This window comes from Taudactylus pleione, unplaced genomic scaffold, assembly GCF_031769625.1.
Source record: "Taudactylus pleione unplaced genomic scaffold, aTauple2 ptg000394l, whole genome shotgun sequence".
NCBI classification, from domain to species: Eukaryota; Metazoa; Chordata; class Amphibia; order Anura; family Myobatrachidae; genus Taudactylus; species Taudactylus pleione.
The window spans coordinates 132,414-276,592 of record NW_028284795.1 but is presented as its reverse complement, the minus strand read 5'-3'; the positions used below and the strand labels follow the sequence as shown (position 1 = coordinate 276,592).

At 47.4% G+C, this 144,179-nt stretch overlaps 1 protein-coding gene across 3 annotated transcripts; it reads left to right on the top strand.

Annotated features, from left to right (window-relative positions):
* Positions 1-42,707: 42,707 nt before the first annotated feature.
* On the top strand, positions 42,708-128,187 carry IL34 (interleukin 34). Of its 3 annotated transcripts, none has more exons than XM_088446227.1 (6): positions 42,708-42,723; positions 68,525-68,629; positions 96,845-96,945; positions 102,455-102,532; positions 117,731-117,889; positions 121,559-123,713. In XM_088446227.1, exons 2-6 carry the CDS (start codon positions 68,602-68,604, stop codon positions 121,784-121,786), a joined length of 594 nt encoding a protein of 197 aa, XP_088302353.1. In that variant the 5' UTR covers positions 42,708-42,723; positions 68,525-68,601; the 3' UTR covers positions 121,787-123,713. The 3 variants fall into 3 exon arrangements, with proteins under 3 accessions (XP_088302353.1, XP_088302354.1, XP_088302352.1); XM_088446228.1 differs by lacking the exon at positions 42,708-42,723 and adding an exon at positions 125,626-128,187 and having other exon boundaries at positions 68,331-68,629; positions 121,559-121,710; XM_088446226.1 differs by lacking the exon at positions 42,708-42,723 and having other exon boundaries at positions 68,331-68,629.
* The last annotated feature ends 15,992 nt before the right edge of the window (positions 128,188-144,179 follow it).

Below are 144,179 nucleotides of genomic sequence, written 5' to 3'. Positions count from 1 at the left end.
CCTGTGCACCTGATGGGTGACATGAGACAGCGCACACTGTGGTGTATTTTCTTACTTTGCACCTGTAGAAATCCATTTTGATGCATCATTGGACGCACCTTTAATACTTGTAGCAGCAGCAGGTGCAGATTGTTTGTCTGACTCCGGCATCCTAGGTGAGTGGTTCTGCATCTTTAGACGCAGCTGCTGCCAGCGTCTTCCTAGTCACCCCCGTTACCTCTCATCAACGCCCACTAAAAAACAAACACACTCCCTGCATCCAAATTCATTCTGCAATTTTGTGCAGTAGCAATCGGGACACGTGCGCAGTGCGACTCAGGCGCTGAGAGTGGGTGCATCAGTTTAGAAGAGACTGGCTGCAGCATTAGTGTTATGATGTTGCCGCAACCACATCTGCGCGCTGCTTATAATCAGACGCAGAGACTTCCCTTGGGACTTTCTCTAGAGAGCGACTTTAAGCGATTATATACAACATATTTATATGACTTATGCTCATAATCATTATTAATAGTGTAACCCCTGGTTTAGGGTTAAAGAAAAAGCATTTAAATGTATACTTTTGACATATACATTTCATAGCATTCTGAGGTAAGCTAAGTATGTAATTGCTTAAATAAATAAGGCATAAATGTGTGGAGATGTCAAAGTACATTAAATTTCTACTATACATGTTTATGTACATGTTTAAGTAGTGTGCACTATACAAGAAAGTGCCAGAGCTGGCAGGCAGGAGCTGCTGTCAGGTGGCCCATGTTTAACATAGGCGGAGTGATACATGTAGGAGTGAATTGGTTCCTGTCAGGAAAAGAGGGTCCGGTTAGAGGGAGGTGATATAACAGCTGTTAGCAGCAGCTGACAGTAAGTCTGGAGTTCCCCTCCTCGGGTGCCCACCTCCCTATGGCCTGGGCAGCGGAGCCGTAGTAAGCTGCCGGGTGCAGGGGGGTGGAGTTTGTGAGGAGGCATGAGCGGCAGCGGTCAAGCTTACTGCTGACAGGGGGGTGAAGGTCCCAGCAGTGGAACTGCAGGGCGGCCCCTTCTGCAGAGCCGTGAGGTGGGACTGGCGGTGGTGGGAGGATGTGAGGGGGGCGGAGTTGCGACACACCCCTACTGTTGAGAGGCTGAGGTCCTGAAAAGGGGGATGTCTGCAAACGTGCATGTGGAGCAGCAGCGGCTGCATCAAGAGGTCAGCTGCCGATCAGGGCCGGGCACCATCCTGTGCTGTGAGAGGCAGGTCTGGATGCTGTCAGAGGAGGCGGGATTTCCCCTAACAACCAGTGAAAAGCTCCAATAGTGACAAGTGGATGACTGGTAGTGGTAGTAGCGCCCACCAGTAGTAGTGAGTAACCGCAATACATTGCATCCCATACAAAGCCTCACAGAGCCTCAGGAGACTGGAGGGTAGTGTAGAGGGTGGGGATTGGAAACCTGCGCAGGGGTGCCAGTGTAATAAATATATCCTCAGCATCCCCATGGGTATTGGGACAGTGAGACACCTGAAGAAGTATGATAAGGGTACACTTGATAAACTGCTAGTGTACTACTGAATTAAGGGGGTCATTCAGACCCACTCGCGAGCGGCAGTACGCTCGCAAGTGGGTCGATGGTCCCCACTGCGCATGTGCACGACAGAGGGAGCTCCATCGTGCGCATGCGCGAGACCCAGCGAACGAAGTACTTTCCATCGCTCCGGGTCTCGCACCAAAGGGAGCTTGCTGTCGCTGTTGATTGACAGCATGCCCCCTTTGGTGGGCGTGCCGGGGGCGTGCCTGCCAGACGGAGGCATTCCTATGGGAACGCCTACCGTCTGAAGCCGGCCCCACTGACATCACTAGTGATGTCAGTGGGAGTGATTTTGGCTCTGATAGAGCCAAAATCACTCCTGGCCTTGCGGTTGAGAAACCCGACCACAGGGTTTCACTCGCAAGTCCGATGGTCGCGATGGTCAAGACCATCGCGACCATCTTGTTGGACGCTCGTATATGCTGTGGGTGGTGACCCACAGCTATATGAGCGTCCAGGAGGACGCTCCATTTTAATGGAGGTGGGCCCTGATTCAGAGCGAGCGCTCTGGTCAGAGCGTCCGGCTCTGAATCAGGGCCTAAATTCAAACTTGCAGCTTAAAGAGGTATATCTCCAAACTGCAACAAAAGTATTAAGCTATTAAGGAGATAAATGTTATCTGCACAAATGTAAATGTTATCTGTACTGTAGCATATGGAAAGTACCGATGGAAGAAAAGCAGCTAACTTATAGCCAGGAGCATAACTGATAGAATGTACCAACTATTTGTCAGGAACACTTAAGCACAGTTGGACATCATAAAGGATTTTGTTCTACAAAGGCATACTGAACTTCTGGGGAAAACCATTTATGCCGGCTATTTGCCTTTTAACAGCTGATGGATAAACCTGCTGCTGATTGACACATCCGTGAGACTCAGAATTCTGGGTAATACAGAGACCACGCCGGAAGTGGAGCTGTGAGCACCTGCCGAGCCACTAACTTCGCATATACGGTCCCGCTCACCGCAGTTAGGCTGATGCTGTGAGCAGGCCAGGTGACCAAATCGGTGACGAGTGGAACTCCAAAGTCATCCCCCAGCAGTCTCCTCGGATGCGCTTTTTCCATCATTATCACCGGGCCGATCTTGTGAGTAAACCGGTGACTAATAATTAATCTGAGTAAAACGTTTACCTCCGGAACACTGGCCTCCACTGTATCTTTCCCTCACTTGGATCGATGACAAATGGGTGTACAATCTGACCAGTGATGAGGAAAGGAGTGGGATCTATTTACTCCTAATGAAGTGGTTTTTCTGATTAATCCGGACTCTGGGCCTGATTCAGACCCGCTCGCGAGCGGGTCGATGGTGTGCTCTGCGCATGCGCAGCGGCCGCACTGCGTGTGCACATGCCCCGGAGCGAGAGAAAATCTCTCGCTCCGTGGCTCACTACAAAAGGGGCGGCTGTCGATGTTTTAACAGCTCACCCCATTTTGTAGGTGTGGCCGGGGGGTGGCTTCACAAACGGCGGGGTTCCCGACAGAATGCCTGCCATTTGTGGGCGGCCCCACTGACATCACCAGTGATGCCAGTGGGAGAGCTTCCATCTCTATTAGAGCCAGAAGCTCTCTGGGGCTTGCGGCCACGAGACCCTACCACAAGGGTCTTGTCGCAAGCCCGATGGTCGCGATGGTCTTGACCATCGCGACCATCATCCTGGCCGCTCGCAATAGCTGTGGGTGGTCACCCACAACTATGCGAGCGGCCAGGGTGCCGCACAAAAAATCCCAAAAACCCCAGATTCAGAGCGTCCGTCTCTGAATCAGGCCCTATGTTTTTTCTATTGACTACTTTTTAAATTGGCACTTAGCTGGCGCATGGTATCATTTTTATGCTTATGACTTATGCTTTATTGGCCATTTCTATTGTGACTTATGTCACTTTATGATTGATTGCTATTAAAATTGTTATTTTATGTTTTACTAAAGAGATTTACTTTTTTTGATTTATTAGCGCTCTCTATTCTTTATATCTACAATACTAGGTTGTGAACATTCTCGGCGATATTAAAGGGAATTCGTTTATCTATATAATATATATTGTTCAAGTAAGGAGCAGTATGTACTTATAAGTGTATCAGATTGTGACAGAGTGTTAATGTATTGTTATTAATATGCATTTACCTATGTCTATTGTGATAACGGGGTAATTAGCTCGGCAGAGGGTGGATTGGTGCAGTGTTTAGGTGCTTAATGAGGGTCCACACACAGCTTTCAAGTAAAACAAATGAGATGGTGCTTTACTTCCAGCAGGGGAAAATAGGTACAACACAAAGGAATAGAAAATAATAAACAGCCTAGCCCCTGTTTAGGGAGTCTAACTCACTTCTCCAACCCTCTCTACCGTGGGTGCAGCTAATCTGCTAACAAAGTCTCTCACAGTCTCTGTGCCTTCCCTGTATCCTCCAGGTATACAGTCGGCCCTGGCTTCCTCAGCCTGCAGCCAGCTGCTTCAATGTCACTCAGTCTGAGAGTTTGTGGTCCCCCCTTCCCTCCTGCAAGGTCCAGACACCGGCCTCCTGGCCCCCAATGGCTCGCTCAGCTTCACTGGGCTCTCTGCTGCCACAATCCCACATGGAGTGTTTCCCACAGCAGCCTGACTGGTCTGCCTTCACATCATCAGCCCACACCTCAGCTCTGGACCTGATACAGACCCAGACGCAAGCGCTAAGCACTCGCAACCGGGTCAATGGTGGCCCAGAGCACATGCGCACTACAGCCGGCTCTGTCGTGTGCATGCGCGAGACCCGGATAGCGACGGGCAAACCGTCGTTCTGGGTCTCGCAACAAAGGGGGCATGCTGTCGATGTTGAGTGACAGCACGCCCCCTTTGGTGGGCGGGCCGGGGGGGGGTGCCTGACCAAACGGAGGCGTTCCCATGTGAACGCCTACCGTTTGAGGCCGGCCCCACTGACATCATGAGTGATGCCAGTGGAGAGATTTCGGCTCTGTTAGAGCCGAAATCTCTCTGGGGCTTGCGGCAACGAGACCCTACCACAAGGGTCTCATCGCAAGCCCGATGGTCGCGATGGTCTTGACCATCGCGACCATCTTCCTGGCCGCTCGCTATAGCTGTGGGTGGTCACCCACAGCTATGCGTGCGGCCAGGAGGCCGTTCTAAAAAAAAAAAAAAGACTGGCCCTGATTCAGAGCGAGCGCTCTATCAGAGCGTCCGGCTCTGAATCAGGGCCTCTATCCACAAGGCAGCCGTTACACAACTTCCCAGAATCCTTTTCTTCTCTGTGTGGGTGGATCTCTCCTGCCCCACACAGAATCTGCTGCTCACCAGCGCCATCTCTGGTGATACTGCCACACTATATAAAGAAAAGATGTTAAGATATATCTAATATTGTCTTACTTACCTGGAGGAATGATGAGGGGAATCCGAGGTCATTGAAATCCAAAGACACAGATGGTTTGTTATTATAATTGTGGAATTGTATGTTGGTAACAGTATACAATAAACACAGTATCCTACATGATAGGAGATAGAGGGTATAGTACTAGACACTTGGCTTACCCAAGCGAGCCGGGTGAAACCAGGTAAATCAGCTTTGGTTGAGGCACCGATAGGCAAAAGTTACACCCCTTAGAGAAAGGTTAAGGGTGGGTATATTATACAACATGGGAGTTAGTAACCTGGTGACCTTTAAGTGGTAAAAGGGGGGTTACCCCAACCAGAGAGGTTCAATCGCACCCTTCTTAGTATGCTGGGCACTTTGGACCCTAGACACAAGGCTCAGTGGAACCGGTACCTTCGCAGTTTAGGTCAGGCGTACAATTGTACGAAAAATTAGTCCACGGGACACTGCCCTTATTTCCTGATGTTTGGTAGGGAAGCTCGATCACCCATCCACATCTGCATGGGATTGACGTCATCGGATACTAATCCAGTCCCACATTCAAAGTATGTAGAGCAGCTAAGGCAGTGGTTCCCAAACTGTGCCTCGTGGCACCCTGGGGTGCCTCGGGACACTTGCAGGGGTGCCTCAGGTTGGTGGTCCAGCACCATGTAAAATTATTTAAGGTCATTGTAATGTAAATATGTGGAGAAACAGAAGCACAAACCTGTCCTCACCACATAACTGACCCTAAGGATGACAGGTCAGCACATCCCTGTCCTCACCACATAACTGACCCTAAGGATGACAGGTCAGCACAACCCTGTCCTCACCACATAACTGACCCTAAGGATGACAGGTCAGCACATCCCTGTCCCCACCACATAACTGACCCTAAGGATGACAGGTCAGCACAACCCTGTCCTCACCACATAACTGACCCTAAGGGTGACAGGTCAGCACATCCCTGTCCTCACCACATAACTGACACTAAGGATGACAGGTCAGCACATCCCTGTCCTCACCACATAACTGACCCTAAGGATGACAGGTCAGCACATCCCCGTCCTCACCACATAACTGACCCTAAGGGTGACAGGTCAGCACATCCCTGTCCTCACCACATAACTGACCCTAAGGATGACAGGTCAGCACAACCCTGTCCCCACCACATAACTGAACCTAAGGATGACAGGTCAGCACATCCCTGTCCTCACCACATAACTGACACTAAGGATGACAGGTCAGCACAACCCTGTCCCCACCACATAACTGAACCTAAGGATGACAGGTCAGCACATCCCCGTCCTCACCACATAACTGACCCTAAGGGTGACAGGTCAGCAAATACCTGTCCTCACCACATAACTGACCCTAAGGATGACAGGTCAGCACATCCCTGTCCTCACCACATAACTGACCCTAAGGATGACAGGTCAGCACAACCCTGTCCCCACCACATAACTGACACTAAGGGTGACAGGTCAGCACACTTTACTACTTTACTATAGTTTTGTCTGAATTTATCAATAACAAATATTTGGCTTAGGGATGTCGTGAAAACAATGCTGATACACTAGAGCGCCATAGTCTAAAAAAGTTTTGGAACCACTGGGCTAAGGAATGATCTACACACCGCTCATCAACTTGCAGAAGAGGTAGCTGAACGTCTGGGGAAAAGGAATAAAGCTAGATATGATGTGGGAATGTGAAAACATATTCTGTGTCTGGGAGACAAAGTTTTTGTGCGTAAGTTAGGACCCTCACAGCGATACAAACTAAGTAACAGATGGCAATTGGAACTCTGATTAAGCTGGACGGAGCATCCGGTCCCATTAAGACCTACCATCGGCAGCATTAACTCCATTTGGGAAGAGGGATCAGGATTCCGCTTGTGTCTCAGACTGAAAAGGAAGATAATGACCGAAGTTAGGATGCATCACAGGAAGGTCATCCTCGGAGAGGAAGAAAATAGGACATAACATACCAACTAATGACCAAACCATCAGGAACTAAAAGGAGTCCAAGGGAAGGGAGTTGATTGGATGAAGAATATGGGGAAGGCTGTTATTACTTTCAGGAGACTCTACCTTCCGACAATGCCAACAGGGATGAAAAGCAAGGAACTGATATTGGAGGGTCTAAACATCCTTCATTAGTTGGACTAGATAGTGAAGTCTGCTTCATTGTCAACAAATCCTGAACCGCCCTTAGTTCAAGAAGATAAATTTGATGATAGCACCATGGAGGTACTTAGAAGCCCCGAGCGTTTAGGTAGAAGGGGAGAGCCGTATAAACCGTACAGTGAACCAGAGTTACGCCCAAAAAGGAGTACTCGGCCTCCCACTATACTCACCTATGAACAGCTAGGGGAACTCTCTCATCAACCATTGATAATTCATCCTAGCATAATATACTCTTGGCCATATTTTGGGTGGGGTGCTAGAGAGTAGAAGTTGAGTGAGAATTTTGAGGGAGGGTATATTGTAAACAGTAGTTGTGTGTCTTGGTGTCCCACCAAAGTACTTTTCATAACTTTTGCCAGTCCACCAGGGGGAGGGTGTAGCCATATTGAATATGTCTAGAGTTTGTTATACAGTGAGTGTATGGATATTGTGACAGATCTCTGAGGTATGATATATCACAATTTATTAGGGAAAGTTGTTTTTGCATATAAGATTAAATATAGAGATGAATCTTTGCAAAATGTTATGTTTTGATTGTAAAAGGGCGAGACTGGCAGGGGTTAATGTTGGAACATAAGCATGCAGAGCAGGGGCGGAGTAATATAGGTGGGAGTGATTTGGTTTCAGTCAGGAAAAAAGGATCCGTTTAGAGAGTGGTAGATAAGAACTGTTAGCAGCAGAGGACAGTCTGGGGTTCCCGTCACCAGAGGCTGCTACTCATCACTCCACCGGCGCTGTGTGAAGGGAGAGCCCAGCAGTGTCCGGGAGTGTGAGTTTGCGCAGGGCCAGAGTGAGGCTGGATGGGTAGCGACTTGGTCAGAGGTGACCACAGTTCCCAGTGGCTGTTCCAGTAGAAGGCGGCCGGAGGTGAAGAGTACAGCGGCATCAGAGCCGGGGCCGGTCAGTAAGAGAGACCGCCCATATTGAGACAGCTGACAGCCGTGCCTGAGTACCAGCCACCGATACCAAGGCAAGAAGAGCCTGCATTATACAGGCAGCTGACAGCCGTGCCTGAGTACCAGCCACCGATACCAAGGCAAGAAGAGCCTGCATTATACAGGCAGCTGACAGCCGTGCCTGAGTACCAGCCACCGATACCAAGGCAAGAAGAGCCTGCATTATACAGGCAGCTGACAGCTAGTCCAGTAGCAGAAGTGAGTGAAGCTAACTAGTGGCAGTGGGAACAGCAGTAACACACTCAGCTGGATCTCTCATACAGCATTAATAATGGACCCTAAACGTAAACAGCACAGATAGGAGTTATTCTACCACAGAAGTCACCTTGAGACTTATACTAACATTATTATTCGGAACCTAATCAAACATACGGCAAAATAGGAGGGAAAGTACCAGGAAGATAATCCTGAGGAGAGAAGAGCACCTGGAATACTGATTTATCCTGAGGTTTTGGGCAAGCAGCGACCTTCAAATTATCTACAGTATAAGTACTGATTGATCTCATCAATAATTAGGGATATAGCTTTAGCCTAGGTACAAAGTGAAAGAATTATATTCAATCAATAACATCCCCACTTCTGGAGACTTATAAATGACATTGTGGCTTAATTGGGGTACTGCTACAAATTCTTTTCAGAACTTATTTTACAGGAGTGATAAATAGCTAGAGATACATAAATCTCCTTCATTGTCTCCTGTGTCGCCCGCCCTTATTGTGCTATTTATGTTACAGAGGAGTGATAAATAGCTAGAGATACATAATGCTCCTACATTGTCTCCTGTGTCGCCCGCCCTTATTGTGCTATTTATGTTACAGAGAAGTGATAAATAGCTAGAGAAACATAAATCTCCTTCATTGTCTCCTGTCTCGCCCGCCCTTATTGTGTTATTTATGTTACAGAGGAGTGATAAATAGCTAGAGATACGTAAACCTCCTTCATTGACTCCTGTGTCGCCCGCCCTTATTGTGCTATTTATGTTACAGAGAAGTGATAAATAGCTAGAGAAACATAAATCTCCTTCATTGTCTCCTGTCTCGCCCGCCCTTATTGTGTTATTTATGTTACAGAGGAGTGATAAATAGCTAGAGATACGTAAACCTCCTTCATTGACTCCTGTGTCGCCCGCCCTTATTGTGGTATTTATGTTACAGAGGAGTGATAAATAGCTAGAGATACATAATGCTCCTACATTGTCTCCTGTCTCGCCCGCCCTTATTGTGCTATTTATGTTACAGAGGAGTGATAAATAGCTAGAGATACATAATGCTCCTTCATTGTCTCCTGTCTCCCGCCCTTATTGTGCTATTTATGTTACAGAGGAGTGATGAATAGCTAGAGATACATAAACCTCCTTCATTGACTCCTGTCTCACCCGCCCTTATTGTGCTATTTATGTTACAGAAGAGTGATAAATAGGTAGAGATACATAAACCTCCTTCATTGACTCCTGTCTCGCCCGCCCTTATTGTGCTATTTATGTTACAGAGGAGTGATAAATAGCTAGAGATACGTAAACCTCCTTCATTGACTCCTGTGTCGCCCGCCCTTATTGTGATATTTATGTTACAGAGAAGTGATAAATAGCTAGAGATACATAAACCTCCTTCATTGACTCCTGTGTCGCCGCCCTTATTGTGATATTTATGTTACAGAGAAGTGATAAATAGCTAGAGATACGTAAACCTCCTTCATTGACTCCTGTCTCGCCCGCCCTTATTGTGGTATTTATGTTACAGAGAAGTGATAAATAGCTAGAGATACATAAAACTCCTTCATTGTCTCCTGTCTCGCCCGCCCTTTATTGTGGTATTTATGTTACAGAGGAGTGATAAATAGTTAGAGATACATAAACCTCCGTCATTGTCTCCTGTCTCGCCCGCCCTTATTGTGCTATTTATGTTACAGAGGAGTAATAGCTAGAGATACATAAAGCTCCTTCATTGTCTCCTGTCTCCCGCCCTTATTGTGCTATTTATGTTACAGAGGAGTGATGAATAGCTAGAGATACATAAACCTCCTTCATTGACTCCTGTCTCACCCGCCCTTATTGTGCTATTTATGTTACAGAAGAGTGATAAATAGGTAGAGATACATAAAACTCCTTCATTGACTCCTGTCTCGCCCGCCCTTATTGTGATATTTATGTTACAGAAGAGTGATAAATAGGTAGAGATACATAAAACTCCTTCATTGACTCCTGTCTCACCCGCCCTTATTGTGCTATTTATGTTACAGAAGAGTGATAAATAGCTAGAGATACATAAACCTCCTTCATTGTCTCCTGTCTCGCCCACCCTTATTGTGGTATTTATGTTACAGAGGAGTGATAAATAGCTAGAGATACATAAACCTCCTTCATTGACTCCTGTCTCGCCCGCCCTTATTGTGCTATTTATGTTACAGAGGAGTGATAAATAGCTAGAGATACGTAAACCTCCTTCATTGACTCCTGTGTCGCCCGCCCTTATTGTGATATTTATGTTACAGAGAAGTGATAAATAGCTAGAGATACATAAACCTCCTTCATTGACTCCTGTGTCGCCGCCCTTATTGTGATATTTATGTTACAGAGAAGTGATAAATAGCTAGAGATACGTAAACCTCCTTCATTGACTCCTGTCTCGCCCGCCCTTATTGTGGTATTTATGTTACAGAGAAGTGATAAATAGCTAGAGATACATAAAACTCCTTCATTGTCTCCTGTCTCGCCCGCCCTTATTGTGGTATTTATGTTACAGAGGAGTGATAAATAGCTAGAGATACATAAACCTCCTTCATTGACTCCTGTGTCGCCCGCCCTTATTGTGCTATTTATGTTACAGAGGAGTGATATATAGCTAGAGATACATAAACCTCCTTCATTGTCTCCTGTGTCGCCCGCCCTTATTGTGCTATTTATGTTACAGAGGAGTGATACATAGCTAGAGATACATAAACCACCTTCATTGTCTCCTGTCTCGCCCGCCCTTATTGTGCTATTTATGTTACAGAGGAGTGATAAATAGCTAGAGATACATAAAACTCCTTCATTGTCTCCTGTCTCGCCCGCCCTTATTGTGCTATTTATGTTACAGAGGAGTGATAAATAGCTAGAGATACATAAACCTCCTTCATTGTCTCCTGTCTCGCCCGCCCATATTGTGATATTTATGTTACAGAGAAGTGATAAATAGCTAGAGATACATAAACCTCCTTCATTGACTCCTGTCTCGCCCGCCCTTATTGTGCTATTTATGTTACAGAGAAGTGATAAATAGCTAGAGATACATAAATCTCCTTCATTGACTCCTGTCTCGCCCGCCCTTATTGTGCTATTTATGTTACAGAGGAGTGATAAATAGCTAGAGATACATAAACCTCCTTCATTGACTCCTGTGTCGCCCGCCCTTATTGTGTTATTTATGTTACAGAGGAGTGATAAATAGCTAGAGATACATAAATCTCCTTCATTGTTATTCTTGAACACAGTAATGTTTATTGGTATATCTGCATGTTCCCTAAATGTATGCTGAAAACTATGATGTGTTGTTAATGTGTTTGCTCTCATTCTTTCACATGTGTTAACATAGAATAACAAAAGGCTATAATAACGTGTTTACTTACCTGGAAGACCATTAAGAAGGTCCCATTTAATCTGTACCTACAGGATACAAAAGGGAGAAAGAAGTAGGTGATTTATTGTGATAAGTGTATTTTGCAATTTGGTGCACACAATAATTAAGTTTAATCAGACTTACCCAAGCGAGCCTAGGTTTTATACACACATATAATTAAGCTTGGCTGGAGGCATATTTTATTGACCCAATAAGGAAAAAGGGTCACATTATCATTTATTTACAGGGTGGCACAAGACTCAGCCGTTGCGATATCTCTTGACACGAGGGGGCACTTAAGCAGCATCTTCCCAGGGTTATATATTGGCTGCACGAGTACAATGTAATACAGCGACGAGTAATGTATGGAGAATGCACATATCGTGGTCTCTCTGAGCCACAGAACCGTGTATGCTGAATAACTTCTTTATAAGCTGCACAATCTCCCTCTGTGTGATGCATGGACAGTACGTGCGCTTCTGGGGCGCACATTTAGTAACTACTGTACATTGCCCCGAGCAAGAGGACATCAAGGAAGCTTCACGACGACACAAGCCGGGGACATTCTCTAATAAGATGCACGATAGCTACTCAATTTTAATACATCAAAAGAATAATTCAGTAACTAGTCTAACAGCAGATCTGAACAACAACAATTGTGCTGGTTATCTGTAATAGAGGCTTATTCCCTATACACACTTGTGTGTGCGTGCTATCAACTCCATGTAGTGCAGCTCATTTCCGAGACAAAAAGCTATTGAGGGGGATATTTACTAAAGTGAGAGATTTTAGAAGTTGAGATGTTGCCCATAGCAAGCAATCATATTCTAGCTATCATCTTCTAGAAGGAGCTTTTTAAATGTTAAGTAGAATCTGATTGGTTGCTATGGGCAACATCTCCACTTCTAAAATCTCTCACTTTAGTACATTTACCCTGGTCTTCTTGTGAGAACAACTGAAAGCTTGTAAACAAGAGACGATGGGACAAATGTAATAGCGTCAGAGGTTAGATAATGTGAGAGCTTGGCAGTAAATTATCACACTTTGTAAACTCTCCCAATGTCATAGAGTCAGAGAACATGGAAACTCTCCCAATGTCAGAGTCCAAGAACATGGAGACTCTCCAATGTAATAGAGTCCGAGAACATGGAAACTCTCCCAATGTCATAGTCAGAGAACATGGAAACTCTCCCAATGTCATAGAGTCAGAGAACATGGAAACTCTCCCAATGTCAGAGTCCAAGTACATGGAGACTCTCCCAAATTCATAGAGTCCGAGAACATGGAAACTCTCCCAATGTCATAGAGTCCGAAAACATGGAAACACTCCCAAAGTAATAGAGTCCAAGAACATGGAAACTCTCCCAATGTCATAGAGTCATAGAGTCCAAGAACATGTAAACTCTGCCAATGTCATAGAGTCAGAGAACATGGAAACTCTCCCAATGTCAGAGTCCAAGAACATGGAGACTCTCCAATGTAATAGAGTCCGAGAACATGGAAACTCTCCCAATGTCATAGTCAGAGAACATGGAAACTCTCCCAATGTCATAGAGTCAGAGAACATGGAAACTCTCCCAATGTCAGAGTCCAAGTACATGGAGACTCTCCCAAATTCATAGAGTCCGAGAACATGGAAACTCTCCCAATGTCATAGAGTCCGAAAACATGGAAACACTCCCAAAGTAATAGAGTCCAAGAACATGGAAACTCTCCCAATGTCATAGAGTCATAGAGTCCGAGAACATGGAAACTCTCCCAATGTCATAGTCAGAGAACATGGAGACACTCCCAATGTCATAGAGTCCAAGAACATGGAGACTCTCCCAATGTAATAGAGTCCGAGAACATGGAAACTCTCCCAATGTCATAGAGTCCAAGAACATGGCAACTCTCCCAATGTCATAGAGTCTTAGTCCGAGAACATGGCAACTCTCCCAATGTCATAGAGTCTTAGAGTCCGAGAACATGGAAACTCTCCTGGTTTTAGACTAAAAAAAAAACCTCACGATTTAAACTCTCATCCAGATGTTTTCCTATTTTGAAGATAAAACTCCACCAATGCGAGAGGTTACTGCTAAACTCTCCCCCTATTACATTTGGCCCCATGCGTGAAGATTAGACAGTTTGTATTACACTGCATGAGATTGTCTGACTTACAGGTGACACATCCATTGCCACAAATGCCATATAACAAAATCCACTGTCATCTATTGTTTTGATTGAAATATTTAATCGGGCCAAATACCGAAGCAACGTTTTCCCAGACGGAGGAAGCTAGACTCTAATGCCAGAGTTTATGTCTAAGGCATATAAAGTTTTGTGGGAATACGGAAATGTGAGACACATGAAAACAATATGGCATCTTCCAGAAATGGCTTTTACTCTGGAACTGCGGAGCAACACGGGACACAATGAGAAAGTGGAAGCGCCCTGTGACCGATGGAATGTGACCCTCATGTAGAACTACAAACCATAACCATAAACACAATGAATAAAGACACAAGAGACATAAAAATGATGGCTTTATTATTGATTTTGTAGTGGCAAAGAAATAACGATCAGTATCGCCACTTGACCAATGCCAATCTAAGCTTCAACATGCATTGGATGGGGGCCATCTGTGCCTAGGAGCATCAAACCAAAAAAACACCAAAGGTAATATTTACAAAGCAGCGGTTTTTGCAAACCAACAATTTTTGGGCAGGTTTGGCCGTGATATTTAAAGCAGTTTTGCACTTAATATTAGTTGCTCTTTAACCTTCAAGGTCAAACTTGCCACACAGTGGTCGATTTTCAAAAGCTGACGACGGTTTCGTAAATATACCGCCAGGTATCCAACTCATATTCCAATGACACACATGTGCTAGACCCACCCAGTAGGGTGCTGCTGCTGACCCCGGCATGGTGCCATCAGCCCAAACCACACGACTGCACTAAGTTGGCCGTTGAACTGTTGTATTTCCCATCAGAACAAAACCACCCCTACAGAACAGTGGCGGATCTAGACTTTACTTTTAGGGGGGGGGGTTACGATTTTCTACTAAGTCCTCGTCTCTATTTATAACTCCTCCCACTTACAATTCTGCCCCTCCCATTTTCAAGAAATCCTAACAAAAGTAAACAAACTGAGCAGGCTCCCTCCAGGCTGCCAGCCCATATCCACATGTGCACCAGACCCCACGGCCTCCCTCCCCCAACAATAAGTCCCCCAAGCCCCATAAGTGCACCAGACCCCTGGGACCTACCCCCCATAATAATATGCCCAACAGTCCCCCCATCCCCACAGACATGTGCACCAGACCCCCTCTGTCTGGTCCCCCAATATTAATAAGCCACACAGTAAATTGCAAAGCCGGCTCTCCCTCCCACCAGGCTCCAGCCCCACATTGTGCACTCACAGTAAAAAGTGACAGAACAACGCTCTCACTGTCTTTGACTGAGTCTGACCACCATCAGCCGTCTGCTCCGCCTCCGCTGCTCCTAAGATGGCGTCCGCCTCGTTGGATCCCAGCGTCCTCACTGACAGACTGCGCATGTCAGAAAATCTGACATTGCACATGCGCAAATGAAGACAGCACACAGCCGTGGAAGAGTCTCTCAGCCTGCCCGCCGCCCGGGCCTGACCAGCCCTGCCCCGCCGGATTCGGACTGGCGAGTCACTGTCACTCACACATGGTCCGACTGCTGTGTGCAGCGGCCGGCTGCGCGCGCCGCTGCAGCTCTTGAATGCGCTTCCGGCTGACTGCTCACAGGCAGCTGAGCGGCTCAGCCGGCTGACAGTGACAGACAGTCACTTCCGGAAATCGGGGCTATGTGCAGGGGGGGCGATCGCCCTAATCGCCCCAGTGGATCCGCCACTGCTACAGAACCAGCTGCCAATAACTAAAAAGGAGAGGGTGGGATTTTCTGGGAAACAAGGAGACCTCACACCCAGTGACCTCAGAATATAAACCCCTCTCACCACCTTAAATCCACCTACTATAAAATCCAATAGGATAACCAAATTGAAGCAGAAACCTAACCACAAAGCACCCCCAAGTTACATAAACCTACATCCAAAATCTGCCCCAGCCTTAGGGTTTAAATGTTGTCAGGCTTAGAAACTGCCTTCAATTATTTTTAAGGTATGGCCTCAAGAAACGGAGGATCCAATGATGCTCACCTTACATGACTTGTGTTCTCCCAGCACACGAAACAACCCCCCAAAAAATCAAATCACCCAGCGCTCATGGTGCTAATCACTCAGTCATACTAAGCACCTCCCAAGAACACAGTGATCATTCACCAGCTACAGATCACGCTCCATCAATCCAATGGAGGGGAACTGGGAGATATTATGGGTCAACTCAAATCACTCCCCAAGAGGTAGGACATACAACAAGACCTTCATATCCTAAAAATGAGGATCCAAGAGACTCCTATTCTGACTGTAAGCAGGTAGCAGACCAAGTAGTCTGTTGTAGCAATGGCTCCCAAACTGGGTGCTGCAGGGCACTTGCAGAGGTACCACGGGTTGGTGGTCCAGTCCCAAATCAAATGGTTTATGGCAAAAGTAGTTCTGGTGGCTGCCAATGATAAAATACGGGAACGCAACTGAATAACTGACCCTAAGGCAGCCAGGTCAGCACAATTTACTTAATGTAATCATTTTGTACTGATTGTCTCAGAAAAAAAACATTTGGCCTAGGGGAGTCTTACTATAATGCGGACAATCTAGAGCACCGTGATTTCAGAAAGTGGGGACCACTGTCCTGGAGGATGACAGGGACCTGATGGATGCTCAGCTATGCAACATGCAAGTATTACCGGATGTACCAGATGAAGCAGCTGGCTGAGACCCGCAGGTGCATGGGTGACCTTGATAGCATTAATCTCGGATTCGGGAAATGCTGGACAATGTTCCCCCTAATGGCCTCATAGATGCACTCATCAAGATATTTAGGAGCTCATTCAGACCTGCTCGCAAGATGCGATCGCTCGCTGGCAACTATGTTTTAGCGAGCTACGGCAAGGTGCGCAAATGTCTGAAGACGCCCCCTTGCCACTTGTAGCACACGTCATCTCCCGAAAATGTAGGATTAATTGGGACCATCGTGAGCCATCGGAGCTACTCGCAGCCCTTGGGGTTGCCTTAGCCTGCCGCAAGCACAGTGATCAGCACTGGCTGAAATACATGCAGGTGCTAATTATACACGCCCTTTAAACGGCATTTTGGCGGCCAGACACGTCTGCGTTCGCACATCAACCCCGTTCACAAACACCTTCCCCTGTTACCACCCACAAATGTCACTATCTGTCACTCAAAGCAGCGATCTGATAGTGGCTTACAAGCTACCAAAATCAGATCGCAATGAATGGCTTGCGCACGCGCACTGCGAATTAAACGCATGCTCAGATGGGAGAAAATTGCTCAGAGCGAGCGATCGCGCCTTAGCGAGCGGTTCTGAATCAGGTCCTTAATGTGCTCTTAGAGAATGACCCAGACTCCCAAATAGCGTTTGAGATGGCTCACAGAACTCTTCATCCACAAGGGTTAAAATCTGAGGTATAAGTCTGAGAGGGAGGAACTTACAGGCCATATAATTCAATGGGAGAACATGCGAATACTCCAGGACATTGTAACAAAGATGGATTCTACTTCCCCTCATGGATGAGCTTCAGTGGAGGAATATCACATATCGCTGGGGATTCCCACTAAGCAGGGCCATAGCTAGGGTAGTGCGGCCGATGCCATCACATAGGGCACCACAGGGCAAGGGGCGCTGTCAAATTTCTGTTTATTACCATTCTTGCTTGTAGTTTCCTCTTATTTCATCCCCAGCATCTCCTTGCCTCCCCAATCTCCTCCCTGGCACTTCCCCACGAGGCCATGGCCCTCTCTCAGGTGCACTATATTATGTCCCTATTTATCCCCAGCATCTCCTGACCTCCCCTATCTCTTCCCTGGCCCTTCCCCATGAGGCCATGGCCCTCTCTCAGGTGCACTATATTATGTCCCTATTTATCCCCAGCATCTCCTGGCCCTTCCCTATCTCTTCCCTGGCCCTTCCCCATGAGGCCAGGGCCCTCTCTCAGGTACACCATATTATGTCCCTATTTATCCCCAGCATCTCCTGGCCCTCCCCTATCTCTTCCCTGGCCCTTCCCCATGAGGCCATGGCCCTCTCTCAGGTACACTATATTATGTCCCTATTTATCCCCAGCATCTCCTGACCTCCCCTATCTCTTCCCTGGCCCTTCCACATGAGGCCATGGCCCTCTCTCAGGTGCGCTATATTATGTCCCCATTTATCCCCAGCGTCTCCTGGCCTCCCCTATCTCTTCCCTGGCCCTTCCCCATGAGGCCATGGCCCTCTCTCAGATGCACTATATTATGTCCCTATTTATCCCCAGCATCTCCTGGCCCTCCCCTATCTCTTCCCTGGCCCTTCCCCATGAGGCCATGGCCCTCTCTCAGGTGCACTATATTATGTCCCTATGTATCCCCAGCATCTCCTGGCTTCCCCTATCTCTTCCCTGGCCCTTCCCCATGAGGCCATGGCCCTCTCTCAGGTGCACTATATTATGTCCCTATTTATCCCCAGCATCTCCTGTCCTCCCCTATCTCTTCCCTGGCCCTTCCCCATGAGGCCATGGCCCTCTCTCAGGTGCACTATATTATGTCCCTATGTATCCCCAGCATCTCCTGGAATCCCCTATCTCTTCCCTGGCCCTTCCCCATGAGGCCATGGCCCTCTCTCAGGTGCACTATAATATGTCCCTATTTATCCCCAGCATCTCCTGGCCTCCCCTATCTCTTCCCTGGCCGTTCCCCGTGAGGCCATGGCCCTTTTTTGGGTACATTAAGGCCCTCATTCAGAGCCGTACGCTCTGAGCAGAGCGCACGCTCTGAATGAGGGCCGCCCTCCATGAAAATGGAGCGTCCTCCTGGACGCTCATATATCTGTGGGTCACCACCCACAGCCTATACGAGCGTGCATTTTGAAGGCCGCGATGGTCGTGACCATCGCGACCATCGAAACTGCGAGCCGGAGCCTGCGGTTGAGGTTTTCAACCGCAAGCTCCGGAGTGATTTTGGCTCTATCAGAGCCAAAATCTCTCCCACTGACATCACTAGTGATGTCAGTGGGCCGGCTTCTGACGGGAGGCATTCCCGTGGGAACGCCCCCATCAGGGAGGCACGCCCCCGGGCACGCCCACCAAAGGGGGCGTGCTGTCAATCAACATCGACAGCACGCCCCCTTTGATCAGACACAACGAGCGAAGGACTTTCCTTCGCTCGTCGCGTCTGGCGCATGCGCACGACGGAGCTCCCTCCGTCGTGCGCATGCTCAGTGCATAACATCGACCCACTTGCGAGCGGACAGCCGCTCGCGAGTGGGTCTGAATCAGGCCCTTTGTCCCTTTGAAAAATGAGAGGGGCACCAATGCTCTTTCTGGTACAGGGCACCAAAATGTCTAGTTACGGCTGTGCCACTAAGCATTGAGACCTCCTGTAACTCCGCAGACTCCTGTGCACCTTTTCCTGACAGAATATAAACAGCTGGGTGCTCACCTGTTACATTCCCACAAAGAGATTTATAGAGGAGGTATATACTGTATACTGCAAGTATAATCAGCTGGATGAAGTCACCGTTAAACAGAGGAGGTATATACTGTATACTGCTACATCAGCTGGATGAAGTCACCATTATAAAGAGGAGGTATATACTGTATACTGCTAGTATAATTAGCTGGATAAAGTCACCGTTATACAGAGGAGGTATATACTGTATACTGCAAGTATAATTAGCTGAATGAAGTCACCGTTATACAGAGGAGGTATATACTGTATACTGCTAGAATAATTAGCTGGATGAAGTCACCGTTATACAGAGGAGGTATCTACTGTATACTGCTAGACTAATCAGCTGGATGAAGACACAGTTATACAGAGGAGGTATATACTGTATACTGCTAGACTAATCAGCTGGATGAAGTCACCGTTATACAGAGGAGGTATATACTGTATACTGCTAGTATAATCAGCTGGATGAAGTCACCGTTATACAGAGGAGGTATATACTGTATACTGCTAGAATAATCAGCTGGATGAAGTCACCGTTATACAGAGGAGGTATATACTGTATACTGCTAGAATAATCAGCTGGATGAAGTCACCGTTATACAGAGGAGGTATATACTGTATAGTGCTAGAATAATCAGCTGGATGAAGTCACCGTTATACAGAGGAGGTATATACTGTATACTGCTAGTATAATCAGCTGGATGAAGTCACCGTTATACAGAGGAGGTATATACTGTATACTGCTAGACTAATCACCTGGATGAAGACACAGTTATACAGAGGAGGTATATACTGTATACTGCTAGTATAATCAGCTGGATGAAGTCACCGTTATACAGAGGAGGTATATACTGTATACTGCTACACTAATCAGCTGGATGAAGTCACCGTTATACAGAGGAGGTATATACTGTATACTGCTAGACTAATCAGCTGGATGAAGTCACTGTTATACAGAGGAGGTATATACTGTATACTGCTAGACTAATCAGCTGGATGAAGACACAGTTATACAGAGGAGGTATATACTGTATACTGCTAGAATAATCAGCTGGATGAAGTCACCGTTATACAGAGGAGGTATATACTGTATACTGCTAGACTAATCAGCTGGATGAAGTCACCGTTATACAGAGGAGGTATATACTGTATACTGCTAGAATAATCAGCTGGATGAAGTCACCGTTATACAGAGGAGGTATATACTGTATACTGCTAGAATAATCAGCTGGATGAAGTCACCGTTATACAGAGGAGGTATATACTGTATAGTGCTAGAATAATCAGCTGGATGAAGTCACCGTTATACAGAGGAGGTATATACTGTATACTGCTAGTATAATCAGCTGGATGAAGTCACCGTTATACAGAGGAGGTATATACTGTATACTGCTAGACTAATCACCTGGATGAAGACACAGTTATACAGAGGAGGTATATACTGTATACTGCTAGTATAATCAGCTGGATGAAGTTACCGTTATACAGAGGAGGTATATACTGTATACTGCTAGACTAATCAGCTGGATGAAGACACAGTTATACAGAGGAGGTATATACTGTATACTGCTAGACGAATCAGCTGGATGAAGTCACCATTATTCAGAGGAGGTATATACTGTATACTGCTAGAACAATCAGCTGGATGAAGTCACCGTTACATAGAGGAGGTATATACTGTATACTGCAAGTATAATCAGCTGGATGAAGTCACCGTTATACAGAGGAGGTATATACTGTATACTGCTACATCAGCTGGATGAAGTCACCGTTATACAGAGGAGGTATATACTGTATACTGCTAGACTAATCCACTGGATGAAGACACCGTTATACAGAGGAGGTATATACTGTATACTGCTAGACTAATCAGCTGGATGAAGTCACCGTTATACAGAGGAGGTATATACTGTATACTGCTAGACTAATCACCTGGATGAAGACACCGTTATACAGAGGAGGTATATACTGTATACTGCTAGAATAATCAGCTGGATGAAGTCACCGTTATACAGACGAGGTATATACTGTATACTGCTAGAATAATCAGCAGGAGGACGTCACCGTTATACAGAGGAGGTATATACTGTATACTGCTAGAATAATCAGCTGGATGAAGTCACCGTTATACAGAGGAGGTATATACTGTATACTGCTAGTATAATCAGCTGGATGAAGACACAGTTATACAGAGGAGGTATATACTGTATACTGCTAGAATAATCAGCTGGATGAAGTCACCGTTATACAGAGGAGGTATATACTGTATACTGCTAGAACAATCAGCTGGATGAAGTCACCGTTATACAGAGGAGGTATATACTGTATACTGCTAGACTAATCAGCTGGATGAAGCCACCGTTATACAGAGGAGGTATATACTGTATACTGCTAGAATAATCAGCTGGATGAAGTCAACGTTATACAGAGGAGCTATAAACTGTATACTGCTAGAATAATCAGCTGGATGAAGTCACCGTTATACAGAGGAGGTGTATACTGCTAGAATAATCATCTTGATGAAGTCACCGTTATACAGAGGAGGTGTATACTGTATACTGCTAGTATAATCAGCTGGATGAAGTCACCGTTATACAGAGTAAGTATATACTGTATACTGATAGACTAATCAGCTGGATGAAGTCACCGTTATATAGAGGAGGTGTATACTGCTAGAATAATCATCTTGATGAAGTCACCGTTATACAGAGGAGGTGTATACTGTATACTGCTAGTATAATCAGCTGGATGAAGTCACTTTTATACAGAGTAAGTATATACTGTATACTGATAGACTAATCAGCTGGATGAAGTCACCGTTATATAGAGGAGGTGTATACTGCTAGAATAATCATCTTGATGAAGTCACCGTTATACAGAGGAGGTGTATACTGTATACTGCTAGTATAATCAGCTGGATGAAGTCACTTTTATACAGAGGAGGTATATACTGTATACTGCTAGTATAATCAGCTGGATGAAGTCACCGTTATACAGAGGAGGTATATACTGTATACTGCTAAACTAATCAGCTGGATGAAGTCACCATTATACAGAGGAGGTATATACTGTATACTGCTAGAATAATCAGCTGGATGAGGTCACTGTTATACAGAGGAGGTATATACTGTATTCTGCTAAAATAATCAGAAGGATGAGGTCACTGTTATACAGAGGAGGTATATACTGTATACTGCTAGAATAATCAGATGGATGAGGTCACTGTTATACAGAGGAGGTATATACTGTATACTGCTAGTATAATCAGCTGGGTGAAGTCACTTTTATACAGAGGAGGTATATACTGTATACTGCTAGACTAATCAGCTGGGCGAAGTCACCGTTATACAGAGGAGGTATATACTGTATTCTGCTAAAATAATCAGATGGATGAGGTCACTGTTATACAGAGGAGGTATATACTGTTTACTGCTAGAATAATCAGCTGGATGAAGTCACTGTTATACAGAGGAAGTATATACTGTATACTTCTAGACTAATCAGCTGGGTGAAGTCACTTTTATGCATGTGCACGGCGTCCATTCACAGAGACCGCAGCGCTTGGGGGCTGCCTGGTATGTCTGTAAGTGCCGGGCATGCCCCCAAGAGTGACGAAAAGGGTATGCGTAGAAAAGACATGCCCCCTTTTCCTTGGCCACGCCCCATTTGTAGGAGTGCGCATAAGTGCCCTTTCTCTAGGGCCGGCGCCCTGTCCGGTGTCGGACCTAGAGTGAACACTACAGAATAGTCAGCGAAGCAACATACACATGTACAGAGGAGTCAGCGCAGCAACATACACATGTACAGAACAGTGAGCGCAGAGCAACATACACATGCACAGAGGAGTCGGCGCAGCAACATACACATGCACAGAGGAGTCGGCGCAGCAACATACACATGCACAGAGGAGTCAGCGCAGCAACATACACATGCACAGAGGAGTCGGCGCAGCAACATACACATGTACAGAGGAGTCAGCGCAGCAACATTCACATGCACAGAGGAGTCGGTGCAGCAACATTAACATGCACAGAGGAGTCGGCGCAGCAACATACACAGAGGAGGTGGCGCAGCAACATACACATGCACAGAGCAGTCAGCGCAGCAACATACACATGCACAGAGCAGTCGGCGCAGCAACATACACATGCACAGAGGAGTCGGCGCAGCAACATACACATGCACAGAGGAGTCGGCGCAGCAACATACACAGAGGAGGTGGCGCAGCAACATACACATGCACAGAGCAGTCAGCGCAGCAACATACACATGCACAGAGGAGTCAGCGCAGCAACATACACATGTACAGAGGAGTCAGCGCAGCAACATACACATGTAGAGAGGAGTCAGCGTAGCAACATACACATGCACAGAGGAGTCAGCGCAGCAGCATACACATGCACAGAGGAGTCAGCGCAGCAACATACACATGCACAGAGGTGTCGGCGCAGCAACATACACATGCACAGAGGAGTCGGCGCAGCAACATACACAGAGGAGTCGGCGCAGCAACATACACATGCACAGAGGAGTCGGCGCAGCAACATACACATGCACAGAGGAGTCGGTGCAGCAACATACACATGCACAGAAGAGTCGGCGCAGCAACAAACACATGCACAGAGTAGTCGGCGCAGCAAAATACACATGCACAGAGGAGTCGGCGCAGCAACATGCACAGAGGAGTCGGCGCAGCAACATACACATGCACAAAGGAGTCGGCGCAGCAAAATACACATGGACAGAGGAGTCGGCGCAGCAACATACACATGCACAGAGGAGTCGGCGCAGCAACATACACATGCACAGAGGAGTCGGCGCAGCAACATACACATGCACAGAGGAGTCGGCGCAGCAACATACACATGTACAGATGAGTCGGCGCAGCAACATACACATGCACAGAGGAGTCAGCGCAGCAACATACACATGTACAGAGGAGTCGGCGCAGCAACATTAACATGCACAGAGGAGTCGGCGCAGCAACATTAACATGCACAGAGGAGTCGGCGCAGCAACATACACAGAGGAGGTGGCGCAGCAACATACACATGCACAGAGCAGTCAGCGCAGCAACATACACATGCACAGAGGAGTCAGCGCAGCAACATACACATGTACAGAGGAGTCAGCGCAGCAACATACACATGTAGAGAGGAGTCAGCGTAGCAACATACACATGCACAGAGGAGTCAGCGCAGCAGCATACACATGCACAGAGGAGTCAGCGCAGCAACATACACATGCACAGAGGTGTCGGCGCAGCAACATACACATGCACAGAGGAGTCGGCGCAGCAACATACACATGCACAGAGGAGTCGGCGCAGCAACATACACATGCACAGAGGAGTCGGCGCAGGAACATACACATGCACAGAGGAGTCGGCGCAGCAACATACACATGCACAGAGGAGTCGGCGCAGCAACATACACATGCACAGAAGAGTCGGCGCAGCAACAAACACATGCACAGAGGAGTCGGCGCAGCAAAATACACATGCACAGAGGAGTCGGCGCAGCAACATGCACAGAGGAGTCGGCGCAGCAACATACACATGCACAGAGGAGTCGGCGCAGCAAAATACACATGGACAGAGGAGTTGGCACAGCAACATACACAGAGGAGTCGGCGCAGCAACATACACATGCACAGAGGAGTCGGCGCAGCAACATACACATGCACAGAGGAGTCGGCGCAGCAACAAACACAGAGGAGTCGGCGCAGCAACATACACATGCACAGAGGAGTCACCGCAGCAACATACTCATGCACAGAGGAGTCGGCGCAGCAACATATACATGTACAGATGAGTCGGCGCAGCAACATACACATGTACAGAGGCGTCGGCGCAGCAACATTAACATGCACAGAGGAGTCGGCGCAGCAACATTAACATGCACAGAGGAGTCGGTGCAGCAACATACACAGAGGAGTCAGCGCAGCAACATACACCTGCACTGAGGAGTCAGCGCAGCAACATACACATGTACAGAGGCGTCGGCGCAGCAACATTAACATGCACAGAGGAGTCGGCGCAGCAACATTAACATGCACAGAGGAGTCGGTGCAGCAACATACACAGAGGAGTCAGCGCAGCAACATACACCTGCACTGAGGAGTCAGCGCAGCAACATACACATGTACAGAGGAGTCAGCGCAGCAACATACACATGTACAGAGGAGTCGGCGCAGCAACATACACATGCACATAGGAGTCGGCGCAGAGCAACATGCACATCCACAGAGGAGTCGGCACAGCAACATGCACATGCACAGAGGTGTCGGCGCAGCAACATACACATGTACAGAGGAGTCAGCGCAGCAACTTACACATGTACAGAGGAGTCAGCGTAGCGACATACACATGCACAGAGGAGTCAGCGCAGCAGCTTACACATGTACAGAGGAGTCGGCGCAGAGCAACATACACATGCACGGAGGAGTCAGGGCAGCAACATACACAGAGGAGTCAGCGCAGCAACATACACATGTACAGAATAGTCAGTGCAGCAACATACACATGCTCATAGGAGTCACCGCAGTGACATACACATGGACAGAATAGTCAGCGCAGCAACATACACATGTACAGAGGAGTCAGCGCAGAGCAACATACACATGCACAGAGGAGTCAGTGCAGCAACATACACATGCACAGAGGAGTCGGCGCAGCAACATACACATGTACAGAGGAGTCGGCGCAGAGCAACATACACATGTACAGAGGAGTCAGCGCAGAGCAACATACACATGCACAGAGGACAGAAACAGACAAAATCTCAGGTGCACAACTCCAAATTATTAATAATATATATAAATGCAATAAAATGTTGCAATCAATAGAGGTTTTTAGCATAATCATGGCCAAGCTTATGGGCCTACCCACCATATCCAGGTAACCTCTTCGGGTAGGTTCCTAACATACTAAGGTCATACATGCCTACCCTCCCGGTTTTCGCGGGAGGCTCCCGATTTTTCGGGTAACCCCCCGCACCCCCGGAAGGGTAGGCATTTCTCCCGCATTCTGCCCACTTCCTAGTGAAGTGGGCAGAACTAGGAGAACACCCGCGGGTCTCCGTGAAGGGGGCGGGGCTTAAGCTGTGATTCTGCATGAATCACAGCATTTGGCCCCGTCCCCTATGTAAATTGGGCCCAATCGCGGTAATTTTACCGCGAGGGGGCGGGGCTTAATGACGCGAATCATCAAGCCCCGCCCCCGTTGGCCCCCTGCTGCTTCTCTTACCCGGGCTTCTCCCGGGAAGAGAATATTAAAGGTAGGCAACCCTGACTAAGGTTCAAATCCAGAGCGCAGGACCCCCCACTTTTTTATTTTCATTCTTTATATGCAGCTGCTCTTAACTATCTCTTTACACTGCACTTTTCTTACTATGGTGGTGCCCTGGGGCGGCTTAGCTGGGCCAGTTTTGGGGGTCCTGCGCTCTGGTTTTGAACCTTAGTATGTTAGGGACCTACCCAAAAGAGGTTACCTGGATATGGTGGGTAGGCCCATAACCTTGGCCATGATTATGCTAAAAACCTCTATTGATTGCAAAAGTTTATTGCATTTATATATATAATTAATAATTTGGAGTTGTGCACCTGAGATTTGTCTGTTTCTGTGCCTGCAATTAGTCTCATCAGGTAGCACCTCCCATTATATATATAGTCAGGTTGTGCAGTCCAGAAATCTTTTCCATTTACATGTACAGAGGAGTCAGCGCAGAGCAACATACACATGTACAGAGGAGTCAGCGCAGCAACATACACATGTACAGAGGAGTCAGCGCAGCAACATACACATGTACAGAGGAGTCAGCGCAGAGCAACATACTCATGTACAGAGGAGTCAGCGCAGAGCAACATACACATGTACAGAGGAGTCAGCGCAGCAACATACACATGTACAGAGGAGTCAGCGCAGCAACATACACATGTACAGAGGAGTCAGTGCAGCAACATACACATGCACAGAGGAGTCGGTGCAGCAACATACACATGCACAGAGGAGTTGGCTTGTGTTCCACTTATGTACAGGGATAACACTGCAGAAACATACTCCTGCACACTATTAAGAGTGCAGCAATACTCTCATATACAGGGATAACAATGCAACAAGACACTTCTATAAAAGGATAAACAGTGCATCAGCACACTCCTGCACAGGGCTAACAATGCAGCAACACGCTCCTGCACATGGGTAATAGTGCAGCAACACACTCCTGCACAGGGAAAGCAGTGCAGCAACACACTCTGCACAGGGATAACAGTGCAGCAACACGCTCCTGCACAGGGAAAGCAGTGCAGCAACACACTCCTGCACAGGGAAAGCAGTGCCGCAACACACTCTGCACAGGGCTAACAGTGCCGCAACACGCTCCTGCACATGGGTAATAGTGCAGCAACACGCTCCTGCTCAGGGCTAACAGTTCCGCAACACGCTCCTGCACAGGGCTAACAGTGCAGCAACACACTCCTGCACATGGGTAACAGTGCAGCAACACGCTCCGGTACGGGGCTAACAGTGCAGCAGCACACTCCTGCACAGGGCTAACAGTGCAGCAACATGGTCCTGCACAGGGCTAACAGTGCAGCAACACACTCCTGCACATGGGTAACAGTGCAGCAACACGCTCCTGCTCGGGGCTAACTTTGCAGAAACACACTCCTGCACATGGGTAACAGTGCAGCAACACGCTCCTGCACAGGGCTAACAGTGCAGCAACACACTCCTGCACATGGGTAACAGTGCAGCAACACACTCCTGCTCGGGGCTAACTTTGCAGAAACACACTCCTGCACATGGGTAACAGTGCAGCAACACACTCCTGCACAGGGAAAGCAGTGCAGCAACACACTCTGCACAGGGATAACAGTGCAGCAACACACTACTGCACAGGGATAACAGTGCAGCAACATGCTCCTGTACAGGGATAACAGTTCAGGAACACACTCCTGCACGGGGATAACAGTTCAGCAACATGCTCCTGCACGGGGATAACAGTGGAGCAACACACTCCTGCAGGGGGATAACAGTTCAGCAACACGCTCCTGTACGGGGATAACAGTTCAGCAACACGCTCCTGCACGGGGATAACAGTTCAGCAACACACTCCTGCACGGGGATAACAGTTCAGCAACACACTCCAGTATGTACAAGGATGACAGTGCAGCAACACACTCCTGCACGGGGATAACAGTTCAGCAACACACTCCTGCACAGGGAAAGCAGTGCAGCAACACACTCTGCACAGGGATAACAGTGCAGCAACATGCTCCTGTACAGGGATAACAGTTCAGCAACACACTCCTGCACGGGGATAACAGTTCAGCAACACACTCCTGTACAGGGCTAACAGTACAGGGATAACAGTGGAGCAACATGCTCCTGTATGGGGATAACAGTGCAGCAACACCCTCCTGCACGGGGATAACAGTTCAGCAACACGCTCCTGCACGGGGATAACAGTTCAGCAACACGCTCCTGCACGGGGATAACAGTGCATCAACACACTCCTGCATGGGGATAACAGTGCAGGAACACACTCCTGCACGGGGATGACAGTTCAGAAATATGCTCCTGCACGGGGATAACAGTGGAGCAACACACTCCTGCAGGGGGGTAACAGTTCAGCAACACGCTCCTGTACGGGGATAACAGTTCAGCTACACGCTCCTGCACGGGGATAACAGTTCAGCAACACGCTCCTGCACGGGGATAACAGTTCAGCAACACACTCCTGCACGGGGATAACAGTGCAGCAACACACTCCAGTATGTACAAGGATGACAGTGCAGCAACACACTCCTGCACGGGGATAACAGTTCAGCAACACACTCCAGTATGTACAAGGATGACAGTGTAATGTGGTTACTGGAAACAATTTGCTGAATTTGCAGCCAAGGCAGGGAGTTAACTGTCCCAGCACCCCTGCTCGAAGTCTGCTGTCTCTATCCCTCCCAGTCCCACCACCAGCACCCCTGATCCCAGTCTCTTATCTCTCCCAGTCCCTCTTCTCCCAGTCTGCTGTTCCTCACTCTCCCAGTCCCAGCAGCCCTGCTCCCAGTCTTCCGTTCCTCCCTCTCCCAGTCCCAGCACCCCTGCTCCCAGTCTTTCATTCCTCCCTCTCCCAGTTCCAGCACCCCTGCTCCCAGTCTTCCGTTCCTCCCTCTCCCAGTCCCAGCACCCCTGCTCCCAGTCTTCCATTCCTCCCTCTCCCAGTCCCAGCACCCCTGCTCCCAGTCTGCTGTTCCTCCCTCTCCCAGTCCCAGCACTCCTGCTCCCAGTCTGCTGTTCCTCCCTCTCCCAGTCCCAGCACCCCTGCTCCCAGTCTGCTGTTCCTCCCTCTCCCAGTCCCAGCACTCCTGCTCCCAGTCTTCTGTTCCTCCCTCTCCCAGTCCCAGCGCTCCTGCTCCCAGTCTGCCGTTCCTCCCTCTCCCAGTCCCAGCGCTCCTGCTCCCAGTCTGCCGTTCCTCCCTCTCCCAGTCCCAGCACCCCTGCTCCCAGTCTGCCGTTCCTCCCTCTCCCAGTCCCAGCACTCCTGCTCCCAGTCTGCTGTTCCTCCCTCTCCCAGTCCCAGCACCCCTGCTCCCAGTCTGCTGTTCCTCCCTCTCCCAGTCCCAGCACTCCTGCTCCCAGTCTGCTGTTCCTCCCTCTCCCAGTCCCAGCACCCCTGCTCCCAGTCTTCTGTTCCTCCCTCTCCCAGTCCCAGCACTCCTGCTCCCAGTCTGCTGTTCCTCCCTCTCCCAGTCCCAGGACCTCTTCTCCCAGTCTGCTGTTCCTCCCTCTCCCAGTCCCAGCACTCCTGCTCCCAGTCTGCTGTTCCTCCCTCTCCCAGTCCCAGGACCTCTTCTCCCAGTCTGCTGTTCCTCCCTCTCCCAGTCCCAGCACCCCTGCTCCCAGTCTTCTGTTCCTCCCTCTCCCAGTCCCAGGACCTCTTCTCCCAGTCTGCTGTTCCTCCCTCTCCCAGTCCCAGCACTCCTGCTCCCAGTCTGCTGTTCCTCCCTCTCCCAGTCCCAGCACCCCTGCTCCCAGTCTTCTGTTCCTCCCTCTCCCAGTCCCAGCACCCCTGCTCCCAGTCTGCTGTTCCTCCCTCTCCCAGTCCCAGCACTCCTGCTCCCAGTCTGCTGTTCCTCCCTCTCCCAGTCCCAGGACCTCTTCTCCCAGTCTGCTGTTCCTCCCTCTCCCAGTCCCAGCACTCCTGCTCCCAGTCTGCTGTTCCTCCCTCTCCCAGTCCCAGCGCTCCTGCTCCCAGTCTGCTGTTCCTCCCTCTCCCAGTCCCAGCACCCCTGCTCCCAGTCTGCTGTTCCTCCCTCTCCCAGTCCCAGCACTCCTGCTCCCAGTCTGCTGTTCCTCCCTCTCCCAGTCCCAGGACCTCTTCTCCCAGTCTGCTGTTCCTCCCTCTCCCAGCACTCCTGCTCCCAGTCTGCTGTTCCTCCCTCTCCCAGTCCCAGCGCTCCTGCTCCCAGTCTGCTGTTCCTCCCTCTCCCGGTCCCAGCACCCCTGCTCCCAGTCTGCTGTTCCTCCCTCTCCCAGTCCCAGCACTCCTGCTCCCAGTCTGCTGTTCCTCCCTCTCCCAGTCCCAGGACCTCTTCTCCTAGTCTGCTGTTCCTCCCTCTCCCAGTCCCAGCACTCCTGCTCCCAGTCTGCTGTTCCTCCCTCTCCCAGTCCCAGCGCTCCTGCTCCCAGTCTGCTGTTCCTCCCTCTCCCAGTCCCAGCACCCCTGCTCCCAGTCTGCTGTTCCTCCCTCTCCCAGTCCCAGCACTCCTGCTCCCAGTCTGCTGTTCCTCCCTCTCCCAGTCCCAGCACCCCTGCTCCCAGTCTTCTGTTCCTCCCTCTCCCAGTCCCAGCACTCCTGCTCCCAGTCTGCTGTTCCTCCCTCTCCCAGTCCCAGGACCTCTTCTCCCAGTCTGCTGTTCCTCCCTCTCCCAGTGCCAGCACTCCTGTTCCCAGTCTGCTGTTCCTCCCTCTCCCAGTCCCAGGACCTCTTCTCCCAGTCTGCTGTTCCTCCCTCTCCCAGTCCCAGCACCCCTGCTCCCAGTCTTCTGTTCCTCCCTCTCCCAGTCCCAGGACCTCTTCTCCCAGTCTGCTGTTCCTCCCTCTCCCAGTCCCAGCACTCCTGCTCCCAGTCTGCTGTTCCTCCCTCTCCCAGTCCCAGCACCCCTGCTCCCAGTCTTCTGTTCCTCCCTCTCCCAGTCCCAGGACCTCTTCTCCCAGTCTGCTGTTCCTCCCTCTCCCAGTCCCAGCACTCCTGCTCCCAGTCTGCTGTTCCTCCCTCTCCCAGTCCCAGCGCTCCTGCTCCCAGTCCCAGCACCCCTGCTCCCAGTCTGCTGTTCCTCCCTCTCCCAGTCCCAGCACTCCTGCTCCCAGTCTTCTGTTCCTCCCTCTCCCAGTCCCAGCACCCCTGCTCCCAGTCTTCTGTTACTCCCTCTCCCAGTCCCAGCACCCCTGCTCCCAGTCTTCTGTTCCTCCCTCTCCCAGTCCCAGGACCTCTTCTCCCAGTCTGCTGTTCCTCCCTCTCCCAGTCCCAGCACTCCTGCTCCCAGTCTGCTGTTCCTCCCACTCCCAGTCCCAGCACCCCTGCTCCCAGTCTTCTGTTCCTCCCTCTCCCAGTCCCAGCACCCCTGCTCCCAGTCTGCTGTTCCTCCCTCTCCCAGTCCCAGCACTCCTGCTCCCAGTCTGCTGTTCCTCCCTCTCCCAGTCCCAGCACTCCTGCTCCCAGTCTGCTGTTCCTCCCTCTCCCAGTCCCAGGACCTCTTCTCCCAGTCTGCTGTTCCTCCCTCTCTTATGTTACGGAGACCCAGACAACAAACAGAAGTCTCTTATTACCGGGTGCATCGTGTATAAGCACCGGGACTGGGCACCGGGATAACTGCACAGTGCAGACGCAGCAGCGATGGGTGAGTTCCTATAATGATCTGTGCATTATAATGTAACTGATCCCACACACTGGTTACAGGTGAGACAGGTGCTTATACACCAGGGTTACCTGCTGAGTCTGCTTCCAGCATCCCTCACTATACACCCAGCAACCATGCAGGCAGCTCCTTTATATCATCTGAGTACTTACATAACATAGCAATACATGTGGTATCATTAATTCATGTGCTGTAATGAGCAGGATTATATATAGACCAACATGAGAATGATTCATACAAATAATCCCATACATCAGTCAGCAAATGCAAAACTGATGAAAGCTCAGGTGCCATCACCAAATAAAACCATCTGTAATATACAGTCAGGTGCATAAATATTGGGACATTGACAGAATTTTCAGATTTTGGCCTCTATTCACCACCACAATGGCTTTGAAATGAAACAAACAAGATGAGCTTTACCTGCAGACTTTCAGATTTAATTTGAGGGTAATTTCATCCAAATCAGGTGAACGGTGTAGGAATTACAACGGGTTCTATATGTGCCTCCCACTTTTTAAGGGGCCAAAAGTAATGGGACTATCAACTCAAAAGCTATTTCATGGACAGGTGTGGGCTATTCCCTCGTTATTTCATTATCAATTAAGCAGGTAAAAGGTCTGGAGTTGATTCTAGGTGTGACATTTGCATTTGGAATCAGTTGCTGTCGACTCTCAATATGAGATCCGAAGAGCTGTTACTATCAGTGAAGCCATCATTAGGCTGAAAAATCAAAACAAACCCATCAGAGTGATAGCAAAAACATTAGGTGTGGCCAAATCAACTGTTTGGAACATTCTTAAAAAGAAAGAACGGACCGGAGAGCTCAGCAACATCAAAAGACCCGGAAGACCACGGAAAACAACTGTGTGGATGACAGAAGAATTATTTCCCTCGTGAAGAAAAACCCCTTCACAACATTTGGCCAAATCAAGAACACTCTCCAGGAGTTAGATGTATATGTGTCAAAGCCAACAATCAAGAGAAGACTTCACAAGAGTGAATATAGAGGGTTCACCACAAGATGTAAACCATTGGTGGGCCACAAAAACAGGAAGACCAGATTAGAGTTTGCCAAACAATATCTAAAAAAGCCATTACAGTTCTGGAACAACATCCTATGGACAGATGAGACAAACATCAACTTGTACCAGAGTGATGGGAAGAGAAGAGTATGGAGAAGGAAAGGAACTGCTCATGATCCAAAACATACCACCTCATCAGTGAAGCATGGTGGTGGTAGTGTCATGGCGTGGGCATGTATGGCTGCCAATGGAACTGGTTCCCTTGTATTTATTGATGATGTGACTGCTGACAAAAGCAGCAGAATGAATTCTGAAGTGTTTCGGGCAATATTATATGCTCATGTTCAGTCAAATGCTTCAGAACTCATTGGACGGCGCTTCACAGTGCAGATGGACAATGACCCAAAGCATACTGCAAAAGCAACCAAAGAGTTTTTTAAGGCTAAAATGTGGAATGTTATGCAATGGCCAAGTCAATCCCCTGACCTGAATCCGATTGAGCATGCATTTCACTTGATGAAGACAAAACTGAAGGGAAAATGCCCCAAGAACAAGGAGGAACTGAAGACATTTGCAGTAGAGGCCTGGCAGAGCATCACCAGGGATGAAACCCAGCGTCTGGTGATGTCTATGCGTTCCAGACTTCAGGCTGTAATTGCCTGCAAAGGATTTGCAACAAAGTATTAAAAAGTGAAAGTTAGATTTAGGATTGTTTAGTTTGTCCAATTACTTTTGGCCCCTTAAAAAGTGGGAGGCACATATAGAAACCGTTGTAATTCCTACACCGTTCACCTGATTTGGATGTAATTACCCTCAAATTAAATCTGAAAGTCTGCAGGTAAAGCACATCTTGTTTGTTTCATTTCAAAGCCATTGTGGTGGTGACTAGAGGCCAAAATATGAATATTCTGTCAATGGCCCTCATTCAGAGCCGTTCGCTATTTGCGGTCGTTCGTTTAAAAACAAGGGGTGGCTATTCAAATGATCCGTACGCACATTGCAGTCTGTTCACACCTCTAAGTCTGAACGAACGAGCAAAACATACGCTCGTTTATTTGTTAAAAACGCCCCCTGGCCGCACGCATCCTACGTCATGTCCGCTATTTATTAGATTAATCGAGTACATCGACCAGCGTATGAACTGCTCGCTATTCTTGTGGTTGGTGTTTGCTACCACAAATTTGCGAGCAGTTCTGGCTCTAAAATAACCCAGTGACGTGGTCAATGACGCTGCTGTTTTAAATATACACACCCATAAAACAACCGTTTTGACCTTTAAGCACGCCTGCGTTCGGATCTCCACTCCCCATTTTCAAGCACCTTCCCCTGTTACCACCCACATACGCCTCATTCTGTCACTCAAAATAGCAGGCACTCGCTATATAGCGTACAAACGATTTTCGGCCGCACTGACTGGTTCGCGCATGCGTACTAAAAAGCGTACGCATGCGCAGATGTGCAAACATCGCTCGGAACGAGCGTACTGCCGCTAATGAGCGGCTCTGAATGAGGGCCAATGTCCCAATATTTATGCACCTGAATGTGTATATATATATATGTGTATGTGTGTGTGTGATACCCCCATAGTTATGGGGCTATCCCAACTGTAAAACAGGGTCACCCCTTTTCCCACTGTCAGTAGGGGAGGGGTGTATCACATAATAGAGCTCTGCATCCCCTGTAGTTTTTTTCTGTAACTATTTAGTGCAGCCCCGGGAAGCCCTGTAACAGGGATTAGGTGAACGTTGGATGACCCTGTCAGCAGGCTGTCACTGAGGGCAGTTTTCTCCTTAGGCTAGCCAGTAACAGTATACCCCACGTCTTGGGGCCCCCCTGGGGATAGGTGGCCTTGTTTGTGGGGCAGAACCCCAATGGAGCTGGTCTGTTCTAGGGGACTGCAGCCATTCAGGAGGCGGTAGGACAGGGAGCTGAGGGTGTCCCGGCGTCTGCTTGTGTATAAAGGGACCCCAGCCCGGCGTAATAGAGATCCCTTATGGGAAGGAGCTGGGCAGCAGGTGAGGTCATGTAGGTAGAGCAGAGGTCAGAGTACCTGCAGCAGCGGCTGAGGACGCAGATGGCTCAGTGATGGGAATCCCGGCTGTGGTATACTGGCGCAAGACCCCCCTGCAGGACCCCAACTCCCGGGATGTTGCTGCTGACTACCCCTCTTGGAAGAATGTTGCTGGACCCTTTAAGCGCAGAAGACCCCTGCTAGGACCATGGCTGTTATGGGCTGCTGCTGCTATTACCGCTGGATAGGGAAATGCTGGCGGACCCCCTGAGAAGCACCCACCTGCGGACTGGACTGCTCCTGGAGGATTGCTCGCCAGCCTACTCACCAGAGCAGTGGCGTAACTTCATCCCAAGTGCCCGGAGGCAAGATAAATGTTGGTGCCTACCCCACACCCCAAATTAAAATATACCCCCCCAGCACCTATGCCAGCCCCAGCTGCCGCCACCCCTACGCAGTTCCTTTTATACAATGCCCCCAGTAGTGGTCCCCCTATACAGTGCCCTCAGTAGAGGTCCCCCTATGCAGTGCTCACCTATGTAGTGCCCCCAAGTAGTGGTCCCCCCTATGCAGTGCCCCCAAGTAGTGGTCCCCCTATGCAGTGCCCCCAGTAGTAGGGCCCCTGTAGTGCCCCCAATAGTAGGGCCCCTGTAGTGCCCCCAATAGTAAGGCCCCTGTAGTGCCCCCATATGATGCCCCCTGTAGTGCCCCCGGTAGTAGTGCCCCCTGTAATAAGCCCTCTGCAGTGCCCCATGTAATAAGCCCCCAGTAGTAAGCCCCTTGTAAAAAGTCCCCAGTAATGCCCCCAGTAGTAAGCCCCCTGTAATGCCCCCTGTAATAAGTCCCCAGTAATGCCCCCAGTAGTAATCCCCCTGTAATAAGTCCACAGTAGTGTCCCCAGTAGTAAGCCCCCAGTAATAAGTCCCCAGTAATGCCCCCAGTAATAAGTCCCCAGTAATGCCCCCAGTAATAAGTCCCCAGTAATGCCCCAGTAGTAAGCCACCTGTAATAAGTCCCCAGTAGTAAGCCCCCTGTAATAAGTCCCCAGTAGTGCCCCCAGTAGTAAGCCCCCTGTAATAAGTCCCCAGTAGTGCCTCCAGTAGTAAGCCCCCTGTAATAGGTCCCCAGTAGTGCCCCCAGTAATAAGCCCCCTGTAATAAGTCCCCAGTAATGCCCCCAGTAATAAGTCCCCAGTAATGCCCCAGTAGTAAGCCCCCTGTAATAAGTTCCCAGTAATGCCCCAGTAGTAAGCCCCCTGTAATAAGTCCCCAGTAGTAAGCCCTCTGTAATAAGTCCCCAGTAATGCCCCCAGTAATAAGTCCCCAGTAATGCCCCAGTAGTAAGCCACCTGTAATAAGTCCCCAGTAGTAAGCCCCCTGTAATAAGTCCCCAGTAGTGCCCCCAGTAGTAAGCCCCCTGTAATAAGTCCCCAGTAGTGCCTCCAGTAGTAAGCCCCCTGTAATAGGTCCCCAGTAGTGCCCCCAGTAATAAGCCCCCTGTAATAAGTCCCCAGTAATGCCCCCAGTAATAAGTCCCCAGTAATGCCCCAGTAGTAAGCCCCCTGTAATAAGTCCCCAGTAGTGTCCCCAGGAGTAAGCCCCCTGTAATAAGTCCCCAGTAATGCCCCCAGTAGTAAGCCCCCCCACGCGCGCGCGCACGCACACATACAAAAAAAATAAAAATACTTACGTTAAACCCCGCTCCAGTGCCTGCTACCGTCCGTCCCTGGCGCTTGCTCCTCGGAACTATGGGAGTGCTGTCATGACTTAACTCCCATAGTGCACTGCGGGACCCGGAAGCCGGAGCTCAGGAGTGAGCTCCGTCCTCCGGCTACCACCGGGGGGACAGAAGGAGCCGGGCGCCCGCTGGTAACACACTCAGCGGGCGCCTGGCAAATGGAGGGTGTAGGGGGTGTGACCGCACCCCCTGCACCCTCCGTAGTTACACCACTGGAGGTGGAGCGCCGATCAGCGGCGCTCCTTCTCCATGCAGTTCCGGGTGGACAATGGAGCCAGGTGCCCCCTTCAGGGCTGGCGCCCGGCGGCAAATGACTCCATTGTCTCCGCCACTGCACCAGAGAGAGACTGTTGCTGGGACCAGAGGACCTGGATGAAGATTTCTGCGCTGCCGCTGACCGCTAGGAGGAGAGCCGGAGGTCCCCGCTGAGGAGATTGCCACGGGAGGGAAGTACCCAGCCGGGAGAAGGCGGCCCCTGCAATAGTGCCTAACCCCAACCTCCCCCTCCCCTAAACCTAACCCTATCCGCTTAGTGCCTAACACCAACCTCCCCCTCCCCTAAACCTAATTGCTCTCCGCTTAGTGCCTAACCCTAACCCTCCCACTAGCATCGGCATCCCGACTGCCACGATACTGAACGCATCCCCATGCCAAGGTATACAGCTCTCCCATCGTATACCAGACACAAGATAAGGGATAACATTGTCTAGTATGAAGATGGGGACTGCACTTAGGAATGTAAAGTATGTTTGTATGAAGACTGACCTCGGCTACAGCCCTGGGGTAAGTAGGAGTATATACAGCTATGCATTAGGCACAGATAGTGACTGGTATGGTGCAATTAGCATGAGGCTCATATTCGGGATGTAGTTTGGAAGCAGACGGTCTAAATGCTGACCACCGGCTTCCAGACACTCTAATCCCGGCGTGGTACTAATGACCTATCATTAACCAGATGCCGGTTGACCGACACCCGGCATACCGAACGAAGGTAAGCCGGGCCGGGCACTGCAGGGGGGTTTAGGGCTCCCGGGGGGACGTAGGGTTAGGCACCCCCCGGGAGGGTTATGTTTAGGCAGCGGGGAAGGGGGGATTAGGGTTAGGCACTTGGGGGGGTTAGGGTTAGGCACCCCTAAGAGAGGGTTAGTGTTAGGGGGTAGAATTAGGTTAGCAATACTTACCTTAGGGACGATCTGGATTTTCACCCTCGCCGGGCTGCCGCTGTCGAGATTTGAACCATGCGTCCGGCGGTAATACCTACTACACCCACAGATTCCTCCTGATGGAGGGGAAAACCACCTGATGTGGGGTGGGGAGCCCTCCTGATACCCCTGGTGGAGGGGAAAACCACCTGATGTGGGGTAGGGAGCCCTCCTGATACCCCTGGTGGAGGGGAAAACCACCTGATGTGGGGACGGGAGCCCTCCTGATACCACTGGCTGAGGGGAAAACCACCTGATTTGGGGTGGGGAGTCCTCCTGATACCCCTGGTGGAGGGGAAAACCACCTGATGAGGGTAGGGAGCCCTCCTGATACCGCTGGTGGAGGGGAAAACCACCTGATGTGGGGTGGGGAGTCCTCCTGATACCACTGGCTTAGGGGAAAACCACCTGATGTGGGGTGGGGAGCCCTCCTGATACCACTAGCTGAGGGGAAAACCACCTGATGTGGGGTGGGGAGCCCCCCTGATACCACTGGCTGAAGGGAAAACCACCTAATGTGGGGTGGGGAGTCCTCCTGATGTGGTACCCCAGAACCTGGGAGTACCTAATGTTGTGTACCCTTATATATGTGTTGCTGGACATTTGAATGTATTCATTGGTGATAGTGGACAATGTAGCCAGCTTCAGGAGGTGGCGTGCGGCTGGAGAGACTGGACCTCCAATGCAATAGAGAAACAGTGCCCCGTGACCAGAGGGGCTTGTACTGAGAGTTGGGTGGCAGTTGGTGTGCGCAGTTGGTATGTGAGCTGTGAAGGGGAAGCTGCGCTGCGGAGGGCCGCTGATGGAGCTGCTGGAGAGTGCCGGGAGCTCAGTGAACTGAGTGCTGGCAGCCATTAGAGCCTTCTGACCCGCCTCCCTTAGTGAGGAGCAGCAGCCGGAGGTGTTCCTGGGTGGAGCCACTGTTTGATGACAGTGACTGGAGGCTGTACCGGACCCTGCAGGCACAGAAAGGAGCCGTGGTTATCGCGGGGGGTAAGAGGCTTGGCCGCACACACTCTTCTACAACTACCCACTAACAGTGGCCCGCAGTTAGCTGGCAGCTACAGCCCTATGTATAGTGCCCAGCAATAACCTCCCCAGACACCAGTGCAGAAAAGGAGTTATAATTAATAAGTGTCTACAGCCTGAAACTTTATTACCAGCATAAGCCGCACAGAGCCTTAGACTTGGTCCTTGGGACTTGTGGTCAGGAGAGTCCCCGTAAGGAGCTGCAGGAGTTGCATATAATAAATGCCATCCGAGCAGCTCTGTGTGCAGTAGGAGAGGCAGAGCCATCTAACAATCTGTCACTCTGATACCGCTGGCTGAGGGGAAAACCACCTGATGTGGGGTGGGGAGTTCTCCCGATACCACTGGCTGAGGGGAAAACCACCTGATGTGGGGTGGGGAGCCCTCCTGATACCGCTGGCTGAGGGGAAAACCACCTGATGTGGGGTGGGGAGTCCTCCTGATACCGCTGGCTGAGGGGAAAACCACCTGATGTGGGGTGGGGAGCCCTCCTGATACCGCTGGCTGAGGGGAAAACCACCTGATGTGGGGTGGGGCGTCCTCCTGATACCGCTGGTTGAGGAGAAAACCACCTGATGTGGGGTGGGGAGCCCTCCTGATACTGCTGGCTGAGGTGAAAACCACTTGATGTGGGGTGGGGAGTTCTCCCGATACCACTGGCTGAGGGGAAAACCACCTGATGTGGGGTGGGAAGCCCTCCTGATACCCCTGATGGAGAGGAAAACCACCTGATGTGGGGTGGGGAGTCCTCCTGATACCACTGGCTGAGGGGAAAACCACCTGATATGGGGTGGGTAGCCCTCCTGATACCACTGGCTGAAGGGAAAACCTGATATGGGGTGGGGAGTCCTCCTGATACCGCTGGCTGAGGGGAAAACCACCTGATGTGGGGTGGGGAGTTCTCCCCATACCACTGGCTGAGGGGAAAACCACCTGATGTGTGGTGGGGAGCCCTCCTGATACCGCTGGCTGAGGGGAAAACCACCTGATGTGGGGTGGGGAGTCCTCCTGATACCACTGGCTGAGGGGAAAACCACCTGATGTGGGGTGGGGAGCCCTCCTGATACCGCTGGCTGAGGGGAAAACCACCTGATGTGGGGTGGGGAGTCCTCCTGATACCACTGGCTGAGGGGGAAACCACCTGATGTGGGGTGGGGCGTCCTCCTGATACCGCTGGCTGAGGTGAAAACCACTTGATGTGGGGTGGGAAGCCCTCCTGATACCCCTGATGGAGAGGAAAACCACCTGATGTGGGGTGGGGAGCCCTTCTGATACCCCTGATGGAGGGGAAAGACACCTGATGTGGGGTGGGGAGCCCTTCTGATACCCCTGATGGAGGGGAAAGACACCTGATGTGGGGTGGGGAGCCCTCCTGATACCCCTGATGGAGAGGAAAACCACCTGATATGGGGGTTTTGAGGACTGAGTTTGAGTTAAAATACTGTAACACTGCCACTGTGGTGGTACTACAAATCACAAAATGCCCGGTCCACTGCTGATTGCTTCACATGCTGGGAAGTTACTCCACTAAAGATCTGCCCCCAGACTCAGTCACTGGTGCCCCAGGCCCCCGCCTCCCTTGCCCTCTTACCCGCAGGTCCATCTGGTGCATCCTTGTTGACATCCAGCTCCTGGAAGATGTGCAGCCGCGCTTATGGTCGGGCCTGACGCACAGGTCTGCGGCTAGAGCTGCCACCAGGGAGGAGTGGGATGGGGAGTTGTAGGTGAGGGGGGCACCGGGACTGCTGCAGGGGTCCGCGGCTAGGGCTGCTGCCAGGGAGGAGTGGGTGAGGGGGGCGCCAGATGTGTCTCACTGGCATAAGAAGCTGCTGAGAAGCAGCGGCGCCAATGAGCAGGGACAGGCTATAAAGGTAGATGGAAGCGGCAGCTGATGGTCTGACACAGAGCCCCCCACTAGTGTATGGTTATGGTGGCTTCTCAGGTGCCTGGCACAGGTGCCATGTATTCGTCAGCTGTGACGATACACTCCAGTTACAAATTTAAAGCCCTAAGTGGGGTGGATATATTGTGGGCGATGGAGGAGGTGCCCCTTCAGTGCTGGCAGCAGGCGCCTCCATTGTCTCCCATAGTTCTGCCCCTGCCAGGAGGTCAGCGCTGCCTGCACAAGAGAAGTACCGTTGGGAGGAAGCAGCCAGACGAAGCACAGGCCGGTGCAGTGCTTAGCATCCCGGGCTGCAGGGCCGGTACAAGATGTCTGGACGTCCTAGGCAAAATTTCATCCACCGGCCCTGGTCCCTCCAATTCATACTATTGTTTGCCACACATTAGTGTCGCCAATTTATAATATGTCACACAGCGGTGTCCCACATTCATAAAATATGCCCCACTAATATGCCACACCGTATAGCCCCAAAATCATACTGTGCCTCATAACCTTGCCCCGAAGTCATAATATATCATACATCTGTGCCACAAATTCATTATATGCCACACAGCTGTACCCCAATTCATAATGATGCTACTGTACACATCAAGGCCTCCAATACATAATATGCCACACAGCTGTGCACCAAATGTACTGTATGCCACATAGCCATGAATTATGCTACACGATGCCCCTAATATATATGCCACACATGTGCCCCAAATTATTTATATACCATGCAGCTGTGCCCTAATACGTTATGCCACAATATATATTTATGCCACATATCCATGCCCCAATATATGTCAGCACCCATTAACCCCACTACCCACATATACACCTCACCCTGCTAGCATGCATTAAACCCACACACGCATACACTAACCCTGTCAGTACTCTATAAAACCACCACCCCCACACTGTACTCATTACCACACACACAAGCCCCCCACTACCTACACACACATGCATCAGCCTTGGTCATCAGTAGTCCCAGCCAGGACTGAAAGAGACATCCTTCGTTTTCTTTTGTGGACTTGTCGGCGCCCTCCAATGGCCAGCGCCCCTAGGCAGCCACCTAAAGCTGGCTGAGCACAGGTGTTAGAGAGATCCAGGGCTGAGCACAGGTGTTAGCGATATCCGTGGCTGAGCACAGGTGTTAGAGAGATCCAGGGCTGAGCTCAGGTGTTAGCGATATCCAGGGCTGAGCACAGGTGTTAGAGAGATCCAGGGCTGAGCACAGGTGTTAGAGAGATCCAGGGCTGAGCACAGGTGTTAGAGAGATCCAGGGCTGAGCACAGGTGTTAGAGAGATCCAGGCCTGAGCACAGGTGTTAGAGAGATCCAGGCCTGAGCACAGGTGTTAGAGAGATCCAGGGCTGAGCACAGGTGTTAGAGAGATCCAGGGCTGAGCACAGGTGTTAGAGAGATCCAGGGCTGAGCACAGGTGTTGGCGATATCCAGGGCTGAGCACAGGTGTTAAAGATATCCAGGGCTGAGCACAGGTGTTAGAGAGATCCAGGGCTGAGCACAGGTGTTAGAGAGATCCAGGGCTGAGCACAGGTGTTAGAGAGATCCAGGGCTGAGCACAGGTGTTAGAGAGATCCAGGGCTGAGCACAGGTGTTAGAGAGATCCAGGGCTGAGCACAGGTATTAGAGAGATCCAGGGCTGAGCACAGGTGTTAGAGAGATCCAGGGCTGAGCACAGGTATTAGAGAGATCCAGGGCTGGGCACAGGTGTTAAGGTGGCCATACACGGTGAGATTCAAAAGTTGGTCAGATTAGTTGTACGATTTCCCTTGAAAATTCTTCCCTAAGTTCAGATACAGGACGATTTGTATTTAAAATGAAACTATTTCACATACTGTAGGACCATACGATTTGATCAATCGCATCACATAATGTGTGTCAATTCCTACACGATCAGTTGAGAGCTCTCTACAAAACCATCTGATCTGCGATCCAACTAGACGACGGCAGGGACGCGCATTGGGGACGCAGAAGACTCAATATACAACTATTTTCAAATGATTGGTCTGTCCAACCTGTAGAAAATGCCCAAATCGTGTGATCAATAGTCCCGTGTATGGCCAGCATTAGACATATCCATGGCTGAGCACAGGTGACTTAATTAGTACCTCAGTCAATTTGTTTTAACCACCTGTATTCAACCATGGATATCTCTAAAACCTGAACTGTTTGGGAACCCCAGGTCTAGCCTGCAATATATATATATATTTTTTTTTTGTTCTGCTAAAATGACTGCTAGTCCCACAGCAATGAGGCTAAGTAGGTGACTGTGAAGTTCTACGTTTCACTGTGTTGCTGTACTGCAGAAATGTCAAAGTCTCAGGGGGAGATGTATTAACGGCAAAAATGCGGTAAAACCCCCGAAAATGCAGTTTTCGGGGGTTTTACCGCATTCCCCGTATGTATTAAGCAGCAGAATGCGTTTCTAGGTGGCGTTGCTAGGTAACGCCACCTTCAGGTGGCGTTACCCAATAGAAGCCTATGGGCTTCTTAGCGTGACGCTCGGGGCAGGGAGGGATCCGGATGGATCCCTCCCATGAGCCCCCGCGGCCCGCGGCCTTCTGTGCATGCGCAGAAGGACTTCTGGGTGTTGAACCCGGAAGTCCCTCTGCCCGGCAGCATCGCAAAGGACAGCTCTCATCGAGAGAGCTGTTCTTTGCGATATTCTTGGTACATACCGCGGTAATTAACAGCGGTATGTACGCAAAGTCAGGGGGGATGTACCGCATCGACGATGTTGCCGATGATACATCTCCCCCTTATATTGCTAATTGTGCAGATGTTACTGTTATACTGATTCCACTTCCCAGTCCAACAGTGACAGGGGAACAGGTTTCGTTTGTTTTTTTCTCTCTCTGTTTTAAAGCTATTTCTTTTGCATATTATTATATTATTCTGCATAGACTGTTTGAATTGATTACAGTGAGTGCACATAAGAGACAACTAATTCTACTGTGCTAGGATCTGTTATGCTTAATACCAGTTTATGAGCTTATTACAAGTCCGTACTTGATATATAACATAACAACATAAAACATTGTTGTTTTTTATGCTAAAAGGCTATTGCAAGGGAATGTGCGTTCTGGGAAATGCTGTTGGTTGCTCTTAAAGGTCTTTACTTGCTTATGCTTACCACTGCAAAGGACTGTACAGTACCTGCTTATGATTACCACTGCAAAGGACTGTACAGTACTTGCTTATGATTACCACTGCAAAGGACTGTACAGTACCTGCTTATGCTTACCACTGCAAAGGACTGTACAGTACCTGCTTATGATTACCACTGCAAATGACTGTACAGTACCTGCTTATGATTACCACTGCAAAGGACTGTACAGTACGTGCTTATGATTACCACTGCAAAGGACTGTACAGTACCTGCTTATGATTACCACTGCAAAGGACTGTACAGTACCTGCTTATGATTACCACTGCAAAGGACTGTACAGTACCTGCTTATGCTTACCACTGCAAAGGACTGTACAGTACCTGCTTATGCTTACCACTGCAAAGGACTGTACAGTACCTGCTTATGCTTACCACTGCAAAGGACTGTACAGTACCTGCTTATGCTTACCACTGCAAAGGACTGTACAGTACCTGCTTATGATTACTGTACAGTACCTGCTTATGATTACCACTGCAAAGGACTGTACAGTACCTGCTTATGCTTACCACTGCAAAGGACTGTACAGTACCTGCTTATGCTTACCACTGCAAAGGACTGTACAGTACCTGCTTATGATTACCACTGCAAAGGACTGTACAGTACCTGCTTATGCTTACCACTGCAAAGGACTGTACAGTACCTGCTTATGCTTACCACTGCAAAGGACTGTACAGTACCTGCTTATGATTACCACTGCAAAGGACTGTACAGTACCTGCTTATGATTACCACTGCAAAGGACTGTACAGTACGTGCTTATGATTACCACTGCAAAGGACTGTACAGTACCTGCTTATGCTTACCACTGCAAAGGACTGTACAGTACCTGCTTATGATTACCACTGCAAATGACTGTACAGTACCTGCTTATGATTACCACTGCAAAGGACTGTACAGTACCTGCTTATGATTACCACTGCAAAGGACTGTACAGTACCTGCTTATGATTACCACTGCAAAGGACTGTACAGTACCTGCTTATGATTACCACTGCAAAGGACTGTACAGTACCTGCTTATGCTTACCACTGCAAAGGACTGTACAGTACCTGCTTATGCTTACCACTGCAAAGGACTGTACAGTACCTGCTTATGCTTACCACTGCAAAGGACTGTACAGTACCTGCTTATGATTACTGTACAGTACCTGCTTATGATTACCACTGCAAAGGACTGTACAGTACCTGCTTATGCTTACCACTGCAAAGGACTGTACAGTACCTGCTTATGATTACCACTGCAAAGGACTGTACAGTACCTGCTTATGATTACCACTGCAAAGGATTGTACAGTACCTGCTTATGATTACCACTGCAAAGGACTGTACAGTACCTGCTTATGCTTACCACTGCAAAGGACTATGGCCCTCATTCAGAGGCGGTCGCAAGAAGCGAGCGCTCGTTCTGAATGAGGGCGGCCGCTTGATTTTTCAAGTGCGGCCTCCTGGTTGCTAGCTAAGCTGTAGGTTACCACAAGAATAGCGAGCAGTTCAGACGCCGTTCGATGTACTCGATTAATCTCATAAATAGCGGACATGACGTATGATGCGAGCGGCCAGGGGGCGTTTTTTCAAAATTACGACCGCATGTTTTGTTCTCTCGTTCAGACATAGAGGCGTCAACAGACCACAAAGAGCAAGCAGTCAATTTAAATATCCAGCCCCTTTTTCTGAACGAGCGAGCGCAAATAGCGTCCGGCTCTGAATCAGACCTTGTGTCTCTCATACTGTGTCCGTACTGTGTGTCTCTCATACTGTCTGTACTGTCTCTCATACTGTGTCTGTACTGTGGGCCTGATTCAGACCCGCTCGCGAGCGCTCGCAAGTGGGTCGATGTTGCCCAAGTGCGCATGCGCACGACGGAGGCGGCCGGCCCTACTAGTGATGTCAGTGGGAGTGATTTTGGCTCTGATAGAGCCAAAAGCACTCCAGGGCTTGCGGCACACGAGACCCTACCACAAGGGTCTCGTCGCAAGCCCGATGGTCGCGATGGTCTTGACCATCATTTTGGCCACTCGCTATAGCTGTGGGTGGTCACCCACAGCTATGCGAGTGGCCAGGAGGCCGCTCCAAAAAGTAAGAGGGACAGCCTTGATTCAGAGTGAGCGCTCTGTCACAGCGTCCAGCTCTGAATCAGGGCCTGTGTCTGTACTGTGTCTGTACTGTGTGTCTCATACTGTCTGTACTGTGTCTCTCATACTGTGTCTCTCATACTGTGTCTGTACTGTCTCTCATACTGTGTCTGTACTGTGTCTCTCATACTGTGTCTGTACTGTGTCTCTCATACTGTGTCTGTACTGTGTCTGTACTGTGCCTCTCATACTGTGTCTGTACTGTGTCTGTACTGTGTCTGTACTGTGTCTGTACTGTGTCTCTCATACTGTGTCTGTACTGTGCCTGTACTGTGTCTCTCATACTGTGTCTGTACTGTGCCTGTACTGTGTCTCTCATACTGTGTCTGTACTGTGCCTCTCATACTGTGTCTGTACTGTGTCTGTACTGTGTCTCTCATACTGTGTCTGTACTGTGTCTCTCATACTGTGTCTGTACTGTGCCTGTACTGTGTCTCTCATACTGTGTCTGTACTGTGCCTCTCATACTGTGTCTGTACTGTGTCTGTACTGTGCCTCTCATACTGTGTCTGTACTGTGCCTGTACTGTGTCTCTCATACTGTGTCTGTACTGTGTCTCTCATACTGTGTCTGTACTGTGTCTCTCATACTGTGTCTGTACTGTGTCTGTACTGTGTCTCTCATACTGTGTCTGTACTGTGTCTCTCATACTGTGTCTGTACTGTGTCTCTCATACTGTGTCTGTACTGTGTCTCTCATACTGTGTCTGTACTGTGTCTCTCATACTGTGTCTGTACTGTCTCTCATACTGTGTCTGTACTGTGTCTCTCATACTGTGTCTGTACTGTGTCTGTACTGTGTCTCTCATACTGTGTCTGTACTGTGCCTCATACTGTGTCTGTACTGTGTCTCTCATACTGTGTCTGTACTGTGTCTGTACTGTGTCTGTACTGTGTCTCTCATACTGTGTCTGTACTGTGTCTCTCATACTGTGTATCTCATACTGTGTCTGTACTGTGTCTCTCATACTGTGTCTGTACTGTGTCTCTCATACTGTGTCTGTACTGTGCCTCTCATACTGTGTCTGTACTGTGTCTCTCATACTGTGTCTGTACTGTGTCTCTCATACTGTGTCTGTACTGTCTGTACTGTGTCTCTCATACTGTGTCTGTACTGTGTCTGTACTGTGTCTCTCATACTGTGCCTCTCATACTGTGTCTGTACTGTGTCTCTCATACTGTGTCTGTACTGTGTCTGTACTGTGTCTCTCATACTGTGTCTGTACTGTGTCTGTACTGTGTCTGTACTGCGTCTCTCATACTGTGTCTGTACTGTGTCTCTCATACTGTGTCTGTACTGTGTCTCTCATACTGTGTCTGTACTGTGTCTGTAGTGTGTCTCTCATACTGTGTCTGTACTGTGCCTCTCATACTGTGTCTGTACTGTATCTCTCATACTGTGTCTGTACTGTGTCTGTACTGTGTCTGTAGTGTGTCTCTCATACTGTGTCTGTACTGTGCCTCTCATACTGTGTCTGTACTGTATCTCTCATACTGTGTCTGTACTGTGTCTGTACTGTGTCTGTACTGTGTCTCTCATACTGTCTGTACTGTGCCTCTCATACTGTGTCTGTACTGTGTCTGTACTGTGTCTCTCGTACTGTGTCTGTACTGTGTCTCTCATACTGTGTCTGTACTGTGTCTCTCATACTGTGTCTGTACTGTGTCTGTACTGTGTCTCTCATACTGTGTCTGTACTGTGTCTGTACTGTGTCTGTACTGTGTCTCTCATACTGTGTCTGTACTGTGTCTCTCATACTGTGTCTGTACTGTGTCTGTACTGTGTCTGTACTGTGTCTGTACTGTGTCTGTACTGTGTCTCTCATACTGTGTCTGTACTGTGTCTCTCATACTGTGTCTGTACTGTGTCTCTCATACTGTGTCTGTACTGTGTCTCTCATACTGTGTCTGTACTGTGTCTGTACTGTGCCTCTCATACTGTGTCTGTACTGTGTCTCATACTGTGTCTGTACTGTGTCTCTCATACTGTGTCTGTACTGTGTCTGTACTGTGTCTGTACTGTGTCTCTCATACTGTGTCTGTACTGTGTCTCTCATACTGTGTATCTCATACTGTGTCTGTACTGTGTCTCTCATACTGTGTCTGTACTGTGTCTCACATACTGTGTCTGTACTGTGTCTGTACTGTGCCTCTCATACTGTGTCTGTACTGTGTCTCTCATACTGTGTCTGTACTGTGTCTGTACTGTGCCTCTCATACTGTGTCTGTACTGTCTCTCATACTGTGTCTGTACTGTGTCTGTACTGTGTCTCTCATACTGTGTCTGTACTGTCTCTCATACTGTGTCTGTACTGTGTCTCTCATACTGTGTCTGTACTGTGTCTCTCATACTGTGTCTGTACTGTGCCTCATACTGTGTCTGTACTGTGTCTCTCATACTGTGTCTGTACTGTGTCTGTACTGTGTCTGTACTGTGTCTCTCATACTGTGTCTGTACTGTGTCTCTCATACTGTGTATCTCATACTGTGTCTGTACTGTGTCTCTCATACTGTGTCTGTACTGTGTCTGTACTGTGTCTCTCATACTGTGTCTGTACTGTGTCTCTCATACTGTGTCTGTACTGTGTCTGTACTGTGTCTCTCATACTGTGTCTGTACTGTGTCTGTACTGTGTCTCTCATACTGTGTCTGTACTGTGTCTGTACTGTGTCTCTCATACTGTGTCTGTACTGTGTCTCTCATACTGTGTCTGTACTGTGTCTGTACTGTGTCTCTCATACTGTGTCTGTACTGTGTCTGTACTGTGTCTCTCATACTGTGTCCGTACTGTGTCTGTACTGTGTCTCTCATACTGTGTCTGTACTGTGTCTCTCATACTGTGTCTGTACTGTGTCTGTACTGTGTCTGTACTGTGTCTCTCATACTGTGTCTGTACTGTGTCTGTACTGTGTCTCTCATACTGTGTCTGTACTGTGTCTCTCATACTGTGTCTGTACTGTGTCTCTCATACTGTGTCTGTACTGTGTCTGTACTGTGTCTCTCATACTGTGTCTGTACTGTGTCTGTACTGTGCCTCTCGTACTGTGTCTCTCATACTGTGGCTGTACTGTGTCTCTCATACTGTGTCTGTACTGTGTCTCTCATACTGTGTCTCTCATACTGTGTCTCTCATACTGTGTCTCTCATACTGTGTCTGTACTGTGTCTCTCATACTGTGTCTCTCATACTGTGTCTGTACTGTGTCTCTCATACTGTGTCTGTACTGTGCCTCTCATACTGTGTCTCTCATACTGTGTCTGTACTGTGTCTCTCATACTGTGTCTCTCATACTGTGTCTGTACTGTGTCTCTCATACTGTGTCTCTCATACTGTGTCTGTACTGTGTCTCTCATACTGTGTCTCTCATACTGTGTCTGTACTGTGTCTCTCATACTGTGTCTGTACTGTGTCTCTCATACTGTGTCTCTCATACTGTGTCTGTACTGTGTCTCTCATACTGTGTCTGTACTGTGTCTGTACTGTGCCTCTCATACTGTGTCTGTACTGTGTCTGTACTGTGTCTCTCATACTGTGTCTCTCATACTGTGTCTGTACTGTGCCTCTCATACTGTGTCTGTACTGTGTCTCTCATACTGTGTCTGTACTGTGCCTCTCATACTGTGTCTGTACTGTGTCTGTACTGTGTCTCTCATACTGTGTCTGTACTGTGTCTCTCATACTGTGTCTGTACTGTGCCTCTCATACTGTGTCTGTACTGTGTCTGTACTGTGTCTCTCATACTGTGTCTGTACTGTGTCTCTCATACTGTGTATGTAATGTATCTGTACTGTGGCCCTGATTCAGAGCCGGACGCTATTTGCGGTCGTTCATTCACAAAAAAGGGGTGGCTATTCAAATGAACCATTCGTTCTTTGCGGTCTGTTCACGCCTATAAGTCTGAACGAGCAAACAAAACTTGCGGTCGTAATTTTGAAAAAGACGCCCCCTGGCCGCTCGCACCATACGTCTTGTCCGCTATTTATTTGATTAATCGAGTACATCGACCAGCGTATGAACTGCTCGCTATTCTTGTGGCAGGTTTGCGTTCTGAATTCCACTCCCCGTTTTCAAGCACCTTCCCCTGTTACCACCCACATACGCCTCCTCCTGTCACTCAAAATAGCAGGCATTCGCTAAATAGCGAACAAACGTTTTTCGGCCGCACTGACTGGTTCGCGCTTGCGTATTACAAACCGTACGCATGCGCAGATGTGCGAACATCGCTCGGAACGAGCGAACGGCCGCTTACGAGCGGCTCTGAATGAGACCCAGTGTCTCTCGTACTGTGTATGTGTAATACCCCACTTAAAGGAGTCCCTCTACTTGTAGTCTTACCTCCTGACTAGCGATGGATGTCACTGACTCTTAGCTGGTTCGTTCTTCTTTCATTCTCATACAGAGAGGCAGGACCCTCATTCGCTTTCACATACTAAATGACACCATACTTTCAAATAATCTAAGTTTTATTAGCCTATGCAATGTTAGCATGCAAATTTAGCAGAATTAAATAAGTCACTATTTTACTTTGAAACGTAAGTTAAGCTGATATTAATAAGTCAAAGATTCAATTTCACAATTTGCAATAAACACATTTCAGCAAGACAGTTTCTATTATGTATAAATCTGATGGTTAAAACCGTTAACTTAAACTCATATTAATCTTCTTCAAAGCAAACAATACAACAATTAAAATCGGTGTACAGTTTCTTAAACTGATATATGGCCCATATATCTAACCTAGATAACCTAGATAAATTGACCAGGGTCACAAACCGTATGCCCCTTTTTTTAATAGACAAACTCTCTCCGTTGTAATGGTTTAGGCCCGATTCAGTCAAGATGGTGGGCTGACGTTTTCTGTCGGGTTTTCAACAGTTTAGTAAGTATTGAGACAATATAGCCCAATTTTTGTAATTTTCTGGTAACAATATCCTTGAGAAAGTTGCAACTTGGCTTGGTCGTCAGATATCTAGGTTAATTGTACATGCACTAAGCCCCTCATTCAGAGGCGCTCGCAAAATGCGAGCGGTCGCTCTGAATGTGGGCGGCCGCTTGGGTTTTGAAGTGCGACCACCCACAGCTTTAGCGACCGACCAGGTTGATGGTCGCGATGGTCAAGACCATTGTGACCATCGGGGCTTGCGATGAGACCCTAAGGTTGGATCTCGGCAACCGCAAGCCCCAGGGAGCTTCCTGCTCTGATCAAGCAGGAAGCTCCCCACTGACATCACTGCTGATGTAAGTGCGGTCGCCCACAAAATGGCAGGAGTTCCTTAAGGGATGCCTCCGTTTGTGAAACCACCACCCCCCCAGCCCAGCCTACAAAACGGGGCAAGCTGTCGATCAACATCGACATCCGCCCCTTTTGTTGTGAGCTCTGGGGCTTGCGCACGTGCAGTGCGGCCACTGTGCATGCACAGGGCCTAAACATCGACCCACTTGCGAGCATTCAGACGCTTGAGAGCGGGTCTGAATGAGATCCTAAGTCTTTATTGGGTTCCTTGCAATGCGTAGATCAAGCTGCTCTATATGAAGAACACATTTGTTTTGTGCTTCCTTATTTATACTGCAGCTCCTGATATATGTTGTGCACAACCGATACAAGCATGCAAGTTGTGTACCTTACTAGCGGTGCCAAAGCCTGCTTTAGGCATTTTATCAAGGCATGCTGGGTCCTGGTGGAGCTGGGCTGGATATGCAGATGAGCAGGATCAGGGGGACCAATCAGGTGTCTCTTGAGCAGTCAGTAATAGGGGGCGGAGTCTCACAGCTGAGCTGCAAGGGCTTCCTATAACTGTGGCTGAGCTGCCAGGGCTTCCTATAACTGTGGCTGAGCTGCGAGGGTTTCCTATAACTGTGGCTGAGCTGCGAGGGGTCCCTATAACTGTGGCTGAGCTGCGAGGGTTTCCTATAACTGTGGCTGAGCTGCGAGGGTTTCCTATAACTGTGACTGAGCTGCGAGGGCTTCCTATAACTGTGGCTGAGCTGCGAGGGTTTCCTATAACTGTGGCTGAGCTGCGAGGGCATCCTATAACTGTGGCTGAGCTGCGAGGGATTCCTATAACTGTGGCTGAGCTGCGAGGGCTTTCTATAACTGTGGCTGAGCTGCAAGGGGTCCCTATAACTGTGGCTGAGCTGGGAGGGCTTCCTATAACTGTGGCTGAGCTGCGGGAGCTTCCTATAACTGTGGCTGAGCTGCGAGGGCTTCCTATAACTGTGGCTGAGCTGCCAGGGCTTCCTATAACTGTGGCTGAGCTGCGAGGGCTTCCTATAACTGTGGCTGAGCTGCCAGGGCTTCCTATAACTGTGGCTGAGCTGCGAGGGCTTCCTATAACTGTGGCTGAGCTGCGAGGGCTTCCTATAACTGTGGCTGAGCTGCCAGGGCTTCCTATAACTGTGGCTGAGCTGCCAGGGCTTCCTATAACTGTGGCTGAGCTGCGAGGGCTTCCTATAACTGTGGCTGAGCTGCCAGGGCTTCCTATAACTGTGGCTGAGCTGCGAGGGCTTCCTATAACTGTGGCTGAGCTGCCAGGGCTTCCTATAACTGTGGCTGAGCTGCGAGGGCTTCCTATAACTGTGGCTGAGCTGCCAGGGCTTCCTATAACTGTGGCTGAGCTGCGAGGGCTTCCTATAACTGTGGCTGAGCTGCGAGGGCTTCCTATAACTGTGGCTGAGCTGCGAGGGCTTCCTATAACTGTGGCTGAGCTGCGAGGGCTTCCTATAACTGTGGCTGAGCTGCGAGGGCTTCCTATAACTGTGGCTGAGCTGCCAGGGCTTCCTATAACTGTGGCTGAGCTGCCAGGGCTTCCTATAACTGTGGCTGAGCTGCGAGGGCTTCCTATAACTGTGGCTGAGCTGCCAGGGCTTCCTATAACTGTGGCTGAGCTGCCAGGGCTTCCTATAACTGTGGCTGAGCTGCGAGGGCTTCCTATAACTGTGGCTGAGCTGGATCCTCTGACTGACAGGCAGCAATGATTACGTAGTGGCAGGGATGCAATTTGGGGAATAGTAATCTTATAAAGCAGAGAAGAGGGACTGGGCTGCTTTTACCTGTCAGCATTCACTACAAAGACTGCAGGGCAGACCGGCCTTTATTAGTCAGTAACAGAAGCCTATACCTAGGGGCAAGACTTGTGGAACAGTCACTTAACCAGCAAGGGCTTGGGGCTGGGCAGACTGATAGGTGGGCAGAAGGGCAATGCGCCGGTATTGGGAATCCTTCCTCACCCAGCTGCTGTCACTGAGATGCGGCTTCACATACACAGGCACAGTCGCCAGCAGCATCGCAGCCAGTCCACTCAGCGGGCACCTCAGAACTCCCTGGTGCCTCAGCTCTAACAGCCGACAAGTCACTGCCCGCACTGCCACCCTGACAGGCGGCACCTTGGCAGCTCAGCTCCTGCCGCTCAGAAGGTCACCTCAGCTCTCCCCTCAGGGTCAGTGAGAGCTGCTCTATATCACCTCTGGCCAGGTACCAGGATGTTCCCCGCCCACAGCACAAGCAGGTTCAAATTCTCATTCAGCCCAACTGTCACCGGCTCCCTCAGCTGCAGTGTATCATGGGAGAGGAGGGGGGACCCCTGCAGAGTATCTCACAGCAACATGTCCCTAATGCAGCTCACACACTACAGTTTATTCAAAGCAGGGAAAATCTCTATCTATATATCTATCTATATATATATATATGTGATACCACATTGTATATAAAACAGTCCTGGGTTGGGGTACCACATACAGTATGTACTGTGTCTCCCATACTGTGTCTGTACTGTGGGTCTGATTCAGAGCCGGACGCTATTAGCGCTCGCTCGTTCAGAAAAAGGGGGTGGCTATTCAAATGAACCGTTTGCTCTTTGCGGTCTGTTGCCGCGTCTATGTCTGAACGAGCGAACAAAACATGCGGTCGTTTATTTGAAAAATACGCCCCCTGGCCGCTCGCACCATACGTCATGTCCGCTATTTAATAGATTAATCGAGTACATCGAACAGCGTATGAACTGCTCGCTATTCTTGTGGCTGGTTTTTCCTACCACTATATTGCGAGCAGTTCTGGCTATAAAATAACCCAGTGACGTGGTCAATGACGCTGCTGTATTAATTATGCACACCCATAAAACGCCCGTTTTGACCTTTAAGCACGCCTGCGTTCAGATCACCACTCCCCGTTTTCAAGCACCTTCCCCTGTTACCACCCACATACGCCTCATCCTGCCACTCAAAATAACAGGCATTCGCTATATAGCGAACAAACAATTTTCGGCCGCACTGACTGGTTCGCGCATGCGTATTACAAACCGTACGCATGCGCAGTTGTGTGAACATCGCTCAGAGCGAATGAGCGGCCGTTTACGAGCGGCTCTGAATCAGGCCCTGTGTTTGTACTGTGTCTCTCATACTGTGTCTCTCATACTGTGTCTGTACTGTGGGCCTGATTCAGAGCCAGATGCTCTGACATTGCGCTCGCTCTGAATCAGGGCCGGCCTTCTGGTTTTTTTTAGAGCCGCCTCCTTGCTGCTCGCATAGCTGTGGGTGACCACCCACAGCTATAGCGAACGGCCAGGAAGATGGTCGCGATGGTCAAGACCATCACGACCATCGGGCTTGCGACGAGACGCTTGTGGTAGGGTCTCATTGCCGCAAGCCCTAGAGTGCTTTCGGCTCTAACAGAGCCAAAATCACTCCCACTGACATCACTTGTGATGTCAGTGGGGCCGGCCACAGACGGTAGGCGTTGCCATGGGAACGCCTCCGTCTGGGCAGCCACACCCCCGGCCCACCCACCAAAGGGGGCGTGCTGTCACTCAACATCAACAGCACGCCCCCTTTGGTACGAGACCCATAGCGACGGATTGCCCGTCGCTATCCGGGTCTCGCGCATGCGCACGACGGGTCTGAATCAGGCCCTGTGTCTGTACTGTTTCTCTCATACTGTGTCTGTACTGTGTCTGTACTGTGCCTCTCATACTGTGTCTGTACTGTGTCTCTCATACTGTGTCTGTACTGTGTCTCTCATACTGTGTCTGTACTGTGTCTCTCATACTGTGTCTGTACTGTGTCTGTACTGTGTCTGTACTGTGTCTCTCATACTGTGTCTGTACTGTGTCTGTACTGTGTCTCTCATACTGTGTCTGTACTGTGTCTCTCATACTGTGTCTGTACTGTGTCTCTCATACTGTGTCTGTACTGTGTCTGTACTGTGTCTCTCATACTGTGTCTGTACTGTGTCTGTACTGTGCCTCTCGTACTGTGTCTCTCATACTGTGGCTGTACTGTGTCTCTCATACTGTGTCTGTACTGTGTCTCTCATACTGTGTCTCTCATACTGTGTCTCTCATACTGTGTCTCTCATACTGTGTCTGTACTGTGTCTCTCATACTGTGTCTCTCATACTGTGTCTGTACTGTGTCTCTCATACTGTGTCTGTACTGTGCCTCTCATACTGTGTCTCTCATACTGTGTCTGTACTGTGTCTCTCATACTGTGTCTCTCATACTGTGTCTGTACTGTGTCTCTCATACTGTGTCTCTCATACTGTGTCTGTACTGTGTCTCTCATACTGTGTCTCTCATACTGTGTCTGTACTGTGTCTCTCATACTGTGTCTGTACTGTGTCTCTCATACTGTGTCTCTCATACTGTGTCTGTACTGTGTCTCTCATACTGTGTCTGTACTGTGTCTGTACTGTGCCTCTCATACTGTGTCTGTACTGTGTCTGTACTGTGTCTCTCATACTGTGTCTCTCATACTGTGTCTGTACTGTGCCTCTCATACTGTGTCTGTACTGTGTCTCTCATACTGTGTCTGTACTGTGCCTCTCATACTGTGTCTGTACTGTGTCTGTACTGTGTCTCTCATACTGTGTCTGTACTGTGTCTCTCATACTGTGTCTGTACTGTGCCTCTCATACTGTGTCTGTACTGTGTCTGTACTGTGTCTCTCATACTGTGTCTGTACTGTGTCTCTCATACTGTGTATGTAATGTATCTGTACTGTGGCCCTGATTCAGAGCCGGACGCTATTTGCGGTCGTTCATTCACAAAAAAGGGGTGGCTATTCAAATGAACCATTCGTTCTTTGCGGTCTGTTCACGCCTATAAGTCTGAACGAGCAAACAAAACTTGCGGTCGTAATTTTGAAAAAGACGCCCCCTGGCCGCTCGCACCATACGTCTTGTCCGCTATTTATTTGATTAATCGAGTACATCGACCAGCGTATGAACTGCTCGCTATTCTTGTGGCAGGTTTGCGTTCTGAATTCCACTCCCCGTTTTCAAGCACCTTCCCCTGTTACCACCCACATACGCCTCCTCCTGTCACTCAAAATAGCAGGCATTCGCTAAATAGCGAACAAACGTTTTTCGGCCGCACTGACTGGTTCGCGCTTGCGTATTACAAACCGTACGCATGCGCAGATGTGCGAACATCGCTCGGAACGAGCGAACGGCCGCTTACGAGCGGCTCTGAATGAGACCCAGTGTCTCTCGTACTGTGTATGTGTAATACCCCACTTAAAGGAGTCCCTCTACTTGTAGTCTTACCTCCTGACTAGCGATGGATGTCACTGACTCTTAGCTGGTTCGTTCTTCTTTCATTCTCATACAGAGAGGCAGGACCCTCATTCGCTTTCACATACTAAATGACACCATACTTTCAAATAATCTAAGTTTTATTAGCCTATGCAATGTTAGCATGCAAATTTAGCAGAATTAAATAAGTCACTATTTTACTTTGAAACGTAAGTTAAGCTGATATTAATAAGTCAAAGATTCAATTTCACAATTTGCAATAAACACATTTCAGCAAGACAGTTTCTATTATGTATAAATCTGATGGTTAAAACCGTTAACTTAAACTCATATTAATCTTCTTCAAAGCAAACAATACAACAATTAAAATCGGTGTACAGTTTCTTAAACTGATATATGGCCCATATATCTAACCTAGATAACCTAGATAAATTGACCAGGGTCACAAACCGTATGCCCCTTTTTTTAATAGACAAACTCTCTCCGTTGTAATGGTTTAGGCCCGATTCAGTCAAGATGGTGGGCTGACGTTTTCTGTCGGGTTTTCAACAGTTTAGTAAGTATTGAGACAATATAGCCCAATTTTTGTAATTTTCTGGTAACAATATCCTTGAGAAAGTTGCAACTTGGCTTGGTCGTCAGATATCTAGGTTAATTGTACATGCACTAAGCCCCTCATTCAGAGGCGCTCGCAAAATGCGAGCGGTCGCTCTGAATGTGGGCGGCCGCTTGGGTTTTGAAGTGCGACCACCCACAGCTTTAGCGACCGACCAGGTTGATGGTCGCGATGGTCAAGACCATTGTGACCATCGGGGCTTGCGATGAGACCCTAAGGTTGGATCTCGGCAACCGCAAGCCCCAGGGAGCTTCCTGCTCTGATCAAGCAGGAAGCTCCCCACTGACATCACTGCTGATGTAAGTGCGGTCGCCCACAAAATGGCAGGAGTTCCTTAAGGGATGCCTCCGTTTGTGAAACCACCACCCCCCCAGCCCAGCCTACAAAACGGGGCAAGCTGTCGATCAACATCGACATCCGCCCCTTTTGTTGTGAGCTCTGGGGCTTGCGCACGTGCAGTGCGGCCACTGTGCATGCACAGGGCCTAAACATCGACCCACTTGCGAGCATTCAGACGCTTGAGAGCGGGTCTGAATGAGATCCTAAGTCTTTATTGGGTTCCTTGCAATGCGTAGATCAAGCTGCTCTATATGAAGAACACATTTGTTTTGTGCTTCCTTATTTATACTGCAGCTCCTGATATATGTTGTGCACAACCGATACAAGCATGCAAGTTGTGTACCTTACTAGCGGTGCCAAAGCCTGCTTTAGGCATTTTATCAAGGCATGCTGGGTCCTGGTGGAGCTGGGCTGGATATGCAGATGAGCAGGATCAGGGGGACCAATCAGGTGTCTCTTGAGCAGTCAGTAATAGGGGGCGGAGTCTCACAGCTGAGCTGCAAGGGCTTCCTATAACTGTGGCTGAGCTGCCAGGGCTTCCTATAACTGTGGCTGAGCTGCGAGGGTTTCCTATAACTGTGGCTGAGCTGCGAGGGGTCCCTATAACTGTGGCTGAGCTGCGAGGGTTTCCTATAACTGTGGCTGAGCTGCGAGGGTTTCCTATAACTGTGACTGAGCTGCGAGGGCTTCCTATAACTGTGGCTGAGCTGCGAGGGTTTCCTATAACTGTGGCTGAGCTGCGAGGGCATCCTATAACTGTGGCTGAGCTGCGAGGGATTCCTATAACTGTGGCTGAGCTGCGAGGGCTTTCTATAACTGTGGCTGAGCTGCAAGGGGTCCCTATAACTGTGGCTGAGCTGGGAGGGCTTCCTATAACTGTGGCTGAGCTGCGGGAGCTTCCTATAACTGTGGCTGAGCTGCGAGGGCTTCCTATAACTGTGGCTGAGCTGCCAGGGCTTCCTATAACTGTGGCTGAGCTGCGAGGGCTTCCTATAACTGTGGCTGAGCTGCCAGGGCTTCCTATAACTGTGGCTGAGCTGCGAGGGCTTCCTATAACTGTGGCTGAGCTGCGAGGGCTTCCTATAACTGTGGCTGAGCTGCCAGGGCTTCCTATAACTGTGGCTGAGCTGCCAGGGCTTCCTATAACTGTGGCTGAGCTGCGAGGGCTTCCTATAACTGTGGCTGAGCTGCCAGGGCTTCCTATAACTGTGGCTGAGCTGCGAGGGCTTCCTATAACTGTGGCTGAGCTGCCAGGGCTTCCTATAACTGTGGCTGAGCTGCGAGGGCTTCCTATAACTGTGGCTGAGCTGCCAGGGCTTCCTATAACTGTGGCTGAGCTGCGAGGGCTTCCTATAACTGTGGCTGAGCTGCGAGGGCTTCCTATAACTGTGGCTGAGCTGCGAGGGCTTCCTATAACTGTGGCTGAGCTGCGAGGGCTTCCTATAACTGTGGCTGAGCTGCGAGGGCTTCCTATAACTGTGGCTGAGCTGCCAGGGCTTCCTATAACTGTGGCTGAGCTGCCAGGGCTTCCTATAACTGTGGCTGAGCTGCGAGGGCTTCCTATAACTGTGGCTGAGCTGCCAGGGCTTCCTATAACTGTGGCTGAGCTGCCAGGGCTTCCTATAACTGTGGCTGAGCTGCGAGGGCTTCCTATAACTGTGGCTGAGCTGGATCCTCTGACTGACAGGCAGCAATGATTACGTAGTGGCAGGGATGCAATTTGGGGAATAGTAATCTTATAAAGCAGAGAAGAGGGACTGGGCTGCTTTTACCTGTCAGCATTCACTACAAAGACTGCAGGGCAGACCGGCCTTTATTAGTCAGTAACAGAAGCCTATACCTAGGGGCAAGACTTGTGGAACAGTCACTTAACCAGCAAGGGCTTGGGGCTGGGCAGACTGATAGGTGGGCAGAAGGGCAATGCGCCGGTATTGGGAATCCTTCCTCACCCAGCTGCTGTCACTGAGATGCGGCTTCACATACACAGGCACAGTCGCCAGCAGCATCGCAGCCAGTCCACTCAGCGGGCACCTCAGAACTCCCTGGTGCCTCAGCTCTAACAGCCGACAAGTCACTGCCCGCACTGCCACCCTGACAGGCGGCACCTTGGCAGCTCAGCTCCTGCCGCTCAGAAGGTCACCTCAGCTCTCCCCTCAGGGTCAGTGAGAGCTGCTCTATATCACCTCTGGCCAGGTACCAGGATGTTCCCCGCCCACAGCACAAGCAGGTTCAAATTCTCATTCAGCCCAACTGTCACCGGCTCCCTCAGCTGCAGTGTATCATGGGAGAGGAGGGGGGACCCCTGCAGAGTATCTCACAGCAACATGTCCCTAATGCAGCTCACACACTACAGTTTATTCAAAGCAGGGAAAATCTCTATCTATATATCTATCTATATATATATATATGTGATACCACATTGTATATAAAACAGTCCTGGGTTGGGGTACCACATACAGTCTGTACTGTGTCTCCCATACTGTGTCTGTACTGTGGGTCTGATTCAGAGCCGGACGCTATTAGCGCTCGCTCGTTCAGAAAAAGGGGGTGGCTATTCAAATGAACCGTTTGCTCTTTGCGGTCTGTTGCCGCGTCTATGTCTGAACGAGCGAACAAAACATGCGGTCGTTTATTTGAAAAATACGCCCCCTGGCCGCTCGCACCATACGTCATGTCCGCTATTTAATAGATTAATCGAGTACATCGAACAGCGTATGAACTGCTCGCTATTCTTGTGGCTGGTTTTTCCTACCACTATATTGCGAGCAGTTCTGGCTATAAAATAACCCAGTGACGTGGTCAATGACGCTGCTGTATTAATTATGCACACCCATAAAACGCCCGTTTTGACCTTTAAGCACGCCTGCGATCGGATCTCCACTCCCCGTTTTCAAGCACCTTCCCCTGTTACCACCCACATACGCCTCTTTCTGTCACTCAAAATAACAGGCATTCGCTATATAGCGAACAAACAATGGCCCTCATTCAGAGCCGTACGCTATTTGCGGTCGTTCGTTTAAAAACAAGGGGTGGCTATTCAAATGATCCGTACGCACATTGCAGTCTGTTCACGCCTCTAAGTCTGAACGAGCGAGCAAAACATACGCTCGTTTATTTGTTAAAAACGCCCCCTGGCCGCACGCATCCTACGTCATGTCCGCTATTTATTAGATTAATCGAGTACATCGACCAGCGTATGAACTGCTCGCTATTCTTGTGGTTGGTGTTTGCTACCACAAATTTGCGTGCAGTTCGGGCTATAAAATAACCCAGTGACGTGGTCAATGACACTGCTGTTTTAAATATACACACCCATAAAACGCCCGTTTTGACCTTTAAGCACGCCTGCGTTCGGATCTCCACTCCCCATTTTCAAGCACCTTCCCCTGTTACCACCCACATACGCCTCATTCTGTCACTCAAAATAGCCGGCACTCGCTATATAGCGTACAAAGGATTTTCGGCCGCACTGACTGGTTCGCGCATGCGTACTAAAAAGCGTACGCATGCGCAGATGTGCAAACATCGCTCGGAACGAGCGTACTGTTGTTAACGTGCGGCTCTGAATGAGGGCCAATTTTCGGCCGCACTGACTGGTTCGCGCATGCGTATTACAAACCGTACGCATTCGCAGTTGTGTGAACATCGCTCAGAGCGAATGAGCGGCCGTTTACGAGCGGCTCTGAATCAGGCCCTGTGTTTGTACTGTGTCTCTCATACTGTGTCTCTCATACTGTCTGTACTGTGGGCCTGATTCAGAGCCAGATGCTCTGACATTGCGCTCGCTCTGAATCAGGGCCGGCCTTCTGGGTTTTTTTAGAGCCGCCTCCTTGCTGCTCGCATAGCTGTGGGTGACCACCCACAGCTATAGCGAACGGCCAGGAAGATGGTCGCGATGGTCAAGACCATCACGACCATCGGGCTTGCGACGAGACGCTTGTGGTAGGGTCTCATTGCCGCAAGCCCTAGAGTGCTTTCGGCTCTAACAGAGCCAAAATCACTCCCACTGACATCACTTGTGATGTCAGTGGGGCCAGCCACAGACGGTAGGCGTTGCCATGGGAACGCCTCCGTCTGGGCAGCCACACTCCCGGCCCACCCACCAAAGGGGGCGTGCTGTCACTCAACATCGACAGCACGCCCCCTTTGGTACGAGACGGATAGCGACGGATTGCCTGTCGCTATCCGGGTCTCGCGCATGCGCACGACGGAGCTGGCTCCGTTGTGCGCATGCGCACTGGGCCACCATCGACCCGCTTGCAAGCGGGTCTGAATCAGGCCCTGTGTCTGTACTGTTTCTCCCGTACTGTGTCTGTACTGTGCCTCTCATACTGTGTCTGTACTGTGCCTCTCATACTGTGTCTGTACTGTGTATGTACTGTGCCTCTCATACTGTGTCTGTACTGTGTACCTCTCGTACTGTGTCTGTCCTGTGCCTCTCATACTGTGTCTGTACTGTGCCTCTCATACTGTGTCTGTACTGTGCCTCTCATACTGTGTCTGTACTGTGTATGTACTGTGCCTCTCATACTGTGTCTGTACTGTGTATGTACTGTGCCTCTCATACTGTGTCTGTACTGTGCCTCTCATACTGTGTCTGTACTGTGTATGTACTGTGCCTCTCATACTGTGTCTGTACTGTGTACCTCTCGTACTGTGTCTGTCCTGTGCCTCTCATACTGTGTCTGTACTGTGCCTCTCATTCTGTGTCTGTACTGTGCCTCTCATACTGTGTCTGTACTGTGCCTCTCATACTGTGTCTGTACTGTGCCTCTCATACTGTGTCTGTACTGTGTACCTCTCGTACTGTGTCTGTACTGTGCCTCTCATACTGTGCCTCTCATACTGTGTCTGTACTGTGCCTCTCATACTGTGTCTGTACTGTGCCTCTCATACTGTGCCTCTCATACTGTGTCTGTACTGTGCCTCTCATACTGTGTCTGTACTGTGCCTCTCATACTGTGTCTGTACTGTGTATGTACTGTGCCTCTCATACTGTGTCTGTACTGTGTATGTACTGTGTCTCTCATACTGTGTCTGTACTGTGCCTCTCATACTGTGTCTGTACTGTGTATGTACTGTGCCTCTCATACTGTGTCTGTACTGTGTATGTACTGTGCCTCTCATACTGTGTCTGTACTGTGCCTCTCATACTGTGTCTGTACTGTGTATGTACTGTGCCTCTCATACTGTGTCTGTACTGTGTACCTCTCGTACTGTGTCTGTCCTGTGCCTCTCATACTGTGTCTGTACTGTGCCTCTCATACTGTGTCTGTACTGTGCCTCTCATACTGTGTCTGTACTGTGCCTCTCATACTGTGTCTGTACTGTGTACCTCTCGTACTGTGTCTGTACTGTGCCTCTCATACTGTGCCTCTCATACTGTGTCTGTACTGTGCCTCTCATACTGTGTCTGTACTGTGCCTCTCATACTGTGCCTCTCATACTGTGTCTGTACTGTGCCTCTCATACTGTGTCTGTACTGTGCCTCTCATACTGTGTCTGTACTGTGTATGTACTGTGCCTCTCATACTGTGTCTGTACTGTGTATGTACTGTGTCTCTCATACTGTGTCTGTACTGTGCCTCTCATACTGTGTCTGTACTGTGTATGTACTGTGCCTCTCATACTGTGTCTGTACTGTGTACCTCTCGTACTGTGTCTGTCCTGTGCCTCTCATACTGTGTCTGTACTGTGCCTCTCATACTGTGTCTGTACTGTGCCTCTCATACTGTGTCTGTACTGTGCCTCTCATACTGTGTCTGTACTGTGCCTCTCATACTGTGTCTGTACTGTGCCTCTCATACTGTGCCTCTCATACTGTGTCTGTACTGTGTACCTCTCGTACTGTGTCTGTCCTGTGCCTCTCATACTGTGTCTGTACTGTGCCTCTCATACTGTGTCTGTACTGTGCCTCTCATACTGTGTATGTACTGTGCCTCTCATACTGTGTCTGTACTGTGCCTCTCATACTGTGTCTGTACTGTGTATGTACTGTGCCTCTCGTACTGTGTCTGTCCTGTGCCTCTCGTACTGTGTCTGTCCTGTGCCTCTCGTACTGTGTATGTACTATGTAAGTCTCTGTGGGCTCTTGTGGTGCCATATAAATAAAGCATAAGAGAAACCGAAAGATTGCATAAGAAAAGAGGTGTTTTAAACCTCTAGGATGGGGGCCGGCATGTATGCAAATGACTTGTGGGAGTTAGCCTATGGCAAGCAGGGGCGGGTTTGTAACAGGAACATTATATAATGGGCTAGAAGTGTGGGCCAAAGCCTCTTTGTTCCAGATTCCCCACCCTCCCTCCCCTATAAATTTGGGTATGTTGTGGGTTTGGTTTTGGGTGGCGGGAAAGAACGGCAGGTCGCCAGTCCGGGTGCAATTATGATTTAAGGGCGCTCCCTTCGTTGACTGGTAGTTGGCTGTACCAACCTAACGGGGGGCAGTATCACCACCTAAACGGGTGGGAAGTCAAGATGGGGGTGAGCGTTACCTTTTGTTGTTGACATGATTTACATGGTTATGTGTATGCACTCTGGGCGATCTACGCCTGCTATGCCTTTTGTTGTTTGTGTGTGGGCATAGCAGATTTGGCTGATTTCTGGCCGTCCTTTCTTTGCCACCATACATCCTTAAATAATAATAAATAAATAATAATTATTATTGCTCCAATAAATCGCCATCAAGTTATCTGCCAAATCCACGTCTCAGTGTCTTTATTTTATCTTAGTATGATAAGTGGTTTGCACACATGACAACACCTCATCCGATAGAAGGTTTATAATAATAACGTTGTAAATGAGCGCTGTGTATAGTTTATCACCAGTGTCCTCAGTGAGCAGGAACATGCAGATCTCTCTTATGAAACCGCCATAAATCACCGTGTGCTCCCAGCATGTGTTTATTAGGCTGTCTGCATAGTTGTGTCATGCCTGTTATGTATAGGCTGTCCTTATGTACATAAGGGAGCCTGTTACACGCCTTGTGTTGGGGTACCTGATTATATATAACATTCCGGGGTATGCTGCTCAGCACAGTGGTCAGTGGCGCAGTATTTGGGTGCACAAATAAGGGTCACCATGCAGCTTGTACAGGTAATAGAAACAAAATGATGCGTTAATCAGACGCCTACACTCCTGAAATGGTCGGGAGGCTCCAGAAAATCGTGTGGCGTTCCCGACCACCCGGAAAAGAGGTCAAGTCCCGGTGCTGGCTGCTTCCCTGGGCCGCGGTTGCCCACTTCCGAGTTCAGTTGGCGGTACAGGTGGCCGATGACGCGATTCGCAGTGAATTGCGTTATCTTGGCCCCGTCCCCCACTGTACAATGCCGGTAATCTCTGCTTTATACTGCGGGGGGCGGGGTCAAGATGACGCAAACACCCGCGGCACTGCTCTCTGAAGCTGCTCCATGCCCCACACAGTGCCGACCGGGCGTCCGGAAGGTGGTAGCCCAAAGGTCGGCAAGTATGGCTTTAATATGGTCAGCACATAAGAAACAACCCAGCCCCCGTTATTGCCCAATCACGGGGTAACCCAACTCCCCCACCCTACTGTCTAGCCCTATCACACCGCACCCCTCAGCCAGGGGGCAGAGATACATGGTGATGACATCCGCAGCGCTGTGCGGCCGCTTCTGATTGGCTGTTTGTGTATTGAGTCCTCCAGCTCATAGCATGACGGCTCGATCATGTTTAAGTTGCAGCCGTCTATTGGGATTTCTTATTGGTCATTCCCAGGCTGACGCTGTGGGGAGGACCACCCCCAATAAAGCAGCAAATGACAGACCTGGGGGTCTCTAATTATATTTTATATGGGAAATTACACTTTCATATTTATAAATAGCAGACACCATTCTCTCACGTCACAGGACCCTACATGATATTGTATACAGTATATTATTACCTACGGTACAGTAGGGGATACGCAGGCTTAGGCGCTAATACAACGCCACATTTACTGCTAAGACCGTAAAGCATACTTGCCAACTCTCCCTCATTGTCAGGGAGACTCCCTGAAATAGTAGCAATCTCCCTGTCTCCCTGAAGAGTCTAGTAAAGTCCCTCATTTCATCCTTACCCCCATTATGAAGCTGTTATATAAAAAAACAGAGATATATACATTCAAATGGGATCATTAGTGTCATTTCCTTGCATTGGTTATTATAAGGCACAATGGGTCTGATTCAGAGCCGTTCGCTATTTGCGGTCGTTCGTTCAAAAACAAGGGGTGGCTATTCAAATGATCCGTTCGCAAATTGCAGTCTGTTCCCACCTCTAAGTCTGAACGAGCGAGCAAAACATACGCTCGTTTTTTTTATAAAAACGCCCCCTGGCCGCACGCACCATACGTCATGTCCGCTATTTATTAGATTAATCGAGTACATCGTACAGCGTATGAAATGCTCGCTATTCTTGTGGTTGGTGTTTTCAACCGCTATTTTGCGAGCAGTTCTGAGTTAAAAAAAACCAAATGACGTGGTCAATGACGCTGCTGTATTAAATATGCACTCCCTTAAAACGCCCGTTTTGACCTTTAAGCACGCCTGCGTTCGGATCTCCACTCCCCGTTTTCAAGCACCTTCCCCTGTTACCACCCACATACGCCTCATTCTGTCACTCAAAATAGCAGGCACTCGCTATATTGCGTACCAACGATTTTCGGCCGCACTGACTGGTTCGCGCATGCGTACTAAAAACCGTACGCATGCGCAGATGTGCGAACATTGCTCAGAACGAGCGTACTGCCGCTAGCGAGTGGCTCTGAATGAGGGCCAATGATCCCTATGAATTTCTGAAAAGTTTTAGTGTGTTTTCATCAAAAACAGATCTTACTGACTGCTTTGGGCTGGTTACATTTGGATGTAAGTCAGGTTTAGGACACGCCCCTCAGATTTATCAGTACACGCCCATCACATGTAGGACACGCCTCTCAGATGTATCAGTACGCGCCCATCACATGTAGGACACGCCTCTCAGATGTATCAGTACACGCCCATCACATGTATGACACGCCTCTCAGATTATCAGTACACGCCCATCACATGTAGGACACGCCTCTCAGATGTATCAGTACACGCCCATCACATGTAGGACACGCCTCTCAGATGTATCATTACACGCCCATCACATGTAGGACACGCCTCTCAGATGTATCATTACACGCCCATCACATGTAGGACACGCCTCTCAGATGTATCAGTACACGCCCATCACATGTAGGACACGCCTCTCAGATGTATCATTACACGCCCACTGTAACACGCGCTCTTAGGTGCTGCTTTCACACTCTCCCTGAAATGCTTTTTCAAAAGTAGGCAAGTATGCCGTAAAGCCATGGTGAGGTGTAAGTATACACACGGCTACGCCTGGCGCTGGACTGCCGCTGTTCCTGAGCTGGATGTATCGTCAGGTACACGGGACTAAGGGGCCCGTTTGTCATTAAATATTTGCAGCACATTTAAAAAAATAAATAAATAAACGTTTTTGGGTGATATCTGTAAATATTAAATATCCCCCAGATGTACTATGGAGGGATCACTGTGGTCGCCCCAATTCCGATAGCAGCCACAGCCCCCATAGGTCTTTATAAGGGATGCGATGCTGTCAGATTAACTAAGTACTAGAATGTGAAGCGCCAGGCGCTGTAGTCTATGGGCTGCACTTTGCACAAATGACCTGCGGCAGCCGTCACACATGGGTGGTCAGTAGGTCGCAGTGCATGGGTGGTCAGTAGGCCGCGGTGCATGGCTGGTCAGTCTGCCGCGGCGAATGGGTGGTCAGTCGGCCGCGGCGCATGGGTGGTCAGTCGGCCGCGGCGCATGGGTGGTCAGTCTGCCGCGGTGCATGCGTGGTCAGTGGGCGTGGTGCATGCGCAGAAATCCCAGTAGAAGAGTGACGAAACCGTTGATGCGGTCACTTCACTCCGAGCACAGAGCAGGGACGGGATCCTTTCGGAGCCCCTGTTCCTGTATGTAATAAATCCAGGCGGTATTATCAGACACTGCAATGTGATCATGGGCGGTAATATCGCGTCCGGATCGCAGTCAGTATGTGATGATTGATAAATGGGCCCCTGAGACTTCTCGCTAATGACCCCACATATTACTGATTCTCCCGAGTAACTTCCCCTCATTGTACCTCGGGAGGGATCTTTTTTTCTTTTCCTTGTTTATTGTCTTAGTTTAGTTTTTGTCTTGCAAATTTAATCCTGATCTCTGTGGCATTTTATACTGACCGTTGTTTTTGTCCATGGGGTACAAATGCCTCTATTTGCCTCTATTTGTATGTAGCTCGCAAACACTGCGCAACGTTATTATAGTTCCCACCGGCTGTCAGTATTGCTCATACAGCATATTGTCCAGTGTGTATGAGCCTTTACATGCACCAGCTGGCCGCATAGCCCCTGCCCTGCCCTGCTGGTGTCTCTAGCTCACTGAGCCATCCTGGCAGCACTTTCAGTTTCTGTTGCCGCTGGTAATGACTACAAAGCCACATCTGGGGGTCTTTGGGGAGTTGTACAGGAAATGACATCCTGGAGGAATACTTTCCCTTTATCCCAGTGACACGAACATTCCCAGCCTGAGACGCAGCATGTTAGGGAGCAGGATGTACAGGACAGGCACAGACAGGGGAACATAACAGCGTGCGCTCAGCCCATACCCTGAGCTGGGGTCACAGTAACACCGCTTCTAATTTCATACATGCAGAAAGACACAAGCGCCCAAGCTGGTAACGTTCTGTCACAGACGGGAGAGCCGGACACACCGCGGTCACCACAGCGACAATGCCGAGAGGATGTGTGATATTTCTCTGTAAGTATTGGCCGGGATCCTCCCGCACATCTGCACTTATACATAGAACTTGGATACAATAATCCTTTGTTCCACTTTATTTTTTGATGGGTGCTGCCCGGGGTTATCTGGGAGAGAAGTTATAGGACGTGCCCAGCCACTACAGGGGGCAGTCAGACCAGCAGGGTATATAAACCAATACTGGGAGCCACGGTGACATTCAGCCTAATGACAAAGGGTTCTGCTTCCAGATGTTACCCCTAGAGCAAAGAAGGAACGCTGGGAGATCAGGTAATGGGAATGCAGCCATGTACCAACTCCTAGGGGTACATTTACTACAGTGAGAGGTTTTATTAGTGAGTTTTAGAAGAGATGTTGCCCACAGAAACCAATCAGACTCTAGCTATAATCTTCTAGGAGGTGCTAGTTAAATGTTAAGTAGAATCTGATTGGTTGCTATGGGCAACATCTCTTCTAAAACTCACTAAAAAAAACGCTCACTTTAGTAAATTTACCCCCTAGACTCTAGTGGGGAAATTTACTAAGATTCGCGAGTTTAGGCTTTTTTTTTTTTTTTTTTCAACTTGCAAATTTACTAATAACAAACTCGGGAGAGATTTCTATATTTACACTGAAAAACTCGGGTGAGAATACAAACTATGCTGAATACAGCATCGACCAAACTCGAAAGATACAACTCGGGAATTTACCAATCTTGGGTGTAATTGTAGCAAACTCGGACATAAATAGAAGTGTGAAACAGACCACCTGCTGAGCTGCGAGTTTGGCAGAAACATACACAGATCAATGACGTAACGTCCCCCCCCAAAAAAAAACAGAACCAGCCAGTCCTGGTTCCTAAAAGTATGGGGTAAAAACGAGTAGGGTTCCCCCCTATTTTAGGAACCAGCACTGGGCTGCTGAGCCTGTCCTTTAAAAATTGTGTAGGGCTCGTCCTATATTTAAAACCAGCACTGGGCTGAAATCTAGCGGGGGTGTACTGTCACAGCCAGGGGACCCTTTCATCGGGTCTCTACGGACAATGCATCATCACCCCGAGCCAGTCAGCCCAAGCCGGGGATCTCAGGAGAGGTGGGGACCCCCCCCAATAAAGGGGTCTCCCCCCTCTCCCGAGCACCCCAGTCTTAAGCTGAAGCCCGGGGCTCTTCCCTGCACCCCTGGAGCAGTGGGTGCAGGGGTAATAGTGAAAATAGAGTAAAACTTTTTTTTTTTTACAGTGAAACTACAGGTGCCAGCGTGGCGTGACTCTGTAGCGCTGAGCATCTTTTCGTGCAACTTTTTACCTTCAAATGCATCTTATTCACACAGCGACTAGAACGCACAAGTAGCTTCTGCTGATTACAATGATATGCGACATGTCTATGTTCTGTGTGTGACTGCGGGTGTATGTGTAATGCTATGTTACAGTGTTACAGCTGCTGATTAAAATGATATGTAGCATGTCTATGTTCGGTGTGTGACTGCGGGTGTATGTGCATGCTATATGCTACTTTACAGTGTTACAGCTGCTGATTACAATGATATGTAGCATGTCTATGTTCTGTGTGTGTGACTGCGGGTGTATGTGTAATGCTACGTTACAGTGTTACAGCTGGTGATTAAAATGATATGCGACATGTCTATGTTCTGTGTGTGACTGCGGGTGTATGTGTATGTGTAATGCTACGTTACAGTGTTACAGCTGCTGATAACAATGATATGTAGCATGTCAATGTTCTGTGTGTGTGACTGCGGGTGTATGTGCATGTGTAATGCTACGTTACAGTGTTACAGCTGCTGAGTACAATGATATGTAGCATGTCTATGTTCTGTGTGTGACTGCGGGTGTATGTGCATGTGTAATGCTACGTTACAGTGTTACAGCTGCTGAGTACAATGATATGCGACATGTCTATGTTCTGTGTGTGACTGCGGGTGTATGTGCATGTGTAATGCTACGTTACAGTGTTACAGCTGCTGATTACAATGATATGTAGCATGTCTATGTTCTGTGTGTGACTGCCGCTGTATCTGCATGTGTAATGCTACGTTACAGTGTTACAGCTGCTGATTAAAATGATATGCGACATGTCTATGTTCTGTGTGTGACTGCGGGTGTATGTGCATGTGTAATGCTATGTTACAGTGTTACAGCTGCTGATTACAGTGATATGTAGCATGTCTATGTTCTGTGTGTGACTGCGGGTGTATGTGCATGTGTAATGCTATGTTACAGTGTTACAGCTGCTGATTACAATGATATGTAGCATGTCTATGTTCTGTGTGACTGCGGGTGTATGTGCATGTGTAATGCTACGTTACAGTGTTACAGCTGCTGATTACAATGATATGTAGCATGTCTATGTTCTGTGTGTGACTGCGGGTGTATCTTCATGTGTAATGCTATGTTACAGCTGCTGATTACAATGATATGTAGCATGTCTATGTTCTGTGTGTGTGACTGCGGTGTATCTGCATGTGTAATGCTACGATACAGTGTTACAGCTGCTGATTACAGTGATATGCAGCATGCCTATGTTCTGTGTGTGACTGCGGCTGTATCTGCATGTGTAATGCTACGTTACAGTATTACAGCCGCTGATTACAATGATATGCAGCATGTCTATGTTCTGTGTGTGACTGCGGGTGTATGTGTATGTGTAATGCTACGCTACAGTGTTACAGCTGCTGAGTACAATGATATGTAGCATGTCTATGTTCTGTGTGTGTGACTGCGGTGTATCTGCATGTGTAATGCTACGATACAGTGTTACAGCTGCTGATTACAGTGATATGCAGCATGCCTATGTTCTGTGTGTGACTGCGGCTGTATCTGCATGTGTAATGCTACGTTACAGTATTACAGCCGCTGATTACAATGACATGCAGCATGTCTATGTTCTGTGTGTGACTGCGGGTGTATGTGTATGTGTAATGCTACGTTACAATGTTACAGCTGCTGATTACAATGATATACAGCATGTCTATGTTCTGTGTGTGTGACTGCGGGTGTATGTGCATGTGTAATGCTACGTTACAGTGTTACAGCTGGTGATTACAATGATATGCAGCATGTCTATGTTCTGTGTGTGACTGCGGGTGTATCTGCATGTGTAATACTACGTTACAGTGTTACAGCTGCTGATTACAATGATATGTAGCATGTCTATGTTCTGTGTGTGCATGCAGGTGTATGTGCATGTGTAATGCTATGTTACAGTGTTACAGCTGCTGATTACAATGATATGTAGCATGTCTATGTTCTGTGTGTGACTGCGGGTGTATGTGCATGTGTAATGCTACGTTACAGTGTTACAGCTGCTGAGTACAATGATATGTAGCATGTCTATGTTCTGTGTGTGACTGCGGGTGTATCTGCATGTGTAATGCTACGTCTCAGTGTTACAGCCGCTGATTACAATGATATGTAGCATGTCTATGTTCTGTGTGTGACTGCGGGTGTATCTGCATGTGTAATGCTATGTTACAGTGTTACACCTGCTGATTACAATGATATGTAGCATGCCTATGTTCTGTGTGTGTGACTGCGGGTGTATGTGCATGTGTAATGCTACATTACAGTGTTACAGCTGCTGATTACAATGATATGTAGCATGTCTATGTTCTGTGTGTGTGACTGCGGGTGTATGTGCATGTGTAATGCTATGTTACAGTGTTACAGCTGCTGATTACAATGATATGTAGCATGTTTATGTTCTGTGTGTGACTGCGGGTGTATGTGTATGTGTAATGCTATGTTACAGTGTTACAGCTGCTGATTACAATGATATGTAGCATGCCTATGTTCTGTGTGTGACTGCGGGTGTATCTTCATGTGTAATGCTATGTTACAGCTGCTGATTACAATGATATGTAGCATGTCTATGTTCTGTGTGTGTGACTGCGGGTGTATCTGTATGTGTAATGCTACGTTACAGTGTTACAGCTGCTGATTACAATGATATGTAGCATGTCTATGTTCTGTGTGTGTGACTGCGGGTGTATCTGTATGTGTAATGCTACGTTACAGTGTTACAGCTGCTGATTACAGTGATATGTAGCATGCCTATGTTCTGTGTGTGACTGCGGCTGTATCTGCATGTGTAATGCTACGTTACAGTATTACAGCCGCTGATTACAATGATATACAGCATGTCTATGTTCTCTCTATGTGTGTGTGACTGTATCAGCATGTGAGACGCTACGTTACAGTATTACAGCCGCTGATTACAATGATATGTACCATGTCTATGTTCTCTGTGTGACTGCGGGTGTATGTGTATGTGTAATGCTACGTTACAGTGTTACAGCTGCTGATTACAATGATATGCAGCATGTCTATGTTCTGTGTGTGACTGCGGGTGTATGTGTATGTGTAATGCTACGTTACAGTGTTACACCTGCTGAGTACAATGATATGCAGCATGTCTATATTCTGTGTGTGACTGCAGGTGTATGTGCATGTGTAATGCTACGTTACAGTGTTACAGATGCTGAGTACAATGATATGTAGCATGTCTATGTTCTGTGTGTGACTGCGGGTGTATGTGTATGTGTAATGCTACGTTACAGTGTTACAGCTGCTGAGTACAATGATATGTAGCATGTCTATGTTCTGTGTGTGACTGCAGGTGTATCTGTATGTGTAATGCTACGTTACAGTGTTATAGCTGCTGATTACAATGATATGTAGCATGTCTATGTTCTGTGTGTGACTGCGGGTGTATGTGTAATGCTATGTTACAGTGTTACAGCTGCTGATTGCAATGATATGTTGCATGTCTATGTTCTGTGTGTGACTACGGGTGTATGTGCATGTGTAATGCTACGTTACAGTGTTACAGCTGCTGATTACAATGATATGTAGCATGCCTATGTTCTGTGTGTGACTGCGGGTGTATGTGCATGTGAAATGCTATGTTACAGTGTTACAGCTGCTGATTACAATGATATGTTGCATGTCTATGTTCTGTGTGTGACTGCGGGTGTATCTGTATGTGTAATGCTACGTTACAGTGTTACAGCTGCTGAGTACAATGATATGTAGCATGTCTATGTTCTGTGGGTGACTGCGGGTGTATGTGCATGTGTAATGCTATGTTACAGTGTTACAGCTGCTGATTACAATGATATGTTGCATGTCTATGTTCTGTGTGTGACTGCGGGTGTATGTGCATGTGTAATGCTACGTTACAGTGTTACAGCTGCTGATTACAATGATATGTAGCATGTCTATGTTCTGTGTGTGTGACTGCGGGTGTATGTGCATGTGTAATGCTACGTTACAGTGTTACAGCTGCTGATTACAATGATATGTAGCATGTCTATGTTCTGTGTGTGACTGCGGGTGTATGTGCATGTGTAATGCTACGTTACAGTGTTACAGCTGCTGATTACAATGATATGTAGCATGTCTATGTTCTGTGTGTGACTGCGGGTGTATGTATAATGCTACGTTACAGTGTTACAGCTGCTGATTACAATGATATGTAGCATGTCTATGTTCTGTGTGTGACTGCGGGTGTATGTGTATGTGTAATGCTACGTTACAGTGTTACATCTGCTGATTACAATGATATGTAGCATGTCTATGTTCTGTGTGTGTGACTGCAGGTGTATCTGTATGTGTAATGCTACGTTACAGTGTTACAGCTGCTGAGTACAATGATATGTAGCATGTCTATGTTCTGTGTGTGAATGCGGGTGTATGTGTATGTGTAATGCTATGTTACAGTGTTACAGCTGCTGATTACAATGATATGTAGCATGTCTATGTTCTGTGTGTGTGACTGCGGGTGTATGTGTATGTGTAATGCTACGTTACAGTGTTACAGCTGCTGAGCACAATGATATGTAGCATGCCTATGTTCTGTGTGTGTGACTGCAGGTGTATCTGCATGTGTAATGCTACGTTACAGTGTTACAGCTGCTGATTACAATGATATGTAGCATGTCTATGTTCTGTGTGACTGCAGGTGTATCTGCATGTGTAATGCTACGTTACAGTGTTACAGCTGCTGATTACAATGATATGTAGCATGTCTATGTTCTGTGTGTGACTGCGGGTGTATGTGCATGTGTAATGCTACATTACAGTGTTACACCTGGTGATTACAATGATATGTAGCATGTCTATGTTCTGTGTGTGTGACTGCGGGTGCATGTGTAATGCTACGTTACAGTGTTACAGCTGCTGATTACAATGATATGCAGCATGTCTATGTTCTGTGTGTGTGACTGCGGGTGTATGTGCATATGTAATGCTACGTTACAGTGTTACAGCTGCTGAGTACAATGATATGTAGCATGTCTATGTTCTGTGTGTGACTGCGGGTGTATATGTATGTGTAATGCTACGTTACAGTGTTACAGCTGCTGATTACAATGATATGTAGCATGTCTATGTTCTGTGTGTGACTGCGGGTGTATCTGTATGTGTAATGCTATGTTACAGTGTTACAGCTGCTGATTACAATGATATGTAGCATGTCTATGTTCTGTGTGTGACTGCGGGTGTATGTGTATGTCTAATGCTACGTTACAGTGTTACAGCTGCTGAGCACAATGATATGTAGCATGTCTATGTTCTGTGTGTGTGACTGCGGGTGTATGTGTATGTGTAATGCTACGTTACAGTGTTACAGCTGCTGAGTACAATGATATGTAGCATGTCTATGTTCTGTGTGTGTGACTGCGGGTGTATGTGCATGTGTAATGCTACGTTACAGTGTTACAGCTGCTGAGTACAATGATATGTAGCATGTCTATGTTCTGTGTGTGACTGCGGGTGTATGTGTATGTGTAATGCTACGTTACAGTGTTACAGCTGCTGAGCACAATGATATGTAGCATGTCTATGTTCTGTGTGTGTGACTGCGGGTGTATGTGCATGTGTAATGCTACATTACAGTGTTACAGCTGCTGAGTACAATGATATGTAGCATGTCTATGTTCTGTGTGTGACTACGGGTGTATGTGTATGTGTAATGCTACGTTACAGTGTTACAGCTGCTGAGCACAATGATATGTAGCATGTCTATGTTCTGTGTGTGACTGCGGGTGTATGTGCATGTGTAATGCTACGTTATAGTGTTACAGCTGCTGATTACAATGATATGTAGCATGTCTATGTTCTGTGGGTGACTGCGGGTGTATCTGTATGTGTAATGCTACGTTACAGTGTTACAGCTGCTGAATACAATGATATGTAGCATGTCTATGTTCTGTGGGTGACTGCGGGTGTATGTGTATGTGTAATGCTATGTTACAGTGTTACAGCTGCTGATTACAATGATATGTAGCATGTCTATGTTCTGTGGGTGACTGCGGGTGTATGTGCATGTGTAATGCTATGTTACAGTGTTACAGCTGCTGAGTACAATGATATGTAGCATGTCTATGTTCTGTGTGTGACTGCGGGTGTATGTGCATGTGTAATGCTACGTTACAGTGTTACAGCTGCTGATTACAATGATATGTTGCATGTCTATGTTCTGTGTGTGACTGCGGGTGTATGTGCATGTGTAATGCTACGTTACAGTGTTACAGCTGCTGATTACAATGATATGTAGCATGTCTATGTTCTGTGTGTGTGACTGCGGGTGTATGTGCATGTGTAATGCTACGTTACAGTGTTACAGCTGCTGATTACAATGATATGTAGCATGTCTATGTTCTGTGTGTGTGACTGCGGGTGTATGTGTATGTGTAATGCTACGTTACAGTGTTACAGCTGCTGATTACAATGATATGTAGCATGTCTATGTTCTGTGTGTGACTGCGGGTGTATGTGCATGTGTAATGCTACTTTACAGTGTTACAGCTGCTGATTACAATGATATGTAGCATGTCTATGTTCTGTGTGTGACTGCGGGTGTATGTGTATGTGTAATGCTACGTTACAGTGTTACAGCTGCTGATTACAACAATGATATGTAGCATGTCAATGTTCTGTGTGTGACTACGGGTGTATGTGTATGTGTAATGCTACATTACAGTGTTACAGCTGCTGAGCACAATGATATGTAGCATGTCTATGTTCTGTGTGTGTGACTGCGGGTGTATGTGTAATGCTACGTTACAGTGTTACAGCTGCTGAGTACAATGATATGTAGCATGTCTATGTTCTGTGGGTGACTGCGGGTGTATGTGCATGTGTAATGCTATGTTACAGTGTTACAGCTGCTGAGTACAATGATATGTTACATGTCTATGTTCTGTGTGTGACTGCTGGTGTATGTGCATGTGTAATGCTAGGTTACAGTGTTACAGCTGCTGATTACAATGATATGTAGCATGTCTATGTTCTGTGTGTGTGACTGCGGGTGTATGTGTATGTGTAATGCTACGTTACAGTGTTACAGCTGCTGATTACAATGATATGTAGCATGTCTATGTTCTGTGTGTGTGACTGCGGGTGTATGTGTATGTGTAATGCTACGTTACAGTGTTACAGCTGCTGATTACAATGATATGTAGCATGTCTATATTCTGTGTGTGACTGCGGGTGTATGTGTAATGCTACTTTACAGTGTTACAGCTGCTGATTACAATGATATGTAGCATGTCTATGTTCTGTGTGTGACTGCGGGTGTATGTGTATGTGTAATGCTACGTTACAGTGTTACAGCTGCTGATTACAATGATATGTAGCATGTCTATGTTCTGTGTGTGACTGCGGGTGTATGTGCATGTGTAATGCTACGTTACAGTGTTACAGCTGCTGATTACAATGATATGTAGCATGTCTATGTTCTGTGTGTGACTGCGGGTGTATGTGCATGTGTAATGCTACGTTACAGTGTTACAGCTGCTGAGTACAATGATATGTAGCATGTCTATGTTCTGTGTGTGACTGCGGGTGTATGTGTATGTGTAATGCTACGTTACAGTGTTATAGCTGCTGAGTACAATGATATGTAGCATGTCTATGTTCTGTGTGTGACTGCGGGTGTATGTGCATGTGTAATGCTACGTTACAGTGTTACAGCTGCTGATTAAAATGATATGTAGCATGTCTATGTTCTGTGTGTGACTGTGGGTGTATGTGCATGTGTAATGCTACGTTACAGTGTTACAGCTGCTGATTACAATGATATGTAGCATGTCTATGTTCTGTGTGTGACTGCGGGTGTATGTGCATGTGTAATGCTACGTTACAGTGTTACAGCTGCTGATTACAATGATATGTAGCATGTCTATGTTCTGTGTGTGACTGCGGGTGTATGTGTAATGCTACGTTACAGTGTTACATCTGCTGATTACAATGATATGTAGCATGCCTATGTTCTGTGTGTGTGACTGCAGGTGTATCTGTATGTGTAATGCTACGTTACAGTGTTACAGCTGCTGATTACAATGATATGTAGCATGTCTATGTTCTGTGTGTGACTGCGGGTGTATGTGTAATGCTACATTACAGTGTTACAGCTGCTGATTACAATGATATGTAGCATGTCTATGTTCTGTGTGTGACTGCGGGTGTATGTGTATGTGTAATGCTACGTTACAGTGTTACAGCTGCTGAGTACAATGATATGTAGCATGTCTATGTTCTGTGTGTGTGACTGCGGGTGTATGTGTATGTGTAATGCTACGTTACAGTGTTACAGCTGCTGATTACAATGATATGTAGCATGTCTATGTTCTGTGTGTGACTGCGGGTGTATGTGTATGTGTAATGCTACGTTACAGTGTTACAGCTGCTGAGTACAATGATATGTAGCATGTCTATGTTCTGTGTGTGTGACTGCGGGTGTATGTGTATGTGTAATGCTACGTTACAGTGTTACATCTGCTGATTACAATGATATGTAGCATGTCTATGTTCTGTGTGTGACTGCGGGTGTATCTGTATGTGTAATGCTACGTTACAGTGTTACAGCTGCTGATTACAATGATATGTAGCATGTCTATGTTCTGTGTGTGTGACTGCGGGTGTATCTGTATGTGTAATGCTACGTTACAGTGTTACAGCTGCTGATTACAATGATATGTAGCATGTCTATGTTCTGTGTGTGTGACTGCGGGTGTATGTGTATGTGTAATGCTACGTTACAGTGTTACAGCTGCTGATTACAATGATATGTAGCATGTCTATGTTCTGTGTGTGACTGCGGGTGTATGTGTATGTGTAATGCTACGTTACAGTGTTACAGCTGCTGAGTACAATGATATGTAGCATGTCTATGTTCTGTGTGTGACTGCGGGTGTATGTGTATGTGTAATGCTACATTACAGTGTTACAGCTGCTGATTACAATGATATGTAGCATGTCTATATTCTGTGTGTGACTGCGGGTGTATGTGTAATGCTACGTTACAGTGTTACAGCTGCTGAGTACAATGATATGTTGCATGTCTATGTTCTGTGTGTGACTGCGGGTGTATGTGCATGTGTAATGCTACGTTACATTGTTACCGCTGCTGATTACAATGATATGTAGCATGTCTATATTCTGTGTGTGACTGCGGGTGTATGTGTAATGCTACGTTACAGTGTTACCGCTGCTGATTACAATGATATGTAGCATGTCTTTGTTCTGTGTGTGACTGCGGGTGTATGTGCATGTGTAATGCTACGTTACAGTGTTACAGCTGCTGATTACAATGATATGTAGCATGTCTATGTTCTGTGTGTGTGACTGCGGTTGTATGTGCATGTGTAATGCTACGTTACAGTGTTACAGCTGCTGATTACAATGATATGTAGCATGTCTATGTTCTGTGTGTGACTGCGGGTGTATGTGTATGTGTAATACTATGTTACAGTGTTACAGCTGCTGATTACAATGATATGTAGCATGTCTATGTTCTGTGTGTGACTGCGGGTGTATGTGTATGTGTAATACTATGTTACAGTGTTACAGCTGCTGAGTACAATGATATGTAGCATGTCTATGTTCTGTGTGTGACTGCGGGTGTATGTGCATGTGTAATGCTACGTTACAGTGTTACAGCTGCTGAGTACAATGATATGTAGCATGTCTATGTTCTGTGTGTGACTGCGGGTGTATGTGTAATGCTACGTTACAGTGTTACAGCTGCTGATTACAATGATATGTAGCATGTCTATGTTCTGTGTGTGACTGCGGGTGTATGTGTAATGCTACGTTACAGTGTTACAGCTGCTGAGCACAATGATATGTAGCATGTCTATGTTCTGTGTGTGACTGCGGGTGTATCTGTATGTGTAATGCTACGTTACAGTGTTACAGCTGCTGAGTACAATGATATGTAGCATGTCTATGTTCTGTGTGTGTGACTGCGGGTGTATGTGTAATGCTACGTTACAGTGTTACAGCTGCTGATTACAATGATATGTAGCATGTCTATGTTCTGTGTGTGACTGCGGGTGTATGTGTAATGCTACGTTACAGTGTTACAGCTGCTGAGTACAATGATATGTAGCATGTCTATGTTCTGTGTGTGACTGCGGGTGTATCTGTATGTGTAATGCTACGTTACAGTGTTACAGCTGCTGAGTACAATGATATGTAGCATGTCTATGTTCTGTGTGTGTAACTGCGGGTGTATGTGCATGTGATACGCTACGTTACAGTGTTACAGCTGCTGATTACAATGATATACAGCATGTCTATGTTCTGTGTGTGACTGCGGGTGTATGTGCATGTGTAATGCTACGTTACAGTGTTACAGCTGCTGAGCACAATGATATGTAGCATGTCTATGTTCTGTGTGTGTGACTACGGGTGTATGTGTAATGCTACGTTACAGTGTTACAGCTGCTGATTACAATGATATGTAGCATGTCTATGTTCTGTGTGTGACTGCGGGTGTATGTGTAATGCTACGTTACAGTGTTACAGCTGCTGAGTACAATGATATGTAGCATGTCTATGTTCTGTGTGTGACTGCGGGTGTATGTGCATGTGTAATGCTACGTTACAGTGTTACAGCTGCTGAGCACAATGATATGTAGCATGTCTATGTTCTGTGTGTGTGACTGCGGGTGTATGTGTAATGCTACGTTACAATGTTACAGCTGCTGATTACAATGATATGTAGCATGTCTATGTTCTCTGTGTGACTGCGGGTGTATGTGTAATGCTACGTTACAGTGTTACAGCTGCTGATTACAATGATATGCAGCATGTCTATGTTCTGTGTGTGACTGCGGGTGTAGGTGTATGTGTAATGCTACGTTACAGTGTTACACCTGCTGAGTACAATGATATGCAGTATGTCTTTATTCTGTGTGTGACTGCGGGTGTATGTGCATGTGTAATGCTACGTTACTGTGTTACAGATGCTGAGTACAATGATATGTAGCATGTCTATGTTCTGTGTGTGACTGCGGGTGTATGTGTATGTGTAATGCTACGTTACAGTGTTACAGCTGCTGAGTACAATGATATGTAGCATGTCTATGTTCTGTGTGTGACTGCAGGTGTATCTGTATGTGTAATGCTACGTTACAGTGTTATAGCTGCTGATTACAATGATATGTAGCATGTCTATATTCTGTGTGTGACTGCGGGTGTATGTGTATGTGTAATGCTACGTTACAGTGTTACAGCTGCTGATTACAATGATATGTAGCATGTCTATGTTCTGTGTGTGTGACTGCGGGTGTATGTGCATGTGTAATGCTACGTTACAGTGTTACAGCTGCTGATTACAATGATATGTAGCATGTCTATATTCTGTGTGTGACTGCGGGTGTATGTGTATGTGTAATGCTACGTTACAGTGTTACAGCTGCTGATTACAATGATATGTTACATGTCTATGTTCTGTGTGTGTGACTGCAGGTGTATGTGCATGTGTAATGCTACGTTACAGTGTTACAGCTGCTGATTACAATGATATGTAGCATGTCTATGTTCTGTGTGTGACTGCGGGTGTATGTGTAATGCTATGTTACAGTGTTACAGCTGCTGATTACAATGATATGTTGCATGTCTATGTTCTGTGTGTGACTACGGGTGTATGTGCATGTGTAATGCTACATTACAGTGTTACAGCTGCTGATTACAATGATATGTAGCATGCCTATGTTCTGTGTGTGACTGCGGGTGTATGTGCATGTGAAATGCTATGTTACAGTGTTACAGCTGCTGATTACAATGATATGTTGCATGTCTATGTTCTGTGTGTGACTGCGGGTGTATCTGTATGTGTAATGCTACGTTACAGTGTTACAGCTGCTGAGTACAATGATATGTAGCATGTCTATGTTCTGTGGGTGACTGCGGGTGTATGTGCATGTGTAATGCTATGTTACAGTGTTACAGCTGCTGATTACAATGATATGTTGCATGTCTATGTTCTGTGTGTGACTGCGGGTGTATGTGCATGTGTAATGCTACGTTACAGTGTTACAGCTGCTGATTACAATGATATGTAGCATGTCTATGTTCTGTGTGTGTGACTGCGGGTGTATGTGCATGTGTAATGCTACGTTACAGTGTTACAGCTGCTGATTACAATGATATGTAGCATGTCTATGTTCTGTGTGTGACTGCGGGTGTATGTGCATGTGTAATGCTACGTTACAGTGTTACAGCTGCTGATTACAATGATATGTAGCATGTCTATGTTCTGTGTGTGACTGCGGGTGTATGTATAATGCTACGTTACAGTGTTACAGCTGCTGATTACAATGATATGTAGCATGTCTATGTTCTGTGTGTGACTGCGGGTGTATGTGTATGTGTAATGCTACGTTACAGTGTTACATCTGCTGATTACAATGATATGTAGCATGTCTATGTTCTGTGTGTGTGACTGCAGGTGTATCTGTATGTGTAATGCTACGTTACAGTGTTACAGCTGCTGAGTACAATGATATGTAGCATGTCTATGTTCTGTGTGTGAATGCGGGTGTATGTGTATGTGTAATGCTATGTTACAGTGTTACAGCTGCTGATTACAATGATATGTAGCATGTCTATGTTCTGTGTGTGACTGCGGGTGTATGTGTATGTGTAATGCTACGTTACAGTGTTACAGCTGCTGAGCACAATGATATGTAGCATGCCTATGTTCTGTGTGTGTGACTGCAGGTGTATCTGCATGTGTAATGCTACGTTACAGTGTTACAGCTGCTGATTACAATGATATGTAGCATGTCTATGTTCTGTGTGTGTGACTGCGGGTGTATGTGCATGTGTAATGCTACGTTACAGTGTTACACCTGGTGATTACAATGATATGTAGCATGTCTATGTTCTGTGTGTGTGACTGCGGGTGCATGTGTAATGCTACGTTACAGTGTTTCAGCTGCTGATTACAATGATATGCAGCATGTCTATGTTCTGTGTATGTGCATATGTAATGCTACGTTACAGTGTTACAGCTGCTGAGTACAATGATATGTAGCATGTCTATGTTCTGTGTGTGTGACTGCGGGTGTATGTGTATGTGTAATGCTACGTTACAGTGTTACAGCTGCTGAGTACAATGATATGTAGCATGTCTATGTTCTGTGTGTGACTGCGGGTGTATGTGTATGTGTAATGCTACGTTACAGTGTTACAGCTGCTGAGCACAATGATATGTAGCATGTCTATGTTCTGTGTGTGTGACTGCGGGTGTATGTGCATGTGTAATGCTACGTTACAGTGTTACAGCTGCTGAGTACAATGATATGTAGCATGTCTATGTTCTGTGTGTGACTACGGGTGTATGTGTATGTGTAATGCTACGTTACAGTGTTACAGCTGCTGAGCACAATGATATGTAGCATGTCTATGTTCTGTGTGTGACTGCGGGTGTATGTGCATGTGTAATGCTACGTTATAGTGTTACAGCTGCTGATTACAATGATATGTAGCATGTCTATGTTCTGTGTGTGACTGCGGGTGTATCTGTATGTGTAATGCTACGTTACAGTGTTACAGCTGCTGAATACAATGATATGTAGCATGTCTATGTTCTGTGGGTGACTGCGGGTGTATGTGTATGTGTAATGCTATGTTACAGTGTTACAGCTGCTGATTACAATGATATGTAGCATGTCTATGTTCTGTGGGTGACTGTGGGTGTATGTGCATGTGTAATGCTATGTTACAGTGTTACAGCTGCTGAGTACAATGATATGTAGCATGTCTATGTTCTGTGTGTGACTGCGGGTGTATGTGCATGTGTAATGCTACGTTACAGTGTTACAGCTGCTGATTACAATGATATGTTGCATGTCTATGTTCTGTGTGTGACTGCGGGTGTATGTGCATGTGTAATGCTACGTTACAGTGTTACAGCTGCTGATTACAATGATATGTAGCATGTCTATGTTCTGTGTGTGTGACTGCGGGTGTATGTGCATGTGTAATGCTACGTTACAGTGTTACAGCTGCTGATTACAATGATATGTAGCATGTCTATGTTCTGTGTGTGTGACTGTGGGTGTATGTGTATGTGTAATGCTACGTTACAGTGTTACAGCTGCTGATTACAATGATATGTAGCATGTCTATGTTCTGTGTGTGACTGCGGGTGTATGTGCATGTGTAATGCTACTTTACAGTGTTACAGCTGCTGATTACAATGATATGTAGCATGTCTATGTTCTGTGTGTGACTGCGGGTGTATGTGTATGTGTAATGCTACGTTACAGTGTTACAGCTGCTGATTACAACAATGTTATGTAGCATGTCTATGTTCTGTGTGTGACTACGGGTGTATGTGTATGTGTAATGCTACGTTACAGTGTTACAGCTGCTGAGCACAATGATATGTAGCATGTCTATGTTCTGTGTGTGTGACTGCGGGTGTATGTGTAATGCTATGTTACAGTGTTACAGCTGCTGAGTACAATGATATGTAGCATGTCTATGTTCTGTGGGTGACTGCGGGTGTATGTGTATGTGTAATGCTATGTTACAGTGTTACAGCTGCTGATTACAATGATATGTAGCATGTCTATGTTCTGTGGGTGACTGCGGGTGTATGTGCATGTGTATTGCTATGTTACAGTGTTACAGCTGCTGAGTACAATGATATGTAGCATGTCTATGTTCTGTGTGTGACTGCGGGTGTATGTGTATGTGTAATGCTATGTTACAGTGTTACAGCTGCTGATTACAATGATATGTAGCATGTCTATGTTCTGTGGGTGACTGCGGGTGTATGTGCATGTGTATTGCTATGTTACAGTGTTACAGCTGCTGAGTACAATGATATGTAGCATGTCTATGTTCTGTGTGTGACTGTGGGTGTATGTGCATGTGTAATGCTACGTTACAGTGTTACAGCTGCTGATTACAATGATATGTTGCATGTCTATGTTCTGTGTGTGACTGCGGGTGTATGTGCATGTGTAATGCTAGGTTACAGTGTTACAGCTGCTGATTACAATGATATGTAGCATGTCTATGTTCTGTGTGTGTGACTGCGGGTGTATGTGCATGTGTAATGCTACGTTACAGTGTTACAGCTGCTGATTACAATGATATGTAGCATGTCTATGTTCTGTGTGTGTGACTGCGGGTGTATGTGTATGTGTAATGCTACGTTACAGTGTTACAGCTGCTGATTACAATGATATGTAGCATGTCTATATTCTGTGTGTGACTGCGGGTGTATGTGTAATGCTACTTTACAGTGTTACAGCTGCTGATTACAATGATATGTAGCATGTCTATGTTCTGTGTGTGACTGCGGGTGTATGTGTATGTGTAATGCTACGTTACAGTGTTACAGCTGCTGATTACAATGATATGTAGCATGTCTATGTTCTGTGTGTGACTGCGGGTGTATGTGCATGTGTAATGCTACGTTACAGTGTTACAGCTGCTGATTACAATGATATGTAGCATGTCTATGTTCTGTGTGTGACTGCGGGTGTATGTGCATGTGTAATGCTACGTTACAGTGTTACAGCTGCTGAGTACAATGATATGTAGCATGTCTATGTTCTGTGTGTGACTGCGGGTATATGTGTATGTGTAATGCTACGTTACAGTGTTATAGCTGCTGAGTACAATGATATGTAGCATGTCTATGTTCTGTGTGTGACTGCGGGTGTATGTGCATGTGTAATGCTACGTTACAGTGTTACAGCTGCTGATTACAATGATATGTAGCATGTCTATGTTCTGTGTGTGACTGTGGGTGTATGTGCATGTGTAATGCTACGTTACAGTGTTACAGCTGCTGATTACAATGATATGTAGCATGTCTATGTTCTGTGTGTGACTGCGGGTGTATGTGCATGTGTAATGCTACGTTACAGTGTTACAGCTGCTGATTACAATGATATGTAGCATGTCTATGTTCTGTGTGTGACTGCGGGTGTATGTGTAATGCTACATTACAGTGTTACATCTGCTGATTACAATGATATGTAGCATGCCTATGTTCTGTGTGTGTGACTGCAGGTGTATCTGTATGTGTAATGCTACGTTACAGTGTTACAGCTGCTGATTACAATGATATGTAGCATGTCTATGTTCTGTGTGTGACTGCGGGTGTATGTGTATGTGTAATGCTACGTTACAGTGTTACAGCTGCTGAGTACAATGATATGTAGCATGTCTATGTTCTGTGTGTGTGACTGCGGGTGTATGTGTATGTGTAATGCTACGTTACAGAGTTACAGCTGCTGATTACAATGATATGTAGCATGTCTATGTTCTGTGTGTGACTGCGGGTGTATGTGTATGTGTAATGCTACGTTACAGTGTTACAGCTGCTGAGTACAATGATATGTAGCATGTCTATGTTCTGTGTGTGTGACTGCGGGTGTATGTGTATGTGTAATGCTACGTTACAGTGTTACATCTGCTGATTACAATGATATGTAGCATGTCTATGTTCTGTGTGTGACTGCGGGTGTATCTGTATGTGTAATGCTACGTTACAGTGTTACAGCTGCTGATTACAATGATATGTAGCATGTCTATGTTCTGTGTGTGTGACTGCGGGTGTATCTGTATGTGTAATGCTACGTTACAGTGTTACAGCTGCTGATTACAATGATATGTAGCATGTCTATGTTCTGTGTGTGTGACTGCGGGTGTATGTGTATGTGTAATGCTACGTTACAGTGTTACAGCTGCTGATTACAATGATATGTAGCATGTCTATGTTCTGTGTGTGACTGCGGGTGTATGTGTATGTGTAATGCTACGTTACAGTGTTACAGCTGCTGAGTACAATGATATGTTGCATGTCTATGTTCTGTGTGTGACTGCGGGTGTATGTGCATGTGTAATGCTACGTTACAGTGTTACCGCTGCTGATTACAATGATATGTAGCATGTCTATATTCTGTGTGTGACTGCGGGTGTATGTGTAATGCTACGTTACAGTGTTACCGCTGCTGATTACAATGATATGTAGCATGTCTTTGTTCTGTGTGTGACTGCGGGTGTATGTGCATGTGTAATGCTACGTTACAGTGTTACAGCTGCTGATTACAATGATATGTAGCATGTCTATGTTCTGTGTGTGTGACTGCGGGTGTATGTGCATGTGTAATGCTACGTTACAGTGTTACAGCTGCTGATTACAATGATATGTAGCATGTCTATGTTCTGTGTGTGACTGCGGGTGTATGTGTATGTGTAATGCTATGTTACAGTGTTACAGCTGCTGAGTACAATGATATGTAGCATGTCTATGTTCTGTGTGTGACTGCGGGTGTATGTGTATGTGTAATACTATGTTACAGTGTTACAGCTGCTGAGTACAATGATATGTAGCATGTCTATGTTCTGTGTGTGACTGCGGGTGTATGTGCATGTGTAATGCTACGTTACAGTGTTACAGCTGCTGAGTACAATGATATGTAGCATGTCTATGTTCTGTGTGTGACTGCGGGTGTATGTGTATGTGTAATGCTACGTTACAGTGTTACAGCTGCTGATTACAATGATATGTAGCATGTCTATGTTCTGTGTGTGACTGCGGGTGTATGTGTAATGCTACGTTACAGTGTTACAGCTGCTGAGTACAATGATATGTAGCATGTCTATGTTCTGTGTGTGACTGCGGGTGTATCTGTATGTGTAATGCTACGTTACAGTGTTACAGCTGCTGAGTACAATGATATGTAGCATGTCTATGTTCTGTGTGTGTGACTGCGGGTGTATGTGTAATGCTACGTTACAGTGTTACAGCTGCTGAGTACAATGATATGTAGCATGTCTATGTTCTGTGTGTGACTGCGGGTGTATGTGTATGTGTAATGCTACATTACAGTGTTACAGCTGCTGATTACAATGATATGTAGCATGTCTATATTCTGTGTGTGACTGCGGGTGTATGTGTAATGCTACGTTACAGTGTTACAGCTGCTGAGTACAATGATATGTTGCATGTCTATGTTCTGTGTGTGACTGCGGGTGTATGTGCATGTGTAATGCTACGTTACAGTGTTACCGCTGCTGATTACAATGATATGTAGCATGTCTATATTCTGTGTGTGACTGCGGGTGTATGTGTAATGCTACGTTACAGTGTTACCGCTGCTGATTACAATGATATGTAGCATGTCTTTGTTCTGTGTGTGACTGCGGGTGTATGTGCATGTGTAATGCTACGTTACAGTGTTACAGCTGCTGATTACAATGATATGTAGCATGTCTATGTTCTGTGTGTGTGACTGCGGGTGTATGTGCATGTGTAATGCTACGTTACAGTGTTACAGCTGCTGATTACAATGATATGTAGCATGTCTATGTTCTGTGTGTGACTGCGGGTGTATGTGTATGTGTAATGCTATGTTACAGTGTTACAGCTGCTGAGTACAATGATATGTAGCATGTCTATGTTCTGTGTGTGACTGCGGGTGTATGTGTATGTGTAATGCTATGTTACAGTGTTACAGCTGCTGAGTACAATGATATGTAGCATGTCTATGTTCTGTGTGTGACTGCGGGTGTATGTGTATGTGTAATACTATGTTACAGTGTTACAGCTGCTGAGTACAATGATATGTAGCATGTCTATGTTCTGTGTGTGACTGCGGGTGTATGTGCATGTGTAATGCTACGTTACAGTGTTACAGCTGCTGAGTACAATGATATGTAGCATGTCTATGTTCTGTGTGTGACTGCGGGTGTATGTGTATGTGTAATGCTACGTTACAGTGTTACAGCTGCTGATTACAATGATATGTAGCATGTCTATGTTCTGTGTGTGACTGCGGGTGTATGTGTAATGCTACGTTACAGTGTTACAGCTGCTGAGTACAATGATATGTAGCATGTCTATGTTCTGTGTGTGACTGCGGGTGTATCTGTATGTGTAATGCTACGTTACAGTGTTACAGCTGCTGAGTACAATGATATGTAGCATGTCTATGTTCTGTGTGTGTGACTGCGGGTGTATGTGTAATGCTACGTTACAGTGTTACAGCTGCTGAGTACAATGATATGTAGCATGTCTATGTTCTGTGTGTGACTGCGGGTGTATGTGTATGTGTAATGCTACATTACAGTGTTACAGCTGCTGATTACAATGATATGTAGCATGTCTATATTCTGTGTGTGACTGCGGGTGTATGTGTAATGCTACGTTACAGTGTTACAGCTGCTGAGTACAATGATATGTTGCATGTCTATGTTCTGTGTGTGACTGCGGGTGTATGTGCATGTGTAATGCTACGTTACAGTGTTACCGCTGCTGATTACAATGATATGTAGCATGTCTATATTCTGTGTGTGACTGCGGGTGTATGTGTAATGCTACGTTACAGTGTTACCGCTGCTGATTACAATGATATGTAGCATGTCTTTGTTCTGTGTGTGACTGCGGGTGTATGTGCATGTGTAATGCTACGTTACAGTGTTACAGCTGCTGATTACAATGATATGTAGCATGTCTATGTTCTGTGTGTGTGACTGCGGGTGTATGTGCATGTGTAATGCTACGTTACAGTGTTACAGCTGCTGATTACAATGATATGTAGCATGTCTATGTTCTGTGTGTGACTGCGGGTGTATGTGTATGTGTAATGCTATGTTACAGTGTTACAGCTGCTGAGTACAATGATATGTAGCATGTCTATGTTCTGTGTGTGACTGCGGGTGTATGTGTATGTGTAATACTATGTTACAGTGTTACAGCTGCTGAGTACAATGATATGTAGCATGTCTATGTTCTGTGTGTGACTGCGGGTGTATGTGCATGTGTAATGCTACGTTACAGTGTTACAGCTGCTGAGTACAATGATATGTAGCATGTCTATGTTCTGTGTGTGACTGCGGGTGTATGTGTATGTGTAATGCTACGTTACAGTGTTACAGCTGCTGATTACAATGATATGTAGCATGTCTATGTTCTGTGTGTGACTGCGGGTGTATGTGTAATGCTACGTTACAGTGTTACAGCTGCTGAGTACAATGATATGTAGCATGTCTATGTTCTGTGTGTGACTGCGGGTGTATCTGTATGTGTAATGCTACGTTACAGTGTTACAGCTGCTGAGTACAATGATATGTAGCATGTCTATGTTCTGTGTGTGTGACTGCGGGTGTATGTGTAATGCTACGTTACAGTGTTACAGCTGCTGATTACAATGATATGTAGCATGTCTATGTTCTGTGTGTGACTGCGGGTGTATGTGTAATGCTACGTTACAGTGTTACAGCTGCTGAGTACAATGATATGTAGCATGTCTATGTTCTGTGTGTGACTGCGGGTGTATCTGTATGTGTAATGCTACGTTACAGTGTTACAGCTGCTGAGTACAATGATATGTAGCATGTCTATGTTCTGTGTGTGTAACTGCGGGTGTATGTGCATGTGATACGCTACGTTACAGTGTTACAGCTGCTGATTACAATGATATACAGCATGTCTATGTTCTGTGTGTGACTGCGGGTGTATGTGCATGTGTAATGCTACATTACAGTGTTACAGCTGCTGAGCACAATGATATGTAGCATGTCTATGTTCTGTGTGTGTGACTGCGGGTGTATGTGTATGTATAATGCTACGTTACAGTGTTACAGCTGCTGATTACAATGATATGTAGCATGTCTATGTTCTGTGTGTGACTGCGGGTGTATGTGTAATGCTACGTTACAGTGTTACAGCTGCTGAGTACAATGATATGTAGCATGTCTATGTTCTGTGTGTGACTGCGGGTGTATGTGCATGTGTAATGCTACGTTACAGTGTTACAGCTGCTGAGCACAATGATATGTAGCATGTCTATGTTCTGTGTGTGTGACTGCGGGTGTATGTGTAATGCTACGTTACAATGTTACAGCTGCTGATTACAATGATATGTAGCATGTCTATGTTCTGTGTGTGACTACGGGTGTATGTACATGTGTAATGCTACGTTACAGTGTTACAGCTGCTGATTACAATGATATGTAGCATGTCTATATTCTGTGTGTGACTGCTGGTGTATGTGCATGTGTAATGCTACGTTACAGTGTTACAGCTGCTGAGTACAATGATATGTAGCATGTCTATGTTCTGTGTGTGAGACTGCGGGTGTATGTGTATGTGTAATGCTACGTTATAGTGTTACAGCTGCTGAGTATAATGATATGTAGCATGTCTATGTTCTGTGTGTGACTGCGCGTGTATGTGTATGTGTAATGCTTTGTTACAGTGTTACAGCTGCTGATTACAATGATATGTAGCATGTCTATGTTCTGTGTGTGACTGCGGGTGTATGTGTATGTGTAATGCTATGTTACAGTGTTACAGCTGCTGATTACAATGATATGTAGCATGTCTATGTTCTGTGTGTGACTGCGGGTGTATGTGTAATGCTACGTTACAGTGTTACAGCTGCTGAGTACAATGATATGTAGCATGTCTATGTTCTGTGTGTGACTGCGGGTGTATGTGCATGTGTAATGCTACGTTACAGTGTTACAGCTGCTGAGTACAATGATATGTAGCATGTCTATGTTCTGTGGGTGACTGCGGGTGTATGTGTATGTGTAATGCTATGTTACAGTGTTACAGCTGCTGATTACAATGATATGTTGCATGTCTATGTTCTGTGTGTGACTGCGGGTGTATGTGCGTGTGTAATGCTACGTTACAGTGTTACAGCTGCTGATTACAATGATATGTTACATGTCTATGTTCTGTGTGTGTGACTGCGGGTGTATGTGCATGTGTAATGCTACGTTACAGTGTTACAGCTGCTGATTACAATGATATGTAGCATGTCTATGTTCTGTGTGTGTGACTGCGGGTGTATGTGCATGTGTAATGCTACGTTACAGTGTTACAGCTGCTGATTACAATGATATGTTACATGTCTATGTTCTGTGTGTGTGACTGCGGGTGTATGTGCATGTGTAATGCTACGTTACAGTATTACAGCTGCTGATTACAATGATATGTAGCATGTCTATGTTCTGTGTGTGTGACTGCGGGTGTATGTGTATGTGTAATGCTACGTTACAGTGTTACAGCTGCTGATTACAATGATATGTAGCATGTCTATGTTCTATGTGTGTGACTGCGGGTGTATGTGTATGTGTAATGCTACGTTACAGTGTTACAGCTGCTGATTACAATGATATGTAGCATGTCTATGTTCTGTGTGTGTGACTGCGGGTGTATGTGCATGTGTAATGCTACGTTACAGTGTTACAGCTGCTGATTACAATGATATGTAGCATGTCTATGTTCTGTGTGTGTGACTGCGGGTGTGTGTGTATGTGTAATGCTACGTTACAGTGTTACAGCTGGTGATTACAATGATATGTAGCATGTCTATGTTCTGTGTGTGACTGCGGGTGTATGTGTATGTGTAATGCTACGTTACAGTGTTACAGCTGCTGATTACAATGATATGTAGCATGTCTATGTTCTGTGTGTGACTGCGGGTGTATGTGTATGTGTAATGCTACGTTACAGTGTTACAGCTGCTGAGTACAATGATATGTAGCATGTCTATGTTCTGTGTGTGACTGCGGGTGTATGTGCATGTGTAATGCTACGTTACAGTGTTACAGCTGCTGATTACAATGATATGTAGCATGTCTATGTTCTGTGTGTGACTGCGGGTGTATGTGCATGTTTTATGCTACGTTACAGTGTTACAGCTGCTGATTACAATGATATGTAGCATGCCTATGTTCTGTGTGTGACTGCGGGTGTATGTGCATGTGTAATGCTACGTTACAGTGTTACATCTGCTGATTACAATGATATGTAGCATGTCTATGTTCTGTGTGTGTGACTGCAGGTGTATCTGCATGTGTAATGCTATGTTACAGTGTTACAGCTGCTGATTACAATGATATGTAGCATGCCTATGTTCTGTGTGTGACTGCGGGTGTATGTGTATGTGTAATGCTACGTTACGGTGTTACAGCTGCTGATTACAATGATATGTAGCATGTCTATGTTCTGTGTGTGACTGCGGGTGTATGTGTATGTATAATGCTACGTTACAGTGTTACAGCTGCTGATTACAATGATATGTAGCATGTCTATGTTCTGTGTGTGACTGCGGGTGTATGTGTAATGCTATGTTACAGTGTTACAGTTGCTGATTACAATGATATGTAGCATGTCTATGTTCTGTGTGTGTAACTGCGGGTGTATGTGCATGTGATACGCTACGTTATAGTGTTACAGCTGCTGATTACAATGATATGTAGCATGTCTATGTTCTGTGTGTGACTGCGGGTGTATGTGCATGTGTAATGCTATGTTACAGTGTTACAGCTGCTGAGTACAATGATATGTAGCATGTCTATGTTCTGTGTGTGTGACTGCGGGTGTATGTGTATGTGTAATGCTACGTTACAGTGTTACAGCTGCTGATTACAATGATATGTAGCATGTCTATGTTCTGTGTGTGACTGCGGGTGTATGTGTATGTGTAATGCTACGTTACAGTGTTACAGCTGCTGATTACAATGATATGTAGCATGTCTATGTTCTGTGTGTGTGACTGCGGGTGTATGTGTATGTGTAATGCTACATTACAGTGTTACAGCTGCTGAGTACAATGATATGTAGCATGTCTATGTTCTGTGTGTGTGACTGCGGGTGTATGTGTAATGCTACGTTACAGTGTTACAGCTGCTGAGTACAATGATATGTAGCATGTCTATGTTCTGTGTGTGTGACTGCGGGTGTATGTGCATGTGTAATGCTACGTTACAGTGTTACAGCTGCTGAGTACAATGATATGTAGCATGTCTATGTTCTGTGTGTGTGACTGCGGGTGTATGTGTATGTGTAATGCTACGTTACAGTGTTACAGCTGCTGAGTACAATGATATGTAGCATGTCTATGTTCTGTGTGTGACTGCGGGTGTATGTGTAATGCTATGTTACAGTGTTACAGCTGCTGATTACAATGATATGTAGCATGTCTATGTTCTGTGGGTGACTGCGGGTGTATGTGTATGTGTAATGCTACGTTACAGTGTTACAGCTGCTGATTACAATGATATGTAGCATGTCTATGCTCTGTGTGTGACTGCGGGTGTATGTGTAATGCTACGTTACAGTGTTACAGCTGCTGATTACAATGATATGTAGCATGTCTATATTCTGTGTGTGACTGCGGGTGTATGTGTATGTGTAATGCTACGTTACAGTGTTACAGCTGCTGATTACAATGATATGTTGCATGTCTATGTTCTGTGTGTGACTGCGGGTGTATGTGCATGTGTAATGCTACGTTACAGTGTTACATCTGCTGATTACAATGATATGCAGCATGTCTATGTTCTGTGTGTGACTGCGGGTGTATGTGTATGTGTAATGCTATGTTACAGTGTTACAGCTGCTGAGTACAATGATATGCGGCATGTCTATGTTCTGTGTGTGTGACTGCGGGTGTATGTGTAATGCTACGTTACAGTGTTACAGCTGCTGAGTACAATGATATGTAGCATGTCTATGTTCTGTGTGTGACTGCGGGTGTATGTGTATGTGTAATGCTACGTTACAGTGTTACATCTGCTGAGTACAATGATATGTAGCATGTCTATGTTCTGTGTGTGTGACTGCGGGTGTATGTGCATGTGTAATGCTACGTTACAGTGTTACAGCTGCTGAGTACAATGATATGTAGCATGCCTATGTTCTGTGTGTGACTGCGGGTGTATGTGTAATGCTACGTTACAGTGTTACATCTGCTGAGTACAATGATATGCAGCATGTCTATGTTCTGTGTGTGTGACTGCGGGTGTATGTGTATGTGTAATGCTACGTTACAGTGTTACAGCTGCTGATTACAATGATATGTAGCATGTCTATGTTCTGTGTGTGACTGCGGGTGTATGTGCATGTGTAATGCTACGTTACAGTGTTACAGCTGCTGAGTACAATGATATGTAGCATGTCTATGTTCTGTGTGTGACTGCGGGTGTATCTGTATGTGTAATGCTACGTTACAGTGTTACAGCTGCTGAGTACAATGATATGTAGCATGTCTATGTTCTGTGTGTGTAACTGCGGGTGTATGTGCATGTGATACGCTACGTTATAGTGTCACAGCTGCTGACCCTGTCATGTAGCATATCGCATGCACATACACCTCTGATTGGCTGGCGGGCCATGAGAATTTCAGAAGAGTAGCGTCTTCTGTCAACCAGGAGCCAGGACTGGCTGAGCCGCCTGAGGCTGGTTATGCTTTTTTGGGGAGGACTCTGTTTTTTTTTTATTAACCCTTTTTTTTCACACACAAGCAGCTCTCCGATATCTCAGTGATATGTGCAGGCTGCCTGCAGTCATACACTGCAAACTCGGTGAGTAATCTCGATCTGATAAACCATCGGAAAACACCATCTCAGCTAACGCGTTTCTTAGTAAATTTGAGTATTTCAGAAGCCTAAAATCACACGAGTTTCAGCGATGCAAATCGAGTTTCTAATCGGCAAATCTCGATCAGACGCGATTCTTAGTAAATTTACCCCTAGGTTCCCAAACGCAGTCCTCACGGCTCCCCAACACTTCAGGTTTTAGAGATGTCCATGGTTGGATACAGGTGGTTAAATCAAATTGACTGAGGTACTAATTAAGTCACCTGTGCTCAGCCACGGATCTCTCTAACACCTGTGCTCAGCCACGGATCTCTCTAACACCTGTGCTCAGCCACGGATCTCTCTAACACCTGTGCTCAGCCACGGATCTCTCTAACACCTGTGCTCAGCCACGGATCTCTCTAACACCTGTGTTCAGCCACGGATCTCTCTAACACCTGTGCTCAGCCACGGATCTCTCTAACACCTGTGCTCAGCCACGGATCTCTCTAACACCTGTGCTCAGCCACGGATCTCTCTAACACCTGACCTGTTGGGAACCTTGAGGATGACGTTTGGGAACCGCTGTCCTAGAGTAATAAAATACATATACTTTACTGAATAATATATAGTATTCCAAAGGGATAATCACATGCAAAGTACAACAGTCTGTCATCAGGCTACAGGGCCGGCCGCACATGCTGTATGACATCATCACCACAGCATCATAGCGCACCCATCACCATAGTATCTAAAAACAAACATACAATAGAACGCTATGAGAATAATTGCAAATGGAAACGATTGCCTATATAGATGGATAAAGCGATACAGTACAACACGGTGATTTATGTCAGCCGGCTATACTTAGTATTTACTGATGAGCTTTCTTAGTGATTTTAGAATGACCCAACTAATACATAGCGGAATAGTATAGTTCTGTTTAAGGATGACAAGTGACGTGGATTTATATTGTGATAGTCCCTTGTTTTTGACAGAAATTAATTTGACTGAAACAACACTATTTATTCAAGGTATATTCCTAATAAGGAGATAAGCACAGTCACGTCACCTAATCTGCACCCTGTGTTATCCAGTACAGCGGCCGGTGACCATACAGACATACTGTGTATAGCCGGCAGGTCACTGACCACCACACCATCCTCACACCCTACAGATACACTGTATATAGCCGGCAGGTCACTGACCAATGCACCATCCTCACACCCTACAGATATACTGTATAGCCGCCAGGTCACTGACCACCACACCATCCTCACACCCTACAGACATACTGTGTATAGCCGGCAGGTCACTGACCACCACACCATCCTCACATCCTACAGACACACTGTGTATAGCCACCAGGTCACTGACCACCACACCATCCTCACACCCTACAGATATACTGTGTATAGCCGGCAGGTCACTGACCACCACACCATCCTCACACCCTATCTAGTAATGATTACCCGGAGCAGCACAGATGATAGTAATGTATAAAGCAGATGAGCAGGACAGACAGTATTTCTGTATGAAGCACAATGCAGTAATATCAGCACCTGAATCATTCTGTGTTACAGGTGTTCTCGTCCTCGGCAGAGCTGCTGTCATCCTCAACGACTGTCAAATCATAGACGCAGTAAACGGCAAACTGTTGTACGACAACCGCATAACATACATGGTAATTATCACTAAACAATGCTCAAATAATATAGAACACAGTCCCATGGGTGAGGCCAGCTATAGGGACACGGTCCTGTTAGGGAATCCAACTATTGGGCACGGTCTTGTGGGGGTTTGCTATAGGGCACAATTCTTTTGGGAAGGTCAGCTATAGGGCGCGACCCCTCGGGAAAGGTCAGCTATAGGGCGCAATCCCTCAGAGAAGGTCAGCTATAGGGCACGGTCCCTTGGGGAAGACAAAGCTATAGGGCACAATCCCTCAGAGAAGGTCTGCTATAGGGCACGGTCCCTTGGGGAAGACAAAGCTATAGGACACAATCCCTCAGAGAAGGTCTGCTATAGGGCACGGTCCCTTGGGGAAGACAAAGCTATAGGACACAATCCCTCAGAGAAGGTCTGCTATAGGGCACGTTCCCTCAGGGAAGGCCAGCTATAGGGCACAATCCCTCAGGGAAGGTCAGCTATAGGGCACGGTCCCTTGGGGAAGACAAAGCTATAGGACACAATCCCTCAGAGAAGGTCTGCTATAGGGCACGGTCCCTTGGGGAAGACAAAGCTATAGGACACAATCCCTCCGAGAAGGTCTGCTATAGGGCACGTTCCCTCAGGGAAGGCCAGCTATAGGGCACAATCCCTCCGGAAAGGTCAGCTTATAGGGCACGATCCCTCGAGGAAGGTCTGCTATAGGGCACGACCCCTCAGGAAAGGTCAGCTATGGGGTACGACCCCTCGGGAAAGCTCAGCTATAGGGCACGACCCCTCGGGAAAGGTCAGCTATAGGGCACGACCCCTCAGGAAAGGTCAGCTATAGGGCACGACCCCTCAGGAAAGGTCAGCTATAGGGCACGACCCCTCAGGAAAGGTCTGCTATAGGGCACGACCCCTCAGGAAAGGTCAGCTATAGGGCATGCCCATATTAATGTATATGTTTTGCTGAGTCTGGACGGGAATTAGGCGTATATGAATTTTGTGCATGGAGATGATGTGTCTATTCACCTGTGTGCAGGAATTTACACATCTGTCCAAGCTCCCGCCCCCTATCTGTGCGCTTGGATTGCTTACAGTCATGCTCATCAGTGCTCCGCTTCCGTACCCTATACTATGCTATACTAGGAGCTAGAGATGAGCCTGGAAAAAGCTCTGCATAGCTCACAGCTCCGTCACCTCGCAGGGCGTCACCCATGTCCCATTACCTCACACTTACTTCTCTATTGTTATAGGTATAATAGGCGTAAGGTGCCTACACACTTAGCGATATTTTACACAGTTTGCCCGATTCCGACGTATCGTGACGATAAATCGTGTAAAATACGCCCAAATCGCAAATCGTGAGTGTCCACTCACGATCACGATGCCGATGTGAGTCCCTGCAGGTCGTACATCGCATCTTCAGATCTGCCGTGCTGTAGGGCAGATCTGACAATCTCAGTCACGATGCACTGGAGTAGTTAGGAGGCACGATGCACTGGAATAGTTAGGAGGCACGATGCACTGGAATAGTTAGGAGGCACGATGCACTGGAATAGTTAGGAGGCACGATGCACTGGAATAGTTAGGAGGCACGATGCACTGGAGTGGTTAGAAGGCACGATGCACTGGAGTAGTTAGGAGGCACGATGCACTGGAGTAGTTAGGAGGCACGATGCACTGGAATAGTCAGGAGGCATGATGCACTGGAATAGTTAGGAGGCACGATGCACTGGAATAGTTAGGAGGCATGATGCACTGGAATAGTTAGGAGGCACGATGCACTGGAGTAGTTAGGAGGCACGATGCACTGGAGTAGTTAGGAGGCACGATGCACTGGAGTAGTTAGGAGGCACGATGCACTGGAGTAGTTAGGAGGCACGATGCACTGGAGTAGTTAGGAGGCACGATGCACTGGAGTAGTTAGGAGGCACGATGCACTGGAATAGTTAGGAGGCACGATGCACTGGAATAGTTAGGAGGTACGATGCACTGGAATAGTTCGGAGGCACGATGCACTGGAGTAGTTAGGAGGCACGATGCACTGGAGTAGTTAGGAGGCACGATGCACTGGAGTAGTTAGGAGGCACGATGCACTGGAATACTTAGGAGGCACGATGCACTGGAATAGTTAGGAGGTACGATGCACTGGAATAGTTCAGAGGCACGATGCACTGGAATAGTTAGGAGGCACGATAGATCGTTTCTCACATTGGACAGTTTTTAACACCAAATCGTGTGCAGGACTGCCGGGGAGCTACCGGGGAGAGTTCAAGGGGAAATTGGACACAATGTCAGATCGTGAGCACATCGCCAAGTGTATAGGCACCTGTAGAGGCGATTCTACTACATACAACTCTGCAGCTACTGTCAGTGTCCATGCGTGCACTCGTATCCGGGGCATGCGCAGTGTGAAAACGCCAAATATTTCAGGGGTCCGCTCATCTGTACAGCAGCCGATCCCTCCCCATCAAATTCCTTCTCTCTGTGCTTCATAACTAGAAGGGTTGTCCCAGTGTCCGATGAGCAGCAGAGGTTGGGAAATGGTTCCGTACAGACACCCCCTAACTGCTCCCCCTGCGCACGCTGCTACACGTGACCACGTCCTAAGTCACTGCTCTATTTCCTAACCCGTGAGACACAAGATACCGGCTGAGGCAGCTTAGTCTGGGCGCCTCCATGCCATGAGGGTAGAGGCAGAAAGGAGGGCTGAGAGACAGTGGAGGCCAATGTACAGGTTAATCCCAGCGGCACGAAGGCTGCGTGTTTCCCAGACCAATAAGTAAATAGTCTGGAAGGGTCCTAGCAGAACGGAATGTGAGTCCTTCGTTAATTAGTCACTGAATAATTGATCACACCTGGGATTAGTACACAATCATTTACTCCAGGGTCTGTTTCTCAGCCGCTGTATGACCGGTCTCCGCATACAGAGTAATAGTGAGGTCACCAATCACTCCAAGGGCATTTATAATGCTCACACTTGTCTCTCCTGTTACATTTAGTGATATGAATAATAGGTTCTTCCCAAATATCTACAGACCTCCTCTGATAATACATCATATTTATGACCATCAGGGCCGGCTCCAGGCACGTGCGGTCGAACAGCGGCGCCATCCCATAGAGGGCGCACCCCTCTCAACCATTCCCGATTTCAGTGGGACAGTCCTGTTTTCTGGCACTGCCCCTCTGTTCCACCTGCGGGGAAAACTGTCTCGCGGGTGGTTGGGCACCTCCACCGCCGTGCGGCGGTGCCGGCCCTGGGGAAGAGGAATGGATGCCACGCACATGCGCTCGCCGTCCATTTACTGCAGAAAGAGGGCTGGGGGAAGTACCGCTACTGACGTAGTGCTGGACTTGCCCCCAGCCTGACATTAACGGGAGGTGTGCCATACAGGCACGCCCCCAAATAACATCATTTGGGGGCGTGGCCTAAGGAGCGCCAGGTCCCGGTCCCGCACAGAGCCGGCCCTGATAACCATGCAGAAGTAATATCTCTATAGAGCTATAACAATGGATAAGAACTATATATGTACAACAATGGATAATTAGGACATACAGAACTGGCCGACACTCCCTGATTGTCACGGAGACGCCCTGGAATATTTGGTCTCCCTGAAGAGTATAGTCATTTCCCTGATTGCACAATACCCTTATTATGTAGCTGTTATATACTTGGGGAAAAAAAGCATTCGGACATATAGACATTGAATTGGTATAATCAGCGCCATTTCCCTGCAGAGGTTATAAGGCACAATGATCCCTATGGCTACAGGCGTTTTCATATAAGGTTTCCTGAAGCCACTTATATGGAAGCCCATGTAATACACAATATAGGAGCAAGTCCTGATAAGTATCAGTGTGTTTCATCAACAAGTACATCTTACTGACTGCTTTGGAGCTCGATTACATTTGGATGTCAGCAGTGGGGGCTCCTTTAGGCCGGGCGCCCATGATTTATACAGGTTCTGTGGCTGATTAAAACCAGGTGAAATATAGGCTTGGATTTAGCCAGCCACAGAACCTGTGTAATTCATATGTATATAGGGATATTCTGGCAAGCTTAGTTATATCTATAACAATGGATAAGAACTATCTCTATTTATCTATCACTATGGATACAGGCTATCTATCTAGAAATACAGATTATAGCCATCTCTCTACATCTGTAACCATAGATAAGGACTATCTATGTCTCTAACAATGAATTAGAATTATATCTATAGATCCATAAAAATGAATAGGAACTATATAAAAAACGGGTAAGGTTATCTCTAACAATGGCTAGGACTATCTCTATATCACTGGATAAGGATTATATTTATAGCTATGATAGGAGTATATATATATAGCTATCTGACAATGGATCGGACTGTACTGTATAATAATATATAAGGACTATCTCTGTATATGTCTGTTTCTGTGCCTGCAATAAGTCTCAACAGGTAGCACCTCCCATTATTTATATTCAGGGTGTGCAGTCCAGGAATCTTTCCTATCTTTGTATATATCTATAACAATAGATAAAGACAATGGGCCTGATTCAGACCCGCTCGCGAGTGCAGATCACGCTCTGGGGCTCGCTACAAGACTGGGCAGCTGTCGATGTTGATCGACAGCTCACCCCGTTTTGTAGGCGGGTTGAGGGGGGGGTGGCTGCACAAATGGCGGCGTTCCCTTAGGAACGCCTGCCATTTATGGGTGGCCCTACTGACATCACACGTGATGTCAGTAGTGAACTTCCTGCTCTATTAGAGCAGGAAGTTAACTGGGGCTTGCGGTGGACGAGACCCTACCACAAGGTCACAAGCTCGTCACAAGCCTGATGGTCGCGATAATCGCCACCATCGCCAGGCCGCCCACTAAAGCTGTGGGTGGTCATCCACAGTTTAGCGGGTGGCCTGGAGGCCGGGGTAAAAAAAATAATTGTCCCGACCTGATTCAGAGCGAACGCTCGCAAATAGAGAGCGCCTCTGAATCAGGGCCTATATCTATAACCATGTATGAGGACTATCTCTATCTAGTACAATGTATGAGAACTATCTCTAGAACACTGTATGAGGACTATATCTAGAACACTGTATGAAAACTATATCTAGAGCAATGTATGGGGATGATCTCTATCTAGAACAATGTATGAGGACTATATCTAGAACACTGATGACTATATCTAGAACAACGTATGAGGATTATGTCTATCTAGAGCAATGTATGAGTAGTATATCTAGAACAATGTATGAGGACTATACAACAATGTATGAGGACTATCTATATAGAGCAATGTATGGGGACGATCTCTATCTAGAGCAATGTATGAGGATGATCTCTATCTAGAGCAATGTATGAGGACTATATCTAGAGTAATGTATGAGGATGATCTCTATCTAGAGCAATGTATGAGGAATATCTCTATATCTAGAACATTGTATGAGGAGTATACAGCAATGTGTGAGGACTATCTATATCTAGAACAATGGATCACAAGAGCTGTGTGACCTAGTTATACCATATACACTAATACATGTCTGTTTTCTCATTGGCAGTATGAATATTTCCCCACAGACTACAAGCTGCAGGTGAAATATGAAGAGGTGTTACGGTGCCAGAACATCACGGCACTGGTACTGTATATAGTATATACACTCCCCTGTATTATTATGTCCTCTGCTCTGTGACATTGTGTATCTGCCACAACCTGACCAAGCAGAGGAATACACACGTGTGTGACCCAACAATGTGCAGATGTTTTCTGTTGTTTCTTCTGCTCCCTGTGACATTGTGTCATTTCTCTGTGTATAATACACAAGTCATGCTATTACACATATATAAATGGAGAGTTGTGATGTCATGACTCCAGCTTTGCTTGGTAACCTTGTACATTACAATAAATAACTCCCTACCTACTATAAGCTATTACTGATACATAGACCCCAATAATAGCCACAATGCACTGATCATGTTGTCCACCATGGGGGGGGGGGGGGGGGCTGGGCTCGGTGGACCACCCTGCGGCTGCCCGACACAGGAGGAAATCCCGATCGTCCTATGGTAAGTACTAACTAACCTAATTCTAGCCCCTAACCCTCCCTTAGGGGTGCTTAACCCTAACCTCTCCCCCAAGTGCTTAACCCTAATCCCACTCTAAGTGCCTAAACCTAAGTCCCCCGGTGGGGTGCCTAACCCTAACCCCCCCCCTTCCCCTAGCCTAAACCTAACCTCCTGGGGGGGTGCCTAACACTAAGTCCCTCTCCCGGGAGCCCTAAACCTAACCCTCCCCCCCAGCGGCTGTCCGCACTCGGCTTACCTTCGGTAAGCCGGGTGTCGGGCTCCTGGCGTATTTCAGAGCCAGCTGTCGGGATGAGGTCTGCCGGCTTCCCGACTGCATACCCTTAGAGAGCTCCCATTATAAGAGTGGTCCCTATAGGGTCCTTGGTTTGTGTTGTAGAGGAGTGTAGTGTAGAGAGTAGGAAGTGGGAGTAATGGAAGTAACCAGCAGCAGAGGACAGGACGTATGGATGGTGAGGCAGAAGGAAGGCCCTTACCCTATACCTCGTGGTGATGTGCGGCAGTGTAATGACAATGTCTCGGTGAGTGCCTGCTGGATTACAGAGCAGGAGGAGTCATGGGTAGATATATATATATATATCCATATCATATATGTGTGTACGTGTAGCCTGTGTGTATCCGAGTGGTAGCGTAGGAGATGGTTACTCTGCCAGGATGTTACTCCTCTCCCGAGCAGCTACTGTCTAGGTGACTGGAGCAATTTCCCTTCTGTGTTCCATGTTATTATTACCAGCTATTTATATAGCACATAGAAATTCTGCAGCGCTTTACAGAGAATATCTGGCCAATCACATCAGTCCCTGCCCCAGTGGAGCTTACACTCGTTATAACATGTTTCCTTCCATGCACATCTGTAATGTTCCACTTGTTACATGTCATAGTAACGTACATAAAGGGCCGTAACTGCAATGAATGTACTTTGTATTATAAGATGGACGGTAACTTCGGAAAGATAACTTGCTAAGTGTCCGTGTAACCACAATCTACACGAGGCGCTGTCCCTGAAATGTACCATAGAGTTTTATGAAATAAATGAAATTACAACGCTACTTGTGGTGGAATAATCAGGTTTCAGTGGAATAAAGTTCCCATGATTCAGTGCGTGAAGCGGAGATGACTGTGAAGGTCTATATAAAATGGGGAGGGAAGGGGGGTGTTCTACGCATAGGGCCGTATTCAATTTGGAGCGAAAAGCCGCTTTCGGCGAAACTTTTTTGTCGATGACGTAATTTTCGACGATTTCATTTATCCCCGTATTCAATTTCAGCGTCTTTTTGTCGGTGTGAAAACGCAATGCAATGTAATAGGCAAAAAAATTTTGGCTTTGAATACCCATTGGAAAAAAGGGCAAATCAGGGTTTTGGGGTGCAAAATTGTTGCAACCCCCTAATCCCTTTTTACACCCTCCTTGACGCTAATTGCGTCGAAAACTCAATAGAATCCACAAAGGAAACCTCAAAGAGGCACTTTGAAAAAAATAAGCGAAAAAATCAAACTGGGGTACAAATTCAAAAACTAGCTAAATATATTTTTTGGGGGGGTTCTGGAAGTATGGGGGAGGTGTTTTTTGGATTGCAGTTGTTTGCTGAAGGTGCGTATTTTGGCGCTCTTTAATGCTTGACTAGCAACTTTAAAATATGCGTGCACCCATTTTCATGTACCCCAAATTTGATGGGAATACTTATTTTCCCCCCAAAAATTGGCTAAATACTATTCTTCACCACTGTCACCAAAGACGCTAAATAGCGCCTATTGAGGCCATTAAAAGACCCCAAATACCTTCAGTAGGGCTAATCTTGGGTACCCATAGTGAACCCCCATGTCAGAGCATCTTTTGGGGGTGTCAGGCTGATTTTACCAAAAACAACAGGACTTTTCGCCTGTTTGCGTTTCACCAGGTCCCGTTTCCGCCGATTTGGAACTGAATACTGGGATACGCGGGGAGGCGTGCGATACTTTTTCATATTTACTAAAGGGACACTAACCATTATCGGTGTAGGGCAGTGTTGTGGATTTTATGTCATATTCTGAATTGATGTCATATTACCGGTGACAGGATTCCACTCCAATCTATTGTATCGCATGGGAGTTGTCACAAGTAGGTCAGATGATGGGAGCTATGAGGAGAGAAGGAAGTTCTGTAAATAAAAAACCTAAAAAGGTGTCAAACAATGGGACTGTACTGACTGGTGAGCTCTACAAGAGGATTAGGCGAAGTCCTAAAACAAGGGGTCTCATTCAGACACTGTTGCAAGCACCGATGTGCTCGCAACCAGATCAATGGGTAGCCCTGCGCACGCGCAGCGGCCGCACTGCGCGTGCGCAAGCCCCGGAGCGAGAGAGAAACTCTCTCGCTCCAGAGCCCACTACAAAAGGGGCGGCTGTCTATGTTGATTGACGCCTCCCCCCGTTTTGTAGGCGGACCGTGGGGGTGGTTTCCAAAACGGAGGCGTTCCTTAAATGCCTACCGTTTTGTGGGCGGCCACACTGACATCAGCAGTGATGTCAGTGGGGAGCTTCCTGCTCCATCACAGCAGAAAGCTCCCTGGGGCTTGCGGTTTGCCGAGACCCAACCTTAGGGTCTCGTCACAAGCCCCGATGGTCGCGATGGTGATCACCATTGCGACCATCAACCTGGTCGGTCGTTAAGCTGTGGGTGGTAACCCACAGCTTAACTAACGACCAGGAGGCCGCACTTCAAAAATGAAGCGGCCGTCCTCATTCAGAGAGCGCAACAGCTTCTTGCGACCGCCTCTGAATGAGGGCCAAGATCTTTATACATTAGATTGTAAGCTCTCTCGAGCAGGGCCCTCTAGTCTCTTGTGCTTCCCCTTACTTACTCCCCACTCGGGCGCCTAATACCCGGCTGCTGACGTCCTGTTGCTTATTTGAGTGTTCTGATCACTAATGCAGCAATGTGAATAACCCGTATCCTTGTCCTGCATTGTATTGTACTGGTTCCTTGTTCACTTATTTCTGTACTTTGTAAGGCGCTGCGGAACACTTGTGGCTCCAAATAAATAAAGGATAATAATAATACATTTTATCTGCATTAAGTACAAAATGAAAAATACATAAAAGAAAGAGATAAAGTCCTTTTAACGCTACTGTCTGAGGCCCTGATTCAGTAAGGATTGCTATAGTGACTATGCACGCAGTTCAACTGTGATAGTATGCTAATTCACCCACCGCTGCACTACATAAGGACGCCCACTTTACCTTATACACATCCATAATGTTTAGACCGCGAAACCATTGGTACAATCGAGTACCATCACCTCACACACACTTACACAGGCTCTGACCTTACTCAGGAATTACTAACCTCATCACACACAGTGATTACACAAGACTGAGATACCATCAGTAACATGGAGTACCATCACATCCTCACACACACTTACACAGGCTCTGACCTTAGTCAGGAATTACTAACCTCATCACACACAGTGATTACACAAGACTGAGATACCATCAGTAACATGGAGTACCATCACATCCTCACACACACTTACACAGGCTCTGACCTTACTCAGGAATTACTAACCTCATCACACACAGTGATTACACAAGACCGAGACACCATCAGTAACATGGAGTACCATTACATCCTCACACACACTTACACAGGCTCTGACATTACTCAGGAATTACTAACCTCATCACACACAGTGATTACACAAGACTGAGACACCATCAGTAACATGGAGAACCATCACAGCCTCACACACACTTACACAGGCTCTGACCTTACTCAGGAATTACTAACCTCATCACACACAGTGATTACACAAGACTGAGAGACCATCAGTAACATGGAGTACCATCACATCCTCACACACACTTACACAGGCTCTGACCTTACTCAGGAATTACTAACCTCATCACACGCAGTGATTACACAAGACTGAGATACCATCAGTAACATGGAGTACCATCACATCCTCACACACACTTACACAGGCTCTGACCTTAGTCAGGAATTACTAACCTCATCACACACAGTGATTACACAAGACTGAGATACCATCAGTAACATGGAGTACCATCACATCCTCACACACACTTACACAGGCTCTGACCATACTCAGGAATTACTAACCTCATCACACACAGTGATTACACAAGACTGAGATACCATCAGTAACATGGAGTACCATCACATCCTCACACACACTTACACAGGCTCTGACCTTACTCAGGAATTACTAACCTCATCACACACAGTGATTACACAAGACCGAGACACCATCAGTAACATGGAGTACCATTACATCCTCACACACACTTACACAGGCTCTGACATTACTCAGGAATTACTAACCTCATCACACACAGTGATTACACAAGACTGAGACACCATCAGTAACATGGAGAACCATCACAGCCTCACACACACTTACACAGGCTCTGACCTTACTCAGGAATTACTAACCTCATCACACACAGTGATTACACAAGACTGAGAGACCATCAGTAACATGGAGTACCATCACATCCTCACACACACTTACACAGGCTCTGACCTTACTCAGGAATTACTAACCTCATCACACGCAGTGATTGCACAAGACTGAGAGACCATCAGTAACATGGAGTACCATCACATCCTCACACACACTTACACAGGCTCTGACCTTACTCAGGAATTACTAACCTCATCACACGCAGTGATTACACAAGACTGAGAGACCATCGGTAACATGGAGTACCATCACAGCCTCACACACACTTACACAGGCTCTGACCTTACTCAGGAATTACTAACCTCATCACACACAGTAAATACACAAGACTGAGATACCATCGGTAACATGGAGTACCATCACAGCCTCACACACACTTACACAGGCTCTGACCTTACTCAGGAATTACTAACCTCATCACACACAGTAATTACACAAGACTGAGATACCATCAGTAACATGGAGTACCATCACAGCATCACACACACTTACACAGGCTCTGACCTTACTCAGGAATTACTAACCTCATCACACAGTGATTACACAAGACTGAGAGACCATCGGTAACATGGAGTACCATCACATCCTCACACACACTTACACAAGCTCTGACCTTACTCAGGAATTACTAACCTCATCACACGCAGTGATTACACAAGACTGAGACACCATCAGTAACATGGAGTACCATCACAGCCTCACACACAGTTACACAGGCTCTGACCTTACTCAGGAATTACTAACCTCATCACACACAGTGATTACACAAGACTGAGAAACCATCAGTAACATGGAGTACCATCACATCCTCACACACACTTACACAGGCTCTGACCTTACTCAGGAATTACTAACCTCATCACACACAGTGATTACACAAGACTGAGAGACCATCAGTAACATGGAGTACCATCACAGCCTCACACACACTTACACAGGCTCTGACCTTACTCAGGAATTACTAACCTCATCACACACAGTGATTACACAAGACTGAGAAACCATCAGTAACATGGAGTACCATCACAGCCTCACACACACTTACACAGGCTCTGACCTTACTCAGGAATTACTAACCTCATCACACGCAGTGATTACACAAGACTGAGATACCATCAGTAACATGGAGTACCATCACATCCTCACACACACTTACACAGGCTCTGACCTTACTCAGAAATTACTAATCTCATCACACACAGTGACTACACAAGACTGAGACACCATCAGTAACATGGAGTACCATCACAGCCTCACACACACTTACACATGCTCTGACCTTTCTCAGGAATTACTAACCTCATCACACACAGTGATTACACAAGACTGAGAGACCATCAGTAACATGGAGTATCATCACAGCCTCACACACACTTACACAGGCTCTGACCTTACTCAGGAATTACTAACCTCATCACACGCAGTGATTACACAAGACTGAGAAACCATCAGTAACATGGAGTACCATCATATCCTCACACACACTTACACAGGCTCTGACCTTACTCAGGAATTACTAACCTCATCACACGCAGTGATTACACAAGACTGAGATACCATCAGTAACATGGAGTACCATCACAGCCTCACACACACTTACACAGGCTCTGACCTTACTCAGGAATTACTAACCTCATCACACACAGTGATTACACAAGACTGAGAGACCATCGGTAACATGGAGTACCATCACATCCTCACACACACTTACACAGGCTCTGACCATACTCAGGAATTACTAACCTCATCACACACAGTGATTACACAAGACTGAGATACCATCAGTAACATGGAGTACCATCACATCCTCACACACACTTACACAGGCTCTGACCTTACTCAGGAATTACTAACCTCATCACACACAGTGATTACACAAGACCGAGACACCATCAGTAACATGGAGTACCATTACATCCTCACACACACTTACACAGGCTCTGACATTACTCAGGAATTACTAACCTCATCACACACAGTGATTACACAAGACTGAGACACCATCAGTAACATGGAGAACCATCACAGCCTCACACACACTTACACAGGCTCTGACCTTACTCAGGAATTACTAACCTCATCACACACAGTGATTACACAAGACTGAGAGACCATCAGTAACATGGAGTACCATCACATCCTCACACACACTTACACAGGCTCTGACCTTACTCAGGAATTACTAACCTCATCACACGCAGTGATTGCACAAGACTGAGAGACCATCAGTAACATGGAGTACCATCACATCCTCACACACACTTACACAGGCTCTGACCTTACTCAGGAATTACTAACCTCATCACACGCAGTGATTACACAAGACTGAGAGACCATCGGTAACATGGAGTACCATCACAGCCTCACACACACTTACACAGGCTCTGACCTTACTCAGGAATTACTAACCTCATCACACACAGTAAATACACAAGACTGAGATACCATCGGTAACATGGAGTACCATCACAGCCTCACACACACTTACACAGGCTCTGACCTTACTCAGGAATTACTAACCTCATCACACACAGTAATTACACAAGACTGAGATACCATCAGTAACATGGAGTACCATCACAGCATCACACACACTTACACAGGCTCTGACCTTACTCAGGAATTACTAACCTCATCACACAGTGATTACACAAGACTGAGAGACCATCGGTAACATGGAGTACCATCACATCCTCACACACACTTACACAAGCTCTGACCTTACTCAGGAATTACTAACCTCATCACACGCAGTGATTACACAAGACTGAGACACCATCAGTAACATGGAGTACCATCACAGCCTCACACACAGTTACACAGGCTCTGACCTTACTCAGGAATTACTAACCTCATCACACACAGTGATTACACAAGACTGAGAAACCATCAGTAACATGGAGTACCATCACATCCTCACACACACTTACACAGGCTCTGACCTTACTCAGGAATTACTAACCTCATCACACACAGTGATTACACAAGACTGAGAGACCATCAGTAACATGGAGTACCATCACAGCCTCACACACACTTACACAGGCTCTGACCTTACTCAGGAATTACTAACCTCATCACACACAGTGATTACACAAGACTGAGAAACCATCAGTAACATGGAGTACCATCACAGCCTCACACACACTTACACAGGCTCTGACCTTACACAGGAATTACTAACCTCATCACACGCAGTGATTACACAAGACTGAGATACCATCAGTAACATGGAGTACCATCACATCCTCACACACACTTACACAGGCTCTGACCTTACTCAGAAATTACTAATCTCATCACACACAGTGACTACACAAGACTGAGACACCATCAGTAACATGGAGTACCATCACAGCCTCACACACACTTACACATGCTCTGACCTTTCTCAGGAATTACTAACCTCATCACACACAGTGATTACACAAGACTGAGAGACCATCAGTAACATGGAGTATCATCACAGCCTCACACACACTTACACAGGCTCTGACCTTACTCAGGAATTACTAACCTCATCACACGCAGTGATTACACAAGACTGAGAAACCATCAGTAACATGGAGTACCATCATATCCTCACACACACTTACACAGGCTCTGACCTTACTCAGGAATTACTAACCTCATCACACGCAGTGATTACACAAGACTGAGATACCATCAGTAACATGGAGTACCATCACAGCCTCACACACACTTACACAGGCTCTGACCTTACTCAGGAATTACTAACCTCATCACACGCAGTGATTACACAAGACTGAGAGACCATCAGTAACATGGAGTACCATCACAGCCTCACACACACTTACACAGGCTCTGACCTTACTCAGGAATTACTAACCTCATCACACGTAGTGACTACACAGGACTGAGATAACATCAGTAACATGGCGTACCATCACAGCCTCACACACACTTACACAGGCTCTGACCTTACTCAGGAATTACTAACCTCATCACACACAGTGATTACACAAGACTGAGATACCATCAGTAACATGGATTACCATCATATCCTCACACACACTTACACAGGCTCTGACCTTACTCAGGAATTACTAACCTCATCACACGCAGTGATTACACAAGACTGAGACACCATCAGTAACATGGAGTACCATCACAGCCTCACACACACTTACACAGGCTCTGACCTTACTCAGGAATTACTAACCTCATCACACGTAGTGACTACGCAAGACTGAGAGACCATCAGTAACATGGAGTACCATCACAGCCTCACACACACTTACACAGGCTCTGACCTTACTCAGGAATTACTAACCTTATCACAAACAGTGATTACACAAGACTGAGAAACCATCAGTAACATGGAGTACCATCACAGCCTCACACACACTTACACAGGCTCTGACCTTACTCAGGAATTACTAACCTCATCACACGCAGTGATTACACAAGACTGAGATACCATCAGTAACATGGAGTACCATCACATCCTCACACACACTTACACAGGCTCTGACCTTACTCAGAAATTACTAATCTCATCACACACAGTGACTACACAAGACTGAGACACCATCAGTAACATGGAGTACCATCACAGCCTCACACACACTTACACATGCTCTGACCTTTCTCAGGAATTACTAACCTCATCACACACAGTGATTACACAAGACTGAGAGACCATCAGTAACATGGAGTATCATCACAGCCTCACACACACTTACACAGGCTCTGACCTTACTCAGGAATTACTAACCTCATCACACGCAGTGATTACACAAGACTGAGAAACCATCAGTAACATGGAGTACCATCATATCCTCACACACACTTACACAGGCTCTGACCTTACTCAGGAATTACTAACCTCATCACACGCAGTGATTACACAAGACTGAGATACCATCAGTAACATGGAGTACCATCACAGCCTCACACACACTTACACAGGCTCTGACCTTACTCAGGAATTACTAACCTCATCACACGCAGTGATTACACAAGACTGAGAGACCATCAGTAACATGGAGTACCATCACAGCCTCACACACACTTACACAGGCTCTGACCTTACTCAGGAATTACTAACCTCATCACACGTAGTGACTACACAGGACTGAGATAACATCAGTAACATGGCGTACCATCACAGCCTCACACACACTTACACAGGCTCTGACCTTACTCAGGAATTACTAACCTCATCACACACAGTGATTACACAAGACTGAGATACCATCAGTAACATGGATTACCATCATATCCTCACACACACTTACACAGGCTCTGACCTTACTCAGGAATTACTAACCTCATCACACGCAGTGATTACACAACACTGAGACACCATCAGTAACATGGAGTACCATCACAGCCTCACACACACTTACACAGGCTCTGACCTTACTCAGGAATTACTAACCTCATCACACGTAGTGACTACGCAAGACTGAGAGACCATCAGTAACATGGAGTACCATCACAGCCTCACACACACTTACACAGGCTCTGACCTTACTCAGGAATTACTAACCTTATCACAAACAGTGATTACACAAGACTGAGAAACCATCAGTAACATGGAGTACCATCACAGCCTCACACACACTTACACAGGCTCTGACCTTACTCAGGAATTACTAACCTCATCACACACAGTGATTACACAAGACTGAGATAGCATCGGTAACATGGAGTTCCATCACAGCCTCAAACACACTTACACAGGCTCTGACCTTACTCAGGAATTACTAACCTCATCACACACAGTAATTACACAAGACTGAGATACCATCAGTAACATGGAGTACCATCACAGCTTAACACACACTTACACAGGCTCTGACCTTACTCAGAAATTACTAACCTCATCACACACAGTGACTACACAAGACTGAGACACCATCAGTAACATGGAGTACCATCACAGCCTCACACACACTTACACATGCTCTGACCTTACTCAGGAATTACTAACCTCATCACACGCAGTGACTACGCAAGACTGAGAGACCATCAGTAACATGGAGTACCATCACATCCTCACACACACTTACACAGGCTCTGACCTTACTCAGGAATTACTAACCTCATCGCACGCAGTGATTACACAAGACTGAGAGACCATCGGTAACATGGAGTACCATCACAGCATCACACACACTTACACAGGCTGTGACCTTACTCAGGAATTACTAACCTCATCACACAGTGATTACACAAGACTGAGAGACCATCGGTAACATGGAGTACCATCACATCCTCACACACACTTACACAAGCTCTGACCTTACTCTGGAATTACTAACCTCATCACACACAGTGATTACACAAGACTGAGAAACCATCAGTAACATGGAGTACCATCACAGCCTCACACATACTTACACAGGTTCTGACCTTACTCAGGAATTACTAACCTCATCACACGCAGTAATTACACAAGACTGAGATACCATCAGTAACATGGAGTACCATCACAGCATCACACACACTTACACAGGCTCTGACCTTACTCAGGAATTACTAACCTCATCACACAGTGATTACACAAGACTGAGAGACCATCGTTAACATGGAGTACCATCACATCCTCACACACACTTACACAAGCTCTGACCTTACTCAGGAATTACTAACCTCATCACACGCAGTGATTACACAAGACTGAGACACCATCAGTAACATGGAGTACCATCACAGCCTCACACACAGTTACACAGGCTCTGACCTTACTCAGGAATTACTAACCTCATCACACACAGTGATTACACAAGACTGAGAAACCATCAGTAACATGGAGTACCATCACATCCTCACACACACTTACACAGGCTCTGACCTTACTCAGGAATTACTAACCTCATCACACACAGTGATTACACAAGACTGAGAGACCATCAGTAACATGGAGTACCATCACAGCCTCACACACACTTACACATGCTCTGACCTTACTCAGGAATTACTAACCTCATCACACGCAGTGACTACGCAAGACTTAGAGACCATCAGTAACATGGAGTACCATCACATCCTCACACACACTTACACAGGCTCTGACCTTACTCAGGAATTACTAACCTCATCGCACGCAGTGATTACACAAGACTGAGAGACCATCGGTAACATGGAGTACCATCACAGCATCACACACACTTACACAGGCTGTGACCTTACTCAGGAATTACTAACCTCATCACACAGTGATTACACAAGACTGAGAGACCATCGGTAACATGGAGTACCATCACATCCTCACACACACTTACACAAGCTCTGACCTTACTCTGGAATTACTAACCTCATCACACACAGTGATTACACAAGACTGAGAAACCATCAGTAACATGGAGTACCATCACAGCCTCACACATACTTACACAGGTTCTGACCTTACTCAGGAATTACTAACCTCATCACACGCAGTAATTACACAAGACTGAGATACCATCAGTAACATGGAGTACCATCACAGCATCACACACACTTACACAGGCTCTGACCTTACTCAGGAATTACTAACCTCATCACACAGTGATTACACAAGACTGAGAGACCATCGGTAACATGGAGTACCATCACATCCTCACACACACTTACACAAGCTCTGACCTTACTCAGGAATTACTAACCTCATCACACGCAGTGATTACACAAGACTGAGACACCATCAGTAACATGGAGTACCATCACAGCCTCACACACAGTTACACAGGCTCTGACCTTACTCAGGAATTACTAACCTCATCACACACAGTGATTACACAAGACTGAGAAACCATCAGTAACATGGAGTACCATCACATCCTCACACACACTTACACAGGCTCTGACCTTACTCAGGAATTACTAACCTCATCACACACAGTGATTACACAAGACTGAGAGACCATCAGTAACATGGAGTACCATCACAGCCTCACACACACTTACACAGGCTCTGACCTTACTCAGGAATTACTAACCTCATCACACACAGTGATTACACAAGACTGAGAAACCATCAGTAACATGGAGTACCATCACATCCTCACACACACTTACACAGGCTCTGACCTTACTCAGGAATTACTAACCTCATCACACACAGTGATTACACAAGACTGAGAAACCATCAGTAACATGGAGTACCATCATATCCTCACACACACTTACACAGGCTCTGACCTTACTCAGGAATTACTAACCTCATCACACGCAGTGATTACACAAGACTGAGATACCATCAGTAACATGGAGTACCATCACATCCTCACACACACTTACACGGCTCTGACCTTACTCAGGAATTACTAACCTCATCACACGCAGTGATTGCACAAGACTGAGACACCATCAGTAACATGGAGTACCATCACAGCCTCACATACACTTACACAGGCTCTGACCTTACTCAGGAATTACTAACCTCATCACACGTAGTGACTACGCAAGACTGAGAGACCATCAGTAACATGGAGTACCATCACAGCCTCACACACACTTACACAGGCTCTGACCTTACTCAGGAATTGCTAACAACAGCGCACGCTATGAGGCCTCAGGCTGTGTACGGCATCGCAGTGTATAATTTACGGACGCCTCTGCAACGGCATTAAAATGAACTGGCACTTCCTGTCAATCAGTAAGGGTCTGTGTAGTCACTGAAATCGCAATTCCGATGGCAGTGACTGGTTCGCACACTGCGATGCATATGTATGCGCAGTACGCAACAGTCAGCCGATTGTGTGCGTATTAGCGACTGCGATCCAAGCTAAATCAGGCCCCGAGTTATATGGGGAACTCTCTAGCGACAATAGGAGGTAATAAGCGATGTTGGTGAGGAGATTGGGAAATCACATTTACTGTAAATGTTTTCTTGAGCTGACGCTGTCCACAATCCCCCCGCAGATTAATAAAGGACTCACTGTGACTCTCTTCCCTGCAGATTAATAAAGGACTCACTGTGACTCTCTTCCCTGCAGATTAATAAAGGACTCACTGTGACTCTCTTCCCCGCAGATTAATAAAGGACTCACTGTGACTCTCTTCCCTGCAGATTAATAAAGGAATCACTGTGACTCTCTTCCCCGCAGATTAATAAAGGAATCACTGTGACTCTCTTCCCTGCAGATTAATAAAGGGATCACTGTGACTCTCTTCCCCGCAGATTAATAAAGGACTCACTGTGACTCTCTTCCTTGCATATTAATAAAGGACACACTGTGACTCTCTTCCCCGCAGATTAATAAAGGAATCTCTGTGACTCTCTTTCCCGGCAGATTAATAAAGGAATCTCTGTGACTCTCTTCCCTGCAGATTAATAAAGGACTCACTGTGACTCTCTTCCCCGCAGATTAATAAAGGAATCTCTGTGACTCTCTTCCCTGTAGATTAATAAAGGACTCACTGTGACTGTCTTCCCTGCAGATTAATAAAGGACTCACTGTGACTCTCTTCCCTGCAGATTAATAAAGGAATCACTGTGACTCTCTTCCCCGCAGATTAATAAAGGACTCACTGTGACTCTCTTCCCTGCAGATTAATAAAGGACTCACTGTGACTCTCTTCCCTGCAGATTAATAAAGGAATCCCTGTGACTCTCTTCCCTGCAGATTAATAAAGGAATCCCTGTGACTCTTTCTACTCTGCAGAATAATAAAGGACTCACTGTGACTCTCTTCCCTGCAGATTAGTAAAGGAATCCCTGTGACTCTCTTCTCTGCAGATTAATATAGGAATCCCTGTGACTCTCTTCCCTGCAGATTAATGAAGGAATCACTGTGACTCTCTTCCCTGCAGATTAATATAGGACTCACTGTGACTCTCTTCCCTGCAGATTAATAAAGGAATCCCTGTGACTCTCTTCCCCGCAGATTAATAAAGGAATCCCTGTGACTCTTTCTACTCTGCAGAATAATAAAGGAATCTCTGTGACTCTCTTACCTGCAGATTAATAAAGCACTCACTGTGACTCTCTTCCCTGCAGATTAATAAAGGAATAACTGTGACTCTCTTCCCTGCAGATTAATGAAGGAATCACTGTGACTCTCTTCCCTGCAGATTAATAAAGGAATCACTGTGACTCTCTTCCCTGCAGATTAATAAAGGACTCACTGTGACTCTCTTCCCTGCCGATTAATAAAGGAATCACTGTGACTCTCTTCCCCGCAGATTAATAAAGGAATCCCTGTGACTCTTTCTACTTTGCAGATTAATAAAGGACTCACTGTGACTCTCTTCTCTGCAGATTAGTAAAGGAATCCCTGTGACTCTCTTCCCTGCAGATTTATAAAGGACTCACTGTGACTCTCTTCCCTGCAGATGAATAAAGGAATCCCTGTGAAAGAGCTGCGGTATCTCTGGGGCATCATCAATTACAACGTATTGTCCAAAATCCAAAATGTGTTACCAGCGCGGCACCCGTCTCTCCTCTATATCACCGAGCTTCACAAATTGTTCTTCCAGCTGCAGAAGGAACAGGTACCAGACTCAGTGTCTCTTGGGGCCCTTATTGCAGATGTTACAGTAATCTGCCTGTCTGGCTATAGGCGGCCGTCCTGCTGTAACCGGCATTATACTGACTATATCCCATCATTCAGACAAAGGTCCTGATTCAGAGCCGTCCCTCTGAATTTAAGAGCGGCCTCCTGGCTGCTCGCATAGCTGTGGGTGACCACCCACAGCTATAGCGAGCGGTCAAAATGATGGTCGCGATGGTCAAGACCATTGCGACCATCGGGCTTGCGATGAGACCCTTGCAGTAGGGTCTCTTTGCCGCAAGCCCTGGAGTGCTTTTGGCTCTATCAGAGCCGAAGGCACTCCCACTGACATCACTTGTGATGTCAGTGGGGCCGGCCCCAGACTGTAGGCGTTCCCATGGGAACGCCTCCGTCTGGGCAGTCACGCCCACCAAAGGGGGCGTGCTGTCACTCACCATCGACAGCACGCCCCCTTTGGTGTGAGAGACCCATAACGATGGCTTGGCCATCGTTATTCGGGTCTCGCGCGTGCGCACGACGGAGCCGCATCCGTTGTGCGCATGCGCACTTGGCCAACATCGCTCGCGAGCGGGTCTGAATTAGGCCCTATATACGGTTCATGTCCCTGGGGCACATTCTCTATTATTTTGTTTTCTTCATCAAACAAAAGAAGTAAAAGTCGCGTTTCCTCCAGCGACGTAGATTCTGTAATTACCGTTTTCTCTGATCTGGCAGCAGCAGCTCCTCTGTAACATGCGTTGTTGTGTTCAATGCCTGTGGCACATTGCCTGGCACTTGATAACACTGAAGCCATTGTAGTAAAGCATTGCCCATAAATCCTAATCATAATACACATCAGCTCAGCACAACAGACAGGCAGCAGGTGACAGACAGGCTGGCAGCGGGTGACATACAGGTAGTGGGTGATGGACAGGCAGCGGGTGACAGGCAGACTGGCAGTAGGTGACAAAGGCAAGCAGCAGATAACAGACAGGCAGGCAGAGGGTGAAAGACAGGCAGTGAGTGTCAGGCAGGCAGCGAGTGTCAGGCAGGCAGCGGGTGAAAGGCAGGCAGCAGATAACAGACAGGCAGGTAGCGGGTGAAAGACAGGCAGTGAGTGTCAGGCAGGCAGCGAGTGTCAGGCAGGCAGCGGGTGAAAGGCAGGCAGCGAGTGCAGGGAGGTAGCAGGTGACAGGCAGGCAGCTGGTGTCAGACAGGCAGATAGCAGGCAGGTAGCTGCTGACAGCCAGGCAGCGAACAGATGACAGACATGCAGACAGTGGGTATCAGGCAGTGGGTGACATACAGGCAGGTATTGGGGTGTCAGGCAGCTGGCTGTGGGTTCGGGGTGACTGACAGGCTCCGAGTTTGTGGTAACAGGGGCAGGAAGCAGGTTTGGTATGACAAACATCAGTGGGAAATGGGTTTGTGATGAGCAGACAGACAGCAGGCAGCAGGCTTGGGATGACAGGCAGGTGGAAGTGGGTTTGGGATGACAGGCAGGGAGGAGGCAGGTTTGGGATGACAGGCAGGTGGAAGTGGGTTTGGGATGACAGGCAGGGAGGCGGCAGGTTTGGGATGACAGGCAGGGAGGAGGCAGGTTTGGGATGACAGGCAGGGAGGCGGCAGGTTTGGGATGACAGGCAGGGAGGCGGCAGGTTTGGGATGACAGGCAGGGAGGCGGCAGGTTTGGAGTGACAGGCAGGGAGGAGGCAGGTTTGGGGTGACAGGCAGGGAGGCGGCAGGTTTGGGATGACAGGCAGGGAGGCGGCAGGTTTGGAATGACAGGCAGGGAGGCGGCAGGTTTGGGGTGACAGGCAGGGTGGAGGCAGGTTTGGGATGAGAGGCAGGGAGGAGGCAGGTTTGGGATGACAGGCAGGGAGGAGGCAGGTTTGGGGTGACAGGCAGGGAGGAGGCAGGTTTGGGATGACAGGCAGGGAGGCGGCAGGTTTGGGATGACAGGCAGGGAGGAGGCAGGTTTGGGATGACAGGCAGGGAGGCGGCAGGTTTGGGATGACAGGCAGGGAGGCGGCAGGTTTGGGATGACAGGCAGGGAGGTGGCAGGTTTGGGATGACAGGCAGGGAGGCGGCAGGTTTGGGGTGAGAGGCAGGGAGGGGGCAGGTTTGGGGTGAGAGGCAGGGAGGAGGCAGGTTTGGGATGACAGGCAGGGAGGAGGCAGGTTTGGGGTGAGAGGCAGGGAGGAGGCAGGTTTGGGGTGAGAGGCAGGGAGGAGGCAGGTTTGGGATGACAGGCAGGGAGGAGGCAGGTTTGGGATGAGAGGCAGGGAGGGGGCAGGTTTGGGGTGACAGGCAGGGAGGAGGCAGGTTTGGGGTGAGAGGCAGGGAGGTGGCAGGTTTGGGATGATAGGTAGGGAGGCGGCAGGATTGGGATGAGAGGCAGGGAGGTGGCAGGTTTGGGATGACAGGCAGGGAGGAGGCAGGTTTGGGATGACAGGCAGGGAGGCGGCAGGTTTGGGATGACAGGCAGGGAGGCGGCAGGTTTGGGGTGAGAGGCAGGGAGGTGGCAGGTTTGGGATGACAGGCAGGGAGGCGGCAGGTTTGGGGTGAGAGGCAGGGAGGCGGCAGGTTTCAGATGATAGGTAGGGAGGCGGCAGGTTTCAAATTATAGGCAGGGAGGAGGCAGGTTTGGGATGACAGGCAGGGAGGAGGCAGGTTTGGGATGACAGGCAGGGAGGAGGCAGGTTTGGGATGAGAGGCAGGGAGGGGGCAGGTTTGGGATGACAGGCAGGGAGGAGGCAGGTTTGGGATGAGAGGCAGGGAGGGGGCAGGTTTGGGGTGACAGGCAGGGAGGAGGCAGGTTTGGGGTGAGAGGCAGGGAGGTGGCAGGTTTGGGATGATAGGTAGGGAGGCGGCAGGATTGGGATGAGAGGCAGGGAGGCGGCAGGTTTGGGATGACAGGCAGGGAGGAGGCAGGTTTGGGATGACAGGCAGGGAGGCGGCAGGTTTGGGATGACAGGCAGGGAGGCGGCAGGTTTGGGGTGAGATGCAGGGAGGTGGCAGGTTTGGGGTGAGATGCAGGGAGGTGGCAGGTTTGGGATGACAGGCAGGGAGGCGGCAGGTTTGGGGTGAGAGGCAGGGAGGCGGCAGGTTTCAGATAGGTAGGGAGGCGGCAGGTTTCAGATGATAGGCAGGGAGGAGGCAGGTTTGGGATGAGAGGCAGGGAGGAGGCAGGTTTGGGATGAGAGGCAGGGAGGGGGCAGGTTTGGGATGACAGGCAGGGAGGAGGCAGGTTTGGGGTGAGAGGCATGGAGGCGGCAGGTTTGGGATGATAGGTTGGGAGGCGGCAGGTTTGGGATGACAGGCAGGGAGGAGGCAGGTTTGGGATGACAGGCAGGGAGGCGGCAGGTTTGGGATGATAGGTTGGGAGGCGGCAGGTTTGGGATGACAGGCAGGGAGGAGGCAGGTTTGGGATGAGAGGCAGGGAGGAGGCAGGTTTGGGATGACAGGCATACACTGGGATTTGGGTTTAGCGAGGTGTGAGTACAGCAGCACTGGTCGCTGATGTATAATCTGATTAGACTATGTGGGCACTGCAGACAAGATGTTGGGATAGTACCCAGTATTTTTCCAGAAAGGATGTGGAATGACTGTATCTGTATATTTCTATGTAACACACTGAGCGTGCCATTTCTTCTGCCTGACCCTGCAGGAGGTGGAGAGTGACGTTATCGGGGAGATTCTGGAAAGACTCTACATGACAGAAGTAAAAGTGAAACCAGTTTCCCCCAAGGCTCTGCTGGATAACTGCTTCAAAGTCCTCTACGCTCTGTATGAGGATGAATGTAGACTGTGTAACCCAAGGTCAGAGGACGAAATGTGCCCCCCTGCCACAGCCCCAACACCCTCTGATCGTCAAAGGACATATTGTGAGAGTTAGGAGCGGGGGTGATTGTGCAAATTAGGGGGAATCAGGAATTCTGGGGGTTTCCCAGCAGAAGAGAATTACAGGGAGGTTATCTGTGTGCAGTGTGTTACCTAATGTGCACTTATTCTCACACAATCAGGACCCCGAGTTATAATCGCATTGTGGTACATAAATAGCACAGTCTACACCGGAAGATAATAACCTCTGTTTATCCAGTAGGTACGTGTGCAATAAGGTCCGGCTCCGATTCATTTGTGTGTTTACATTAGTGTCAGCGCCTGTATCCTAATCCTGGAGTAAGGTTAGAACCCCCTCACCTCCCTCCAGCATATATCAGTGTGTAGGTATCAGCGCCTGTATCCTAATCCTGGAGTAAGGTTAGAGCCCCCTCACTTCCCTCCAGCATATATCAGTGTGTAGGTATCAGCGCCTGTATCCTAATCCTGGAGTAAAGTTAGAGCCCCCTCACTACCCTCCAGCATATATCAGTGTGTAGGTATCAGTGCCTGTATCCTAAACCTGGAGTAAGGTTAGAGCCCCCTCACCTCCCTCTAGCATATATCAGTGTGTAGGTATCAGCGCCTGTATCCTAACTGGAGTAAGGTTAGAGCCCCCTCACTTCCCTCCACCATATAACAGTGTGTAGGTATCAGCACCTGTATCCTAATCCTGGAGTAAGGTTAGAGCCCCTTCACTTCCCTCCAGCATATATATCAGTGTGTAGGTCAGCGCCTGTATCCTAATCCTGGAGTAAGGTTAGAACCCCCTCACTTCCCTCCAGCATATAACAGTGTGTAGGTATCAGCACCTGTATCCTAATCCTGGAGTAAGGTTAGAGCCCCTTCACTTCCCTCCAGCATATATATCAGTGTGTAGGTCAGCGCCTGTATCCTAATCCTGGAGTAAGGTTAGAACCCCCTCACTTCCCTCCAGCATATATCAGTGTGTAGGTATCAGCGCCTGTATCCTAACTGGAGTAAGGTTAGAGCCCCCTCACTTCCCTCCACCATATAACAGTGTGTAGGTATCAGCACCTGTATCCTAATCCTGGAGTAAGGTTAGAGCCCCTTCACTTCCCTCCAGCATATATATCAGTGTGTAGGTCAGCGCCTGTATCCTAATCCTGGAGTAAGGTTAGAACCCCCTCACTTCCCTCCAGCATATAACAGTGTGTAGGTATCAGCACCTGTATCCTAATCCTGGAGTAAGGTTAGAGCCCCTTCACTTCCCTCCAGCATATATATCAGTGTGTAGGTCAGCGCCTGTATCCTAATCCTGGAGTAAGGTTAGAACCCCCTCACTTCCCTCCAGCATATATCAGTGTGTAGGTGTCAGCACCTGTATCCTAATCCTGGAGTAAGGTTAGAGCCCCCTCACTTCCCTCCAGCATATATCAGTGTGTAGGTATCAGCGCCTGTATCCTAATCCTGGAGTAAAGTTAGAGCCCCCTCACTACCCTCCAGCATATATCAGTGTGTAGGTATCAGTGCCTGTATCCTAAACCTGGAGTAAGGTTAGAGCCCCCTCACCTCCCTCTAGCATATATCAGTGTGTAGGTATCAGCGCCTGTATCCTAACTGGAGTAAGGTTAGAGCCCCCTCACTTCCCTCCACCATATAACAGTGTGTAGGTATCAGCACCTGTATCCTAATCCTGGAGTAAGGTTAGAGCCCCCTCACTTCCCTCCAGCATATATATCAGTGTGTAGGTCAGCGCCTGTATCCTAATCCTGGAGTAAGGTTAGAACCCCCTCACTTCCCTCCAGCATATATCAGTGTGTAGGTGTCAGCACCTGTATCCTAATCCTGGAGTAAGGTTAGAGCCCCCTCACTTCCCTCCAGCATATATCAGTGTGTAGGTATCAGCGCCTGTATCCTAATCCTGGAGTAAGGTTAGAGCCCCCTCACTTCCCTCCAGCATATATCAGTGTGTAGGTATCAGCGCCTGTATCCTAACTGGAGTAAGGTTAGAGCCCCCTCACTTCCTTCCAGCATATATATCAGTGTGTAGGTCAGCGCCTGTATCCTAATCCTGGAGTAAGGTTAGAACCCCCTCACTTCCCTCCAGCATATATCAGTGTGTAGGTGTCAGCACCTGTATCCTAATCCTGGAGTAAGGTTAGAGCCCCCTCACTTCCCTCCAGCATATATCAGTGTGTAGGTATCAGCGCCTGTATCCTAAACCTGGAGTAAGGTTAGAGCCCCCTCACTACCCTCCAGCATATATCAGTGTGTAGGTATCAGCGCCTGTATCCTAAACCTGGAGTAAGGTTAGAGCCCCCTCACCTCCCTCTAGCATATATCAGTGTGTAGGTATCAGCGCCTGTATCCTAACTGGAGTAAATTTAGAGCCCCCTCACTTCCCTCCACCGTATATCAGTGTGTAGGTATCAGCACCTGTATCCTAATCCTGGAGTAAGGTTAGAGCCCCCTCCCTTCCCTCCAGCATATATATCAGTGTGTAGGTCAGCGCCTGTATCCTAATCCTGGAGTAAGGTTAGAGCCCCCTCACTTCCCTGCAGCATATATCAGTGTGTAGGTATCAGCGCCTGTATCCTAACTGGAGTAAGTTTAGAGCCCCCTCACTTCCCTCCAACGTATATCAGTGTGTAGGTATCAGCACCTATATCCTAATCCTGGAGTAAGGTTAGAGCCCCCTCACTTCCCTGCAGCATATATCAGTGTGTAGGTCAGCGCCTGTATCCTAATCCTGGAGTAAGGTTAGAGCCCCCTCACTTCCCTCCAGCATATATCAGTGTGTAGGTATCAGCACAGGTGCCACGATTACTAAGGCCACAGACATTTGCCTGTACACAAGCTATAGGCCTGATCCAGGCACCACTAATATATCTGTACTCAGGCTTCTAATAGACTACGTTCTGCTATAACTACTCAAGTAGGAAATCCATAGGGTCTTCTGTGCAAACCCCCTCCCCCGCTGACCCTGGATTATTACTTCTAAATACCCGCCACCCAGAGTCCGCCGCCAGTATGGCCGAATGGACAGGGGGGGCCAAAATATACAGTAAATGATCCCAAAATCTCCAAGAGAAAAAATGTTCCAGTATGTGTGTATGTTATAGACATGTATAATAATGTCATTAAGAAGAAGACCATGTGCCTGCTGGAGAGAGATTGTCAGCTCATAGGTCCAGGTCATCAGACCGGACTCTCTACAGCTCTGTACGTCTGGATTTCCCGGGGATCCGTTACCACCTGCAAGAGACATTTCTGATGTATTTTATAGTTCCAGTCAGGGTCATGGTTGCACTGTTTGCTCCATACTATCAGCTGGTAATAGTGCTGGAATGTGTTATGTATAGAACAGCTGGTCATTGTCGTACAGCATGTGCTATAGCCGGGGGAGGGGAGGGGGGAATCTCGGCCCCCTGTGAGGGGTCATCACAGCATACGAAACATCACTGTACGCGTTTTACAAATATTGTCAGGTTAGACGGAGCATCATACTGCTGTGTATATAGATATATTTTATAAACCGTCTTTTACAGAACTTCTACAGAATGATCTTCATGCAGAGGTCACATTATTTTTCCCCCTTTTCATATGACTGTTCTGTTCTGCCACTGAGGAGAATATCCTGTACATAGGAGACAGATTTGGGTGTGGAATATATGCTGGTTGGACACATACGTTAATGGGTTACATGATACCTGTACCCAGTAATTTACGGTGTAGGTGACCAGAGGGTGAATCTTGTGCCATTTGGAATATCTATATGTTCCCAGAGCTATTGTTGTTACTTACGTAGATATACCCAGTGTATGGCCCCAGCTCCCTACGATGCATGGACATGGCACTTACGCGTTTCTCTATCTTTTATCTACATAACAGCATTGTATTGGCTCTCTGAGCTTGCTGCATCTGCATGACCCGGCTTGCATGGCTGACCAGTAAGGACTGTCGTAACCAAGGACCAGCTGTTTGTCCCTCCATGAAGCCCCGTTCCAGGCGCAGTGACACTGGCCGCGGATACGCTACGACGCATGAGATTCTGCTTTACCGTAAATCACGCAACTGTGCTCTGTGGACGTATGTACGATGCAGGTGCATAAACACAGCGCCACAAAGCAGCTTATATTACAATAAACTGTGCGCTACAGCGCTCACAGCCATCTAACCGCAGAGCTTACACTCTAATAGGTAACCGGGAGAAGGGTTCTAGGATTGCATAGGATGTCAGGAAATTCTTGTGTAGCTATAGTCAGAAAATGGGTCATATAATAAGAATAATAATATCTACAGCATAGAGACAATATATTTAGATCAAATGCACTTAAATATTAGCGATTAAAAGAAATGAAACTATAAAAAATTTTGTCATACAAAGTGTGTGTGTATATGTATATATATATATATATATATATATATATACACATACACACACTTTATATTAGATATGTGTAGAAATAATTATATCCTATAACCTATAGAACTGACTCATGGATATACGCAGAGACGGTTGTCAGTCACTGTGGGTGTCCCATTTGGTGTGAATGGCGAGTAGCGAGTTTGTTTAATTAAACCCGCAGACTTCGCCCGAATGCCGCTCTCCAGAATTCTCCAGTCCAATTAAAAATGCCTATTCGTGGTACACGCAATGGATGGGTGCGAACTGACTTCCAATTGTGAGAGAAGTGCATGTAAAAGGGGAGGAGATCAGCCTGGACCCCCCAAAATGGATCATTTCGTTAGCAGTACTGTATAGAAGGATTTTGTGGACATTAGGAAAATACTGAAGGTTTTTAATGGTGTCAAATGGCTGATTTGTGGTTTGTTTTTTTAAATGGTAGAACGCAAATTTTATAATTTCATCTCAAACGAATTAAACGAAAAATGCAAAACAAAAGTAGGGACAAGGAGAGTTTGGGGTACTTTGGCGGCACAAAGTTTAAAAATCAAAACAAAAAACAGTTTTATGTTTCAATGAAAAATAAAACCTGGCAATAAATTTGGGGTGCCTAAACTAACGAAAAAGTTGATTTTGGGGTAATTTGAGGCCATTTTTTTTACCCCCCCCCCCAAAAAAATGACATGTATTTATTGGACTAATTAAGCTAATTGGAAAATTCCAATTGCCTAATTAGTCATTAGGGGGGGTGTACAAAGGGGTTCAGCACAGTGTCCCGACTTTTTAACCTTAAAATAAAACTGTTCCTTTCCATCTCTCACCCACAGGGAGGTGCAAATGGAAAATTGCGAATGACTTATTCAGTGCGAGTTGCTAATTGGATTGAAAAACTTAATTCACTCTGCGAATTTCAAAGAGAAAACAGCAACTCGCACCTCGCAATTCGCACCAAATTGGATTGACCCCTTAGTCACATATTTCTATTTATAGCAGCAATCCTACATAGGTTTGTATTTGTTTTTACTTAAATAGCGAGTTAAGAAGATTTTAAGCATGAATTTCCCCTCCTACAGATCATTACGTCCTTTTCAAACGCTCTCTGGTGGTCACATGACACTGTGCAGCGTTATCCATCATTAACAGCAGCCTGAAGAATAGTCACTAGGGGTCTATTTACTAAAGTACGGGCTATTAGATAGCAACCAATCAGATTCTACTTAACATTTATCTAGAACCTTCTAGAATCTGATAGCTAGAATCTGATTGGTTGCTATGGGCAACATCTCCACTAAAAACTCTCCCTTTAGTAAATGAACCCCTAGGATTCTTCATATAGTCCGCCACAGCCATCTGTGTGATTACCCCTTAATTCTATATCTTCCCTTTTACTGACTCATGGCCGCCTACAAGTCACCAACATTGTCCCTATTCACAGGCCATAGAGGTGCGGATTCTGAGTCAGTGCTGGTGTCTGATTGTTCCTGCGACTATATGCTAATACAGCTACAAGCCCCTCCCTTCCTGGCGTACTGCCGTGCGTATGACTGTGCCAGGACTGAGACGCCCACTTTGTGCATCTTCAGACGCTGTAACGGCACCTGATGCGTCATCGGACACCTCCATTGCTCTCACCAACCCCAAGCTGGGTGCAGGGTCTGCGTCAGAATCTGGCCGCCAATGTGAGCGGTTACACGTCTGAGGAGAGCGCAGCCACTTCCGTGTCACTCCCACCACGTGCCCATAAAACGCGCTTAGCCTCTGTCCCGGAACGCCCGATACATATAACAGGCAATATAACGTGATATAACACTAACACACTAATTAGCAGGGCGCTAATACTTAAAATAATGTCTATCAATATATTTAGTGCACAAATTAATTTTCTAAAGCTGCAAACCCCCCTGTGAACCCGTGTAGTGCACAGAAGCCAACCAAATAACTATAAAGCCAATTACTGGAAAATGAACGGGTTTTGTGCTAATTTGATGTATATAATAATGCTGTTCAATACGATTACCAAATATGGCAGAACCAAATAAGATCAAGACGCCAGAATAGTTTTAAATATATTTAGATTAAATAATCTACTTCATAAAAAACATAAACAGCATCATACCGTACATATTCAGGTGTAAGTATACACTATAACATGCTAAACATCTGCACAATTATATATAGAGGTGGAGGCGTCCATTAGCCGGTTCTTTTCCTCAATATAATGTTAATGGAGCAAAGTTTACTCTTTGATAAAACTTCCATTGGAGGGAGCGACAGCAGTCTCCTATGCCTGTGCGGGGGAGCAATCACACTGATCGCGCCCCCCCTGGCTTTGCGCCGGGCTGAGGGGGCTCAGAGCAAATCATTTTTTATTTTTTCCGGAAAGGGGGCGTGGCCACGCCTCCCGAGATTAGGCTACGCCCCCCCTATTACCGGGGCCCACCTTGGCTCTTGGCGGCCCTGCTTGTACCTCTAGAGAAGAGAAGACGGAGACACAGAACCTCATTCAGACCCACTCGTAAGTGGGTCGATGTTTAGGCCCTGCACACGCGGAGCGGCCGCACTGCGCGTGCGCAAGCCCCGGAGCAAGAGAGAAATTCTCTCGCTCCGGAGCTCACTACAAAAGGGGCGGCTGTCGATGTTGATCGACAGCTCGCCCCGTTTTGTAGGCGTGGTGGGGGGGTGGTTTCACATACGGAGGCTTAAGGAACACCTGCCGTTTTGTGGGCGGCCGCACTGAGATCAGCAGGGATGTCAGTGGGGAGCTTCCTGCTCAATCAGAGCAGGAAGCTCCCTGGGGCTGGCGGGTGCCGAGACCCAACCTTAGGTCAGTAGCTAAAGCTGTGGGTGGTAACCTACAGCTTAGCTAGCGACCAGGAGGCTGCACTTGAAAACACAAGCAGCCGCCCACATTCAGAGCGACCGCTCGCACTTTGCGAGTGCCTCTGAATGAGGGCCATAGACTGGCCTAACCTGCGAGGCAGGAGAGTGCTCTCTCTGCAGTGAGGTGAAGGGCTGTCACAGGCGGACACAATTACTGCCCAGGAGAACCGCTTGCTCACCTTGGCCCCACGGGGCTTCAACTACACCTGAATCCGGAGCTTATTAAACGGAGGAGCCGACACTCAAACCACCTTTACAGTCTAATGCGGTGAGATCTTATAATGACACACTTTGCTCCATTAACATTATATTGAGGAAAAGAACCGGCTAATGGACGCCTCCACCTCTATATATAATTGTGCAGATGTTTAGCATGTTATAGTGTATACTTACACCTGAATATGTACGGTATGATGCTGTTTATGTTTTTTATGAAGTAGATTATTTAATCTAAATATATTTAAAACTATTCTGGTGTCTTGATCTTATTTGGTAATCGTATTAAATAGCATTATTATAGAATGTGATATAACACGTAATATAACATGGTATATAACACATCTTAGTTTAGCATAAAGAAATAAATGATGGAAAACAGGATTTATTTTTTTTTGTGAACCAACTTTTCCCTGTGATTAAGGGGTCTATTTACTAAGCCTTGTATGGAGATAAAGTGAACAGTGATAAGGTACCAGCCAATCAGCTCCTGTCATTTTTCAAACACAGCCTGTTACATGGCAGTTAGGAGCTGGTTGGCTGGTACTTTATCTCCATCCAAAGCTTAGTAAATAGACCCCTAAGACTCTTAGGGAGAGTAATAGGAAGGAGACAGCACAGACTCACTTTAATAATAATCTTTATAAAACCGTTTTTATTATCAGCCTTATCTGAAACTGAGAGAAATATATATGTTCACCAGATGCACTGTACGTGTCCCCAGAATGTAACAATATAGATTTAAGGATAACGATTGTGACAGATATTTTTATATTATTTGTGTATTTCAGTTTTATAACAAATTAAACATGTTGCTTCCTGCGTCTGTCTGACTATATCAGGTGTCCATGTGTTAGGTGGCACCATGTACCAATATGTTCCTATACAGCAGGGGTGGGGAACCTTTTCTCTGCCGACAGCCATTTGCATATATATAACATTATTTGAGGGCCTGGTGCAGGCCACGCCCCATGTGACATCACACAGGGCGGGGCCACAATCGCCGGTGATTACAGCAATGCCCGGAGCATCCTGAGGATGCTCCAGGGAGCTGTAAGAGCAGCGGTGTGTGTCATGTCCCAGGATATATGTGTTTCATATGCTGTTAGTTTCTGTTATATTATTGCAAGGCTTTGCATCTTGTTAATTTTGTCCTCCCTGATTTCCCTGTCGCTAGGATCTGATGTCATCAGCGCTCATTTCTTCCTGTACGTAGCTCAGTGTGTGTCTGACATTTTAGCTGGCAGCTGCACCCGTTGAGCTCTGGTAAACTATCATCTTTTCACCTACTATGTTATGTATAATTACAAGAATATCAGATTGAAATAAACCCTCATCTGGATTCTTCATACAGTACATGCCTTACTAGTTCAGTTGACACTGTCTGACAAAGTCTCTTGGTGTAAGTACTGGTTCAGTACAGATCTACAAAGAGGAATTATCTCAGGGGTCTTACACTTACAGCCTGTTATTGAGTCAGAGTAGTGTGACCATATGATACATCCTAAGGACGCCCCGGGCAGCACTGCTGTATAGAGTCTGGCTGCAGGGTGACATTATAGGCACAGTGATAGACAGGTGAGGATGCTCCGGGGAGATGTAAGGGCAGCAGTGTGACCATATGATACATCCTAAGGACGCCCCGGGCAGCACTGCTGTATAGAGTCTGGCTGCAGGGTGACATTATAGGCACAGTGATAGACAGGTGAGGATGCTCCGGGGAGATGTAAGGGCAGCAGTGTGACCATATGATGTATCCTAAGGACGCCCCGGGCAGCACTGCTGTATAGAGTCTGGCTGCAGGGTGACATTATAGGCACAGTGATAGACAGGTGAGGATGCTCCGGGGAGATGTAAGGGCAGCAGTGTGACCATATGATACATCCTAAGGACGCCCCGGGCAGCACTGCTGTATAGATTCTGGCTGCAGGGTGACATTATAGGCACAGTGATAGACAGGTGAGGATGCTCCGGGGAGATGTAAGGGCAGCAGTGTGACCATATGATGTATCCTAAGGACACCCCGGGCAGCACTGCTGTATAGAGTCTGGCTGCAGGGTGACATTATAGGCACAGTGATAGACAGGTGAGGATGCTCCGGGGAGATGTAAGGGCAGCAGTGTGACCATATGATACATCCTAAGGACGCCCCGGGCAGCACTGCTGTATAGAGTCTGGCTGCAGGGTGACATTATAGGCACAGTGATAGACAGGTGAGGATGCTCCGGGGAGATGTAAGGGCAGCAGTGTGACCATATGATACATCCTAAGGACGCCCCGGGCAGCACTGCTGTATAGAGTCTGGCTGCAGGGTGACATTATAGGCACAGTGATAGACAGGTGAGGATGCTCCGGGGAGATGTAAGGGCAGCAGTGTGACCATATGATGTATCCTAAGGACGCCCCGGGCAGCACTGCTGTATAGACTCTGGCTGCAGGGTGACATTATAGGCACAGTGATAGACAGGTGAGGATGCTCCGGGGAGATGTAAGGGCAGCAGTGTGACCATATGATGTATCCTAAGGACGCCCCGGGCAGCACTGCTGTATAGAGTCTGGCTGCAGGGTGACATTATAGGCACAGTGATAGACAGGTGAGGATGCTCCGGTGAGATGTATGGGCAGCAGTGTGACCATATGATACATCCTAAGGACGCTCCGGGCAGCACTGCTGTATAGAGTCTGGCTGCAGGGTGACATTATAGACACAGTGATAGACAGGTGAGGATGCTCCGGTGAGATGTATGGGCAGCAGTGTGACCATATGATACATCCTAAGGACGCTCCGGGCAGCACTGCTGTATAGAGTCTGGCTGCAGGGTGACATTATAGGCACAGTGATAGACAGGTGAGGATGCTCCGGGGAGATGTAAGGGCAGCACTGTGACCATATGATGTATCCTAAGGACGCCCCGGGCAGCACTGCTGTATAGAGTCTGGCTGCAGGGTGACATTATAGACACAGTGATAGACAGGTGAGGATGCTCCGGGGAGATGTAAGGGCAGCACTGTGACCATATGATGTATCCTAAGGATGCCCCGGGCAGCACTGCTGTATAGAGTCTGGCTGCAGGGTGACATTATAGGCACAGTGATAGACAGGTGAGGATGCTCCGGGGAGATGTAAGGGCAGCAGTGTGACCATATGATGCATCCTAAGGACGCCCCGGGCAGCACTGCTGTATAGAGTCTGGCTGCAGGGTGACATTATAGACACAGTGATAGACAGGTGAGGATGCTCCGGGGAGATGTAAGGGCAGCACTGTGACCATATGATGTATCCTAAGGATGCCCCGGGCAGCACTGCTGTATAGAGTCTGGCTGCAGGGTGACATTATAGGCACAGTGATAGACAGGTGAGGATGCTCCGGGGAGATGTAAGGGCAGCAGTGTGACCATATGATACATCCTAAGGACGCCCCGGGCAGCACTGCTGTATAGAGTCTGGCTGCAGGGTGACATTATAGACACAGTGATAGCCAGGTGAGGATGCTCCGGGGAGATGTAAGGGCAGCAGTGTGACCATATGATACATCCTAAGGACGCCCCGGGCAGCACTGCTGTATAGTCTGGCTGCAGGGTGACATTATAGACACAGTGATAGACAGGTGAGGATGCTCCGGGGAGATGTAAGGGCAGCAGTGTGACCATATGATGCATCCTAAGGACGCCCCGGGCAGCACTGCTGTATAGAGTCTAGCTGCAGGGTGACATTATAGGCACAGTGATAGCCAGGTGAGGATGCTCCGGGGAGATGTAAGGGCAGCAGTGTGACCATATGATGTATCCTAAGGACGCCCCGGGCAGCACTGCTGTATAGATTCTGGCTGCAGGGTGACATTATAGGCACAGTGATAGACAGGTGAGGATGCTCCGGGGAGCTGTAAGGGCAGCAGTGTGACCATATGATGTATCCTAAGGACGCCCCGGGCAGCACTGCTGTATAGAGTCTGGCTGCAGGGTGACATTATAGGCACAGTGATAGACAGGTGAGGATGCTCCGGGGAGATGTAAGGGAAGCAGTGTGACCATATGATGTATCCTAAGGACGCCCCGGGCAGCACTGCTGTATAGAGTCTGGCTGCAGGGTGACATTATAGGCACAGTGATAGACAGGTGAGGATGATCCGGGGAGATGTAAGGGCAGCAGTGTGACCATATGATGCATCCTAAGGACGCCCCGGGCAGCACTGCTGTATAGAGTCTGGCTGCAGGGTGACATTATAGGCACAGTGATAGACAGGTGAGGATGATCCGGGGAGATGTAAGGGAAGCAGTGTGACCATATGATGTATCCTAAGGACGCCCCGGGCAGCACTGCTGTATAGAGTCTGGCTGCAGGGTGACATTATAGGCACAGTGATAGACAGGTGAGGATGATCCGGGGAGATGTAAGGGAAGCAGTGTGACCATATGATGTATCCTAAGGACGCCCCGGGCAGCACTGCTGTATAGAGTCTGGCTGCAGGGTGACATTATAGACACAGTGATAGACAGGTGAGGATGCTCCGGTGAGATGTAAGGGCAGCAGTGTGACCATATGATACATCCTAAGGACGCCCCGGGCAGCACTGCTGTATAGAGTCTGGCTGCAGGGTGACATTATAGGCACAGTGATAGACAGGTGAGGATGCTCCGGGGAGCTGTAAGGGCAGCAGTGTGACCATATGATGTATCCTAAGGACGCCCCGGGCAGCACTGCTGTATAGAGTCTGGCTGCAGGGTGACATTATAGGCACAGTGATAGACAGGTGAGGATGCCCCGGGGAGATGTAAGGGCAGCAGTGTGACCATATGATACATCCTAAGGACGCTCCGGGCAGCACTGCTGTATAGAGTCTGGCTGCAGGGTGACATTATAGGCACAGTGATAGACAGGTGAGGATGCTCCGGGGAGATGTAAGGGCAGCACTGTGACCATATGATGTATCCTAAGGACGCCCCGGGCAGCACTGCTGTATAGAGTCTGGCTGCAGGGTGACATTATAGGCACAGTGATAGACAGGTGAGGATGCTCCGGGGAGATGTAAGGGCAGCAGTGTGACCATATGATACATCCTAAGGACGCCCCGGGCAGCACTGCTGTATAGAGTCTGGCTGCAGGGTGACATTATAGGCACAGTGATAGACAGGTGAGGATGCTCCGGGGAGATGTAAGGGCAGCAGTGTGACCATATGATGTATCCTAAGGACGCCCCGGGCAGCACTGCTGTATAGAGTCTGGCTGCAGGGTGACATTATAGGCACAGTGATAGACAGGTGAGGATGCTCCGGGGAGATGTAAGGGCAGCACTGTGACCATATGATGTATCCTAAGGATGCCCCGGGCAGCACTGCTGTATAGAGTCTGGCTGCAGGGTGACATTATAGGCACAGTGATAGACAGGTGAGGATGCTCCGGGGAGATGTAAGGGCAGCAGTGTGACCATATGATACATCCTAAGGACGCCCCGGGCAGCACTGCTGTATAGAGTCTGGCTGCAGGGTGACATTATAGACACAGTGATAGCCAGGTGAGGATGCTCCGGGGAGATGTAAGGGCAGCAGTGTGACCATATGATACATCCTAAGGACGCCCCGGGCAGCACTGCTGTATAGAGTCTGGCTGCAGGGTGACATTATAGACACAGTGATAGACAGGTGAGGATGCTCCGGGGAGATGTAAGGGCAGCAGTGTGACCATATGATGCATCCTAAGGACGCCCCGGGCAGCACTGCTGTATAGAGTCTAGCTGCAGGGTGACATTATAGGCACAGTGATAGCCAGGTGAGGATGCTCCGGGGAGATGTAAGGGCAGCAGTGTGACCATATGATGTATCCTAAGGACGCCCCGGGCAGCACTGCTGTATAGATTCTGGCTGCAGGGTGACATTATAGGCACAGTGATAGACAGGTGAGGATGCTCCGGGGAGCTGTAAGGGCAGCAGTGTGACCATATGATGTATCCTAAGGACGCCCCGGGCAGCACTGCTGTATAGAGTCTGGCTGCAGGGTGACATTATAGGCACAGTGATAGACAGGTGAGGATGCTCCGGGGAGATGTAAGGGAAGCAGTGTGACCATATGATGCATCCTAAGGACGCCCCGGGCAGCACTGCTGTATAGAGTCTGGCTGCAGGGTGACATTATAGGCACAGTGATAGACAGGTGAGGATGATCCGGGGAGATGTAAGGGCAGCAGTGTGACCATATGATACATCCTAAGGACGCCCCGGGCAGCACTGCTGTATAGAGTCTGGCTGCAGGGTGACATTATAGGCACAGTGATAGACAGGTGAGGATGCTCCGGGGAGATGTAAGGGAAGCAGTGTGACCATATGATGTATCCTAAGGACGCCCCGGGCAGCACTGCTGTATAGATTCTGGCTGAAGGGTGACATTATAGGCACAGTGATAGCCAGGTGAGGATGCTCCGGGGAGATGTAAGGGCAGCAGTGTGACCATATGATACATCCTAAGGATGCCCCGGGCAGCACTGCTGTATAGATTCTGGCTGAAGGGTGACATTATAGGCACAGTGATAGCCAGGTGAGGATGCTCCGGGGAGCTGTAAGGGCAGCAGTGTGACCATATGATGCATCCTAAGGACGCCCCGGGCAGCACTGCTGTATAGAGTCTGGCTGCAGGGTGACATTATAGGCACAGTGATAGACAGGTGAGGATGCTCCGGGGAGATGTAAGGGAAGCAGTGTGACCATATGATGTATCCTAAGGATGCCCCGGGCAGCACTGCTGTATAGAGTCTGGCTGCAGGGTGACATTATAGGCACAGTGATAGACAGGTGAGGATGCTCCGGGGAGATGTAAGGGCAGCAGTGTGACCATATGATACATCCTAAGGACGCCTCGGGCGGCACTGCTGTATAGATTCTGGCTGCAGGGTAACATTATAGGCACAGTGATAGACAGGTGAGGATGCTCCGGGGAGCTGTAAGGGCAGCAGTGTGACCATATGATGTATCCTAAGGACGCCTCGGGCGGCACTGCTGTATAGATTCTGGCTGCAGGGTAACATTATAGGCACAGTGATAGACAGGTGAGGATGCTCCGGGGAGATGTAAGGGCAGCAGTGTGACCATATGATGTATCCTAAGGACGCCCCGGGCAGCACTGCTGTATAGAGTCTGGCTGCAGGGTGACATTATAGGCACAGTGATAGACAGGTGAGGATGCTCCGGGGAGATGTAAGGGCAGCAGTGTGACCATATGATACATCCTAAGGACGCCCCGGGCAGCACTGCTGTATAGAGTCTGGCTGCAGGGTGACATTATAGGCACAGTGATAGACAGGTGAGGATGCTCCGGGGAGCTGTAAGGGCAGCAGTGTGACCATATGATGTATCCTAAGGACGCCCCGGGCAGCACTGCTGTATAGAGTCTGGCTGCAGGGTGACATTATAGGCACAGTGATAGACAGGTGAGGATGCTCCGGGGAGATGTAAGGGCAGTAGTGTGACCATATGATACATCCTAAGGACGCCCCGGGCAGCACTGCTGTATAGAGTTTGGCTGCAGGGTGACATTATAGGCACAGTGATAGACAGGTGAGGATGCTCCGGGGAGATGTAAGGGCAGCAGTGTGACCATATGATGTATCCTAAGGACGCCCCGGGCAGCACTGCTGTATAGAGTTTGGCTGCAGGGTGACATTATAGACACAGTGATAGACAGGTGAGGATGCTCCGGGGAGCTGTAAGGGCAGCAGTGTGACCATATGATGTATCCTAAGGACGCCCCGGGCAGCACTGCTGTATAGAGTCTGGCTGCAGGGTGACATTATAGACACAGTGATAGACAGGTGAGGATGCCCCGGGGAGATGTAAGGGCAGCAGTGTGACCATATGATACATCCTAAGGACGCCCCGGGCAGCACTGCTGTATAGAGTCTGGCTGCAGGGTGACATTATAGACACAGTGATAGACAGGTGAGGATGCTCCGGGGAGATGTAAGGGCAGCAGTGTGACCATATGATGTATCCTAAGGACGCCCCGGGCAGCACTGCTGTATAGAGTCTGGCTGCAGGGTGACATTATAGGCACAGTGATAGCCAGGTGAGGATGCTCCGGGGAGATGTAAGGGCAGCAGTGTGACCATATGATACATCCTAAGGACGCCCCGGGCAGCACTGCTGTATAGATTCTGGCTGCAGGGTAACATTATAGGCACAGTGATAGACAGGTGAGGCCAGCAGGAGAAAGCTCTGAGGACCAGACCAAATGACTCTGAGGGCCTGATACGGCCCCCGGCCTGTGGTTCCCATCCAACCCTGCTATACAGGGAACCAGTGTTATGCCAGGTGCTCGCTGCTGCCACCCTCTGACCACATCAGTGTATAGCCAACTCCAGGGACTGGTAGAAAATAACATTCTAGATTATCAACTCTTGGAACACTGAGATTTGGATGTAATGGCGCCCATACATTAACAATCAAATGGGGGTAATTCTGGGTTTGCAGATGATTGTGTAAAAAAAGCTGCAATGTATGGGGTTCACCGATTCAATCACCATTTGTTGGAATCGGCAATCAAGTTGTTCAATATGTTTGATATCACTGAGAAATAGGGGCTGTAGATTGCTGGTGTATGGTAACAATCAGCCGAATTGCCGACCGTTACCTGGATTTTACTAGAAAAATGCTCAGTTTCATGATGTGCAGATCTGATCTTTGGATAAATATGATCTGTGTCACTGATAACACATCAGCAATGTAGGGGAGCAGATTGGGGTCACTGATAACACATCAGCAATGTAGGGGAGCAGATTGGGGTCACTGATAATACATCAGCAATGTAGGGGAGCAGATTGGGGTCACTGATAATACATCAGCAATGTAGGGGAGCAGATTGGTGTCACTGATAATACATCAGCAATGTAGGGGAGCAGATTGGGGTCACTGATAATACATCAGCAATGTAGGGGAGCAGATTGGGGTCACTGATAACACATCAGCAATGTAGGGGAGCAGATTGGGGTCACTGATAATACATCAGCAATGTAGGGGAGCAGATTGGTGTCACTGATAACACATCAGCAATGTAGGGGAGCAGATTGGTGTCACTGATAACACATCAGCAATGTAGGGGAGCAGATTGGTGTCACTGATAATACATCAGCAATGTAGGGGAACAGATTGGGGTCACTGATAACGCATCAGCAATGTAGGGGAGCAGATTGGGGTCACTGATAACACATCAGCAATGTAGGGGAGCAGATTGGGGTCACTGATAATACATCAGCAATGTAGGGGAGCAGATTGGGGTCACTGATAATACATCAGCAATGTAGGGGAGCAGATTGGGGTCACTGATAACACATCAGCAATGTAGGGGAACAGATTGGGGTCACTGATAACGCATCAGCAATGTAGGGGAGCAAAATGGGGTCACTGATAATACATCAGCAATGTAGGGGAGCAGAATGGGGTCACTGATAATACATCAGCAATGTAGGGGATCAGAATGGGGTCACTGATAACACATCAGCAATGTAGGGGATCAGAATGGGGTCACTGATAACACATCAGCAATGTAGGGGAGCAGAATGGGGTCACTGATAATACTTCAGCCATGTAGGGGAACAGATTGGGGTCACTGATAATACATCAGCCATGTAGGGGAACAGATTGGGGTCACTGATAACACATCAGCAATGTAGGGGAGCAGATTGGGGTCACTGATAACACATCAGCAATGTAGGGGAGCAGATTGGGGTCACTGATAACACATCAGCAATGTAGGGGAGCAGATTGGGGTCACTGATAATACATCAGCAATGTAGGGGAGCAGATTGGGGTCACTGATAATACATCAGCAATGTAGGGGAGCAGATTGGGGTCACTGATAACACATCAGCAATGTAGGGGAACAGATTGGGGTCACTGATAACGCATCAGCAATGTAGGGGAGCAGATTGGGGTCACTGATAACACATCAGCAATGTAGGGGAGCAGATTGGGGTCACTGATAATACATCAGCAATGTAGGGGAGCAGATTGGGGTCACTGATAATACATCAGCAATGTAGGGGAGCAGATTGGGGTCACTGATAACACATCAGCAATGTAGGGGAACAGATTGGGGTCACTGATAACGCATCAGCAATGTAGGGGAGCAAAATGGGGTCACTGATAATACATCAGCAATGTAGGGGAGCAGAATGGGGTCACTGATAATACATCAGCAATGTAGGGGATCAGAATGGGGTCACTGATAACACATCAGCAATGTAGGGGATCAGAATGGGGTCACTGATAACACATCAGCAATGTAGGGGAGCAGAATGGGGTCACTGATAATACTTCAGCCATGTAGGGGAACAGATTGGGGTCACTGATAATACATCAGCCATGTAGGGGAACAGATTGGGGTCACTGATAACACATCAGCCATGTAGGGGATCAGAATGGGGTCACTGATAACACATCAGCAATGTAGGGGATCAGAATGGGGTCACTGATAACACATCAGCAATGTAGGGGATCAGAATGGGGTCACTGATAATACATCAGCCATGTAGGGGAACAGATTGGGGTCACTGATAACACATCAGCAATGTAGGGGATCAGAATGGGGTCACTGATAACACATCAGCAATGTAGGGAATCAGAATGGGGTCACTGATAACACATCAGCAATGTAGGGGATCAGAATGGGGTCACTGATAACACATCAGCAATGTAGGGGATCAGAATGGGGTCACTGATAACACATCAGCAATGTAGGGGATCAGAATGGGGTCACTGATAACACATCAGCAATGTAGGGGATCAGAATGGGGTCACTGATAACACATCAGCAATGTAGGGGATCAGAATGGGGTCACTGATAACACATCAGCAATGTAGGGGATCAGATTGGGGTCACTGATAATACATCAGCAATGTAGGGGAGCAGAATGGGGTCACTGATAATACATCAGCAATGTAGGGGAGCAGAATGGGGTCACTGATAATACATCAGCAATGTAGGGGAGCAGATTGGGGTCACTGATAACACATCAGCAATGTAGGGGAGCAGATTGGGGTCACTGATAATAAATACATCAGCAATGTAGGGGAGCAGATTGGTGTCACTGATAATATATCAGCAATGTAGGGGAACAGATTGGAGTCACTGATAACACATCAGCAATGTAGGGGAGCAGATTGGTGTCTCTGATAATATATCAGCAATGTAGGGGAGCAGATTGGTGTCACTGATAATACATCAGCAATGTAGGGGAGCAGATTGGGGTCACTGATAACACATCAGCAATGTAGGGGATCAGAATGGGGTCACTGATAATACATCAGCAATGTAGGGGAGCAGAATGGGGTCACTGATAATATATCAGCAATGTAGGGGAGCAGATTGGTGTCACTGATAACACATCAGCAATGTAGGGGAGCAGATTGGTGTCACTGATAATATATCAGCAATGTAGGGGAGCAGATTGGTGGATTGGGGAATCTTTAAATCATGGGGGAAAAAAAAGCGGAATCTGTGAATCATACAGTCAGGTGCATAAATATTGGGACATTGATAGAATTTTCATATTTTGGCCTCTATTCACCACCACAATGGCTTTGAAGTGAAACAAACAAGATGTGCTTTACCTGCAGACTTTCAGATTTAATTTGAGGGTAATTACATCCAAATCAGGTGAACGGTGTAGGAATTACAATGGTTTCTATATGTGCCTCACACTTTTTAAGGGGCCAAAAGTAATGGGACTATCAACTCAAAAGCTATTTCATGGACAGGTGTGGGCTATTCACTCGTTATTTCATTATCAATTAAGCAGGTAAAAAGTCTGGAGTTGATTCTAGGTGTGACATTTGCATTTGGAATCAGTTGCTGTCGACTCTCAATATGAGATCCAAAGAGCTGTCACAAATCAACTGTTTGGAACATTCGTAAAAAGAAAGAATGCACCAGAGAGCTCAGCAACACCAACAGACCCAAAAGACCACGGAAAACAACTGTGGTGGATGACAGAAGAATTATTTCCCTGGTGAAGAAAAACCCCTTCACAACATTTGGCCAAATCAAGAACACTCTCCAGGAGGTAGGTGTATATGTGTCAAAGTCAACAATCAAGAGAAGACTTCACAAGATTGAATATAGAGGGTTCACCACAAGATGTAAACCATTGGTGAGCCTCAAAAACAGAAAGACCAGATTATAGTTTGCCAAACAACATCTAAAAAAGCCATTACAGTTCTGGAACAACATCCTATGGACAGATGAGACAAAGATCAACTTGTACCAGAGTGATGGGAAGAGAAGAGTATGGAGAAGGAAAGGAACTGCTCATGATCCAAAACATACCACCTCATCAGTGAAGCATGGTGGTGGTAGTGTCATGGCGTGGGCATGTATGGCTGTCAATGGAACTGGTTCCCTTGTATTTATTGATGATGTGACTGCTGACAAAAGAAGCAGAATGAATTCTGAAGTGTTTCGGGCAATATTATATGCTCATATTCAGTCAAATGCTTCAGAACTCATTGGACGGCGCTTCACAGTGCAGATGGACAATGACCCGAAGCATACTGCAAAAGCAACCAAAGAGTTTTTTAAGGCTAAAAAGTGGAATGTTATGCAATGGCCAAGTCAATCCCCTGACCTGAATCTGATTGAGCATGCATTTCACTTGATGAAGACAAAACTGAAGGGAAAATGCCCCAAGAACAAGCAGGAACTGAAGACATTTGCAGAAGAGGCCTGGCAGAGGATCACCAGGGATGAAACCCAGCGTCTGGTGATGTCTATGCGTTCCAGACTTCAGGCTGTAATTGCCTGCAAAGGATTTGCAACAAAGTATTAAAAAGTGAAAGTTAGATTTAGGATTGTTTCGTTTGTCCCATTACTTTTAGCCCCTTAAAAAGTGGGAGGCACATATAGAAACCGTTGTAATTCCTACACCGTTCACCTGATTTGGATGTAATTACCCTCAAATTAAATCTGAAAGTCTGCAGGTAAAGCACATCTTGTTTGTTTCATTTCAAAGCCATTGTGGTGGTGAATAGAGGCCAAAATATGAAAATTCTGTCAATGTCCCAATATTTATGCACCTGACTGTATTTGCGATTGTTGATGTATGGGCCCGGTAAGATGCGATGTAAGAGGGATGAGATATTGTGCGCACACATTATATAGTTTTTCCTTCCAGTCCTCACTATTCATCTGTGCTAAAGATGTGAAGGAATGGAGAGTTACATCCGCCGTTATTGGAAGTTCTCATCCGATCGGCCAGATAACTGTATAGTGTGTACGCAGATTAATCACAGAAATCTCCTGCGCTGCAGACCGCAGTCCCGTTATCAATGTGTCTGACCCGTATGTACCAAACTCTAAAAAGCTCTGCCCCTTTGGTTTACACATCCTCAGTTGGCGTAAACCACTTTATGCCAATGGAGGCAGGGGAGGAACAATCTTACAATCCCACTCCCGCAGCCTCTGACCGGCTCCGGGAACGGACACAGGGCCTGATTCAGAGCTGCTTGTAAGCGACCGCTCGTTCGCTCTGAGCGATGTTCGCACATCTGTGCATGGGTTGTAATGCGCATGTGCCAACCAGTCAGTGCGGTCGGAAATCGTGTGCTCGCAATATAGCGAGTGGCTGCTAATTTGAATGACAGAAAGAGGCGTTTGTGGGTGTTAACAGGGGAAGGTGCTTGAAAACGGGGAGTGGTGATCCGAACGTAGGCGTGCCAAACGGGCGTTTTAAGGGTGTGCATAATTAACAAAGCAGCGTCATCGGCCACGTCACTTGGTTGTCTTTTAGCCTGAACTGCTCGCAGTGATTGCGGGAAGTAAAACCTACCACAAGCACTGCGAGCAGTTCAGACGCCTTTCGATGTACTCGATTAATCTAATAAATAGCGGAGATGACGTAGGATGCGAGCGGCCAGGGGGAGTCTTTACAAAATAGCGAGCGCATGTTTCGTTCGCTCGCTCAGACATAGAGGCGTCAACAGACCGCAAAGAGCGAGCGCTCAATTTAAATATCCGGCCCCTTTTTCTGAACGAGCGTCCGCAAATAGCGTCCGGCTCTGAATCAGGCCCACTGTGCGTTAAGACTCCGACGAGGTGGCCGGGATGTAACTCGCAGGCACAGCTGTAATTACAACCGGTTTCCATTTAGTACATAAAATGTTGTTTAAGAACTGTTAATAAGCACAACACTGCCGCAGTTATTAGTACATACCGCAGGTCCCAGAGATAGAAGAGAGATGACAGACAAAAGAGACACGAGCAGCGCCATTTGTACAGTACAAGTTTATTAATACTGGATCGTCACAGTGCGGCGTTACCAATCAGCGCAATTCTGAGTGAGAAAAAGGATGACTAGAAAAAGAATCATTTTGCTCTTAAATAAAAAGGCTGAGTGAGGAGAGGGTCACAAAATAACACATAGAAAACAGAATACAATAGAAAACAGTCAACAGCAAGAGCAGAAGACGTTCGCACATTGGAAAGACACAGTGAGACGTCATTCTCCAGTTCACGAGAGAGGCCAGGATTCCCCACCCCCACCCCCCCTGTACCGTACCTCTGACGTCATACATGATGAGGTGACAACATGGATAAAAGCCAACGCTTCAGTCTGCCCCGCGGTTCAGGCAAATAGATGAAAGATATAAGTATGTGAAAATACACAGGTACAAACGTAGACACACATATCCAGTGTAAGAGGTCTGTACAACAACAGAGCTTTGTGTTATAGACACACACAGGGGAGCTTATATAAAGGGAACCCCACCAGATTAATACCCCCTCCCTCCCCCACAGAAGGGTAGATAGAAAAGGAGATAAAAGTGTATGTAAGAGGCTGAGGGAGGAGAGTGTTGTGCTTCCAATAGCCGTTCCTTGGTACCTCTTATCTATGACCAAGGGGATTTAGGACACTCAGTAACCCATCACAATATAATGCATAGCTGTTGGTAAAAGTGTTAA

What these genes read in the sequence shown, in the direction of transcription:
- IL34 (XM_088446227.1), top strand. Translation starts at nt 68,602, where the DNA reads ATGCCGAGAGGATGTGTGATATTTCTCT. An exon ending in ACAACCGCATAACATACATG is followed by an intron (nt 96,946 to 102,454) that starts GTAATTATCACT and finishes TCTCATTGGCAG; the next exon opens with TATGAATATTTCCCCACAGA. An exon ending in TCCAGCTGCAGAAGGAACAG is followed by an intron (nt 117,890 to 121,558) that starts GTACCAGACTCA and finishes CTGACCCTGCAG; the next exon opens with GAGGTGGAGAGTGACGTTAT.